At 43.2% G+C, this 142,445-nt stretch overlaps 1 protein-coding gene across 1 annotated transcript; it reads right to left on the bottom strand.

Moving 5' to 3' along the window:
* Positions 1-21,880: 21,880 nt before the first annotated feature.
* On the bottom strand, positions 21,881-82,902 carry LOC120065728 (ephrin type-A receptor 8-like). The gene is made up of 17 exons (XM_039016816.1): positions 82,723-82,902; positions 82,417-82,566; positions 81,907-82,222; positions 31,543-31,698; positions 30,795-31,205; positions 28,608-28,732; positions 27,997-28,159; positions 27,299-27,395; positions 26,342-26,409; positions 25,788-25,913; positions 25,198-25,383; positions 24,321-24,382; positions 23,903-24,112; positions 23,590-23,739; positions 23,191-23,381; positions 22,125-22,283; positions 21,881-21,995 (listed from the first exon to the last, which is right to left on the bottom strand). The coding sequence occupies exons 1-17, from the start codon at positions 82,900-82,902 to the stop codon at positions 21,881-21,883; spliced, it is 2,865 nt and encodes a 954-aa protein (XP_038872744.1).
* Between the last annotated feature and the right edge of the window lie 59,543 nt (positions 82,903-142,445).

Raw genomic sequence — 142,445 nt, 5'->3', positions numbered from 1 at the left:
AGCATCTACCAGACAGACAGACAGACTTGTATAGCATCTACCAGACAGACAGACAGACAGACTTGTATAGCATCTACCAGACAGACAGACAGACTTGTATAGCATCTACCAGACAGACAGACTTGTATAGCATCAACAAGACAGACAGACAGACATGTATAGCATCTACCAGACAGACAGACTTGTATAGCATCAACAAGACAGACAGACAGACTTGTATAGCATCTACCCGACAGACAGACAGACTTGTTTAGCATCTACCAGACAGACAGACAGACATGTATAGCATCTACCAGACAGACAGACATGTATAGCATCTACCAGACAGACAGACAGACTTGTATAGCATCTACCAGACAGACAGACAGACATGTATAGCATATACCAGACAGACAGACAGCCTTTATAACATCTACCAGACAGACAGACAGCCTTTATAACATCTACCAGACAGACAGACTTGTATAGCATCTACCAGACAGACAGACAGACTTGTATAGCATCTACCAGACAGACAGACAGACAGACAGACAGACAGACAGACAGACAGACAGACATACTTGTATAGCATCTCACAGACAGACAGCCTTTATAACATCTACCAGACAGACAGACTTGTATTGCATCTACCAGACATACAGACTTGTATTGCATCTACCAGACAGACAGACTTGTATAGCATCTACCAGACAGACAGACAGACAGACTCGTGTAGCATCTACCAGACAGACAGACTTTTGTAGCATCTACCAGACAGACAGACAGACTTGTGTAGCATCTACCAGACAGACAGACTTGTGTAGCATCTACCAGACAGACAGACAGACTTGTATTGCATCTGCCAGACAGACAGACTTGTGTAGCATCTACCAGACAGACAGACATGTATAGCATCTACCAGACAGACAGACAGACAGACTTGTATTGCATCTACCAGACAGACAGACATGTATAGCATCTACCAGACAGACAGACATGTATAGCATATACCAGACAGACTTGTATAGCGTCTACCAGACAGACAGACTTGTATAGCATCTACCAGACAGACAGACAGACTTTTATAGCATCTACCAGACAGACAGACTTGTGTAGCATCTACCAGACAGACAGACATGTATAGCATTTACCAGACAGACAGACAGACTTGTATTGCATCTACCAGACAGACAGACATGTATAGCATCTACCAGACAGACAGACATGTATAGCATCTACCAGACAGACAGACACGTATAGCATATACCAGACAGACAGACATGTATAGCATCTACCAGACAGACAGACAGACTTGTATAGCATCTACCAGACAGACAGACAGACAGACTTGTATAGCATCTACCAGACAGACAGACAGACTTGTATAGCATCTACCAGACAGACAGACAGACTTGTATAGTATCTACCAGACAGACAGACAGACAGACTTGTATAGCATCTACCAGACAGACAGACAGACTTGTATAGCATCTACCAGACAGTCAGACAGACTTGTATAGCATCTACCAGACAGTCAGACAGACTTGTATAGCATCTACCAGACAGTCAGACTTGTATTGCATCTCACAGACAGACAGACAGACAGACAGACAGACAGACAGACAGACAGACAGACAGACAGACAGACAGACAGACAGACAGACAGACATACATACTTGTATAGCATCTCACAGACAGACAGCCTTTATAACATCTACCAGACAGACAGACTTGTATAGCATCTACCAGACAGACAGACTTGTGTAGCATCTAACAGACAGACAGACTTGTATAGCATCTACCAGACAGACAGACTTGTATAGCATCTACCAGACATACAGACTTGTATTGCATCTACCAGACAGACAGACTTGTATAGCATCTACCAGACAGACAGACAGACTTGTGTAGCATCTACCAGACAGACAGACAGACTTGTGTAGCATCTACCAGACAGACAGACAGACAGACTTGTATTGCATCTGCCAGACAGACAGACTTGTGTAGCATCTACCAGACAGACAGACATGTATAGCATCTACCAGACAGACAGACAGACTTGTATTGCATCTACCAGACAGACAGACATGTATAGCATCTACCAGACAGACAGACATGTATAGCATATACCAGACAGACAGACAGACTTGTATAGCGTCTACCAGACAGACAGACTTGTATAGCATCTACCAGACAGACAGACAGACTTGTATAGCATCTACAAGACAGACAGACTTGTGTAGCATCTACCAGACAGACAGACATGTATAGCATTTACCAGACAGACAGACAGACAGACTTGTATTGCATCTACCAGACAGACAGACATGTATAGCATCTACCAGACAGACAGACATGTATAGCATATACCAGACAGACAGACATGTATAGCATCTACCAGACAGACAGACAGACTTGTATAGCATCTACCAGACAGACAGACAGACTTGTATAGCATCTACCAGACAGACAGACAGACAGACTTGTATAGCATCTACCAGACAGACAGACAGACTTGTATAGCATCTACCAGACAGACAGACAGACAGACTTGTATAGCATCTACCAGACAGACAGACAGACTTGTATAGCATCTACCAGACAGACAGACAGACTTGTATAGCATCTACCAGACAGTCAGACAGACTTGTATAGCATCTACCAGACAGTCAGACAGACTTGTATAGCATCTACCAGACAGTCAGACAGACTTGTATAGCATCTACCAGACAGTCAGACTTGTATTGCATCTCACAGACAGACAGACTTGTGTAGCATCTACCAGACAGACAGACTTGTATAGCATCTACCAGACAGACAGACTTGTATAGCATTTACCAGACAGACAGACAGACTTGTATTGCATCTACCAGACAGACAGACATGTATAGCATCTACCAGACAGACAGACATGTATAGCATCTACCAGACAGACAGACATGTATAGCATCTACCAGACAGACAGACAGACTTGTATAGCATCTACCAGACAGACAGACAGACTTGTATAGCATCTACCAGACAGACAGACAGACTTGTATAGCATCTACCAGACAGACAGACAGACTTGTATAGCATCTACCAGACAGACAGACAGACAGACAGACAGACGTGTATAGCATCTACCAGACAGACAGACAGACTTGTATAGCATCTACCAGACAGACAGACATGTATAGCATATACCAGACAGACAGACATGTATAGCATCAACAAGACAGACAGACAGACTTGTATAGCATCTACCAGACAGACAGACAGACTTGTTTAGCATCTACCAGACAGACAGACAGACATGTATAGCATCTACCAGACAGACAGACATGTATAGCATCTACCAGACAGACAGACAGACTTGTATAGCATCTACCAGACAGACAGACAGATAGACATGTATAGCATCTACCAGACAGACAGACATGTATAGCATATACCAGACAGACAGACAGCCTTTATAACATCTACCAGACAGACAGACAGCCTTTATAACATCTACCAGACAGACAGACTTGTATAGCATCTACCAGACAGACAGACAGACTTGTATAGCATCTACCAGACAGACAGACAGACAGACAGACAGACAGACAGACAGACAGACAGACAGACAGACAGACAGACAGACAGACAGACATACTTGTATAGCATCTCACAGACAGACAGCCTTTATAACATCTACCAGACAGACAGACTTGTATTGCATCTACCAGACATACAGACTTGTATTGCATCTACCAGACAGACAGACTTGTATAGCATCTACCAGACAGACAGACAGACAGACTCGTGTAGCATCTACCAGACAGACAGACTTTTGTAGCATCTACCAGACAGACAGACAGACTTGTGTAGCATCTACCAGACAGACAGACTTGTGTAGCATCTACCAGACAGACAGACAGACTTGTATTGCATCTGCCAGACAGACAGACTTGTGTAGCATCTACCAGACAGACAGACATGTATAGCATATACCAGACAGACAGACAGACTTGTATAGCGTCTACCAGACAGACAGACTTGTATAGCATCTACCAGACAGACAGACAGACTTTTATAGCATCTACCAGACAGACAGACTTGTGTAGCATCTACCAGACAGACAGACATGTATAGCATTTACCAGACAGTCAGACAGACTTGTATTGCATCTACCAGACAGACAGACATGTATAGCATCTACCAGACAGACAGACATGTATAGCATCTACCAGACAGACAGACATGTATAGCATATACCAGACAGACAGACATGTATAGCATCTACCAGACAGACAGACAGACTTGTATAGCATCTACCAGACAGACAGACAGACAGACTTGTATAGCATCTACCAGACAGACAGACAGACAGACAGACTTGTATAGCATCTACCAGACAGACAGACAGACTTGTATAGCATCTACCAGACAGACAGACAGACAGACTTGTATAGCATCTACCAGACAGACAGACAGACAGACTTGTATAGCATCTACCAGACAGACAGACAGACTTGTATAGCATCTACCAGACAGTCAGACAGACTTGTATAGCATCTACCAGACAGTCAGACAGACTTGTATAGCATCTACCAGACAGTCAGACTTGTATTGCATCTCACAGACAGACAGACAGACAGACAGACAGACAGACAGACAGACAGACAGACAGACAGACAGACAGACAGACAGACAGACAGACAGACATACTTGTATAGCATCTCACAGACAGACAGCCTTTATAACATCTACCAGACAGACAGACTTGTATAGCATCTACCAGACAGACAGACTTGTGTAGCATCTACCAGACAGACAGACTTGTATAGCATCTACCAGACAGACAGACTTGTATAGCATCTACCAGACAGACAGACTTGTATAGCATCTACCAGACATACAGACTTGTATTGCATCTACCAGACAGACAGACTTGTATAGCATCTACCAGACAGACAGACAGACTTGTGTAGCATCTACCAGACAGACAGACAGACTTGTGTAGCATCTACCAGACAGACAGACAGACAGACTTGTATTGCATCTGCCAGACAGACAGACTTGTGTAGCATCTACCAGACAGACAGACATGTATAGCATCTACCAGACAGACAGACAGACTTGTATTGCATCTACCAGACAGACAGACATGTATAGCATCTACCAGACAGACAGACATGTATAGCATATACCAGACAGACAGACAGACTTGTATAGCGTCTACCAGACAGACAGACTTGTATAGCATCTACCAGACAGACAGACAGACTTGTATAGCATCTACCAGACAGACAGACTTGTGTAGCATCTACCAGACAGACAGACATGTATAGCATTTACCAGACAGACAGACAGACAGACTTGTATTGCATCTACCAGACAGACAGACATGTATAGCATCTACCAGACAGACAGACATGTATAGCATATACCAGACAGACCGACATGTATAGCATCTACCAGACAGACAGACAGACTTGTATAGCATCTACCAGACAGACAGACAGACTTGTATAGCATCTACCAGACAGACAGACAGACAGACTTGTATAGCATCTACCAGACAGACAGACAGACTTGTATAGCATCTACCAGACAGACAGACAGACAGACTTGTATAGCATCTACCAGACAGACAGACAGACTTGTATAGCATCTACCAGACAGTCAGACAGACTTGTATAGCATCTACCAGACAGTCAGACAGACTTGTATAGCATCTACCAGACAGTCAGACTTGTATTGCATCTCACAGACAGACAGACAGACAGACAGACAGACAGACAGACAGACAGACAGACAGACAGACAGACAGACAGACAGACAGACAGACATACATACTTGTATAGCATCTCACAGACAGACAGCCTTTATAACATCTACCAGACAGACAGACTTGTATAGCATCTACCAGACAGACAGACTTGTGTAGCATCTACCAGACAGACAGACTTGTATAGCATCTACCAGACAGACAGACTTGTATAGCATCTACCAGACAGACAGACTTGTGTAGCATCTACCAGACAGACAGACATGTATAGCATCTACCAGACAGACAGACTTGTATTGCATCTACCAGACAGACAGACTTGTATTGCATCTCACAGACAGACAGACTTGTATTGCATCTACCAGACAGACAGACTTGTATAGCATCTACCAGACATACAGACTTGTATTGCATCTACCAGACAGACAGACTTGTATAGCATCTACCAGACAGACAGACAGACTTGTGTAGCATCTACCAGACAGACAGACTTGTGTAGCATCTACCAGACAGACAGACAGACTTGTGTAGCATCTACCAGACAGACAGACAGACAGACTTGTATTGCATCTGCCAGACAGACAGACATGTATAGCATATACCAGACAGACAGACAGACTTGTATAGCGTCTACCAGACAGACAGACTTGTATAGCATCTACCAGACAGACAGACAGACTTGTATAGCATCTACCAGACAGACAGACTTGTGTAGCATCTACCAGACAGACAGACAGACAGACTTGTATTGCATCTACCAGACAGACAGACATGTATAGCATCTACCAGACAGACAGACATGTATAGCATATACCAGACAGACAGACATGTATAGCATCTACCAGACAGACAGACAGACTTGTATAGCATCTACCAGACAGACAGACAGACAGACTTGTATAGCATCTACCAGACAGACAGACAGACAGACTTGTATAGCATCTACCAGACAGACAGACAGACTTGTATAGCATCTACCAGACAGTCAGACAGACTTGTATAGCATCTACCAGGCAGTCAGACAGACTTGTATAGCATCTACCAGACAGTCAGACTTGTATTGCATCTCACAGACAGACAGACAGACAGACATACATACATACTTGTATAGCATCTCACAGACAGACAGCCTTTATAACATCTACCAGACAGACAGACTTGTATAGCATCTACCAGACAGACAGACTTGTGTAGCATCTACCAGACAGACAGACTTGTATAGCATCTACCAGACAGACAGACTTGTGTAGCATCTACCAGACAGACAGACATGTATAGCATCTACCAGACAGACAGACTTGTATTGCATCTACCAGACAGACAGACTTGTATTGCATCTCACAGACAGACAGACTTGTATTGCATCTACCAGACAGACAGACTTGTATAGCATCTACCAGACAGTCAGACTTGTATAGCATCTACCAGACAGACAGACTTGTATTGCATCTACCAGACAGACAGACTTGTATTGCATCTCACAGACAGACAGACTTGTATTGCATCTACCAGACAGACAGACAGACAGACATACATACATACTTGTATAGCATCTCACAGACAGACAGCCTTTATAACATCTACCAGACTGACAGACTTGTATAGCATCTACCAGACAGACAGACTTGTGTAGCATCTACCAGACAGACAGACTTGTATAGCATCTACCAGACAGTCAGACTTGTATAGCATCTACCAGACAGACAGACTTGTATTGCATCTACCAGACAGACAGACTTGTATTGCATCTCACAGACAGACAGACTTGTATTGCATCTACCAGACAGACAGACTTGTATTGCATCTACCAGACAGACAGACTTGTATTACATCTGCCATACAGACAGCCTTTATAACATCTACCAAATAGACAGACTTATACAGCAATAAAACAAGTCCACCAAACAGACATACTCATTAATAGAGGAAGGGATGAGCCACATTACGTTTGAGAGCCAATTGGCACTCTAGTTGGAAGGTTTGCAAGTGTTTTCCTTTTTTGTATGCCCATAACCATGTGTGTGAGGTTCATACTTTCGTTTCAAAGTAGATTTGTGTCAGACTACCAGGAAACACTCTGTGTGACCTTGACTTAGCCCACTAAGTCACAATACTAACATAAAGAGTGAAAAGAAGGAAAAATATTCCATAAATGGAATTAAGCTAAGCAAAGGTAAAATCCTAGAGGAAAGCCTGGTTCAGTGTGATTTCCAACATAGACTGGGAGAAAAATGCACCTTTCCGCAGCACAATTGCCTAAAACACAAGGTCAAATATACACTGGAGTTGCTTATCAAGAGGACATTGAATGTTCCTGAGTGGCCTAGTTACAGTTTTGACTTAAATAGGTTTGAAAATCTATGGCAAGACTTGAAAAGGGCTGTCTAACAATGATCATCAACCAACTGGACAGAGCTTGAAGAATTTTTAAAAGAATAATGGGCAAATATTGTACAATTTAGGTGTGCAAAGCTCTTAGAGACTTACCCAGATAGACTCACAGCTGTAATTTCTGCCAAAGGTGATTCTAACATGTTTTGACTCAGGTGGTTGAATACTTATCTAGTCAAGATACAGTATATTAGTGTTTTTTTACCATACATATTTTTTTAAATGTTAGAATTTTCCATCCACTTTGACATTACAGAGTATTTTGTGTAGATTGTTGACAACAAAAATACAATTAAAATCAGAGCCCCACCTGTTTAGCATTAAAAAAAATATATAAATATATTAAATTCTTTATGCTGTTTTGCATGATATTTTGGCATTAATATGTGTCACATATCAGTTTGCAAACAATAATAATAATTGAGGTAATAAAGACGCATACGAACATGGTCTCTTTTTTGCTTTCTTGAGTAATGCAGCTCCAAGATGCAGGTGGTTCAGCCGAGCTCAGTGCTTCTGTGGTGGTGGGGCAGCCAACGGAAAATACGGAGCGTAGGGGTTAGTAATGTTCTCTAGTTGCGCCGTGATTGGCTCAGTGTTCTGTCACTCATGGGGACACTACGTCACTGCTAAATCTACAGGGAAAGCTCAAAAATTCAAGCTCCATGGGTGCTGCCATAGAGTTATATTACAAGTGCCCATCCAAGAAGGCTCACGGTCATTGGCCACAGATAAAATTACGTCAAATCACGTTATATCTACTGTATCTTTGATCGGACTGATGTCAACATCATACTTTCAAAATCTTAGCTAGCAAGCTAGACAAGCAGTCATCGTCATGATTTCCGTCGACAATCTAGTGGCAAATTCTTTTCAATCCTTGTCATATGAAGAGAAATTACAGATAAAACGTATCGGTGATCATCGGCCATTGGAGATAAACATTACACAACAAGTTGAAAATTGCAAATTCAACAATGAGTGGTTTGGAAGGAAACAGTGACAGTGGCTAACTGCAAGCATTGCAAAGCAATCACTAGCCGGCTATTCAGTGGAGTGGGTGTGTGGTCCAAGTCTGGGTTTAAGGGTCTCTTTTCCAAGCTTAAAAGGATAAACATTCAACAGCATGGGCCAGAAAAGGTTGAATACGTTGGCCATGCTGTCAATCCAGCATGACTTCTGGCACGTTCAAAAAAACAGGAAACTCGGAACTGGGAATCTCAGAATTCAGTAAGTTCAAGACAACTGGGAACTCAGAAAAAAATGAGAAAATACATTTTGAAAGGTCATCCAACTCGGAATTGTAAGTTGGGAACTCAGGCCTCTTTCTAGAGCTCCGACCTGAAGATCACTGACGTCATGATTCAACCTTGTTTTTTATTGAGTCCCCAGTTGTCTTGAAATGTAATGGCTTTCGTCGGTGGAAGGAGAGGAGGACCAAAGCGCAGCGTGGTACGTATCCATATTTATTTGAATACTTTTCAATAATGAACAAAACAATAAACAGACGAAAACCAACGAAGCTACAGTCCCGAACTAGTGAACACAGACAAACCAGGAACACACGAACAGGAACAATCACCCACAAAACACACTACAAAACAGGCTACCTAAATATGGTTCCCAATCAGAGACAATGACTAACACCTGCCTCTGATTGAGAACCATATCAGGCCAAACAAGAAACGGGAAAACTAGACACACAACATAGAATGCCCACTCAGCTCACCAAAACTAAAACAAAGAAAACACAAAAGAACTATGGTCAGAACGTGACATGAAAGCACCATAAATCTGGAGAATGCCAGACTTTGATGACAATGTTTGATGACAAAATGTGCCACCGCGCCACCTTCCTGTTCAAGTAAGCACAGTACAACAAGGTGAGTCCAAAAATGTATTGTATGCTGCTTCATAAATTATGTAATATACCAGGGAGATATGTACACTGTAGCTAAGAAAGTGAATTCTGTCGCTATACATAAAACAATTCCTGAACAAATAGTTATATTGACTATGTCCATCCTAGCTCCCTCATTAATGTCTTAATTGAAATCCTCTTATCTGCTCATCGTCCCCTCATGCCATAGTTTGTACATCTCAATTGTCACTAGAAACCACATTTGGTTAAGCAAGTCAGCCATATAAGGTATGTTTTTTTAAAAGGCAGTTAATGAGGCTGAATGAACTGTTTAGCTGCCAGACATGGTTCTACTGATGAGTAAATTCTTAAGCATTTTATTTATACTCACTCAGGGGTAGTATGTGACTACCCCTTTAGCTCTCTCTCCTTATCTCTTAATGTAGCAACAGGGGAGCTATTGCATGCTGGGAACACTAACCATTGGCAAGATCTACGGTTAAACTGGGACATTCCATAAACATACACACGCATTCACACACACACCACTTTCTCTGACATACTGAGGAAAAAAATCTGATTCTTCCAGGTGGAGTTTTTTGTTGTTGTTGATTGCTCTCCTTTCCTTTTCTTTCATTAGAGAGTGTCTGCCCAAATGTACCAGTTTTCATGTAAAGGGGTTGGTAGAGAGATAAAGATGTTTTTTCCCCCTCCTCATTAATAGCTCGGTGACTTAGAGCCAGACAGGAATTTTGTCACACTTCTTCTTTATGCTCTTTGACGTGTTCTTCAAGTCACGGAGATGGAAGTCAGAGGTTTGCTGCTTCTTGTCAACAGCCACACAATAGGCTTTATCTACCATACTGCAGCACCATGGCCTGTTTCTATGTAAGCTCCTGTCCCCTCCTTCCTTCATCTCTAATTGTAGCTTAGTGACACTATTCTGTGCACATGAACAGTCCCTACCTAATGCATTCAGTAGGGGACAAATCCTAACTCTAAATCTGCACATCATTTGCAAATCTCCAATTTACATTAAAACATGATGTATGTGAAAGGCTGAGTAACGAGCATGTGCCTAAAGTTTCAGGAGGAGAGAAGAGGAGATGATGGGAGAGGAGATGAGGGAAGAGGATGGGAAAGGAGAGGAACGGATGAGAACAGAGGAGTGAATGGGATAGGAGAAGAAAGGAAAGAAGAGGATGAGAGAAGAGAGGAGTAGATGGGAAATAGAGGAGAGGAGAGGAGAGGAGGAGAGGAGAAGAGAAGAGAGGAAATTAGAACGGAGGGAAGGTAGAACATTAGCCCAAAAAGAAACTACCGCCCCCTTCTCACCCGTCTCTCTCTGAGACTGTTATGTCGACGCCCACACTGCTGAAAGAGAATCAGGATGCAGTTGAATCTGAGGTCAGGGTGTGTGTGTGTGTGTGTGTGTGTGTGTGTGTGTGTGTGTGTGTGTGTGTGTGTGTGTGTGTGTGTGTGTGTGTGTGTGTGTGTGTGTGTGTGTGTGTGTGTGTGTGTGTGTGTGTGTTGAATGCAATAATCCACAAACAGGAGCTTTCTCTTTCTTTCTCCCCTTCTCATCCACCACTTTTCCATCCTGCTTCTCCTACTAGCCCAATTGTCCCACCCCTCTCCCTGTCCTTCTCTTCCCATCACCTCTTTACAACCATCTTCCTCCTCTTCTGCATCCCCCCTCTCATTCCCACTCCTCTCTTACCTCCAATCCCTCCTCTCCATTTCTCCTCTCCCTCTCTCTCTGATTCAACATTCCCCCTTGGCTATACTGTTGGAAGCCTGGTTTATCATCATCATTATCATCATGTTAATTTTAGACTCTTATCTCCTTAAATAAAGAGTGTGTTTTGTTCTGTGTGCTCATATCCCCGGGGTGTGATCAATGTAAGTAGAGCAATGCTAGCTTGTGTTATGTAGCGTGAGCTTGCGTCAGCCCCGTGTTGCTCTAAACTATGCTGAGTGTAGGGTAGCATATCTTGCGTCAGTCTAGTGCTAGCTTATAGGGGTACCGGTGGCAGGCAGCGCGGGGGAACATCAAAGCGATCATTTCCCCCCCAGAAAGGAAAGTTGGGTGCACACAGCGGGCACACAAACACACACACTGAACACAGGCTGAGTGCATACAGCGGGCACGAGGGGAGAGGTGGCTGCTCACAACCACGCAGCAGTTACATTTATGGAAATTAATCCTGATTAACAGACAGTATTGTTATTAAATCATGATGTTTGACTGCATGCTTAGGGAGGAAGGTCCACACGGGAGAGGGTCAGGGAAATGGGTACACACAGACAGACATATTGCTGAATCTTCTTTAAGTCATTGATTTACACATACTGAAGTGCATGCATGTACATACTGTAGGCACACGCACTTGCATGCAGGCATGCAGGAAGGCACACACTCACACACTCACACACACACAATTGATTTTCTGCTAGTGTCTGTGTTAACACTGATATGAATGATGTCTTTGATGTCTTAGCACATTGGCCGGTTCATTGATGTGTTTGAAAGCACTTCATTACCCTGTCAACATTTTAATGTGATGTCTCTTCTAAAACCTTTGCAACTGGGACATGAATTATGAAATGTTCAGAGTCACACTCCAAAGTTATATTAATAGTTTATTTGAAACAATGCCACTTTTGACCAGATAATTTATCTTCTTTAGTGTCTGTGAAGAATAGTTTGTCTTGTCTATGGTCTGCTGTGACAAAAACAACACATTATTCTATCAAAGCAATCATACATTTAGTAGATGCTTCGTCCTTTGATTTAATTTGCTTTGAATGAGGCCATTAAGGAGAGAAGGAAACGGTCCTGCTTATTGCCATTTTAATAATTCATAATTTTTTTATATGTTTGATAAGGGACTTGGAAATCAGGATTCCTCTCCAGGGGGTTCATTCAGCACAAATACTTATATGAATAGATAAATAAGTAAGTAAGTAAATCAAAAGAGGAAATTGTCTTGTGCCATGCTCTTGTCTAAGCTTATGGGCAATTCACAGCAATTCAGAGATTTATAGAAAGTCATCTTAAAGTCTTACTGATAGTGCTTCTGGCCTAAAGCCTCAAACATATTTTTTGTATATATTTTTTCCCGGTCAAGAAGGTTAATACCATTTCTCTCTAATACGCATGAATACAGAAGCCTATGGCTAGAAGAGAACAGAGTAAAATAGAATACCTTATAGCAAATGGCCCCTTTAGACTCAATGCCCACTGCTAGAAATGACAGCACCGACGTGAGCAAATCATCAGTGGCATTTGACCAACTGAGAAAACAATGTAGAGTGTCATAATAAGCTTAATGGTAATCTGAATGAGTTCATGCGATTTGTTCTGCACAAATATTAGAAAGATTGGACATGGCCAATGGGTTAGCATTTGGTCACTTATCATAGAGTAAACATTTAGAGAGCAATTACTATTCATTTCATGGCAAACATCCTGTACTAGATAGATATAGTAGCCTACAGCTTATATCCTATCTGTCGAGACCGTGTTTACAGTATAGGCTCTTACAGAGAGGATGAGTGACAGAACGTCTTTGTTTATGGAACGTGGGGCTAAAAAGAATGGGGTTTGTCTTGAAAAAGTCCTTGCAGCTCTAACATTGAAAGTACAAAGTCTCCTTTCAATCCCCCTTCTCTTTGATCTTCTATATGGGCTTGACTGATACTGTACTACAACCCTGATATCACCTCATCTACATCTTTTACCTAGGACACTGTCAGGAAATACAAACCACTCAGCACTGTGTACATACTAAAGTTAATGTGTTCACATTTATATTTAAATGTTGATTTATATATTTATATTTACACTGTCAGGCTATGTGTACCTCATGCATAATACATGCCATATTTACCCAACAATAGCATGAGGTCATGAATGCATAATATGGTTTGTCTATAATAGTGCATATCAACCATGTATGATTGATCTGTTTCCCTGTTAGTCCTGGTAGGGGACACAGATCTAGGATCAGTGTACCTTCCCATATCACTAACCTTAACCATTATGCCTGGAGATCCTGCAAAACTGATCTTAGTTGATTGTCAGAGGGCACCTGGACACCAGAACCACACACATGTTTTCACCTCTCACTGTGAGTAAGCAAACAAACACTCAAATATTATCTCAGATGCAACTCTATATGGCCCTTCTATCTGCTACTGTTTTAGCAGTGGTAAGCATACAAAGAGCAGATAAAGACTGAGCTTTTGTTCTGGATGTTTCTCCCTTTCCCTGGCTGCAGGCAGAGTGGTGTCTCCCTTTCCCAGGGATAGGCAGAGTGGTCAGGCGGGCGGATACAGGGTCAGGACAGGCAAGGACGAGGAGGACGAGAAAAAGAGAAGCAGGGAAAAGACAGGAGCTGACAGGACAAACGCTGGTAAGCTTGACAAACAAGACAAACTTTTTCCTTTTTAATACATTTGCAAACATTTCTAAGAACCTGTTTTCGCTTTGTCATTATGTGGTATTGTGTGTAGATTTATGAGGAAAAACAATAATTTAATCAATTTTAGAAAAGGCTGTAACGTAACTAAATGTGGAAAAGTCGAGGGGTCCGAATACTTCCCGAATGCACTGTATGTACTTTTTACTCCCATACAACTTTCGTGACACCTAAAAGTACTAGTTACATTTAGAATGCTTAGACAGGAGAGCAATTGTCACACCTGGCCTTAGTTATCTTTGTTTTCATTATTATTTTAGTTAGGTCAGGGTGTGACATGGGGAATGTATGTGTTTTGGTTTGTCTAGGGGTTTGTACGTTTAATGGGTCAGTGTCTTGTCTAGGTGTTTGTATGTCTATGGCTGCCTAGATTGGTTCTCAATTAGAGGCAGCTGTGGTTTATTGTCTCTGATTGAGAGCCATATTTAAGGCAGCCATAGGCATTTGGGTTTTGTGGGTAATTGTCTATGTTGTACGTTTGTAGCTTGTGTGTGCACTTACGTCTATAGCTTCACGATCGTTTGTTGTTTTGTTTCAGTTTGTTAAAGTGTTCGTTGCGTGTTTTTTCCTTTCTCTAAAATAAAAGAGAATGTATTTTGCACACGCTGCGCCTTGGTCCACTCTCTCTCAGCAAGACGATCGTGACAGCAATGTGGTCCAATTCACGCACCTATCAATATAACGCGTTGTCATTCCTACTACCTCTGATCTGGCGGACTCACTAAACTCAAATACTGCATTTGTAAATTATGTCTGAGTGTTGGAGTGTGCCCCTGTCTGTCCGTAAATGAATAAAAAAATAATGGAAAATTGTGCAATCTGGTTTGCTTAAAGATGCATTTCTATGCATTTCCTGGTTGCTAAAATTCTAATAGTTCGCCTAATTTCAGTTTATGTGACAAAACCAGTAAGTATAGTGTAGAGAATCATTGTACCATCTAAACCGCGGAAAAATATATTTTCCATAACCAAAAATATTGTATTTTCAGCTGTTTGAAGCTGGTGTACAAAACCGAAAATAAGAATGGGAAGCATAGAAATAGCTCACATAGAACAGATCTACCGCTTCTTAGACTTGCTTTCATTGAGAATTACAGATCTATAACTCTCATTTCTCTGTGAATTTGGTTAAAAGTTACATATTGCAGCTTTAATATCAGACATTTTATGTATAGCATTTACTTTTAGTTTATACTTTTACTAAAGTATGACAATTTTGCACTTTTCCCACAACTGTACTTAAAGAGATTTAAAACCAGATACTTTTAGACTTTTTCTCAAGTAGTATTTTACTGGGTGACTTTTAAGTGAGTGATTTTCTATTAATGTATCTTTACTTTTACTCAAGTATGATAATTGAGTACTTTTTCTACCACTACACACTCTCAGAACTCATACACACACGCACAGTCAATGCTGCTGTTCTAATATATACCATTGATTCCACTACCCACTTTATATTTGTAAATATATTATAAATACAGTCCATTTTTACTATGCATACTACCTCTTCTATTACTTGTTATTTTTTACTTTTCAATATTATTATTGATAAAATGTAATGCACTGTTGAGGGAGCTAGCACATAAGCATTTTGCTGCACCTTTTATAACTGGCGGAGGGCTTTAACAGTATGTGGGTTCTTTTTATATCTTCCCTCTGCCCTGCTAGTGTATCAATCCCATTCTCAATGTGGTAATTACTGTTCAATCTAGCACATGTGTCTCTAGTATTTTAACAGTGACTGATGCAGCCAGCAACGTCTCTTGTAGTCAGTTAGCTAGTGTAAAATTAGAATATATATAATTCCTATTTTCAGAATAAGACAGAGAGATGGAGGCATCAGTAGGAGCTAAGTTTGTGTGCAGTTATTAAACTGGTAGGAGATTCACACTCTGACCTCATACAACCCTATGGCTCCCAGCACTCTATCATGTACTGCTTGAACGATCTCAATCAACCCATCTCTTTCCTCAGATGTCAGACGAGGGTACTGTGTCCAATTAACACAACAGCCAACCCACAATCACACCCTGCTGCCACAGACACATACCTTGACAAAAATGTCTGAAACAACCAGGAAACAATACACAGTATTGGACAGACCCTTCTGGCTCTGTGTCAAGGGCAAACTTAATTATTTATTGGATGTGATGCATTGACAGCAGCTCATTAGGACACGCAACTATATAAATTTAGTGTTGCATTGTTCCATGGTTGTTCAAAAGACTTCATTATATAGCGGAGATGAAATTTACATTGAATGCTGAAGCATTTTAATTAATGTGTATTTTTGATGGGGAGTTTTACATGAAATGCTTAAGGATTATAATGAATCTCTAATGTTGGTGGTTTCTTTTGCAATGAGGACCTGGGTATTAGCGATAACAAACAGCAAACACACTCCTGTCATGACTCATCATGACCCACTCTGTGTCGCCCAGCAACAAGTCAACCAGGGGACAGTCTAGAACACTCACAGTTATGAGTAGGACGGGTACAGTGTCGTCATGGGGATGGGTCAGCAACTGATAATTCGGTGTGGGATTCCATGGTAACAAAGCACATGGCCATAATGAGATTAATAGTGTTCTTTCTGTCTCGTTTCACTTTCACCGAGTAGAGGATTAGCTCTAGCTCTCTTAAAGGTGAATGGGAGGCATATTACTCAGACACCCTGACCAAGATTCAACACTGATTTTTTTGTTTAGTTTCTGTGGTTGAAATGAAGTTTAATAGCACAGAGAAGCACAGATGCACTCAGCAACAATAAGTCAAGCAGTCGAAGTCTGCTTGACTTATAGCACTAAACCTAACCCTAACCCTAGCTTCTTGTCCACAACTCAGATCAACCCTAGCACTAAACCTAACCCTAACCCTAGCTTCTTGTCCATAACTCAGATCAACCCTAGCACTAAACCTAACCCTAACCTTAGCTTCTTGTCCACAACTCAGATCAACTCTAGCACTAAACCTAACCCCAACCCTAGCTTCTTGTCCACAACTCAGATCAACTCTAGCACTAAACCTAACCCCAACCCTAGCTTCTTGTCCACAACTCAGATCAACCCTAGCACTAAACCTAACCCTAACCCTAGCTTCTTGTCCACAACTCAGATCAACCCTAGCACTAAACCTAACCCTAACCCTAGCTTCTTGTCCACAACTCAGATCAACCCTAGCACTAAACCTAACCCTAACCCTAGCTTCTTGTCCACAATTCATATCATATCAGACTATGAGACATCCCGAAAATCAGTCTTCTCACAAAATCGTCTGTAGCGTCCGAAAGGTTTGGCATACAAACTATTACAAGCACACAGTGGTGTAAAGTTCTTAAGTAAAAATACTTTTTTTGGGGTATCTGTACTTTACTTTACTATTCCTTCCGTGGCCTCCAACTGCTCTTAAACGCTAGTAAAACCAAATGCATGCTTTTCAACCGTTCGCTGCCCGCATCCGCCCACCCGACTAGCATCACTACTCTGGATGGTTCTGACTTAGAATATGTGGACAACTACAAATACCTAGGTGTCTGGCTAGACTGTAAACTCTCCTTACAGACTCATAGTAAACATCTCCAATCCAAAATTAAATCTAGAATCGGCTTCCTATTTCGCAACAAAGCCTCCTTCACTTGCCGCCAAACATACCCCCGTAAAACTTACTATCCTACCGATCCTCGACTTCAGCGATGTCATTTACAAAATAGCTTCCAATACTCTACTCAGCAAACTGGATGCAGTCTATCACAGTGCCATCCGTTTTGTCACCAAAGCCCCTTATACCACCCACCACTGCGACCTGTATGCTCTAGTCGGCTGGCCCTCGCTACGTATTCGTCACCAGACCCACTGGCTACAGGTCATCTCATCTATAAGTCTCTGCTAGGTAAAGCTCCGCCTTACCTCAGCTCACTGGTCACAATAACAACACCCACCTGTAGCACGCGCTTCAGCAGGTATATCTCACTGGTCATCCACAAAGCCAACACCTCGTTTGGCTGACTTTCCTTCCAGTTCTCTGGTGCCAATGACTGGGACAAATTGCAAAAATCGCTGAAGCTGGAGACTTATATTTCCCTCACTAACTTTAAACATCAGCTAACTGAGCAGCTAACCGATTGCTGCAGCTGTACATAGCCCATCTATAAATAGCCCACCCATTCTACCTACCTCATCCCCATATTGTTTTTATTTACTTTTCTGCTCTTTTGCACACCAGTGTTTCTACTTGCACATCACCATCTGCTCATCTATCACTCCAGTGTTAATTTGCTAAATTGTAATTACTTCGCTACTATGGCCTATTTATTGCCTTACCTCCTCACGCCATTTGCACACACTGTATATAGACTTTCCTTTTTTTCTATTGTGTTATTGACTGTACGCTTGTTTATTCCATGTGTAACTCTGTGTTGTTGTTTGTGTCGCACTGCTTTGCTTTATCTTGGCCACAGTTGTAAATGTGTCACAGTTGTAAATGAGAACGTGTTCTCAACTAGCTTACCTGGTTAAATCAAGATGAAAAAAATAATAATAATACATTCAGATTTTTTATAACTTTTACTTTTACTCCACTACATGCCTAAAGAAAATATGTACTTGTTACTCCCATACATTTGTCCTGACACCCAAAAGTACAAGTTACATTTAGAATGCTCAGGCAGGACAGCAATATGGTCCAATTCACGCACCTATCAATATAACTCGTCATCCCTACTGCCTCTGATCTGGCGTAACGGTCTGGCCTACAAACTATTACAAGCACACAGTGGTGTAAAGTACCCTCCGAACGGTTTGGCCTAGGAAAAATATGTTGATCCCTCTATGGAAAGATAAGATCTCTTTTGATCTATGACCCCCACAAGTGTCTTGTGACCTGTCTGAAGTCAGTACTGCCGATCTTCCAACTTCTGTCTGTAGCATCTGAACAGTTTGTGGAAAGGTAAGTGTCTCACGAACACGTACTGTACATGTCGGTTGTTTTGCTCTAGGACGCCCACAGGCCTCATGTCTCGTCTGAAGTTCCCCCGGTACCAGTGGAAAAAAATCATGGAAGTATATGTGGAGACTGTTTAGTGCCAAAAATAAGGGGTTAAATATGTTTATATATATATATATATATCCTGATCTTTCTTATATCTCTCAGATATACTAGGACAGACACTTCAGAACAAACTTCCTTTAGATTAGTTTTTTGGGACTATCTGTTGTTCCATGTGGTGAATATGTTATTCAATGTGTTTGCATCGGCTAATAGCAGGAAGGCCAAATACAATTTTTCATCAAATATATATTTTTTAGCCCTAACCTTAACCCTAGCCTCGGTGAACTTCAAGTGAAATGTATTAAATCTTACCTCAATCCAGGGATGGAGTGTGTAGCTCCAAGGCCACACCACGAATCAACCCGAGCACTAACCCTAACCTTAACCTTAGCTTCAATGAACTTCTGGTGAAATGGTTTAAAACATACCTAAATCCAGGGATGGAATGTATAGCTTCAAGGCCACACTCCGGATCAACCCAAACCATAGCTATTATCATACCCTAACCCCAACCTTAACCCAAACTACATGCCCACATTCTGGATAGACCCTAACCACAACCCTAACCCAAGCTTCATGTCCACACACATAGACCCTAACCCTATCCATTACTGTAACCCTAACCCTGTTTTGTTCAATTTCTATTAATTCCTACATTATTCACTGTGTTGTGTTCCGAATTGGAATGTGAAATATTCTGCAACATCCCAGGTGAGACAGGTCAGTTGTGTTAAACCCATTTTATTTATTCCCAGGTGAATCATGGCAGTGGACTCAGCACTGAGCCGTGCATACAGAGGGGTATTGCTTTTTCAGTCACTATTTGTATTATATGATTCAACATGACAAACAAGGATGATCCATCAATCTTTGCAAAAAGCTTTTGTCTTTTGAATTTTGTTTGAGAGCAAATAGACCTAGGGCTCTATTTAATCTGTATTCCGGAAGTTCAGCGTTACAGCATGATTGAAATTTAAAGACAATGTTCCTGCGTTAGTGGAGACAGCATTCACGTTAAACACTGCATTTTTCGGCTTAATCGGAAATTACCTTAAAATATCTATTGAGCAATCTGTAACGATTCAGCGATACTGATTGACTAGAGCCCCTAATTTCAGACAGAGGTTAGTACATCCTGTTGTAGTGACCGTAGGTATGTACTGGTATAGAAAACAGTTGTAGTGACCATAGGTATGTACTGGTATAGAAAACAGTTCTAGTGACCGTAGGTATGTACTGGTATAGAAAACTGAAGGTTGTTTGTCAATTGATAGATCTAATAAAACATACTTTCATAAAATATGGAATTTCTATTGAAGTCCAGTGTTTAAAAAAAAAAGTGTCTCAGGAGAAAAATCTGGAAACATTATTGAAATGTCACCAAAGTTAAACAATGCATATTCAGGGAATATAATGAGCTTCTTCTCTAATAAAAAGAGACATAGACCACTTATTCAGGAAATCAAACATAGGTGCATTAGAAAACCATTCTCTTGATTGCACAGTGGAACTAGGACCGTCAATAATATTGTTTTCAGAGTATATAGATAAAAACATTCCACATACAGCACTTTCCCTATTCCTTGTTTTGTCCTTACCACCACAGAGTCAAAACACTATAATCACAATGAGTCATCATCCATCCATCTGTTCTTCAGTAGTTGTGAGCTACGCAGCTGTACCAGGGAGAGAACACAGTCCTTCTCTCCTAGGGTCCTTCGAACGTTTACTGTGTGAGATTGTGACTCCGTACAGTCTTTCATAGCCAAGTTGGAACTGGCCTCCTTCTTAGTGGAGGAGACTTGGAATTTCTGGTGAGTCGACTAGGTTGTTGCTGTTTGTCCACTGTCAGGTTCAGATCCAGGGTCTTCTTGTGCCATGTAAGTGGACAGGGGTCTGGGGCCGGTTCTCAGGGGAACCATAGGAGAAGCTGTGTGCTGGGGGACACAGCTCAGTGCTCCAGCCCCTGCCAGTCTCTCGCTTACTGTATGCTAGGCTATCACTCAGATCCATTGTAACGTATACTTAACTGATACATTAATATGAATAGAATATCTCTTTGTATACAACAACATTTAAATCATTTGTGGAGATTAAGGCAGTCCATACATTTTTACAAACAAGACATGAAACATATCTGAATAGGAAAAACAAAGGCTATGGTACTCAAGTCCCTTCATATCCGTACTCTTGAAGTTTCAATCTCTCAAAGAAGAGGTCTTGAAAAGTTAACCAAATTGTCACCTGGACATTGTAGTTTCTCTGATAGTCATAGATCAATTCCCATGAGTTCCGACTAGGCCTCAGAAGCCTGGGCCTAGATTTGAAAATCGGCTGGCTGGAGAAGCCTTGAGGCTGAAGTTATACGTGCACCGAGGGCACACTTCTGTTGAGCACCTGGACACGCATCAGCTGTACACTGGTCATGATCTTCTTCTGGTGGCCCATCAGTGTCACCCCCAGCCTGTGGATATCCCTGTAGGACACACAGAGATGGGACAGAGTCACACATGAACACACTCATCAGACAGCCTAAATTACTCTTAAGCATCAATGACATGTGGATGATGTGATTGGAGAATGATGCTACGGCCTTGCCTCTCACCCTTGGTTCATGCCTATGACGTGGCCTAGGGTCAGGTAGCCTCCTGCAGCAAAATGGTCCTTGTATCGGCCCATCTTGATGGTGTCCAGCCACTCATCCACAGAACTACAGCTGCTGAAGTCTGGGATACTTCTGTCCATCATGGGAGGTGTGCCTAACCTGAAAGAGAGAGAGAGAGAGAGAGAGAGAGAGAGAGAGAGAGAGAGAGAGAGAGAGAGAGAGAGAGAGAGAGAGAGAGAGAGAGAGAGAGAGAGAGAGAGAGAGAGAGAGAGAGAGAGAGAGAGAGAGAGAGAGAGAGAGAGAGAGAGAGAGAGAGAGAGAGAGAGAGAGAGAGAGAGAGAGAGAGAGAGAGAGAGAGAGAGAGAGAGAGAGAGAGAGAGAAGTGACAGAGAGAGAAAGAGTGAGAAAGAGAGAAAAGAGGAAGAAAAGGATATAGGACAAACACACAGGCAGAAGGGAGAGGGGAGACATGAAGAAAGGGAGAGATGTGGAAAAAAAGAGGTGGAGAGGAAAAAAGGTGTTGAAATGCACTAGCAGCTAAGGCAGAAAATCAATAGCTGTTAAAATGATAGAGAAGGGGTGGCTGCTCTGATTGCAGGATGGCTGGTTTGGCTAGATTAATACGGAGAAAAATCCTTAACACCCCCTCCTCCCCCTCTCCTCCTCTTCTCCTCATCCCTCCATCTCCCCGACATGCACCAGTAACTCTATGGGACCATGGATCTGAAAGAAGCAATTTAACACAGGTCCAACTCTAACTCGAGCCGCTCTTCACTCTGCTCTCTGATTCCCGGACTATCAATGTCAATATCACAGCCAGGCTCTTATTTAACAGAGCGCATGTCTATCAGAGATGAGCTTATTGGAAAACGAACAAGGCCGTTCTTAAGGCAACCTGTCTCCCTCGCATCACCTGGGGAAGTTTGAGGGAAACTTTGGGCTGTAACTTTATCCCACAGCTCATGTTTGACAGATGAGTTGAGAGTGGATTTGCAGTGCATTGTCCAGACAATGTATTGCCCAAGCGATGGTTGCCCCGGCGATGGTTGCCTAGCAGCCTGTTCACCTGCACAGCGTGTCCATGGACTTGAGGTGCTCTGGGTTCCGGATCAGCTTGTCTAAAACTGTAACGATCTGGCAGAACCGGGGCCTCTCGTTGCGGTCCTTCTGCCAGCAGTCCAGCATGAGAGTGTGTAGAGCACCTGAACAGCCCATAGGAGCAGGTAGCCTGTAGCCCTCCTCTACTGACTTTATCACCTATACACACACACACACACACACACACACACACACACACACACACACACACACACACACACACACACACACACACACACACACACACACACACACACACAGAAAGAGAGATATGCAGGTATCATTACACACATGTTTTCTTATGAGTGTATGTGTGGTTTGCATGTACTATGTACTGTATGTGTGTGTGCGTGTCCAATCCACTCACATCTCTGTTGGTGAGGTTCCAGTATGGCCTCTCCCCATATGACATGACCTCCCACATGACCACGCCATAGCTCCACACGTCACTGGAAGAGGAGAACTTCCTGTAGGCAATGGCCTCCGGTGCTGTCCAGCGGATTGGAATCTTACCACCCTGAAGGGAACAGAAACGCACTACAACCAGAACTAGAACAACCACTGGTATCACCACGGAATATAAAACAGAACCAGAACTAGAGAACTCGGGCTACAACAGTATTATAATCTAGTACATATTAGAGTTTTAGAATTGAGCTATCATTAAAGTGTGAACTCACGCTGGTGGTGTATGCTGCATCAGGATCGTCCTCCAGGACTCTGGACAGGCCGAAGTCAGACACCTTACACACCATGTTGCTGTTGACCAGGATGTTACGAGCTGCCAGGTCACGATGGATGTAGCCTAGGTCTGCCAGGTAGGTCATACCCGCCGCGATGCCACGCATCACGCCCACCAGCTGGATTATAGTGAACTGACCATCATGTTTCTGAGAGGAGGAGATGAGGAGGAGAGGAACGGGGATTGAGATTGAGAGAGATTGTAGTGTTAGTTAGAGGCATATTGATTGAGATTTCAGATGTCAAGTGCTTCAAAAACTATTTCTCTACAAGAGAAAGAAAGAGAGTGAGAGTGGGAGAGAGGGAGAGTGAGAGGGTATGGGAAAAAAATATGAAATCCTTATAAAAGCAACAAACCCTCAGGAAAGAGTCCAGAGATCCATTCTCCATGTACTCAGTGATGATCATGACTGGTTTACCTGGGGGGGGGGGGGGGGGAAATAGTAAGGGAGGGAGGGGAGGGAGGGGGAGGGAGGGGGAGGGAGGGAGGGAGGGTAAAATAGTAAGGGAGGGAGAGGGGGGGGGGGCGGAGTAAGGTAGGGTGAATAAGGGAAGGAGGGGGATAAGGGAAGGTAAGGGATGGAGGGGGGTAAGGGAGTACGGGATGGAGGGGCGTAAGGGAGTAAGGGGGTTATGGAGGGAGGGGGGAGTAAGTGAGGGAGGGAGGGTAAGGGAGAAGGGGGGGATAAGGGAATAAGGGAGGGAGGGTGTAAGGTAGTAAGGGAGGAAGGGAGAGAGGAAGAGTTATTCCACAGTAACTATACAGGAGTAACTTACATCAGGTCGGCGTATGCATAGAAATAAGAATGAATAGAAAGGGCATCTCCATTCAAGTCAATGATGGCATAATGGGTGGACTGGCAGCCATTTTGAGTGTATCCATGCCAGGAAGTAAAAGCAGGAAGTGTACCCTTTAATCTGTGCTGTGATAACTGACATTACAAAAATACATTATATTGCAGGAGCCTTAGCATTATTTGAATGAACATTCTACATTACCATGGCAATCCAGCATCAGTTGATAGAACATTCCAAAATACCATGGAAATTATTGCATCACAGTACCAGTCAGCCATTGTGAGTGTACCCAGGGTTAGAGCTTACAAGCCCATTCTATTAATTCTTATTTCTATGGGCGTATGTACTTTCTTCTTGAATTGAATTCATACGCAGCAAAGACATTGAATTGCATCAAACTGAAAATGGAGTTGAATCAAATCAAATGGAATCTTACTGCGTGTGACCACTCCCTCCAGGTGAATGACGTTAGGGTGGTCAAACTGGGCCATGATTGATGCCTCAGCCAGGAAGTCCCTCCTCTGCTTGTCACTGTATCCTGCTTTCAGTGTCTTCAAAGCCACCGGAATGTCTCTCTTCCCTGGGAGACGCATCTGCCCGTAACACACCTCCCCAAACTCACCTGCACACACACACACGTTTAGGTGAACTCCTCCCCGACGACCACAATATAGACTAATCTATTCATTGAGTGATAGATTCATTCGAACAAAAATAAATTGTTTCCTAATCTCATCTCCTGCTTTGTGCTTTGAAAAGTCACAGAACACATCATTACATTCCTTCCCCTTTCCCTTTATGTCTAATGTGTCTTATGAACAACTACAACCCTAAATAAAGGTCATTGTTAACAGCCATGATTATAACGCCTGTGTGTTACCATGTCCTGCTGTGCCAGTGTGATGTTATTATTCCCTGTGTGTCTCTGTGTTTGATTGACAGCCCCATGCAACGCTCTGATTCCACTGTGCCATTCCTCTCCGCTGCACACCGCAGCCTTTACTTCAGCCATGATTTTCAGTTTACCTGACCCAATGATTTTCTCTATTCTGATCCTGGAAGCTTCAATTTCTCGGGCAAACTCGTGGACGGCCTGGCAAGGGTCCTCGTAGGTGTGTGGGTCGATGTAGAATCGCACGTCGGGGAATGACACTAAAATAAACAACATTAGCATCTGGTCACATACCACTGGATGTAAACAATATGCTACATGAGACTGTCACAGGAAAGCGAGGGAGAAAGAGAGAGAGGGGGAGAGAGACACAGAGAGAGAGAGAGAGAGAGAGAGAGAGAGAGAGAGAGAGAGAGAGAGAGAGAGAGAGAGAGAGAGAGAGAGGGAGATACAGAGAGAGACGGCAAGAGAAAATGGAGGGTGGGAGAGAGAGAGACTGCAGTACTGAGATTTTGTACCTCAATAAATCTGAATCAAACGGTAAGTGAACTGTGTACACTGAGGATGAAAATGATTGTATTTTATTTAACCTTTATTTAAATAGGCAAGTTAATGGAGTGAAGGCTGGGGGGGTATAATAAAACATGGCAATAAAAACAAACCAGTAATAATAATAATACAAACATACCATGGCCATTCTGGTAGTGCATCTTCTCCTCATCAGAGTCCTGGAAGGCCTTGCTATAGCCACAGTGTCTGTATATCAAACAGTACTTTAGAATAGTTTAGAGTCACACGGGGATACACCACACTTCTCACGGTTTTCCTCTCATTCTATCTTTCAGACTCCGCTTGAAAACGCTAACATGCATTGAAGTTGGAAATAATTAAATCCACAAATTATTTGTGGAAGATGTAAATTCTAGACATCAAAGGAGAGAAGGAGAGGGATAAGTGAAAACATTAGCATTGTTATTTAACTAACATGAACAGCCATAATAATTAAACTGACTGTTTAGAAGTACAAAACTCAGCTGGGTCTGAACATTACCCATGCAGAAACTCTGGGAGATGACCTGACTTTCCACTGCTAACAAACACATGCCATAATCTAGAGTGAGAACTACTCTGGGCTATTTAAAAGCATTAGTGGAACATAGTTAGAGAGACTATTGTGGGACTGTTGGACTGAAAATAGACAGTTACTGTAGCACTGGAGCTTATGGGGGTAAAAAAATAAATCCATTTATCAGACTCTTTTATCAAATGCACCTTACAGTCATGCTTGCATACGTTATTTACAGATGGGTGGTCCCAGAAATCAAACCCACTATCTTGGAATGGCAAGAGCCATGCCCTACCAACTGAGCTACAGCGGACCTCAGAGGAGATTAGAGGTCATCCTATGGATATCAATGCATATGGGTATACAACATCAGAGACAGATTAAGGATAAAAATGAAAATACTAATATGAATGTTGATTATAAAATAAATGAATCCTATAGAGACAATGGTATAATTTACTTGAACCCTTGTTAAGGTAGAGTAAAAAATATCCCACATACGTATATGAGTGACGTAGAGTCAGAGAGGACTCATCCACATCACGGGTAGTGGTGTAGTGTAAGAAAGGGTTGCCTTGCCGTTTCCTGCAGATGACGATGGCCAGGAAGGTGACCAGGCCAGAGACCAGGACCATACAGATCCAGATGATGGTCATAGTGTCGTAGCGCAGAGGAACTGGACACACACAACAACACAACCAGTTAGTGTGAGTGTGTGTGTGTGTGTGTGTTCAGTGCTCTTTGAGGCTTAGGTCTGCAGCAGCAGCTTTCCTGACAGGGGTGGCCCTCACACAAAGCACAGATCTATAGCATTATGGGATTGTCTGAAGGCTTCCTGGTCCCACTGACATTCATGGCTCTTCAACCCAGCACCATTCTGTCCCTCATGAAAATATACTATAATATATTATGGTTTAAATACTGTAGTATTACTATATTTATATACTATAGTATTTACTGTAGTGTTTTTGCATACATAACTGTAGTATGCTATAGTACTCATTGTAGTGTTTTGCAGACATGACCGTAGTATACTATAGTATTGTTTTTGTGGAATATACATTAGTATTTATTGTAGTGTTTTTTCTATAGTACTATAGTGAATACTATAGCATACTACAGTAGTCTGCAAAAACACTGCAGTAAATATTACAGTAAAGTCTGTAAAAACACTACAGATAGGTTGGCACCAATAGACACCAATATAATACAAAGCACTTCTAAACCTAGTGAGAGATTTTACAAATGAAAATAGTGCTCCACTCTCATTCTCTTACTTGCTTTCCCGGTCTGGATCTCCACATTCTGGCTGAAGCGTCCGCAGCCTGCTGAGGTTCTGGCCCGGACCTGAAAAATGTACCTGGTACCAGGCTTCAGGCCAGACACCAGGGCCGTGGTCCCCTTAGCCTTCAGGGTGGAATAACTTTGCTGCTCCTTATCCTGGTGGAGGAGAGCTGATAAAGACAGTCTGTACAAGCAGTGTTGATATTGCAGATGTATCCAGTAGTAACCCCGGGAGTTTGCACAGATTAAGATAACAACACAGCAGCCACACTAATCGGTCTGTACTATCCAGGCATGTGTGTGTGTATGACACTATTCACTCTATAAACACAACCTCAAGTCTCCAGTGACCACCCCCACTGTGGGGATCCTGGTCTGTGTGTGTGTTGCTCAGATCTCTCTTACCTCATTAGTTGTGTGTCAGGGCATGCAGAACCACAAAGCAATTAACTTGTTTTCGCTGCTAGGCTGTCACTTTCACGAATCAATCAGCATACATAAACACAGACAGAGAGACACATACATGCATATATGTATCTACTGTATGTATCTACTGTATGTATGTATGTACGTATGTTTGTATGTATGTATGTATCTACTCTACCTTCTCATAGTATTTGATGTCATACTCTAGTATGACTCCATTGGGCTGGTCAGGCTCGTGCCACTGCAGAGTGACGCTGTTCTGACTGGCGTTCTCCTGGCGAATGGCGATCACCTGGGAAGGGGCTGAACAGAAAGCAGGATACAGGAAGTAGAGAAACAATTTTTATTTTTTATTAGAAAACCAGAACATACATACATCAATGTTCCATGGAGCCCAACTACAAAACGTCAATATATGTCAAAACAAGTATTCAGACCCCTTGACTTTCTAGACATTTTGTTACATTACAGTCTTATTCTAAAATGGATTACATTGTCCCCCCCCTTATCAATCGACACACAATACCCCATAATGACAAAGCAAAAACTGTTTTTTATACATTTTGGCAAATTTATTAAACATTAAAACTGAAATATTACATTTACATAAGTCTTCAGACCCTTTACTCAGTACTTTGTTGAAACAACTTTACAGCCTCAAGTCTTCTTGGGTATGACGCTACTGTCACGCCCTGACCTTAGAGAGCCTTTTTATTTCTCTATTTGGTTAGGTCAGGGTGTGATTAGGGTGGGCATTCTATGTTTTCTATTTCCTTGTTTTTGGCCGAGTGTGGTTCCCAATCAGAGGCAGCTGTCTATCGTTGTCTCTGTTTGGGAATCATACTTAGGCAGCCTTTTTCCGTTTCTGTTTAGTGTCTGCACCTGACAGAACTGTTTTGGTTTTTTACTTTGTTATTTTGTTCGAGTGTTTTTGTGAAATAAAATATCATGAACACTTACCACGCTGTGCTTTGGTACATGCCTTCCGACGAGAGACGTTACAGCTACAAGCTTGGCACACCTGTATTTGGGGAGTTTCTCCCATTCTTCTCAGCAGATCCTTTCAAGCTCTGTCAGGTTGGATGGGGAGCGTCGCTGCACAGCTATTTTCAGGTCTCTCCAGAGATGTTCGATCGGGTTCAAGTCCGGGCTCTGGCTGGGCCACTCAAGGTCATTCAGAGACTTGTCCAGAAGCCACTCCTGTGTTGTCTTTGCTGTGTACTTAGGGTCATTGTCCTGTTGGAAGGTGAACCTTCGCCCCAGTCTGGAGCAGGTTTTCATTAAGGATCTCTCTATACTTTGCTCCGTTCATCTTTCCCTCGACCCTGACTAGTCTCCCAGTCCCTGCCGCTGAAAACCATCCCAACAGCATGATGATGCCAACACCATGCTTCACCGTATGGATGGTGCCAGGTTTCCTCCAGACGTGACGCTTGGCATTCAGACCAAATAGTTCAATCTTGGTTTCATCATACCAGAGAATCTTGTTTCTCATGGTCTGATAATCCTTTAGGTGCCTTTTGGCAAACTCCAAGCAGGCTGTCATGTGCCTTTTACTGAGGAGTTGCTTCCGTCCGGCCACTCTACCATAAAGGCCAGATTGATGGAGTGCTGCAGAGATGGTTGTCCTTCTGAAAGGTTCTCCCAGAAGGAGCGTGACCATCGGGTTCTTAGTCACCTCCCTGACCAAGGCCCTTTTCCCCAATTGCCAGCTCTCGGAAGACTTCTTCCATTTAAGAATGATGGAGGCCACTGTGTTCTTGGGGACCTTCAATGCTGCAGACATTTTTGGTACCCTTCCCCAGATCTGTGCCTCGACACAATCCTGTCTCGGAGCTCTACTGACAAGTCCTTTGACCTTATGGCTTGGTTTTAGCTCTGACATGGACTGTCAACTGTGGGACTTTATATAGACAGGTGTGTACCTTTCCATGTCATGTCCAAACAATTCAATTTACCACAGGTAGACTCCAATCAAGTTGTAGAAACATCTGAAGAATGATCAATGGAAACAGGATGCACCTGTTTCGAGTCTCATAGCAAAGGGTCGGAAAACTTATGTAAATAAGGTATTTCTGTTTTTTATTTGTAATACATTTTTCTCCTTGCCATTATCGGTTATTGGTTGCAAGTAGATGAGGAAAATGTTTTGTTTAATCCATTTTAGAATAAGGCTGTAACATAACAAAATGTTGAAAAAGTCAAGTGGTCTGAATACTTTCTGAATGCACTCTATGTACTGTATCATGCAGCCTAGCTGTTGAGATGTTATTTTTAATGTGTAAACTGTATGTGTTTGATCCACAGGTAAAACAACCTACATGCATACATTTATATGTTTTAAATCGATACAGGTGTCCCCTACCTGCCTGGTTCGTGGTGATGTTGACAGATATGAAGGGCGCTGGCTCATTGCTTAGGTGAGTCACGGCATTCATCGCAAGGATACGGAAGGTATAGTTGGCGTGGGCAACCAGGTTTAGAACGGTAACCCAGGGTTCGGTCAGCGAGCTCTGCCGGGGAACAAACCGCACCGGGACCACCCCAGAGCGGTCCACCGTCCCTCCACCCCCTCCTCCCATCCCCTCTCCCCCACTGGTTGAACCCATCCCTGCTGTACAGTCCTCACACTGCCCCCCTTCCCCAGAGCACTTCTGACAGAGCACGCTGTACAGCAGGTCACTGCGACCCCCCGAGTCCAGCGGTCGCCCCCACTCCAGATTCACTGACGTACCGTTAACCGACGATATCATGTTTACTGGAGCTGTTGGGGGGCCTAAGTAGAGGATAGAGAGAAAAAGAGATGGAGGAGAAAAATTTGAAAGGAGAAGAGAGAGAAAGTGGTGTATATTTTCATGTGTTTCTTCATGACTAGCACCTGAACCAGTGGAATGTGCTTCTATTTTCTCTTTCAGATGTTTATGTTCATCTGGTGTTTAGAGAGGCCCTCTAAAAGGGAAATTCAAAAAAATAATCATAGAAAAGTAGCATATGCCCAATTAACCAAATCACCCAGGTCACCCAGGCCATGTGTGAGAGAGGTGGACCTACATGTGTAGTGGATTATTCGGTCTGTGTGTGTGCATAACTGTGTGCATTTGTGAGTTATGTACTTGTGCAGGGTGCAGCAGGGGGGTCTGTAAGGGCCCTGTAGTGGCTGGAGTCACAGGGGCAGTAGAGGGCAGCTCTGGTCTCTGAGTGGCTTTGTAGAGGACACCTCCCACACAACCCATCACCTGCCATTGGCTTATAGAAACCCACCTCACACGCTGCATGGGAAAGAGAGGGTTGGAGAGAGAGAGTGAGAGAGCAAAGTGGAGAGAGAGAAATAAAGGGAGAGAGGGGGAGAGAGAGACTATTTGCACATCATTACAACACTATAATATTACATTTTTGTAAGTGTAATGCTCACTGATAATTTTTTACCATTTTACCATTGAGCAGTTAATACAATGTGATTTATAGATTAGTCAGCTTCGCCTTTAAAGTCGGCTTGCGGCTGAACGTAGACAGACTTAAGACTACTGATGACTATTGTTTATTAGACTATTGTTTATTTCACTTTTGTTTATTATCTATTTCACTTGCTTTGGCAATGTAGACATACGTTTCCCATGCCAATAAAGCCCTTAAATTGAATTTGAAAATTGAAGTTGAGAAGGGAAGGGAGAGAGTGGAAAGAAAGGGAGAGAGAGACAAAAATGTATATGAATACGCATAATAATCTTGGAAAATATTATTCTTTGGTCCACCCCATTATTTCTAGGTAAACTCCAACAGTCAATATGTAATTGGAACCCTGCATAGACTCACTGACTGGAGAGGAGGGAGAAGAAAGTTAGACTTTTACACACACATTTGGGCCAAAGAGTCAGTGCACTGTTCATACTCCCGTAGGAAAATCTAAATGTAGACCACGTTTCAACCTTATTCAGCACACATACTACATATTAACTTTCAATAATACAGGCTCCACTGATAAGTGATGGTTTATGTGGCAGGGGAAACGGAAATATCTGGCAACATCATGGTTTCTTCGTGCCTCCTCAGTAAAAAATAAAAAAGCTTACCAACACGTCTCTGCTCTGTTAAGGATGCAACAAGATCTCATGGTTTTTCCAATTTGACTTCAGATTCTGATGTTTTTCCACATTTCTCCAAATTTCAAAGTTGCTCCAAACGTCAGATTTCCTGGTGTTTTTGACACCCTGGCTTGACTCCTCCTGCTCAGCATCATTACATTTCCCCAACCTCAAATGTAAAGTCGCTCCAAACGTTACATTTAGAAATGAAAAGTTAAGGTTTTGGATAGGGTTAAAACATTAACCCTTTACACTCGTGGGAATTGGCCTATATGGACTGGGATAAATTGAAATGTTTCTTACAGAAGAAATGCATATGAAATGCATATGCATAAGCATGACAGCAATTGAAATGGAACAGTTTTGAAATAGTAGAAACATTATTAGACCAAAGATGAGGACACTACACTGTTGATTTTATGTGCATGTTATATTTACTATACTTTTTGAACTGTTTTGGTTTTTTACTTTGTTATTTTGTTCGAGTGTTTTTGTGAAATAAAATATCATGAACACTTACCACGCTGCGCTTTGGTACATGCCTTCCGACGAGAGACGTTACAGCTACAAGCTTGGCACACCTGTATTTGGGGAGTTTCTCCCATTCTTCTCAGCAGATCCTTTCAAGTTCTGTCAGGTTGGATGGGGAGCGTCGCTGCACAGCTATTTTCAGGTCTCTCCAGAGATGTTCGATCGGGTTCAAGTCCGGGCTCTGGCTGGGCCACTCAAGGTCATTCAGAGACTTGTCCAGAAGCCACTCCTGTGTTGTCTTTGCTGTGTACTTAGGGTCATTGTCCTGTTGGAAGGTGAACCTTCGCCCCAGTCTGGAGCAGGTTTTCATTAAGGATCTCTCTATACTTTGCTCCGTTCATCTTTCCCTCGACCCTGACTAGTCTCCCAGTCCCTGCCGCTGAAAACCATCCCAACAGCATGATGATGCCAACACCATGCTTCACCGTATGGATGGTGCCAGGTTTCCTCCAGACGTGACGCTTGGCATTCAGACCAAATAGTTCAATCTTGGTTTCATCATACCAGAGAATCTTGTTTCTCATGGTCTGATAATCCTTTAGGTGCCTTTTGGCAAACTCCAAGCAGGCTGTCATGTGCCTTTTACTGAGGAGTTGCTTCCGTCCGGCCACTCTACCATAAAGGCCAGATTGATGGAGTGCTGCAGAGATGGTTGTCCTTCTGAAAGGTTCTCCCAGAAGGAGCGTGACCATCGGGTTCTTAGTCACCTCCCTGACCAAGGCCCTTTTCCCCAATTGCCAGCTCCCGGAAGACTTCTTCCATTTAAGAATGATGGAGGCCACTGTGTTCTTGGGGACCTTCAATGCTGCAGACATTTTTGGTACCCTTCCCCAGATCTGTGCCTCGACACAATCCTGTCTCGGAGCTCTACTGACAAGTCCTTTGACCTTATGGCTTGGTTTTAGCTCTAACATGGACTGTCAACTGTGGGACTTTATATAGACAGGTGTGTACCTTTCCATGTCATGTCCAAACAATTCAATTTACCACAGGTAGACTCCAATCAAGTTGTAGAAACATCTGAAGAATGATCAATGGAAACAGGATGCACCTGTTTCGAGTCTCATAGCAAAGGGTCGGAAAACTTATGTAAATAAGGTATTTCTGTTTTTTATTTGTAATACATTTTTCTCCTTGCCATTATCGGTTATTGGTTGCAAGTAGATGAGGAAAATGTTTTGTTTAATCCATTTTAGAATAAGGCTGTAACATAACAAAATGTTGAAAAAGTCAAGTGGTCTGAATACTTTCTGAATACTTTCTTATGCATATGAAATGCATATGCATAAGCATGACAGCAATTGAAATGGAACAGTTTCGAAATAGTGGAAACATTATTAGACCAAAGATGAGGACACTACACTGTTGATTTTATGTGCATGTTATATTTACTATACTTTTTGCTGCGTTTGTTGACAACGAAAACTGACAATATTCTGGATACACTCAGTAGCATAATAATAATATTCCTGGAAAATATGGGGTACGTGCAACATAAGCCAAAAAAATGACAAGGGTCTGAATGAGAGGAGTAAGTGGTGTCTCCAAGTGGCCACACACCTCTCCAAGGAGTTCCTAAGTAATTCCAATACATTTTTATGACTCAAAGAAGAGTCATCAACAATAAGGTGCTTCATTGAACCCTCCTAGCTGTGCCATTGAGGGACTAGAGCAAGCACTCTTGTTTTGTTGTTTTGCATCCCCGCCATCCCACAATTACTGTTGTTGTTTACGGCCCATTATAAACCGCAATCTGGGTCAGGTGGCATCATTTGAAAGCTTGTTCTATTGCCAACATAACCAGCTAAGTTCTAAAATATGATCTTTCACAGGGCAATTCAGTTAAACAGACTGTAATATTTGTGAAAATAGAAAGGAGTCATACGTGTGTTTAGGTGCATGTTCCACTGGGAATTTTCAGCACAATAGACCAGTGGTTCACAAACTTTTTATAGTTCCGTAGTCCTTCAAACATTCAACCTCCAGCTGCGTACCCCCTCCAGCACCAGGGTCAGCGAACTCTCAAATTTTGTTTTTTGCCATTGTTGTAAGCCTGCCACACACACACACTATATGATACATTTATTAAACATAAGAATGAGTGTGAGTTTTTGTCACAACCCGGCTCGTGGGAAGTGACAAAGAGCTCTTATAGGACCAGGGCAAAAATAATAATAATAATAATACTTTTGCTCATTATTTAGCCATCTTACATATAAAACCTTATTTGTTAATCAAAAAATTGTGAATAACTAAGCACAGGTTAATGAGAAGGGTGTGATTGAAAGGATGCACATGACTCTGCAATGTTGGGTTGTATTGGAGAGAGTCTCAGTCTTTAATAATTTTCCACACATAGTCTGTGACTGTATTTAGTTTTCATGTTAGTGAGGGCCGAGAATCCACTCTCACTAACAGTTGAAGTCGGAAGTTTACATACACTTAGGTTGGAGTCATTAAAACTCGTTTTTCAACCACTCCACAAATTTCTTGTTAGCAAACTATAGTTTTGGCAGGTCGGTTAGGACATCTACTTTGTGCATAACACAAGGAAGTTTTCCAACAATTGTTTACAGACAGATTATTTCACTTATAATTCACTGTATCACAATTCCAGTGGGTCAGAAGTTTACATACACTAAGTTGAATGTGCCTTTAAACAGCTTGGAAAATTCCAGGAAAGAAATCAGCCAAGACCTCATAAAAAAATTGTAGACCTCCACAAGTCTGGTTCATCCTTGGGAGCAATTTCCAAATGCCTGAAGGTACCACATTCATTTGAACAAACAATAGTACGCAAGTATAAACACCATGGGACCACGCAGCCGTCATACCGCTCAGGAAGGAGTCGCGTTCTGTCTCCTAGAGATGAACGTACTTTGGTGCGAAAAGTGCAAATCAATCCCAGAACAACAACAAAGGACCTTGTGAAGATGCTGGAGGAAACAGGTACAAAATTATTTTTTATCCACAGTTAAACGAGTCATAACCTGAAAGGCCGCTCAGCAAAGAAGAAGCCACTGCTCCAAAACCGCCATAAAAAAGACAGACTACGGGTTGCAACTGCACATGGGGACAAAGATCGTACTTTTTGGAGAAATGTCTTCTGGTCTGATGAAACAAAAATAGAACTGTTTGGCCATAATGACCATCGTTATGCTTGGAGGAAAAAGGGGGAGGCTTGCAATCTGAAGAACACCATCCCAACCGTAAAGCACAGGGGTGGCAGCATCATGTTGTGGGGCTTGCTTTGCTGCAGGAGGCAGGAAAATGATGTGGATATATTGAAGCAACACCTCAAGACATCAGTCATAAAGTTGAAGCTTGGTCGCAAATGGGTCTTTCAAATGGACAATGACCCGAAGCATACTTCCAAAGTTGTGGCAAAATGGCTTAAAGACAACAAAGTCAAGGTATTGGAGTGGCCATCACAAAGCCCTGACCTCAATTCTATAGAAAATGTGTGGGCAGAACTGAAAAAGCGTGTGCGAGCAAGGAGGCCTACAAACCTGACTCAGTTACAGCAGCTCTGTCGGGAGGAATGGGCCAAAATTCACCCAACTTTTTGTGGGAAGCTTGTGGAAGGCTACCCAAAACGTTTGAAGGCTACCCAAAACGTTTGTTGAAGTTAAACAATTTAAAGGCAATGCTACCAAATACTAATTGAGTGTATGCAAACTTCTGACCCACTGGGAATGTGATGAAAGAAATAAAAGCTGAAATAAATAATTCTCTCTACTATTATTCTGACATTTCACATTCTTAAAATAAAGTGGTGAACCTAACTGACCTAAAACAGGCTATTCTTACTAGGATTAAACATCAGGAATTGTGAAAAACTGAGTTTAAATGTATTTGGCTAAGGTGTGTGTAAACTTCCGACTTCAACTGTAAGTACGTGGTTGCAAAGGGCATCAGTGTCTTAACAGCCGATTTGCCAAGGCAAGATACTCTGAGCGCAGCGCAATCCAGAAATCTGGCAGTGGTTTCTGATTAAATTCAATTTTCACAGAACCGCTTGCTGCAATTTCAAGGAGGCTCTCTTGTTCAGATATCGGTAAGTGGACTGGAGGCAGGGCATGAAAGGGATAATGAATCCTTTTTTTTGGTAATCCATTTTGGGAAAGTACCTGCGTTATTGCACACCCAACTCACTCAGGTACTTCGCTATATCACATTTGACATTGTCCGTAAGCTTGAGTTCATTTGCACACAAAAAAATCATACAATGATGGAAAGACCTGTGTGTTGTTAATGCAGATTGAGAAGAGCTCAAACTTCTTAATCATAGCCTCAATTCTGTCCCCAGGTTTGAATATAGTTCCTGTAATCCTAGATTCAGATCATTCAGGAGAGAAAAAACATCACCCAGATAGGTGAAGATTATAGTCAGTAAAGAAAAACATGTGTCAATAGTTTGCCCCTTGATAACCAGCGCACTTCTGTATGTTGTTAAAGCTTTACATGGTCACTGCCCATATCATTGCATAGTGCAGAAAATACAGGAGAGTTCAGGGGCCTTGCTTTAACAAAGTTAACCATTTTCAATGTAGTGTCCAAAACGTCTTTCAAGCTGTCAGGCATTCCCTTGGCAGCAAGAGCCTCTTGGTGGATGCTGCAGTGTACCCAAGTGGCGTCGGGGGCAACTGCTTGCACACACTTTACCACTCTACTATGTCTCCCTGTCATGGCTTTTTCACCATCAGTACAGATACCAACATGAGCAGCAGCTATGTTTGGCTACATACGGACTGGTAGTGGAATTTCCGCAAGAGAGTAACGGTTAATGTGATTGGATGTTAATTATTTGACTAGGCTTTGACATTGTGTTGTTATTTTGCTGAACACTAGATGGTTTAATTTTATGTTTGGCAGTGAAACGATGCTACTCAGGTGAGAAAAAAACCTCACCCAAATGTATAGCCCCATTGGAAAATATAAATGGTCTGTTAGAAAATGTGAAGAATAAAACATTTTAAAATATTTAAAAAACATTTTTATTTGGCGTACTCCCGATGGCATTGCGCGTACCCCAGTTTGGGAATACCTGCAATAGACAAACATAGGATCATTCTGTTCAGAACAACCCAGGGTATGACATCATGTCATCTTGTAAACATAGTGATCATAAATGTTGAAACTGTATATGATATGGTTTTATGATATGGAAATGTAAAGTGTACATTTGTACTCACGGGTGTTTGGCTTGCTTGCATGACATCAAAACTGTATTTATTATACTCCTCAACGTCTCATCTTTAAAAATACACAGAATCTTCTTAATTTATAGCATTTCCCTCACTTAACAACAAAACATTAACAAAAGATGCCAAAATAGCATGAGGGATGGGGGCAACTTCTTGTCGCGTGCGGTGCTCAAGTTCAGAGCAGCCGTCAGTCAAAACCCATACAGCATTGTGAAGCGCAGAGCCTGACATCATTTATAGCATGTTACTGTACAGCCACTGCATTCCCATTTAGGAGCTTATCACTGCCCAAATCTGCTATTTTCAACCCGTATATGGGTACAAGTGTAATGGGATACATTTAGGCATTCATTCCAAATATCTAAGGTAAGAGTTAAGGTTTGGGATAGGGTTAAATCAAAGAAATTAAACATTTGTGTCTACAACTTCAGATCCGGAGTCATGGGATTAAGCCCATCCACCACCCCCGTCCACTTCATGGTAATAGTGCTCGCTGTTGCCCCTAGTGGGCTGCTTTAAAGGCATTTCCCGACATCCTCACGACATGGGCAGACGTCCAATTTCGAAGTCAATCTCGAGCGATCTGCCAGAAGGATGACCATCCTATAACCTCATTTTGACCATTATTTAAAGAAAATACAGAATATGGATCACAAAAAACGTGTGTGTTACTATATTGTATTACTGTATTGTACAGCACTCAATGTTGTTGATTATATTTCTTTATGCCTTTCCGTAATTTACTAAAGTCTCTCAATAACCCTTAATTTTACTGCAGTGTGCTAAAAAAGTGATGCTTAATTATAAAACCCTCTTAGGCCTCACTCCCCCCTATCTGAGATATACTGCAGCCCTCATCCTCCACATACAACACCTGTTCTGCTAGTCACATTCTGTTAAAGGTCCCCAAAGCACACACATCCCTGGGTTGCTCCTCTTTTCAGTTTGCTGCAGCTAGCGACTGGGACGGGCTGCAACAAACACTCAAACTGGACAGTTTTATCTCAATCTCTTCATTCAAAGACTCAATCATGGACACTCTTACTGACAGTTGTGGCTGCTTTACGAGGTGTATTGTTGTCTCTAACTTCTTGCCCTTTGTGCTGTTGTCTGTGCCCAATAATATTTGTACCATGTTTTGTGCTGCTACCATGTTGTGTTGCTACCATGTTGTTGTCATGTTGTGTTGCTACCATGTTGATGTCATGTTGTGTTGCTACCATGGTGTGTTGTCATGTGATGCGCTCTTGCTATGTTGTTGTCTTAGGTCTCTATTTATGTAGTGTTGTCTCTCTTGTCGTGATGTGTGTTATGTTCCTATATTTATATATATATATATATATACACTGCTCAAAAAAATAAAGGGAACACTTAAACAACACAATGTAACTCCAAGTCAATCACACTTCTGTGAAATCAAACTGTCCACTTAGGAAGCAACACTGAATGACAATAAATTTCACATGCTGTTGTGCAAATGGAATAGACAAAAGGTGGAAATTATAGGCAATTAGCAAGACACCCCCAAAAAAGGAGTGATTCTGCAGGTGGTGACCACAGACCACTTCTCAGTTCCTATGCTTCCTGGCTGATGTTTTTGTCACTTTTGAATGCTGGCGGTGCTCTCACTCTAGTGGTAGCATGAGACGGAGTCTACAACCCACACAAGTGGCTCAGGTAGTGCAGTTCATCCAGGATGGCACATCAATGCGAGCTGTGGCAAAAAGGTTTGCTGTGTCTGTCAGCGTAGTGTCCAGAGCATGGAGGCGCTACCAGGAGACAGGCCAGTACATCAGGAGACGTGGAGGAGGCCGTAGGAGGGCAACAACCCAGCAGCAGGACCGCTACCTCCACCTTTGTGCAAGGAGGTGCACTGCCAGAGCCCTGCAAAATGACCTCCAGCAGGCCACAAATGTGCATGTGTCAGCATATGGTCTCACAAGGGGTCTGAGGATCTCATCTCGGTACCTAATGGCAGTCAGGCTACCTCTGGCGAGCACATGGAGGGCTGTGCGGCCCCACAAAGAAATGCCACCCCACACCATGACTGACCCATCACCAAACCGGTCATGCTGGAGGATGTTGCAGGCAGCAGAACGTTCTCCACGGCGTCTCCAGACTCTGTCACGTCTGTCACATGTGCTCATGTGCTCAGTGTGAACCTGCTTTCATCTGTGAAGAGCACAGGGCGCCAGTGGCGAATTTGCCAATCTTGGTGTTCTCTGGCAAATGCCAAACGTCCTGCACGGTGTTGGGCTGTAAGCACAACCCCCACCTGTGGACGTCGGGCCCTCATACCACCCTCATGGAGTCTGTTTCTGACCGTTTGAGCAGACACATGCACATTTGTGGCCTGCTGGAGGTCATTTTGCAGGGCGCTGGCAGTGCTCCTCCTTGCACAAAGGCGGAGGTAGCGGTCCTGCTGCTGGGTTGTTGCCCTCCTACGGCCTCCTCCACGTCTCCTGATGTACTGGCCTGTCTCCTGGTAGCGCCTCCATGCTCTGGACACTACGCTGACAGACACAGCAAACCTTCTTGCCACAGCTCGCATTGATGTGCCATCCTGGATGAACTGCACTACCTGAGCCACTTGTGTGGGTTGTAGACTCCGTCTCATGCTACCACTAGAGTGAGAGCACCGCCAGCATTCAAAAGTGACCAAAACATCAGCCAGGAAGCATAGGAACTGAGAAGTGGTCTGTGGTCACCACCTGCAGAATCACTTCTTTTTTGGGGGTGTCTTGCTAATTGCCTATAATTTCCACCTTTTGTCTATTCCATTTGCACAACAGCATGTGAAATTTATTGTCAATCAGTGTTGCTTCCTAAGTGGACAGTTTGATTTCACAGAAGTGTGATTGACTTGGAGTTACATTGTGTTGTTTAAGTGTTCCCTTTATTTTTTTGAGCAGTGTATATATATATATATATATATATATATATATATATATATATATATATATATACAGTGGGGAGAACAAGTGTTTGATACACTGCCGATTTTGCAGGTTTTCCTACTTACAAAGCATGTAGAGGTCTGTAATTTTTATCATAGGTACACTTCAACTGTGAGAGACGGAATCTAAAACAAAAATACAGAAAATCACATTGTATGATTTTTAAGTAATAATTTGCATTTTATTGCATGACATAAGTATTTGATACATCAGAAAAGCAAAACTTAATATTTGGTACAGAAACCTTTGTTTGCAAATACAGAGATCATACGTTTCCTGTAGTTCTTGACCAGGTTTGCACACACTGCAGCAGGGATTTTGGCCCACTCCTCCATACAGACCTTCTCCAGATCCTTCAGGTTTCGGGGCTGTCGCTGGGCAATACGGACTTTCAGCTCCCTCCAAAGATTTTCTATTGGGTTCAGGTCTGGAGACTGGCTAGGCCACTCCAGGACCTTGAGATGCTTCTTACGGAGCCACTCCTTAGTTGCCCTGGCTGTGTGTTTCGGGTCGTTGTCATGCTGGAAGACCCAGCCACGACCCTTCTTCAATGCTCTTACTGAGGGAAGGAGGTTGTTGGCCAAAATCTCGCGATACATGGCCCCATCCATCCTCCCCTCAATACGGTGCAGTCGTCCTGTCCCCTTTGCAGAAAAGCATCCCCAAAGAATGATGTTTCCACCTCCATGCTTCACGGTTGGGATGGTGTTCTTGGGGTTGTACTCATCCTTCTTCTTCCTCCAAACACAGCGAGTGGAGTTTAGACCAAAATGCTCTATTTTTGTCTCATCAGACCACATGACCTTCTCCCATTCCTCTTCTGGATCATCCAGATGGTCATTGGCAAACTTCAGACGGGCCTGAACATGCGTTGGCTTGAGCAGGGGGACCTTGCGTGCGCTGCAGGATTTGAATCCATGACGGCGTAGTGTGTTACTAATGGTTTTCTTTGAGACTGTGGTCCCAGCTCTCTTCAGGTCATTGACCAGGTCCTGCCGTGTAGTTCTGGGCTGATCCCTCACCTTCCTCATGATCATTGATGCCCCACAAGGTGAGATCTTGCATGGAGGCCCAGACCGAGGGTGATTGACCGTCATCTTGAACTTCTTCCATTTTTTAATAATTGCTCCAACAGTTGTTGCCTTCTCACCAAACTGCTTGCCTATTGTCCTGTAGCCCATCCCAGCCTTGTGCAGGTCTACATTTGTAGCCCTGATGTCTTGGCCATTGTGGAGAGGTTGGAGTCTGTTTGATTGAGTGTGTGGACAGGTGTCTTTTATACAGGTAACGAGTTCAAATAGGTGCAGTTAATACAGGTAATGAGTGGAGAACAGGAGGGCTTCTTAAAGAAAAACTAACAGGTCTGTGAGAGCTGGAATTCTTACTGGTTGGTAGGTGATCAAATACTTATGTCATGCAATAAAATGCAAATGAATTACTTAAAAATCATACAATGTGATTTTCTGGATTTTTGTTTTAGATTCCGTCTCACAGTTGAAGTGTACCTATGATAAAAATTACAGACCTCTACATGCTTTGTAAGTAGGAAAACCTGCAAAATCGGCAGTGTATCAAATACTTGTTCTCCCCACTGTATGGGAGAATTGAAAGGAGGGCTGGTGTAGAGATTTACATTTTTTATTTCACCTTTATTTAAAAAGGCAAGTCAGTTAATAACAAAATCTTATTTACAATGACGGCCTACCCCGGCCAAACCCGGACGATGCTGGGCCAATTGTGGGCCGCCCTATGGGACACCCAATCACGGCCGGATGTGATACAGCCTGGATTCGAACCAGGGACTGTACTGATGCATCTTGCACTGAGATGCAGTGCCTTAGATAACCCCTGATGGATGATCTTTCAATCCTGATTCACTCTGGTCTGACACACTGAATAGAGAGAGGAAATGAGAGAGAGAAGAGCGGGAGAACAAGAATGGAGAGACCAGACAGCGCACTCTATGTGTGTGTTTATGTGTGTTTGTATTGTGTATTGTTTGGCATGTCAGTGTCTGTCAGCCTAGTGTTCCAGATGCAGGAGTATTTGCATTACAATGAATCTTAGTGGCTATGTGTTGGCTTTGTGTGCTGACCTTGATTTATTCTCAGAATAAGTGGATAAATAAACAACACGGTATAGAAAGAGGAGTTGGAAAAGCAAATCATTCCTACACACGTGAGGAGACTGAGGGGGAACGGGAGTGGAAGAGTCTTGAGTGCAACCTGGTCTGCTGGCAAAAGGTCACATATTGCTATTTTCTTACTAGTCCAGGTGATGTTTGAAAATTCTGTTAACTTATTCATAAAAGCATGAAACTTGTACAGTTTTGGGTCCTGTACATTTTCAGAAAGGGAGCCATCGCAAAAACTCCTCTTGGCGGTTGTGGCGACCATTTTTATTTCCCACCTTATACTGTACAGTAGCAGGACAATGCATTTTCCTTCACATCTGCTGAACCAAACATAACACAGAAAAGGTGACGTCTACAGCTATGTTTTGATGGTAAAGAATTACAATAACGCCAAGTACAACACAATATACAGTTCAGAATATGATATATTGGTGAATGTGTGTAAGAAGAAATACAATTAAATCACCGTGTCTGACAATGTACACAATATAATATTATGTCTGTTGTTGATTTGATACATTTATTTTTATTCTGGAAAGTGAAGCTCGGTTTGGGGGTAATGCCATCAGCTACTTTTGATTCAGCATCACCTAAAATGTATGGCGTCAGCCATTGACACCAAGCTAAGGCAAAGCAAGCATGATTCTGATTTGTACAAGGACGTATCGTCCACTGACTTCCCCATTCTCACTTCATAGACTTCAAGGCATTTGGTAGTGGTGACACTTCCTGGAAGATCTATATACTATTCAAGGTATACTATTCAAGATTGTGACAATCATAGGGAACATTTTCGACCACTTCGAATGCAACGTCATTATGAAATCAAATCATATCAAATCAAAGTGTATTGGTTGCGCACACAGATTGCGCAAGTCTGAGTGGTTCACTGTGCAGTCTGGAGGGAGACAGTGTTCCTTCATCTCTCAGATCCTCTTCCTTATTACCATTGACTGCATCATGACCAAAACCACATCATATAAACCCAGAGGTATTCAGTGGAGCCTGTTCTCCCAGCTGGAAGATCTCTAAACTTAGCTAAAAGCCCCACATTGTGCATTTGCCCAACTCATCCCATCTGGTGGTCTGAGCAGAGCAGCCTCAAAACAAATATCCACCTACATAACAGCAATGTCAAATCGGTTCTATTGTATGGTTTGGATTACTGGCGTGTTGTCAAGAACGACATGAGCCGGATTAAGTCTTTCAGCAGTGGATGTCTCAGGAGAATATGCTGCATCTTCTGGCTGAACAAAATACATAACAATGAGCAGTACAAGAAAACCGTTTGCAAATATTTCACACAACACATCAAGAGAAGTTGACTGATGTTTTGGCCACATTCTCAGAATGCCCACATATAGACTAATTTTGGGATGACGTGGATTGAATAAGTATATAGAATATTAGATCTATGTCCGCATATGTGGACAACTCTCAGACTAGGGTCTTGTACACTCTGATCTTCTATGACCTTGTTGGTCATCCATGCCATTAACTTATTATGACTTGTCTTATCTAAATGTCTGGTTGTCAGATATACTCTACTGTACTTTCTTGCCAAAGTTTACAGTGTGTCACAGCTTGCACTCCAACCATCTTCTCTGTACGGCTAAAGAAGGCTCCTTCCATCTTTTCTTTATCTTGCCACATAGTGCAGCTGCTGATTGCTCTTTGGGGGTTTAGGCCGGATTAATGTAAAGCACTTTCTGACAATTGTTGTTGTGAAAAGCACTAAATAAATGCAATTTGTAGTCATTGATTTTGATGTGATGCAAAATGAGTTTGATTTCTGTTTTATTGACTGCTAGTGCAATCATAAAGGAGAATTGTGAATTGCTCGAAACTGAAACTGTTCCCTTCTGAAATATAATTTGAGGAGTGGTGGGTGGCATTTGGGACCAGCAAGCACTTGAGGTACATACCTGCAAATGAAATGGGTCCCTGGGTCCAGAGAAATCAAATGCCCTTCCTGTGTTCTGTGAATTTACACACAGTATCCACTTTCACAACCAGGGGCAAGAAGACAGTAGCAGACCACTATGGCTCTCTATGCCACAGACAGACATTTCCTTCCATGGCGGTCCACCATTATATAATAACCTGAATAGTTCATGGTACATGGCACCATTGTAATCTTTGATCATCAAACATCAGGAATAGAAAAATGTCCACCACAGCCACCAGGAGGCGTTTTTGCAATGGCTCCCTTTCTGAAAATGTTCAGGATCCCAAACTGTACAAGTGTACCAAGTTTCATGCTTTTATGAAAAAATCAACGGCATCTAAAATTTGGCACATATCACCTGGACTATACTAACTATACATAGCTATAGACAGCATTCAGTTAGTAAAAAGCTAGTGTGGCCTAACTCAAAGAAATCTAGCCAGGCACAGGCACATGCACACACACTTTTATAGTTCTCTACAGGGACAAAACAACGGTCAATAATAAGCAGGTAGAACTGCCGTTCTGGTAGGAGTGATAGATAACTTTGTCAGTAAAGTCAAGTGGAAATGGGTTAGAGTTAGTCTGGTGTGAATCTCTCCAAACTCCTAGACAAGGTTGTGTCCCACTATCTGAGTTACTAATCTGACCCAATGCTTGAGGCTTTAGCGTTATACACTACACCCTCTACGGCTCTTGCCATAAGTACTGTATTGCACTATATGGAATAGATTGAGTCATTTGAAACACAGTTGTTGTCTCAAATGAGATGTTCTGCTTTCAATTTAGATACGTCTTTGATTGACTGACTGACTGTGTGTACATGAGCTCAGAGCTGGAAGACTGTGGACAGAGCGGTGGATGGAGGGATGGGTTGTTGAGGAATGATAGAGAATGGGTGGATGGGATTGTTTTTTCTCAACAGGGGTCAGTAAAGGACGAAGAAGCTGTGACCATTTCATTCAAATATGAATGTAACTGGAGACAGCACAAGATAATTCTGAAGGTATTCTGGATAAAAAGTAAACTGTGTGTCTAACTTGAACCATATCTCCTTATTTAAATTTAAAACATTCACACTAACTTTGTCCTGATATTAGACGGTCGGCTAATTAATTCAATGGTTTATCATTGGATATAAACGTTAGACCTTAGACCAGATACAATTAAATTATGTAACTGTTTTCCACCACCATTAACAAAACAACAAATAATATAATTTATCGTGGTAGAAGGGTGTTTCATCCCTCCAATAGAGTTCCAGACATTTGTAGAATCTATGCCAAGGTGCATTGAAGCTGTTCTGGCAGCTCTTGGTGTCTCAACACCCTATTAGACACTTTTTCTGGGTGTTTCCTTTATTTTGGCAGTTACCTGTACATGCAGGTGGTGGAATTACATTTCAGGTGGTGAAATTACATTTCAGGTGGTGAAATTGCATTGTGGATGGAAAACAAAACAAAACCAACACTATTAAAACAGTGTTAGAAGAGATCGGGGCAACAGTACACTGACACCAGAGCATGACTTCATTTCACCAAGTGCTTTGCATTCCCCTGGAGACAAATGACACATCTGAAGTTGTACAAGTAGAACATATTTTTTTATCCCAGAGGCTGGAATTTGACCGTAATATGTCTTTATAGTCACTTTACCGGCTAATTAAATGACCTAAGTACAACAAACAGTCAGGAACATATTTAAACAAACAGCTTAGAAAAAAACGCAAACCTCCAAAAGGAAGATGTGCAAATACAATATATTTTATTCTATTTCTATTTCGAGGAAATGAACAGACATAATCTGATACACAGGCAAGTAGAGTACAGTAATTTATGATAATAGACCGTCATATAACTCCTGCTTTCCCTGTAGGTTTAAATCAATGGCACTGATAAAGCCACCACAAAGAGAGCGCTACACAGATCTAAACATGTTATCCTTTGAAAACGCCTCATAATTACAAATCAAACGAGACAAATGCATTGTGGGTAACAAGCATTAAACTGGTGTTAATTATCCAATTGAATGGCTGTCACCATCTAACCGTGTCTGATGGAACAGAGCGGAGAGACAGAGGGGAGAGGGGGGTCAAAAGGAGAGGAAGAAAGAGAAAAAGGGAAAAGAGGTTAGAGGAGCGAGAGAGTGATACAAAGAAAGAGTAAGAGCTGAGGACAGTCAGAAAGAAAGGGTGAGACGAAGAGAGAGAGAGAGGAAAATACCAGACAAAAAAGGAGACCTTCACAGAAATGTAGGGAGAAAGAGTTGACGAATGTGTGTAAAGCACACAGCAGGCAAATAGGAGAGGGAGTGAGAGAGAATGTGAGAGAGGAGCCTTGTCTCCACTTTTGAGTCTGTTTCATGATTCACTGTGAAGTATCAGAGAGGAAATTAATCAAGTGTTTTCATTTATTTAATTCAAAAGGACAAAGTGGGCTGTGAGAGATGGTACAAAGACAAGAATCCTGTACCTATCACAGCTGCCTCTACTGAGCATAACAAGTTATATTTATTAATTCATATTAAATCGACAGTCTCTAAAAGCACTGGCATAGTTGATAGATATCTCTGGTCTGAGTTACCTTTGATGATCTTCATCGGAATGCACTCCCAGGAATCCCAGTTCCACAATAAATGTTTGTTTTGTTCGATAAAGTCCATCATTTATGTCCAAATACCCCTTTTTTGTTCGCGCGTTTAGCCCAGTAATCCAAATGCACAATGCGCGAGCAATTAGTTCAGACAGAAAGTCAAAAAAGTTATATTACAGTTCGTAGAAACATGTCAAATGATGTATAGAATCAATCTTTAGGATGTTTTTATCATAAATCTTCAATAATGTTTCAACCGGACAATTCCTTTGTCTTTAGAAATGAAAAGGAACGGAGCTCGCTCTCACGGCCGCGCGCATGACTTAGCTCATGGCATTTCGCCAGACCTCTTAGTCAAACAGCTCTTATTCGCTCCCCCTTCATAGTAGAAGCTTGAAACAAGGTTTTAAAGACTGTTGACATCTAGTGGAAGCCCTAGGAAGTGCAATATGACCCCATAGACACTGTATATTGGATAGGCAAAGACTTGAAAACCTACAAACCTCAGATTTCCCACTTCCTGGTTGGATTTTTTCTCTGGTTTTTGCCTGCCATATGAGTTCTGTTATACTCAGACATCATTCAAACAGTTTTCGAAACTTCAGAGTGTTTTCTATCCAAATCTACTAATTATATGCATATTCTAGATTTTGGGCCTGAGTAGCAGGCAGTTTACTCTGGGCACCTTATTCATCCAAGCTACTCAAAGAATGTGACTGGCAGAACAGGTGTTGTATGTGGAGGATGAGGGCTGCAGTTAGTATCTCAGATAGGGCGGATTGAGGCCTAAGAGGGATTTATAAATAAGCATCAACCAGTGGGTCTTGTGACGGGTATACAGAGATGACCAGTTTACAGAGGAGTATAGAGTACAGTGATGTGCCTATAAGGAGCATTGGTGGCAAATCTGATGGTCGAATGGTAAAGACCATCTAGCTGCTACAGGAGTACGTGCAGTACAGTACAACCATGTATTTCAAAACATGTCATTGCACGGCAATAATTAACTCAACTCAATACTTCTTTCATTGTCCATGAAGGGCAATGTGTACCTGTTGCAACCCAACCTTGTTTTGAAAATGGCTACAGGGAATATTCAAAGTGATATGGTGACAGTGGTTGTCAAAATGTCACCCTCCATTTCTGTGATGATATTTCAGCACACACTCACGCAGGCCATTTCAGCAGGCAGGGGTCTGAAAGAGGAGACAGCTCCTGTGCTCCCATCAGTTTAACTCAAAACGGTAAAGTCAGAGCAGGAAATAATTTAATAAAGTCCTCTAACTCCCCCCAGACCCAGGCTGGCTGGCAGTGCCTCAGTGTATCAGTGATCTCCTGTCTTGTATTCATGTCTTTACACTGTAGTTGTTAAGCTCAGGCCTGTACGTGGGCATGGGTGGACAGTGTTGTGTAGGCCAGAGGTGGCACACACTTCATTAATAACTCACCCACTACCAGCCACTTTTTTACAACCTGTGTGTGTGTGTGTGTGTGTGTGTGTGTGTGTGTGTGTGTGTGTGTGTGTGTGTGTGTGTGTGTGTGTGTGTGTGTGTGTGTGTGTGTGTGTGTGTGTGTGTGTGTGTGTGTCCATCCTTTAAAACAATATATATTGAATCCATACAGACAAACACACCAATATTGATACTGTATATCAGACCCAGACTGACAGAGTATTAAACATAAATAACATGGATTTCACTGTCAGAGAATGCCGGTGCTGTGTGTGTGTGTGTGTGTGTGTGTCAGCACACTGAGTAAGCTCTGTTGCTTTGTGCCATGATGTGAATTCTAGCCGCCTGTACCTGCTGTGGAGGTATCCGTCTGACCAATCAGAGTGGAGATTGGGGGAAAGTTTGAGTGACACGATGCTGCCTCGTCTGGTCCAGATATGATTCATTCTATTCGCTGCTCTCTCTCCCTTTCCCTCTTCTCTCCTCCTCCCCCCCACCTCACTTACACTGCCTATGTTACAATGGCCCAGAAGTGAGAGAAGGCTTTTAATAATGGCCTCTCCTCTAATCCCAGTTTATTATGTTGGCCAGAAGAAAGCATCAGGACCAGACCAACAAACAAAGACGGCTAATTAGTCCTGGCAAAATAACAACATTCCCCACCACAACACACACACACGTACCCTCCCAATGCCTTCTTCTGTCCTCTCGCTGCCAGCAGCTGCTGCGGTTATCAGTTACGATAGTGATTGTTGTTGTTGCTGTTTTTTGTTTTCTTGCTGTTTTGCACAACCCAAACTGACCAATGGGGCACAGCACAAATTGTTATTGGCATGTCTGTGTGTGTGTGTGTGTGTGTGTGTGTGCGTGTGTGTGTGTGTGTGTGTGTGTGTGTGTGTGTGTGTATATGTGTGTGAGAGAGAAAGTGAGTGTTTGCTTAACTGTGTTTTTGCGTGAGTGAGTTTAGTGTTGAGAGTTGAACAGTTCCAACCAAACTAATGATATTTGATCAGTTTATGATTAAACAATGACAATGAATTGATGAAATAATAATTTCCTTCGTGGGAGTTCACATTAAGGTGGGGATGTTGACAGCCACTTGAGAAAATGAGATCATACTGTATGTATGTGTGTGTATCCCTACCTTCAGGCTATGCTCAAACCCTACACCCCAACCCTGTCACACCTGCTCCCGCTCCCCCTCCCTGGCGCTCGAGGGGGCGCCAGGCTTCCTGTCATTATACTCACCTGTTACCATCATTACGCGCAGCTGCACTCATTGGACTCACCTGGACACCCTCACTTTATTGATTGCCCCTGCACATATGTCTGCTCCTCTGTGTTGTTCCCTGTAGTAGCACTGTTTGTCGTGTCGTGTTTATGTCCAGACGCTGTTCCTGTTCCGTTGCATGTCCGTCTACATTTAATGGATCACTCCCTGTACCTGCTTCTCATCTCCTGTGCTGGGCGTTACAAACCCGAGCACTCAGTTTTGCCACCTCTGGTCTCTTGGCCCTCCTACCTCTACGGGAGTGAAGCTCCCGCTCAGCCCAGTCCAAGCTCTTCTCTGTCCTGGCACCCCAATGGTGGAACCAGTTTCCCCCTGAAGCTAGGACATCAGTCCCTGCCCACTCTCCGAAAACATCGGAAACCTTACCTCTTCAAAGATTATCTTAAATAAACCCACAGCAACCCCCCTTCGCACCCCCTGCTCACCCCGACCCCCCCCCCCCCCCCACCCCCCCAAAATAAAAAAATGGCTTGTGAACTAACACTCACAAGTGACTATTTTCCCCTTTACTAGCTCTGACTTCTCTGATAGCTACTTTATTGAGGGAAAATGTACTTACTATGACTGTGATGGGGTTGACCCACCTAGCAATCTTAAGATGAATGCACTAACTATAAGTCGCTCTGGATAAGAGCATCTGCTAAATGACTAAAAGGTCAATGTGTTTTCCTACCCTGAGGGTATCACTGTGTGTGTGGGAGTTTTATAGTGGCCTTGTGTCGTTCATCTCACAACAGAAACACTGCTGTTGATCACGAGATGTTTACACGATCACATTAGGACACGGCGAGTTCATATTCAATTTCTCAAGGCTCTTATCATCTCAACTCTGCATTCCCCCTCCAATTATTTTAGACAGTGATTATAACTATATGATACACTCAAGTGAGCATCTTGAAGAACAATCTGGTACTCTTACAATCGCCACCTGGCACAGCTAGAAGAGGACTGGCCACACCTCAGAGCCTGGTTCATCTTTTTCCTAGGTTCCCGTCTTTCTAGGGAGTTTTTCCTAGCCATCTACATCTGTATTGCTTGATATTTGGGGTTTAAGGTTGGGTTTCTGTATAAGCACTTTGTGACATCTGCTGATGTAAAAAGGGCTTTATAAGTACATTTGATGAAGTGGACCTGAGCCAGAGAGTAATGAAGTTCTCACCTAATTATTTGTATTTTTATCTTTTACCTCATTTCAAATCAAATCACATTTTTTCTTTGTCACATGCACCGAATACAGTGAAATTGTCACGTTCTGACCATAGTTCTTGTGTGTTTTGCTTGTTTTAGTGTTGGTCAGGACGTGAGCTGGGTGGGCATTCTATGTTGTGTGTCTAGTTTGTCTGTTTCTATGTTTGGCCTAATATGGTTCTCAATCAGAGGCAGATGTTTTGTGTTGTCTCTGATTGGGAATCATATTAAGGTAGGCTGTTCTCACTGTTTGTTTGTGGGTGATTGTTGCTGTGTCTGTGTTTTGTTCGCCACACGGTACTGTTTCGTTCGTTCGTTCGTTCGTTCGTTCGTTCGTTCGTTCGTTCCTGTTCGTGCATTCATGTTTTATGTTCTCAAGTTCAGGTCTGTTCACGTCGTTTTGTTATTTTGTATTTTGTCAGTGTTCTGTTTAGTTGGATAATTCATTATCATGAACATTCACCACGCTGCGCCTTGGTCCTCCTCTCTTCCACATAAAGACGAGCGTTACAGAACCACCCACCAATCTCGGACCAAGCAGCGTAGCAACGGGCAGCAGCGACAGCAGCAGCAGCAGCGAGTTCAGGAGTGGACATGGGAGGATGAGCTGGACGGAAAAGGACCCTGGGCAGAACCAGAGGAATGTCGCCGCCCTAAAGCAGAGCTGGAGGCAGCAAAAGCAGAGAGGTGGCATTATGAGGCGCTAGCAAGGCAGAGCGGCTGGAAGCCCGAGAGGCTCCCCCCAAAATGTATTGGGGGGGGCTAAAGGGGTGTGTAGCTGGGTCAAGTAGGAGACTTGAGCCAACTCCCCCTGCTTACCGTAAGGAGCCAAGGATGGAACCAGAGCCAGTGAGGGCGGTATTGGAGGTGAGCGAAGCAGAGACTGTGAAGGATCTAATGGGGAAATTGGAGGAGAGAGAAATTAGGGATTTGCTGGTTTGGTGCATGAGGCACGACATCCGCCCGACGGAACATGTCGGGGATTTGATGTCACCTGAGTCAGCTCTCCATACTCGTCCTGAGGTGTGGGCTAGCCATCTGGTGAAGACTGTGCCAGCCTCACGCACCAGGCCTCCTGTGCGCCTTCCTAGCCCTGCACGTCCTGTGCCAGCTCAGCGCACCAGCTCTCCTGTGGCAGCCCCATGCACCAGCTCTCCGGTGCCGGCGCCACGTACCAGGCCTCCAGTTCCAGCACCCCGCACTCGCCTTGAGGTGCGTGCCCTCAGCCCAGTACCATCGGTGCCAACACCACGCACCAGGCTTCCTGTGCATCCCCAGAACTCTGTTCCTCCTCCATGTACTCTCCCTGTTCCGGCACCACGCACCAAGCCTCCTGTGCGTCTCCAGAGCCCTGTACGCACTGTTCCTTCTCCCCGCACTCGCCCTGAGGTGCGTGCCCTCAGCCCGGTACCACCAGTGCCGGTACCACGCACCAGGCCTATAGTGCGCCTTGAGAGTCCAGTGTGCCCTGTTCCTGCTCCCCGCACTCGCCTAGTGGTGCGTGTCTCCAGTCCGGTACCACCAGTTCCGGCACCACGCACCAGGCCTACTGTGCGCCTCAGCAGGTCTGAGCCGCCTGCCTGCCCAGCGCCGTCTGAGCCATCCGTCTGCCCAGCGCCGTCTGAGCCATCCGTCTGCCCAGCGCCGTCTGAGCCGCCCGTCTGCCCAGCGCCGTCTGAGCTGTCCCGAGCCGTCAGAGCCGCCCGTCTGTCCCGAGCCGTCAGAGCCGCCCGTCTGTCCCGAGCCGTCAGAGCCGCCCGTCTGTCCCGAGCCGTCAGAGCCGCCCGTCTGTCCCGAGCCGTCAGAGCCGCCCGTCTGTCCCGAGCCGTCAGAGCCGCCCGTCAGAGCCGCCCGTCAGAGCCGCCCGTCAGAGCCGCCCGTCAGAGCCTCCCTCCAGTCATGAGCCGCCCTCCAGTCATGAGCCGCCCGCCAGTCATGAGCCGCCCGCCAGTCATGAGCCGCCCGCCAGTCATGAGCCGCCCGCCAGTCATGAGCCGCCCGCCAGTCATCAGCTGCCATTCAGTCCGGAGCTGCCATTCAGTCCGGAGCTGCCATTCAGTCCTGTGCTACCTCTCTGTCCTGTGCTACCTCTCGGTTCGGAGCTGTCTCCTCAGTCTGATGGGGCCTTTTGTGAGGGTTCCTAGGCCAAGGTCGGTGGCGAGGGTCGCCACTCAAAGGACGCTAAGGAGGGGGACAAAGACAATGGTGGAGTGGTGTCCTCGTCCAGCGCCGGAGCCGCCACCGCGGACAGATGCCCACCCAGACCCTCCCCTAGAGTTTTAGGGGGTGCGTTCGGAGTCCGCACCTCAGGAGGAGGGTACTGTCACGTTCTGACCATAGTTCTTGTGTGTTTTGCTTGTTTTAGTGTTGGTCAGGACGTGAGCTGGGTGGGCATTCTATGTTGTGTGTCTAGTTTGTCTGTTTCTATGTTTGGCCTAATATGGTTCTCAATCAGAGGCAGATGTTTTGTGTTGTCTCTGATTGGGAATCATATATAGGTGGCTTGTTTTGTGTTGGGGTTTGTGGGTGGTTGTTTCCTGTCTCTGTGTTTTCTCTGCACCAGCTAGGACTGTATCGGTTTGCCACTTTTTGTTATTTTGTATTTGTAAGTGTTCTCTGTTAATCATTTAATTAAACATGTTGAGCACTGGCTACGCTGCGTGTTGGTCCGATCCCTGCTACACCTCCTCTTCCCTTGAAGAGAAGGAAGGCTGCCGTTACAGAAATGCTTATTTACAAGCCCTTTGTCACGCACTGAGCGTAGAGAGCTTTTTATGTCTCTATTTTGGTTTGGTCAGGGTGTGATTTGGGTGGGCATTCTATGTTCCTTTTTCTATGATTTGTATTTCTGTGTGTTTGGCCGGGTGTGGTTCTCAGAGGCAGCTGTCTATCGTTGTCTCTGATTGAGAACCATACTTAGGTTGCCTTTTCCCACCTGAATTTGTGGGTAGTTGTCTATGTGTAGTTGCATGTCAGCACTCGGTTTCAATAGCTTCACGTTCGTTTTGTTGTTTTTGTTAGTTTGTTTAGTGTTTATTTGTTTATTAAAGAAGAATGTATTCAAATCCCGCTGCGCCTCGGTCTCATCGTTATGACGAACGTGACACCCTTAAGAAAAATAAGTGTTAAGTAAAACATATATATTAGTAAAAAATGTAAAATTAAAATAGAAAAATATCAACTAATTAAAGAGCAACAGTAAAACAACAGAAGCAAGGCTATATACAGGGGGTACCGGTACAGAGTCAATGTGCGGGGGTACAGGTTTGTCGAGGTAATATGTACATGTAGGTAGAGGTGCTTGTAGCATTGCGAAGAGCTGCTGGCAAAATGCATGAAAGTGCTGTTTGAATGAATGCTTACGAGCCTGCTGCTGCCTACCATCGCTCAGTCAGACTGCTCTATCAAATCATAGACTTAATTAGAACATAATAACACACAGAAATATGAGCCATAGGTCATTAATATGGTCGAATCCGGAAACTATCATCTCGAAAACAAAACGTTTATTCTTTCAGTGAAATACGGAACCGTTCCGTATTTTATCTAACGGGTGGCACCCATAAGTCTAAATATTCCTGTTACATTGCACAACCTTCAATGTTATGTAATAATTACGTAAAATTCTGGCAAATTAGTTCGCAACGAGTTTAGGGGCGGCTCAAACTGTTGCATATACCCTGACTCTGCGTGCAATGAACGCAAGAGAAGTGACACAATTTCACCTGATTAATATTGCCTGCTAACCTGGATTTCTTTTAGTTAAATATGCAGGTTTAAAAAGATATACTTCTGTGTATTGATTTTAATAAGAAAGGCATTGATGTTTATGGTTAGGTAGTCGTGCAACGATTGTGCTTTTTTCGCAAATGTGCTTTGGTTAAATCATCCCACGTTTGGCGAAGTTGGCTGTCTTTGTTAGGAAGAAATAGTCTTCACACAGTTTGCAACAAGCCAGGTGGCCCAAACTGCTGCATATATCCTGACTCTGTTGCAAGAGAAGTGACACAATTTCCCTAGTTAAAAGAAATTCATGTTAGCAGGCAAAATTAACTAAATATGCAGGTTTAAAAATATATACTTGTGTATTGATTTTAAGAAAGGCATTGATGTTTATGGTTAGGTACACGTTGGAGCAACGACAGTCCTTTTTCGCGAATGCGCACCGCAACGATTATATGCAACGCAGGACATGCTAGATAAACTAGTAATATCATCAACCATGTGTAGTTAACTAGTGATTATGATTGATTGATTGTTTTTTATAAGATAAGTTTAATGCTAGCTAGCAACTTTCCTTGGCTTCTTACTGCATTCGCGTAACAGGCAGGCTCCTCTTGGAGTGCAATGTAAGGCAGGTGGTTAGAGCGTTGGACTAGCACTCTGTGCTGGAGGAGGATGTGGCCCCACCACCTCCAATATTCAGACCGAAAAGGCCACCAGGACCTCAGCTGGACATGAACTCAAAGTACAGCCCCATACAACATTTTCAGTTGTTTTTCACCTCGGCAGTTGTTGATTCCCTGGTGTTGAACACTAATAAGTACGGAGCTAAGAAGCAGGCAGGCAAGAAAGTGACATGGAAGCCCATTTCCATGTCAGATCTTAACCGTAAGGTTGCAAGATTGAATCCCCGAGCTGACAATTTAAAAATCTGTTGTTCTGCCCCTGAACAAGGCAGTTAACCCACCGTTCCTAGGCCGTCATTAAAAATAAGAATGTGTTCTTAACTGACTTGCCCAGATAAATAAAGGTGTAAAAAAAAAAGAAAAATGTAATAAAAAAGAAATTCGGCCAAATTGGTGTCCAAAAATACCGATTTCCGATTGTTATGAAAACTTGAAAATCGGCCCTAATTAATCGGCCATTCCTGATTAATCGGTCGACCTCTACTCTGTAGTGCCTTGCGGTCAGATGCCGAGCAGTTGCCATATCAGGCAGTGTCGCAACCAGTCAGGATGCTCTCGATGGTGCAGCTGTAGAACTTTTTGAGGATCTGGGGACCCATGCCAAATATTTTCAGTCTCCTGAGGGGGAATAGTTTTTTTTTTGCCCTCTTCACGTCTGTCTTGGTGTGTTTGGACCATGATAGTTTGTTGGTGATGTGGACACCAAGGAATTTGAAGCCGTCAACCTGCTCCACTACAGCCCCGTCGGTGAGAATGGGGGCGTGCTCAGTCCTCATTTTCCTGTAGTCCACAATCATCTCCTTAATGATCGGTTCTATCCTAGCTGTCAATTACAAGTGAATACTTTTACTACAGTATGTGTGTAATGAAGTTGCAGAGTAGTGTAGTACCCCTCTGATGTCCCTCTTCAAGCTGACTCTCAGATGTTCCCCTCTGGAAGGACCCCAGGGACACAAAGGTGCTTCACTCTATCACCCTGTAAAAGTAGGGCACACACAGTTGTCTACCCGCTGTGTAAGTGTGTGTGCATGTACAGTGCATTCGGAAAGTATTCAGACCCCTTGACTTTATCCACATTTGTTACATTACATCCTTATTCTAAAATGGATTGATACATTCCCCTCACCAATCTAGAAACAATATCCCATAATGACAAAGGGAAAACTGTTTTTTAGAATATTTTGCAAATTTACTAAAATTTTAAAACAGAAATATCCTATTTACACAAGTATTCAGACACTTTGCTATGAGATTCGAAATTGAGCTTAGGTGCATGCTGTTTCCATTGATCATCCTTGAGATGTTTCTACAATTTGATTGTAGTCCACCTGCGGTAAATTCAATTGATTGGACATGATTTGGAAAGGCACACAACAGTCTTTATAAGGTAATTGAAGATCCCAAGAAGCACTGATTGTTCCCAAGAACACAGTGGTCGCCATCATTCTTAAATGGAAGAAGTTTGGAACCACCAAGACTCTTCCTAGAGCTGGCCATACGGCCAAACTGATCAATCAGGTCAATTGGTCAGGGAGGTGACCATGAACCCAATGGTCACTCTGACAGAGCTCCAGAGTTCCTCTGTGGAGATGAGAGAACCTTCCAGAAGTACAATCATGTCTGCAGCACTCCATCAATCAGGCCTTTATGGTAGAGTGGCCAGACGGAAGCCACTCCTCAGTAAAAGGCACAACAGCCCGCTTGGAGTTTGCCAAAACGCACCTAAAGGACTCCCAGACCAATGGAAAAAGATTATTTGTCTAACCAATTTGTAAGTCGCTCTGGATAAGAGCGTCTGCTAAATGACTTAAATGTAAATGTAAAATTATCTGGTCTAATGAAACCAAGATTGAACTCTTTGGCCTGAATGTCAAGTGTCACGTCTGGAGGAAACCTGGCACCATCCCTAGGGTGAAGCATAGTGGTGGCAGCATCATGCTGTGGGGAGGAATGGGAGACTAGTCAGGATCTAGGGAAAGATGAATGGAGTAAAGTACAGAGAGATCCTAGATGAAAACCTGCTCCAGAGTGCTCAGGACATCAGACTGGGGTGAAGGTTCACCTTCCAACAGGACAACGACCCTAAGCACACAGCAAAGACAATGCAGGAGTGGCTTCGGGACAAGTCTCTGAATGTCCTTGAGTGGCCCAGTCAGAGACCGGACTTGAACCCGATCGAACATAGATAGACCTGAAAATAGCTGTGCAACGACGCTCCCCATCCAAACTGACAGAGCTTGAGAGGATCTGCAGAGAAGAATGGCAGAAACTCTCCAAATACAGGTGTGCCAAGCTTGTAGCGTCATACCAAAATGTTAGAGGCTGTAATCGCTGCCAAGGGGTGCTTCAACAAAGTACTCAGTAAAGGGTCTGAATACTTATGTGTCACACCCTGATCTGATTCACCTGTCTTGTGCTTGTCTCCACCCCCCAGGTGTCGCCCATTTCCCCCATTAACCCCTGTGCATTTATACCTGTGTTTTCTGTTTGTCTAATGCCAGTTCGTATTGTCTCGTTCAAGCCTACCAGCATTTCTCCCTGTGCTCCTATTTCTCATTAGTTCCTGTTTTCTAGTTCTCCCGGTTTTTTACCATTCTGCCTGCCCTGAGCCTGAGCCTGCCTGCCATTCTGTACCTCTTGACACTGCCTTGGATTACTGATTATTTCACACTGTCTGCATCTGGGTCTTATCCTGAGGTCTGATTGTACGAACTGGCCATGACTGACCCGGTAGACTCGGACCAGCAACGCAACGCCGTCTCCTCCCAAGGAGCCACCATCGGGAGACACGAGGAGTTACTTCAATGTCTTATGGAGGATTCCATACATTGGCAGAACCCCATGACTGTGCCCTGAATGCATTGCTGGATCAAGTCCGTGGATTATCTGTAAGGCAGCCTGCCATGACAGTAAACTCCCAGCCCCTCAGTAACACTGCTGTCAGCAGTGCATCTCTCCACACCACAACGGCTTCCCGAGAACCCAGCTTACCTCCTCCAGAACTCTCCGCTGGAGGTTCAGGAACCTGTCAGGGGTTTCTTTCACAATGTTGTTATCTCGTCTTCGAGCTGCAGCCCTCTTCCGTCCCCTCGGACTGCTTGAAGCTCATAACGCTAATGTCCAGGAGGGCTCTCGCCGTTTGTTTCGGCCTGGAGGAGTTCGTGGCTGAGGTAAAAAATGTCTTAGATTCTCCGTTGTCAGGGAGAGCGACTGCCCAGAAGTTATTCCAGCTTCACTCCCGCAGTGTGGCGGACTATGCGGTTGATTTCCGCACGTTGGCTGCCGCAAGTGCCTGGAACCCGGAATCCCTGTTCGACACATTCCTGCATGGATTATCAGAGGAGGTTAAGGATGAGCTTGGGGGCTGCACGCTCTCCGGTCCTGGAATGGGCTCATTCCTCCAGGCTTGCCTGCCACCCTGGCTCCCGTCGGACCCTGGTCTTCGTGCAGCAACCCTTTTGGTGGCCCACCATGGTCCCTGACGTCTCAGCATTCGTCGCCGCCTGCACTGTCTGTGTTCAGAACAAGACTCCTCTGCATCTGGGTCTTATCCTGAGGTCTGATATTATGTAAATGTGATATTTCAGTTTTTAAAATGTAATGCATTTGCAAACGTTTCTAAAAACCTGTTTTTGCTTTGTCATTATGGCGTATTGTGTGTAGATTGATGATGAAAAATATATATTTAATACATTTTAGGAAAAGGCTGAAATGTAACAAAATGTGGAATGAGTCAAGGGGTCTGAATACTTTCCGAATGTGTGTGTGCATTGGGGCATTTGTGTGTGTGAGAGAAAGAGAGAGACAGAGGAACAGGGGAGGCCAATGAAAGGACAGGCAGTATAAAAGGCCCCTTCCAGGATCGTCTTTGTGTGATAAATTTAATAAATAATAAATGCGTATTAAATATTCGTTGTTGACTCGCTGCGCCTCTCTGTGATATTTTCTACAGCGGCCCATTGACAGATAATGATCACATTACGTGGTAAAGTCTCCCTCTTTCTCTCCTTTCTCTTTCCCTTTTCTTTCTACCACTCCTTCGGTCTCTCCCTCTCTACCCCCATCTCTCTCTCCCTCTCTACCCCCTCCATCTCTCTACCCTCTCTCTCTCTCTCTCTCTCTCTCTCTCTCTCTCTCTGAGTGACAGGGATGAATGTGCGCTTACCGGAGAGTCAAAGAGGCCCCAAACAAACCCACAATCCCTCAGTGTCTGGAAGAGCCAATAATTGTTTTCTAAGAGGGAAAAGTGATAAATTACAAGAGCTGCCAGCCGCTGCGAAACACGCATGCATGCACACACACGCACACACACACACACCCACATCGCTGGGAAAATGCAATTCAAAAACAGACAGCTTTGGGGAGTCTTATAGAGGAACTGTCGGAATTGCCTGACAATTTATGTAAATATGAAAAACAAAATATTTCACTCTGATATTTTTGGGTCCCTTGGAAAGCATAGTTTATTCAAGACATATTTGACACAGTCTAGTACCTGAATAAAATCAAGGGTAACCAAAAATAATGTCATAACTGACCCAAATGGTCCCGCTTAAAATGACTTGCAGCTTATTTATATGTATATGTATATTTATTATGGAACCCCATTAGCTGCTGCCAAAGCAACACCTACTCTTCCTGGGGCCCAGCAAAATTAAGCCAGTTTATACAATTTTAAAAACATTACAATACATTCACAGATTTCACAACACACCGCATGCCCTCAGGCCCCTACTCCATCACTACCACATATCTACAGTACTAAATTCATGTGTATGTATATTGCATATGCTATCGGGTGTGTGTGTGTGTATGCATGTGTCTGTGCCAATGTTTGTGTTGCTTCACAGTCCCCGCTATTCCATAAGGTGTTTTTTTATCTGTTTTTAAAATTTCTCTCCTCCACTTACAGCCAGGAGAGATTGACATGCATATTATTAATATTAGCTCTCTGTGTACATCCAAGGGCATGCTGCCCTGTTCTGAGCCAATTGCAATTTTCCCAAGTCCTTTTTTTTGGCACCTGATCACATGACTGAATAGTAGTCAAGGTGCGACAAAACTAGGGCCTGTAGGACCTGCCTTGTTGATAGTGTTAAGAAGGCAGAGCATCGCTTCATTATAGACAGACTTCTCACCATGTTAGCTACTACTGCATCAATATGTTTTGACCATGACAGTTTACAATCGTGGGTTACTCCAGGCAGTTTAGTCATCTCAACTTGCTCAATTTCCACATGATTTATTACAAGTTTTGGTTGAGGTTTAGGGTTTAGTGAGTGTTTTGTTCCAAATACAATACTTTTAGTTTCAGAAATATTTAGGGATAACTTATTCCTTGCCACCCACTCTGAAACTAACTGCAGCTCTTTGTTGAGTGTTGCAGTCATTTCAGTTGCTGTAGTAGCTGACGTGTATAGTGTTGAGTCATCGCACACATAGACACTCTGGCTTTACTCAAAGTCAGTGGCATGTCGTTAGTAAAAATTGAAAAAAGTAAAGGGCATAAACGGCTACCCTGGGGGATTCCTGATTCTAACTGGATTATATTTGAGAGGCTTCCATTAAAGAACACCCTCAGTGTTCTGTTAGACAAGTAACACTTTATCCACATTATAGCAGGGCGTGTAAAGCCATAAGACATACGTTTTTCCAGCAGCAGACTATGATCGATAATGTCAAAAGCTGCACTGAAGTCTAACAAGACAGCCCCAATAATCGTTTATCATCAATTTCTCTCAGCCAATCAGTAATTTGTGTAAGTGCTGTGCTTGTTGAGTGTCCTTCCCTATAAGCATGCTGAAATTCTGTTGTCAATTTGTTTACTGTAAAATAGCATTGTATCTGGTCAAATACCATTTTTTCCAGAAGTTTACTAAGGGTTGGTAACAAGCTGATTGGTCAGCTATTTGAGCCAGTAAAGGGCGCTTTACTATTCTTGGGTAGTGGAATGACTTTAGCTTCCCTCCAGGCCTGAGGGCACACGCACTCTAGTAGGCTTAAATTGAAGATGTGGCAAATAGGAGTGGCAATACCGTCTGCTAATATCCTCAGAAATGTTCCATCCAGATTGTCAGACCCCGGTGGCTTGTCATTGTTGATAGACAACAATATTTTTCTTCCACACTGACTTTACGGCATTCAAAAGTACAATTCTTGTCTTTCATAATTTGGTCCAATATACTTGGATGTGTAGTGTCAGCGTTTGTTGCTGGCAAGTCATCCCTAAGTTTGCTTATCTTGCCAATGAAAAAGTAATTAAAGTAGTTGCAATGTCAGTGGGCTTTGTGATAAATGAGCCATCTGATTCAATGAATGAAGGAGCCGAGTTGACCTTTCTCCCCAAAATGTCAGTTAAGGTGCCGCAAAGCTTTTTACTATCATTCTTTATATAATTTACCTGTGTTTTATAGTGTAGTTTATTTTTATTTTCATTTAGTTTATTCACATGATTTCTTAATTTGGAGTATGTTTGCCAATCATTTGGGCTGCCAGACTTAATTGCCATACCTTTTGCCTCATCCCTCTCAACCATACAATTTTTAAATTCCTCATCAATCCAAGGGGATTTAACAGTTTTTACAGTCATTTTCTTAATGGGTGCGTGCTTATAAGTAACTGGAATAAGTAGTTTCATAAATGCGTCAAGTGCAGCGTCTGGTTGCTTCTCATTACACACCACAGACCAGCAAATATTCTTTACATCATCATCATATTAATCACTACCAAACTTCTTGTATGACATCGTATACACTATATTAGGCCCAACCTTTGGAACTTTGGTTTTCCTAGATATGGCTATTATATTGTGATCACTACATCCTATGGATTTGGATACTGCTTCAGAGCAAATATCTGCAGCATTAGTAAAGACGTGATCAATACATGTTGATGATTTAATTCCTGTGCTGTTTGTAACTACCCTGGTAGGTTGACTGACATCCTGATCCAGGTTGCAGGCACTGGTCACAGTGTGAATTTTTTTCCTGAGTGGGCAGCTTGATGACAGCCAGTCAATATTTAAAATCACCCAGAAAATATACTTCCCTGTTGATATCACATACATTATCAAGCATTTCACACATATTGTCCAGATACTGACTGTTAGCACGTGGTGGTCTATAGCAGCGTCCCACAAGAATGGGCTTTAGGTGAGGCTGTTGAACCTGTAGCCATATTACTTCAACAGTATTTAACATTAAATCTTCTCTAAGCTTTACAGGAATGTGGTTCTGAATATAGACCTCAACACTGCCTCCGTTGGCATTTCTGTCTTTTCGGTAGATGTTATAACCATGCATTGCTACCACTGTATCATCAAAGTTATTATCGAAGTGAGTTTCAGAGATAGTCAGAATATGAATGTCATCTGTTACAAGCAAGTTATTGACTTCATGGACCTTGTTTCTTAGGCTACATATGTTAATATGGAGTATTTTATCACTTTTCTGGGTTGCTTGATTGTTCTTAATGCTTTACTGGGAAGGTTATCAGAGGTAGACTTACTCATGTTATTTACATTGATAGTACAGGGTGAGCTGCATAAAGTGGTCTTCCTACTATTGCACACCGCTTCAGTGCTAACAGTGTAACTCTGGTTTATAGGCTCATGATTACTGCTTACAATAGCTGTAAGATAAACAGATGTATTCGATGCAATTAGGGGTACATACATTAAATTACTTACATTGTGTTTGCCAATGCCCCTAAGATCATGTACATTTGATACAGCATTATGACAACTCATTGTCACAATGGTAGGGATTAACTGAGCTGGTCTTGGATCATTTACCAGTCATTGTTTCAACGCAGCCTTGAAATGCGTGGACAGAGTCCAGGAGCCAAGATGATTTGGATGGACTCCGTCATTCCTGTAGAGTATCTTCTGTTTCCAGAAGGTGTCAAAGTTATCAATAAAAGTGACTCCAGCAGAGCTACAGTAGTCTTTTAGCCAGATGTGTCTTGCCAGCAATCTGCTGAATCTTTCACACCCGCGGCCCAATGATGGTACTGGACGGCTTCATAAAGACTACATAAATGTGTTACAAATCATCTATAACAGTATGTAATGCTTTATAAAGGGTTCATAAATGTGGCATAACTGTGTGACATAACCACCAATGTCAAATATGACAACCCACTATGTCAAATATGACCTTATAAATCATATTAAATTGAGGCTTCACAAAGCATTTAACCCTGTCATGCATCTTGGTAGAGCATTGCAACTCCAGGATATTGGGTTCGATTCACGGGATCATCCATATGGAAAAATATATTCATGCATGACTGTAAGTCGCTTTGGATAAAAGTGTCTGCTAAATTGTGTATATTATATTATATATCAATAAAACATTTCTAGGATGGCCCAACCTCTTTCCCTCTTGGGTGAATAGTGAATATTGGACCTGACCTCAACTTCCCCCAAAATGCTGTGCTGCAGGATGCACACACTCTAAAGTGTAAAAAGCAACAAAAAAACCTTTGGTAGGGCCTTTTAAAATCAGTTTTTATTGTTTGCCTCCTTCAGTTTTTTCAACAACAACAAAAAAAAAAAATCACACCTATTTAATAAAACAGGATTTTCTGTTTTTCACAACGATGCTTAAACCACATCAGGGGATGACTTTTGAGGTCTGGGAAAAATCGAAGAAACGTCGATTTTTTAACTGTAGTTTCCCTTTAATTCAGTGAGCATGCCCTGCACTGTTGTTTCTGTAGTGCATTAAGCCATATGCGATGTGATTCGGAGTCCAATGGAATGGGTGGAGTAAAAGGGCAGCAACACTCCGTATTAATCAGAGCCCCATGAAATAACACCATAGAATATACATTCTATAGATCCTACTGAGTATTCCCGACAATACTTTTATTGTTTCACCCAGAATAGGTCTTGCTCTAAGCCAATATGTATTCCATATACAGTAATTTGCATTGGAGAGATTTATTTGACCTTGGGACATGTTTTAAAACCCACATGTAATGCAAATGCGCTTAAATATGAACAAATATGAATCATTGTTAATGTTTAGGCAATCATTTTTCATATATGGATCATTCTTGGGATGCTGAAATATTAAATAAAAAAATAAAAAAATTCAATACAATGAATGCCTTTTCTGAACACCCCACAACATTAGGTAAATATTAAACCTTCAAGAAAACATATTTTCCCACCTCAGGCATTAAAACGCTTTTATTATTGTCCATTTATGTCTGATTTGGACACCATATATCTTCAACCCTATCATGGACAATATGGAAGTTGTCTGAATATGATTATAAAAGATACTTGGTATAAAATCAACATTTACCTAATGCTCATGTCCCCCACAAACTAATTCAATTATTATAAATATAAAATGTTTGTAAAATCTCATAATGTTGCTATATTAAACCCTGAAATAGACACGTCAGCGGGCTCATCATTTAAATAAAAGATGTTTTGAATTTTGACATAAATCTAATCTTCTTGGGTGTCACGCCCTAACCTTAGAGATCCTGTTTATGTCTCTATTTTGGTTTGGTCAGGGTGTGAGTTGGGGTGGGTATTCTATATTCTATTATTTGTATTTCTATGTTTTGGCCGGGTAGGGTTCTCAATCAGGGACACCTGTCTATCGTTGTCTCTGATTGAGAACCATACTTAGGTAGCCCTTTTTCCCACCTGTCTTTGTGGGAAGTTGTCTATGTTGTTGGCACTATAGCCTTTAGCTTCACGGTTGTTTTCTCGTTTGTTGTTTTGTTGGCGTCATTTTTTTAAATTAAAGAAAATGTACGCTCACCACGCTGCACCTTGGTCCTGTTCATTCAACAGCCGTGACATTGGGATTGTCCTTAACATTTCAGACTGAGTTCAGAAAACATTAAATTCATATTTATTAATCTTTGCCATTTTATTTAACAAATATTGTCATGTGACGGGGTTGAGAATAGGGTGACAGGGTTGAATACTGTAACAGGGTTGAAGAGACACGGTTTCCATATAAAATAGTTTAGTTTACTATCAAAATCCCTCCAAGATTTAGCCCAAAACATTGCATTTCATTGTATGCAACCATGTAACAAGGACAATAGATATATTTAGAATCATCTGGATTTTATTAACCAAACTGCAGTAAATATAGAAACAAATAAACACATCAGGCATTAGGGTAATTAATAACATTCAACAGGCTTCATCAGAAAAGTTCAACGAAGAGGTCGAAGAGAGGAAGTGGGAGAGCTTGAATCGGTTAAAAATGGTGGGAAAAAGGGATGGTTTGTTAAAGAAGATTGGTAGAAAGTGTAAGCAGAATGAGCTGGACCCCGGATCGAAGACAGGATGAGAAATAGAATCGCAGGGGGTAGGTGTGGTGAAGTTCTGAGCCCAAGGCTCGCACCGAGGATCAGGATAAAGATGAGTCTGTGATGGTAGAAGTGACATTTTTGGAAAAAGTGGACCCTTGCCTTTAGTCTGATCCATTTGTGGTTTCAGGGTGGGTGAAAACAGAGTTAGGTGCTGTGGAATCGGTGAAGCTAACCAGAAGTGGTCTGGTGATAAATGTTTGTGTTTATGCTGGTCAGAGGGAGCAGGTGCTCCGTGTTAAAGCGAATGGGGACAAGAGATGTGAATTGTTTTGCTCTCAAGAAAAGGGCTTAACTGAAAGGAGTGGTTACTGGGGTAGCGGTAAATGTGAAAGTTGACCAACTGAAGTGGAAGATTCCCAATGTTTGTGATGCTCGTCGTTTGGTGTGACGCAGATAGGGTGGCGAGAGTGGTGAAACAAAAGAGTCGTCTGTTCTTTTGAGTTTTGATGTTCAGTCTTTGCCCGACAAAGTGATGTTAGGATATATACGTTTTACCATACAAGCTTTTGTGCTGAATACATTACATTGTTACAGGTGTCAAGCTTATGGGCATGTGGCAGCAGTGTGTAGAAGGAAGGCTCCTAGCTGTGAGAAGTGTGCAGAAGGGTATGAGACAAAGGAATGTGTAGCATTGGGGAAAGTAGTGATATGTGTTAATTGTATGGGTGCCCAGAGGTTTCCAGGGTTAGAGTAGTGCAGAAGCTGTCTTATGCTGAGACAGTGTAGAAAGTGTGCTGGTGTCCCGTCCTTTCAGGCTGTTGGCCTGAGGTAGGACTAGATATCTTTAAATAGTGGAGTAGGGTGGTGGGTTTTCAGTGAGTGTAGGGTATTAAATAGTTAGTTGATTATTTTTTTATTTTTACAAGCAAATTATACAACAATCTAATAGGTGGCGGTATTGCAACATTTATTGGACGCCAACCATCGTTAAAACTCATCGAAGAAGATGTTGATCATGTGATGAGTTCGCAAATCAAATGCACCACTTGTGCTTCCACTGGATAGAAAAAAACAAGCAAGGTAACCTTTATTTATTGTAATTTAAATTAGTTTGTAGTAGTTAAGTGTTGAGTTAGATTACGTACTGTAGCTACTTTAATCATGCGCAGAATACAACAAGTGTAGACCTTGTTCAGCAGTCTTATAGCTTGGGTGTAGAGTGTGCACTACCCTCTGTAGCACCTTACGGTCGGATGCCGAGCAGTTGTCATACCAGGCAGTGATGCAACTGGTCAGGATGCTCTCGATGGTGCAGCTGTAGAACTTTGAGGATCTGGGGACCCATGCCAAATATTTTCAGTCTCCTGAGGGGGAAAAGGTGTTGTCGTGCCCTCTTCACAACTGTCTTGGTGTGTTTGGACCATGACAGTTTGTTGGTGATATGGACACCAAGGAACTTGAAGCTCTCAACCTGCTCCACTACAGCACCCTCAATGTTAACGGGCCTGTTCGGCTCTCCTTTTCCTGTAGTCCACGATCATCTCCATGGTCTTGCTCACATTGAGGGAGAGGTTATTGCCCTGGCACCACACTGCCAGGTCTCTGACCTCCCTATAAGCTGTCTCATCATTGTCGGTGATCAGGCCTACCACTGTTGTGTCGTTAGCAATCTTAATGATGGAGTTGGAGTAGTGCTTGACCACGACATCGTGGGTGAACAGGGAGTACAGGAGGGATACTAAGCACACAGCCCTGAGTGGCCCTGGTGTTGAGGATCAGCGTGGCAGATGTGTTGTTGCCTACCCTTACCACCTGGTGGCGGCCTGTCAGGAAGTCCAGGATCCAGTTGCAGAGGGAAGTGTTTAGTCCCAGGGTCCTTAGCTTAGTGATGAGCTTAGTGGGCACTATGGTGTTGAACTCTGAGCTGTAGTCAATGAATAGCATTCACTCATAGGTCTTCCTTTTGTCCAGGTGGGAAAAGGCAGTGTGGAGTGCGATCGAGATTGTGTCATCTGTGGAGCTGTTGGGATTGTATGCGAATTGGAGTGGGTCTAGGGTTTCAGGGATGATGGTGGTGATGTGAGCCATAACCAGCCTTTCAAAGCACTTCATGGCTACCAATATGAGTGCTACGGGGCAGTAGTCATTTAGGCAGGTTACATTTGCATTCTTGTGCACAGGCACTATGGTGGTCTGCTTGAACCATATGGGTAATACAGACTCGGTCAGGGAGAGTTTGAAAATGTTAGTGAAGACACTTGCCAGTTGGTCCACATATGCTCTGAGTAAACGCCTTGGCAATCCGTCTGGCCCACACTGCCTGCCCTTCAGGACACCTACAGCACCCGATGTAACAGGAAGGCCAAAAAGATCCTCAAGGACATCAACCACCCGAGCCATGGCCTGTTCACCCCGCTATCATCCAGAAAGCGAGGTCAGTACAGGTCCATCAAAGCTGGGACCGAGAGACTGAAAAACAGCTTCTGTCTCAAGGCCATCACTGTTAACCTCTCTTGGGTAGGGGGCAGTATTTTCATGTCCGGATGAAAATCGTGCCCAGAGTAAACTGCCTGCTATTCAGGCCCAGATGCTAGGATATGCATATTATTAGTAGCTTTGGATAGAAAACACTCCGAAGTTTCTAAAACTGTTTGAATGATGTCTGTGAGTATAACAGAACTCATATGGCAGGCAGAAACCTGAGAAAAAATCCAACCAGGAAGTGGGAAATCTGAGGTTTGTAGTTTTTCAACTCTTTGCTTATCCAAGATACAGTGGAAATGGGGTCATGTTTCACTTCCTAAGGCTTCCACTAGATGTCAACAGTCTTTAGAACCTTGTTTGAGGCTTCTACTGGGAAGTGGGGGCGAATGAGAGGGGAATGAGTCAGAGGTCTGCCAGAGAGCCACGAACTGACCAGGCGCGTTCACGTGAGAGTTAGCTTGCGTTCCATTGCATTTCTGAAGACAAAGGAATTCTCCGGTTGGAACATTTTTGAAGATTTATGTTTAAAACATCCTAAAGATTGATTCTATACATTGTTTGACATGTTTCTACGGACTGTAACGGAACTTTTTGACTTTGTCTGCACCTAGTGATCGTGCGTCATGAATTTTGATTACTGGGCTAAACGCACTAACAAAAAGGAGGTATTTGGACATAAATGATGGACTTCATCGAACAAAACAAACATTTATTGTGGAACTGGGATTCCTGGGAGTGCATTTTGATGAAGATCAAAGGTATGGGAATATTTATAATGCTATTCTGTCATCTGTTGACTACACAACATGGCGGACATCTCTTTGGGTTGTCTTGGTCTCTGAGCGCTGTACTCAGATTATTGCATGGTTTGCTTTTTCCGTAAAGTTTTTTTGAAATCTGACACAGCGGTTGCATTAAGGAGAAGTGGATCTAAAATTCCATGCATAACAGTTGTATCTTTTAGCAATGTTTATTATGAGTATTTCTGTAAATTGACGTGGCTCTCTGCAAAATCACCGGATGTTTTGGAACTACTGAACATAACGCGCCAATGTAAACTCAGATTTTTGGATAGAAATATGAACTTTACCGAACAAAACATACATGTATACTGTAACATGAAGTCCTATGAGTGTCATCTGATGAAGATCAAATTAATTTTATCTTTTTGTGACTCCTCTCTTTGGCTGGAAAAATGGCTGTGTTTCTGTGACTTGGCTCTGACCTAACATAATCGTTTGGTGTGCTTTCGTCGTAAAGCCTTTTTGAAATCGGACACTGCGGCTGGATTTACAACAAGTGTATCTTTAAAATGGTGTAAATACTTGTATGTTTGAGGAATTTTAATTATGGGATTTCTGTTGTTTTGAATTTGGCGCCCTGCTGTTTCAATGGCTGTTGACGAGGTGAGACGCTACCGTCCCACATACCCTAGAGAGGTTAAATAGCCATCACTAGCTGGCTAACATCAGGTTACTCAACCCTGCACCTTAGAGGCTGCTGCTGTATTCACTCCCCTTGCCATTTTTCCTATTTTGTTGCATTACAAACTGTAATTGAAATATATTTTTATTTGGATTTCATGTAATGGACATACCCAAAATAGTCCAAATTGGTGAAGTGGAAAAAATTACTTGTTTACCCCCCAAAATTGAAATGTGTAAATGTAAAAGTGGTGCGTGCATATGTATTCACCCCCTTTGCTATGAAGCCCCTAAATGAGATCTGGTGCAACCAATTATGTTCAGAAGTCACATAATTAGTTAAATAAAGTCTACCTGTGTGCAATCTAAGTGTCACATGATCTCATTATATATACACCTGTTCTGAAAGGCCCCAGAGTCTGCAACACCACTGAGCAAGGGGCTCCACTAGCAACTGGCTCCATGAAGATCAAGGATCTCTCCAAACAGATCAGGGACAAAGTTGTGGAGAAGTACAGACCAGGGTTGGGTTATAAAAAAATATCAGAAACTTTGAACATCCCATGGAGCACCATTAAATTCATTATTAAAAAATGGAAAGAATATGACTCCACAACAAACCTGCCAAGAGAGGGCTGCCCACCAAAACTCACGAACCAAGCAAGGAGAACATTAATCAGAGAGGTAACAAAGAGACTAAAGATAACCCTGAAGGAGTTGCAAAGCTCCTCAGCGGAGATTGGAGTATCTGTCCATAGGACCACTTTAAGCCGTACACTCCACAGAGCTGGGCTTTACGGAAGAGTGGACAGAAAAAAGCCATTGCTTAAAGAAAAAAATAAGCAAACACGTTTGGTGTTCACCAAAAGGCATGTGGGAGACTCCCCAAACATATGGAAGAAGGTACTCTGGTCATACGACTCTAAAATGTAGCTTTGGCCATCAAGAAAAAAGCTATGTCTGGTGCAAACCCAACACCTCTCATCACCCCGAGAACACCATCCCCACAGTGAAGCATGGTGGTGGCAGCATCATGCTGTGGGGATGTTTTTCCATCGGCCGGGACTGGGAAACTGGTCAGAATTGAAGGAATGATGGATGGCGCTAAATACAGGGAAATTCTTAAGGGAAACCTGTTTCAGTCTCCCAGAGATTTGAGACTGGGACGGAGGTTCATCTTCCAGCAGGACAATGACCCTAAGCATACTGCTAAAGCAACACTTGAGTGGTTTAAGGCGAATCGTTTAAATGTCTTGGAATGGCCTAGTCAAAGCCCAGACCTCAATCCAATTGAGAAGCTGTGGTATGACTTAAAGATTGCTGTACACCAGTGGAACCCATCCAACTTGAAGGAGCTGTTGCAGTTTTGTCTTGAAGAATGGGCAAACATTTCATACATTTTTTTTTTGCATCTTCAAAATGTTTTGCATGTGGTGTAAATCAAATTATACATACTCCCCCAAAAAAGGCAACAAAATTGGAAAAATGCCACTGCACATAGACATGGAATCACTAGCCACTTTAATAATGGAACACTAATCACTTTAATTAATGTTTACATACTGCTTTACTCATCACATGTATATACTGTATTCTATTCTACTGTATTTTAGTAAATGCCACTCCGACATTGCTCGTCCTAATATTTATACATTTCTTAATTCCATTCATTAAATTTTAGATTTGTGTGTATTGTTGTGAATTGTTAGATATTACTGCACTGTTGGAGCCAGGAACACAAGCACTTCGCAACACCCACAATAACATCAGCTAAATATGTGTATGTGATCAATAACATTTGATTTGATTTGAAAAGAGCAATTTCATAAATGTGTCAAGTACAGTGTCTGGTTGCTCCTTATTACACACCACAGACCAATAAATATTCTTTACATCTACAACATAGGAATCACTATGAAACTTATTGTATGACCTCTTATACACTATATTAGGCCCAGCTTTTGAAATGTTGGTTTTCCTAGATATCGGTACTATATTGTGATCATTACATCCGATGGATCTGAATACTGCCTTCAAGCAAATATCTGCAGCATTAGTAAAGATATGATCAATAGATGTTGATGATTTAATTCCTGTGCTGTTTGTAACTACCCTGTTAGGTTGACAGATAACCTGAACCATGTTGCAGTTTGAAGCTTTTTCTTGAATGAGCAGCTTGATGAAAGCCAGTCAATATTTAATCACCCAGAAAATATACCTGCTATGAATGACCGAAGGTGTCTCAAATAAGTTATTAACGCTCTCCTGTCTTATGAAGGTTCTCTCATGATCCACAGGTTAATGTAGGGTGTGAGAGATATTTAAATGGCTCGATGGACCTGCAAAGCTTGCGTTTGTGTGTGTGTCAGAACCAAGATGATTTGGAGAAGTCCAACCTGATACTACCGCACCAGGTATTCCTCTTCTTTTCACATGCTGGAGACCAGTGCTTGATTACAACCTGTTACAATGGTGCCAACATTTTGTGGCTGATCTTTCAGTGGAGGAGTGGGTGAATGTGTCAAAGACCTGACTGGGACCAACACCGCACGATATGGCTCGCTTTTGTTGTGTGCATGTTTGTGTACTGAGGAACATCTAACTTGGTTCCAGATATAACTGGTAGATATGGATAGAAAACACTCTAAAGTTTCCAAAACTGTTAAAATAGTGTCTGTGAGTATAACAGAACTGATTTGGCAGGCGAAAACCTGAGAATTCCATTCAGGAAGTAGTTTCTTTTTTGGTTTTGTAGTTTTCTATTCAATGCCATTACAGTATCCATTGATTTAGGACTCAAATTGCAGTTTCTATGCCTTCCACTAGATGTCAACAGTCTTTAGAAATTGTTTCAGGCTTGTATCCTGAAAAATGAGGAAGTAAGAGCAGTCTGAATGAGTGGACCCTAAAGTGTCACAGAGCTTTTTCATGCGCGCGACCGAGAGAGTGCCTTTCTTGTTTACCTTTTAAATTGACAACGTTATTGTCCGGTTGAAATATTATAGATTATTTAGGCTAAAAACAACCTGAGGATTGGATATAACCATCGTTTGACATGTTTCTATGAACTTTACGGATACAATTTAGATTTTTTGTCTTCCTGTTTTGACTGCATTTGAGCCTGTGGATTACTGAAGAAAATGCGCGAACAAAACTGAGGTTTTTGGATAGAAAGAGACTTTATCGAACAAAAGGAACATTTATTGAGTAAATGAATGTCTGCTGAGTGCAACCATATGAAGATCATCAAAGGTAAGGGATTAATTTTATCTCTATTTCTGACTTGTGTAACTGTTCTACTTGGCTGGTTACTGTTTGTAATGATTTGTCTAGTGGGCTATGTTCTCAAATAATCGTAAGGTATGCTTTCGCCGTAAAGCATTTTTTAAATCTGACACCATGGTTGGATTCACAAGAAGTTAATCTTTAAACCTATGTAAAATATGTTTTGTTTTCTGAATTTTTATAATGAGTATTTCTGTATTTGAATTTGGCACCCAGCAGTTTCACTGGCTGTTCAAGAGGTGGGACGCTAACGTCTCACATACCCAAGAGAGGTTTAACACAGTCAAAAAGTCATACTTATTGCTTAACCCTGACCATTTCCATCATTTATCTTCTTAAAATGTGATTTTAAACCTAACCCTAACTAATGAAGTTCAAGTTTGATGCATTGGTCCACCAGACATTCCGCGTACTTGGGCGGAAGTGTCTGAGATTAGGTGTAATGTGACTAACATGACATCACTTAATAAGAGCGTAAGCCGTCCTTCAGCACAACATGTCATCATAAAGCACATGTTTATATCATATTCAACATAGTGGGTTATGTCACATTTGACATTTGTAATTGTGTCACACAGTTATTCCAAATGTATGAACCCTTTATAAAGCATGACATACTGTTATAGATGCTTTGTAAAACATTCACGTAGTGCTTATGAAGGCATAATGAAGGGCTTTATAAAGCCTTTATAAGCTGAACGTCATTTAAAGAGGAATCTGTATTTAAAAAAAATAAAAGACCTCACCAATTATACTCACTTAAAATATTTGAAAATATGTTTGTTTGTCTTTGAAATTATCATAACATTGTTGCAGACATAATCACATTTTTCACTATGTTTTCTGCAGCCAGGTCACCTGTGATATGTCAGTATTAGACGTGCATCCATGTCTGAGGATGTCGGGAGATCAGGTGGAAACCGGCCCCTAGGGTCAACAGTGCGCGCTGTTACCCCCAAGTAGGTTTGGGTTTTGCGAGAACGTTTTGGACAGGATAGTAGATGGGCATAAGCATCTACCTCTGGATAGAAAGTTGTTTGAGATTTTGTTTTACGCCTATCCCAAACATTAGCCCTTACCTTTCGGCGTTAAACACACTCTCGCAAACACACTGTCGCTCTCTCTGTCTCTGTCGCTCTCACTGTCTCTGTCGCTCTCACCGTCTCTCGCTGCCTCTCTCTCGCGCTGCCTCTCTCTCTCGCTGCCTCTCTCTCTCTCTCTCGCTCTCTCTCTCTCCCTCTCTCTCTCGCTCCCTCTCTCTCTCTCTCTCTCGCTGCCTCTCTCTCTCTCTCGCTTTCTCTGTCGCGTTCTCGCCGTCTTTCTCGCTGTCTCTCGGTCCCGCTGTCTCTCGGTCCCGCTGTGTGTCTCTCTCTGTGTCTCTCTCTGTGTCTCTCTCTGTGTCTCTCTCTGTGTCTCTCTCTCTGTCACTGTCTCTGTTTCTCTCTTTCTGTCGCTGTCTCTGTTTCTCTCTCTCTGTCTGTCTCTCTCTGTGTCTCGCTGTCGCTCCATTGCTGTCTCTCTCTGTCGCTGTCTCTCTGTCGCTGTCTCTCCGTCTCTCCGTCGTTGTTTCTCCGTCGCTGTCTTGCTGTCTCTCCGTCTCTCCGTCGCTGTCTCTGTCGCTGTCTCTTGCTGTCTGTCTCGCTGTCTCTCGCTGTCTCTCTGTCTGTCTCTCTGTCTGTCTCTCTGTCTGTCTCTCTCGATGTATCTCTGTCTGTCTCTCTGTCTGTCTCTCTCGATGTATCTCTGTCCCTCTCGCTGTCTCTTTGTCGCTCTGACGCCGTCTCGCTGTCTCTCTCGCTTTTTCGCCTACTCTCTGTCTCTCTGTATAGCTGTCTCTCTGTATAGCTGTCTCTCTCGCTGTCTCTCTCGCTGTCTCTCTCGCTGTTTCTCTCGGTCTCTCGATGTCTCGATGTCTCTCTGTTGCTGTCTCGCTGTCTCTCTGTTGCTGTCTCTCTGTTGCTGTCTCTCTCGCTGTCGCTGTCTCTCTCTCTGTCGCTGTCGCTCTCTCTGTCGCTGTCGCTCTCTCTGTCTCTCTGTCTCTGTCTCTCGATGTCTCTCTGTTGCTGTCTCGCTCGCTCTGGCTGTCTCTCTGGCTGTCTCTCTTGCTGTTGCTGTCACTGTCTCTCTCGCGCTCTGTTGCTTGCTGTCTCTCTCTCTCTGGCTGTCTCTCTGGCTGTCTCTCTTGCTGTCGCTGTCTCTGGCTGTCGCTGTCTCTCTCGCTGTCTGTCTCTCTCGCTGTCTCGATGTCTCTCTGTCTCTCTCGCTGTCTCTCTCGCTGTCTCTCTCGCTGTCTCTCTCGCTCTGTCGCTGTCTCTTTGTCACCATCTCGCTGTCTCTCTCGCTTTTTCGCCTACTCTCTGTCTCTCTGTATAGCTGTCTCTCTGTCTTTCTGTATAGCTGTCTCTCTCGCTGTCTCTCTAGCTGTCTCTGTCTCTCCAGCTGTCTCTCGATGTCTCGATGTCTCTCGATGTCTCTCTGTTGCTGTCTCGCTCGCTCTCGCTGTCTCTCTGGCTGTCTCTCTGGCTGTCGCTGTCACTGTCTCTCCCACGCTCTGTCGCTCGCTGTCTCTCTCTCTCTGGCTGTCTCTCTGGCTGTCGCTGTCTCTCTCGCTCTCTGTCGCTCGCTGTCTCTCTGGCTGCCGCTCTGGCTGTCGCTCTGGCTGCCGCTCTGGCTGTCGCTCTGGCTGTCGCTCTGGCTGTCGCTCTGGCTGTCGCTGTCTCTCTGGCTGTCGCTGTCTCTCTGGCTGTCGCTGTCTCTCTCGCTGTCGCTGTCTCTCTTTTTCCTCTTACTCTCTGTCGCTGCCTATCTCTCTCTGTATCGCTGTGTCTCTCTGTATCGCTGTGTCTCTCTGTATCGCTGTCTCGCTCGCTGTCTCTCTGGCTGCCGCTCTGGCTGTCGCTCTGGCTGCCGCTCTGGCTGTCGCTCTGGCTGTCGCTCTGGCTGTCTCTCTGGCTGTCGCTGTCTCTCTGGCTGTCGCTGTCTCTCTGGCTGTCGCTGTCTCTCTCGCTGTCGCTGTCTCTCTTTTTCCTCTTACTCTCTGTCGCTGCCTATCTCTCTCTGTATCGCTGTGTCTCTCTGTATAGCTGTCTCTCTGTATAGCTGTCTCTCTCGCTGTCTCTCTCGCTGTCTCTCTCGCTGTTTCTCTCGGTCTCTCGATGTCTCGATGTCTCTCTGTTGCTGTCTCGCTGTCTCTCTGTTTCTGTCTCTCTGTTGCTGTCTCTCTCGCTGTCGCTGTCTCTCTCTCTGTCGCTGTCGCTCTCTCTGTCGCTGTCGCTCTCTCTGTCTCTCTGTCTCTGTCTCTCGATGTCTCTCTGTTGCTGTCTCGCTCGCTCTGGCTGTCTCTCTGGCTGTCTCTCTTGCTGTTGCTGTCACTGTCTCTCTCGCGCTCTGTTGCTTGCTGTCTCTCTCTCTCTGGCTGTCTCTCTGGCTGTCTCTCTTGCTGTCGCTGTCTCTGGCTGTCGCTGTCTCTCTCGCTGTCTGTCTCTCTCGCTGTCTCGATGTCTCTCTGTCTCTCTCGCTGTCTCTCTCACTGTCTCTCTCGCTGTCTCTCTCGCTCTGTCGCTGTCTCTTTGTCACCATCTCGCTGTCTCTCTCGCTTTTTCGCCTACTCTCTGTCTCTCTGTATAGCTGTCTCTCTGTCTTTCTGTATAGCTGTCTCTCTCGCTGTCTCTCTAGCTGTCTCTGTCTCTCCAGCTGTCTCTCGATGTCTCGATGTCTCTCGATGTCTCTCTGTTGCTGTCTCGCTCGCTCTCGCTGTCTCTCTGGCTGTCTCTCTGGCTGTCGCTGTCACTGTCTCTCCCACGCTCTGTCGCTCGCTGTCTCTCTCTCTCTGGCTGTCTCTCTGGCTGTCGCTGTCTCTCTCGCTCTCTGTCGCTCGCTGTCTCTCTGGCTGCCGCTCTGGCTGTCGCTCTGGCTGCCGCTCTGGCTGTCGCTCTGGCTGTCGCTCTGGCTGTCGCTCTGGCTGTCGCTGTCTCTCTGGCTGTCGCTGTCTCTCTGGCTGTCGCTGTCTCTCTCGCTGTCGCTGTCTCTCTTTTTCCTCTTACTCTCTGTCGCTGCCTATCTCTCTCTGTATCGCTGTGTCTCTCTGTATCGCTGTGTCTCTCTGTATCGCTCTGTCTCTCTGTATCGCTCTGTCTGTCTGTATCGCTCTGTCTGTCTGTATCGCGCCGTCTCTCTCGCCGTCTCTCTCGCCGTCTCTCTCGCCGTCTCTCTCGCCGTTTCTCTCGCCGTTTCTCTTACGCTCTGTCTCTCTCGCTTTTTCTCTGTCTCGCTCTCTCGCTCTCTGCTTGTCTATGTTTGTGTGTGTGTGTGTGTGTGTGTGTGTGTGTGTATGTCCCCACCTCTTTCTATGTAACAAGGTCAGATAGCCTGATCACATTCACTCAAGTCAACCAGCCTAAGTGTGTGCCCATATCAGTGTGTCCTCGGTCGCTCTCGCCGTATCTCTATCTCTCTGTATGGGCCATTTTACTCCATTCTACCCCGGCAGTCAAAATTCATGGTGTGGGCTTACACACACAAACACACACAGTAGTGACATGCTCTATTTCAAATGTCACTTTAACCGTGACAAGAGAGCTGTCGACCGGCCTCCTATATCAAAGAGAGGGATCTGTCTCTCCTCTCCCATTCTCCTCCCTCTATCTTTCTCTTCACTCTTTTCTACTTCCACTCTTTTCTTTCTGTGACACCTTTAATGTGACATCCTGCAATCATTCAGATAATCTCATGCTTACAGTGAAACTCAGGGGCTCTAGTGAGCCTTTGTTAGGGAAGAACCCCTTAAACACACACACACACACTCATTTTCTCTTGCATACATAATGCTTATCCACTTAACCCATCTCTCTCTCTATCGTGCTCAGGGTTGTCTGCATGGCAACAACTCGTCTCGTGTCATGTCCTGGGATGTGCGTGACTGGAGAGAGGTGAATTAGCACAGTGACCCAGTTTGGTCACAGAGAGACGAGTCCTCCACACATGCCAGCTCTCTACTACAGCCACTAGTGCTACTACAAAGCACTAGGATGATGTCTTGACTATAGACAAATGGAGAGATTCATGAGATAACTTCTTATGGCTGCAGGGGCAGTATTGAGTAGCTTGGATGAAAGGTGCACAGAGGTGCCCATAGTAAACTGCCTGCTCCTCAGTCCCAGTTGCTAATATATGCATATTATTACTCGTATTGGATAGAAAACACTCTTACGTTTCTAAAACTGTTTGAATGATGTCTGTGAGTATAACAGAACTCATATGGCAGGCAAAAACCTGAGAAAAAATCCAAACAGGAAGTGGGAATTCTGAGGCTGGTCGATTTTCAACCAAGATCCCATTGAATTCACAGCGAGATATGGATGAGTTTGCACTTCCTACGGCTTCCACTAGATGTCAACAGTCTTTAGAACCTTGTATGATGCCTCTACTGTGAAGGGGGGCCGAATGAGAGGAGAATTAGTCAGGTCTGCCATGACCTGACCATGCGCGTTCACATGAGAGGGAACTCTGTTCCGTCGCTCATCTGAAATCAATGTAATTCTCCGGTTGGAACGTTATTCAAGATTTATGTTAAAAACATGCTAAAGATTGATTCAATACATCGTTTGACACGTTTGTACTGACTGTTATGGAACATTTGGACATTTCGTCAGCTTTTAGTGAACGCGCTTCCTGACGTTGGATTTGTTTACCAAACACGCTAACAAAAATAGCTATTTGGACATAAATGATGGACATTACCGAAGAAAACAAACATTTCTTGTGGAAGTGGGAGTCCTGGGAGTGCATTCCGACGAAGATCAGCAAAGTTAAGTGAAGATTTATAATGCATTTTATGATTTTTGTTGACTGCACAATTTGGCGGGTAACTGTATGGCTTGCTTTTGTGGCTGAACGCTATTTTCAGATGATTGAATATTGTGTTTGGCCGTAAAGCTTTTTGAAATCTGCCACAGCGATTGCATTTAGAACAAGTGTATCTTTAATTCTATGTAAAACATGTATCTTTCATCAAAGTTTATGATGAGTATTTATGTTATTTGACGTGGCTCTCTGCAATTTCTCCGAATATTTTGGAGGCATTTCTAAACATGGCGCCAATGTAAACTGAGGTTTTTTGGATATAAATATGAACTTAATCGAACAAAACATATATGTATTGTGTAACATGAAGTCCTATGAGTGTCATCTGATGAAGATCAAAGGTTAGTGATTCATTTTATCTCTATTTCTGCTTTTTGTGACTCCTGTCTTTGGCTGGAAAAATTACTGTGTTTGTCTGTGATTTTGCGGTGACCTAACATAATCGTTTGTGGTGCTTTCGCTGAAAAGCCTATTTGAAATCGGACACTTTGGTGGGATTAACAACAAGATTACCTTTAATTAAGACTAGGGGGCGCAGTTTTCGCTTTTGGCTAAAAAGGCGTACCCATTTGAAACTGCCTATTTCTCAGCCCCCGAAACTAGAATATGCATATAATAGTCAGATTCAGATGGAAACTTCAGAGTGTTTTCTAAAACTGTACAAATTTTGTCTGTGAGTTAAACAGAACTGATATTGCAGGCTAAAACCTGAGGAAAATCCAACCAGGAAGTGGCCCTGTTTTTGAGACCTCTCTGTTCCCATGCATCCCTATTGCCCATATAAAGGGATATCAACCAGACTTCTTTTTCTATGTCTTCCCTAAGGTGTCAACAGCCTTTAGACATAGTTTCAGGCTTTTATTTTGAAGGATGAGCGTGAACGACCACATTGCGTAAGTGGATAGGTGGTGGCTCTCGGAGTGATTTTTGCGCTAAAGTGAAAGGCAGCCATGGTTTCTCACGGTCCTAGTGAAAAGCCAACTGTCCCGGTTGATACATTATCGAATAGATATTTGAAAAACACCCTGAAGATGGATTATAAACAACGTTTGACATGTTTCTGTGGACATTATGGATATAATTTGGAATTATTTCCGACGTTGTCGCGAACGCTCTTTCCGGTGGATTCCTGGGCATAACGCAGCAAACAAACGGAGGTATTTGGATATAAAAAATATCTTTCTGGAACAAAAGGAACATCTGCTGTCTAACTGGGAGTCTCGTGAGTGAAACCATCCGAAGATCAAAGGTAAACGATTAATTTGATTGCTTTTCTGATTTTCGTGACCAAGTTACCTGACGCTAGGTGTTCTTATTGTTTTGTCGAGCGATCGATAAATTTACACAAATGCAAGTATTGCTTGCGCTGTAAAGCATAATTTCAAAATCTGAGACGACAGATGGATTAACAAAAGGCTAAGCTGTGTTTTGCAATATTGCACTTGTGATTTCATGAAATTATATTTTATTATATACTGTTCGCGCTAGGCTAGGCTATGCTAGTCAGCGTTTCTGATGACAATTATCCCGGATCCGGGATGGGTGGTTCAGAAAAGTTAAAATGGTATAAGATAAATGTATGTTTGAGGAATTTTAATTATGAGATTTCTGTTTGAATTTGGCGCCCTGCACTTTCACTGGCTGTTGTCATATCGATCCCGTTAACGGGATTGCAGCCATAAGAAGATAAGCATCTAACACATAACAAAACTCTCTGTGTGTGTGTGTTTGCCAGGAGCCGTCAATGCCTTGTTCGCAGGTGCGTGTGTTTCCTACAGGCAGTAAACAGGTACTGTAAACAGGTACTGTAAACAGGTACGTAGATGAGTGGAGATGTCTGTGTTAGAAACAAGACAGGTGAACCAGTGTTCTGTGCCTCGTTCGTTTGGCACATTATGCCGAAGGAACGCTTTTAGCGTTTAATTATCCAGCAGCTGTGATTAATAGTTTTTAATTGCCATAACCCTGGCAACCTAAAATATGCACAGGTCCCTAAATGAAGTCAGTCCATCAGAGAAAATAAACAAAACAAAAATTGAAGCAAGACAAGGAATGGAAAACAATACTTGAGGTATCTTTCATGACTCACCACAGCTTATCATCTCAAAAATTGAAAAATTATTCAGGACTATGAGCTATTCAACCTATAGCCATAGCTGGACTAGTATTATAGGTTTGAAAGATCTTGAACCACACAGAAAATGTCCAAGGCTGAACATTGACCATAAACACACAGATTGGGCACAGGTAAAGTAAAGTAAGATTTTTTAAAAAAAATGCTGGATAGTAACATAATGTAAAACAAGATAGCCAAATACGTCCCTAATTCAGAGTGTGACTCACCGATGCAGGACTCCCTGTGCTCCTCGAACCCCGCACTGCATATACATCTCCCGATGGGCACCAGCCACTCCCCCTCAGCGCTGCAGTACATCTTGGGCGTGTCTCTCTCTTCGGCGTGGTCCACACACTGACCCCTGACCTCCACCAGGGAGGAGGAGTCAGCGCCTGTCACCACGTCAGTGAACACGGCCAGGTTGCGGCCCACGCCTGAGCAGCGCTTGTAGTACACCCTGACTGAGGTCAGGGCGATGCACGCCCCAATGTCCTGGAAGGCCAGGTAGAAGCCTCGTCTAGTGAGGGGGCCCACACCCCGCACCTGGGAGGAGACAAAGGACAATACATCACAATAATCCATCTCAAAACGTTTCAGTAAATGTGGAATGGGAGCAAACGTCAGGGGTGGCACTGTGAAAGGCACCCATTTCAGCATCCTGGACAACTCCGTGCAGGAGAAGCACAGTGCTGAAACACTGCTCACTCAAAACATGAAAGTCAAATAAGTTAGCATACTTCTGTGTTGAGTTTGAGTCTCCTGACTCCCAGGTCCACTCCAGTAAAGCTCTCATCAGCAGCGATGGTATCGATCTTGGTGAACTGGGTCTCTCTGATGGCCGTGCCTATAGCTCGGTCCGACTCATAGTAGTACAGGTTAAATGTCTCCTGCTCATCATAACACACACAAAGAAATGATCAAAGACAGAGCTGTCAATAGTCTGTGTTGATCTTTGAAGCAAAAGACGTACTTATCTTCATCTCTTTCTCCCTCCCGTCCTCCCTCGCCCCACATTCCCAACCACTCTCTCCGATCCCTTGTACCTTGCAGGTTCCCAGGACTCCAGGCATGCTGTTACAGTCCCGGAGGGTGAACTTGACCTCGATGTAGATCCTCCTGGCTCCGTCACGAGGGATCCAGCCTGTCCTCAGCCAGTTGTTCTGACTGGGACTCATCACGTTACACACCTGGTACGTGTGGATGGGACTGAAATACTCATCCATCTCATTTATAGCATCCCACTGCAGGAGATGGAGAGATAGAGGGAGGAGGATAAGGGGAAAGAGAGATAGAAAATGGAATGGAGGAAAGGGTTAAGCGAATAAAGTTAGTCAGGAAGGGGGAAAGAGACGGTCCTGAATATCCAAGGTTTCCAAAATACATCTGGTGTCACATATGTTTCTTAACTGCTCTGACATAATGTTTGTCTAATTCCAGAAAACAGTGCAGGCTAAGTAACATCATAGGGTCAGTCATACAGATCTGCTACAGTAACAGCATGATTACATTCACAAAACCCATTAATAACCACTGATACCCATGATCATAACCCCTTTTACAACAGAATACTGCTTTAATAAGTCTCTTAGTATGGTTACACACTCCCTCAATGTGTCAGGCATAAAGACTTCATTCATTCTGCCAAGTGTACAAGTGTCTGGAGACAGACCTCTATACGACAGGCATATCAATTGAAAATCTGTTCTAAGCGACTCGATTCCCATTACTTGCTGTATGCCAGTCTGTGTTCCTTCTACAAGCAGTGTGTTTCATTGTATATCTGAAGCATTGCATCATTCTCTCTTCAGTACTGTTTAAGTTGTGTGTTTGTGTTACTGCTGTCTTGTTGTAATGCTGAGAACTTTATGAGTGCGCTGTGATTAGCCCAGCTGTCTAGAGGGAATATAAGCAATGGCTACACTTAAACTTTTTCCTTGAGGAAGAAGTCTTCACTTCTATAGATGACCTTTATATGATCCCCCCCATCCAGCCGTGACCAGGAATAGTGGACTCACACACACGTAACCACAAACAAACACTCATTGCTAGACAAAAAGTACTATTCCTAGTCCACATTTAAATGTATTAAAACTCCACAACTTTCAAGTGATTCTACTGATGTAGAACTCAGGTCAAATAGAGTAATTGGCAATGAGGTTGCTGAGGCAGCTTTTACCCTATTTGATAGAATTCCTCAATGGTTATCAAAAATGATTATTTTCACTGAGCAGTGTAGTGTAGGGAATAAAAGAGAGAGGGAGAGAGAAAGAGCAAAAGAGAGAGATTGTGTGCATGCGTGCCTGTGTGTAGGTGTCTGTCTGTCTGTCTGTCTGTCTGTCTGTCTGTCTGTCTGTCTGTCTGTCTGTCTGTCTGTCTGTCTGTCTGTCTGTCTGTCTGTCTGTCTGTCTGTCTGTCTGTCTGTCTGTCTGTCTGTCTGTCTGTCTGTCTGTCTGTGTGTGTACCTGTATGTATCCATCCTTGGGGCTTAGTGGGTTCCTCCTGAGCTAAATGCATTATGTGAGTGTCTGGGTTATTGAAATGGAAAGAGATGACCTGGGAAGAGCTTTTGGCCGGAGCCAACTGAACTTGGCCCCAGCTAAGACGAAGTTTCACAAAGAGACCCACCACCTCTCCTCCCCCCTCCCTCTCCCCACGAGACAGAAACAGTGCAGTAATTAAGATCTTGGACGTCTCACCCGTGTCAACCGCTCATCCTCTCATCTTTATCTGCTAAATTGAAATTGTCCTTGAACTCATGAAGCCCTGCTTTAATTAGCCTTTCTCATTACCCCACCTTCCCATCAACATCTTCTTTCCCACTCTCATCTTTAATGGGAAACTAACATTTTCTCTCCAGTAATATTCCTGTTAGAGAAAATGTTCACATAATGAATCAGGCACACCTGATGCGGTTCCTTGGCACATTTGAGAGACTTGAGAGCTGGTGATTTGACTAGATTATGATCCGTATGGTATATGAGATGGAATTTCAATGTGTTGTGACAGTAGGATAAAAGGTTAAAGTGATTGACTGGCTGCTGTCAGCTCTACTGAGGGATCCAAGGAGTGTTTCTTTGTATGCCTGGGTGACATGGAGATGATATGACTCTATCGCCCCGACAACACATATAAACGGCCACAGAGACATGTGGCTGTGTGTGTGTATGTGTGTGTGAGCAAGAGAGAGAGGGAGAGGGGAATTAATTGGGCTGTACATTGCACATCTGTTTCCTGCCTGCCAACCCAGACAATCTCCAATCAGGATTCATCAGATGTGGCAATCACAGACAACACAGTTGTCCCATTCACACTAACACATGCGTGCGCGCACGTATGCACACACACTCAAACATCGCATACACACACATTAAATATGAACGAGGCCACAGAAATACATATACAGTTGAAGTCAGAAGTTTACATACACCTTAAATGTATTTGGTTAAACCCAGCTTTTCACAATTCCTGACATTTAATCCTAGTAAAAATTCCCTGTCTTCGGTCAGTTAGGATCACCACTTTATTTTAAGAATGTGAAATGTCAAATAATAGTACAGAGAAGGATTTGTTTCAGTTTTTATTTCTTTCATCACATTCCCAGTGGGTCAGAAGTTTACATACACTCAATTAGTATTCGGTAGCTGTAACGGCATTCCTCCTCCTCTTCATACGAAGAGGAGGAGTAGTGATTTGACCAAAGTGCAGCGGGTTGTGAATACATAATGATTTATTAAATCAAACGATGAAACACGAAAACAAACACTTGGAAGGAGTTTACAAAATAACAAAACGGAGTAGACAGACCTGGACATGGAACTTACATAAAATACACGCAGAACTCACGAACAGGAACAGACTACATAAACCAAGACAGTCCCGTGTGGCGCGACAAACACTGACACGGACGACAATCACCCACAAACAAACAGTGAGAACAACCTACCTTAATATGACTCTCAATCAGAGGAAACGTCAAACACCTGCCTCTAATTGAGAGCCATACCAGGCAACCCAAAACCAACATAGAAACAGAAAACATAGACTGCCCACCCAAAACTCACGCCCTGACCAATAAACACATACCAAACAACAGAAAACAGGTCAGGAACGTGACAGAACCCCCCCCTCAAGGTGCGAACTCCGGGCGCACCCCTACAACTCAAGGGGAGGGTCTGGGTGGGCATCTGTCCGCGGTGGCGGCTCCGGCGGTGGACGAGGACACCACTCCACCACTGTCTTTGTCCCCCTCCTTAGCGTCCTTTGAGTGGCGACCCTCGCCCCCGACCATGGTCCAGGAACCTTCACTAAGGCCCCTCCTACATAGAGGAGACAGCTCAGGACAGAGAGGTAGCTCAGGACAGAGAGGTAGCTCAGGACAGAGAGGTAGCTTAGGACAGAGGGACAACTCTGTACTAATGGCAGCTCCGGACTGAATGGCAGCTCCGGACTGGGTGGCAGCTCCGGACTGGGTGGCAGCTCCGGACTGAGTGGCAGCTCCGGACTGAGTGGCAGCTCCGGACTGAGTGGCAGCTCCGGACTGAGTGGCAGCTCCGGACTGAGTGGCAGCTCATGACTGTAGGGCAGCTCATGACTGTAGGGCAGCTCATGACTGTAGGGCAGCTCATGACTGTAGGGCAGCTCATGACTGTAGGGCAGCTCATGACTGTTGGGCAGCTCATGACTGTAGGGCAGCTCATGACTGTAGGGCAGCTCATGACTGTAGGGCAGCTCATGGCTGTAGGGCAGCTCATGGCTGTAGGGCAGCTCATGACTGTAGGGCAGCTCATGACTGGAGGGCAGCTCATGACTGGAGGGCAGCTCATGACTGGAGGGCAGCTCATGACTGTCTGGCGGCTCCTGACTGTCTGGCGGTTCTGGCAGCTCCTGACTGTCTGGCGGTTCCGGCAGCTCCTGACTGGCTGGCGGATCTGGCAGCTCCTGACTGGCTGGCGGATCTGGCAGCTCCTGACTGGCTGGCGGCTCTGGCAGCTCCTGACTGACGGACGGCTCTAGCGGCTCCTGACTGACGGACGGCTCTAATGGCTCGGGACAGACGGGCGGCTCTAATGGCTCGGGACAGACGGATGGCTCAGAAGGCGCTGGGCAGACGGATGGCTCAGAAGGCGCTGGGCAGACGGATGGCTCAGAAGGCGCTGGGCAGACGGATGGCTCAGAAGGCGCTGGGCAGACAGATGGCTCAGACGGCGCTGGGCAGACAGATGGCTCAGATGGCACTGGGCAGACAGATGGCTCAGACGGAGCTGGGCAGACAGGCAGTGCAGAAGGCGTTGGGCAGACGGCCGACTCTGACCCGCTGAGGCGCACAGTAGGCCTGGTGCGTGGTGCCGAAACTGGAGGCACTGAGCTTGAGACACGCACCACAGGAAGAGTGCGTGGAGGAGGAACAGGACTCTGGAGACGCACCGGAAGCCTGGTGCGTGGTGTAGGCACTGGTGGTACTGAGCTGGGGCGGGAAAGTGGCGCCGGATATACCGGACCGTGTAGGCGTACTGGCTCCCTTGAACACTGAACCTGCCCAACCTTACCTGGTTGTATGCTCCCCGTCGCCTGACCAGTGCGGGGAGGTGGAATAACCCGCACCGGGCTATGTAGGCGAACCGGGGACACCATGCGTAAGGCTGGTGCCATGTAAGCCGGCCCGAGGAGACGTACTGGTGGCCAGATATGTAGGGCCGGCTTCATGACATTTGGCTCAATGCCCAATCTAGCCCTACCAGTGCGGGGAGGTGGAATAACCCGCACCGGGCTATGAACACGTACAGGAGACACCGTGCGCTCTACTGCGTAACACGGTGTCTGCCCGTACTCTCGCTCTCCACGGTAAGCCCGGGAAGTTGGCGCAGGTCTCCTACCTGACTTCGCCACACTACCCTTTAGCCCCCCCCCAAGAAATTTTTGGGTTGTACTTGCGGGCTTCCAGCCTTGCTTCCGTGCTGCCTCCTCATATCGTCGCCTCTCCGCTTTAGATGCCTCCAGCTCCGCCTTGGGACGGCGACACTCCTCTGGCTCTGCCCAGGGTCCTTCTCCGTCCAGAATCTCTTCCCATGTCCAATCCTCCTTGACCCACTGCTGCTGTCGTTGCTGTCCGTTAACCCGCTGCTTGATCTGGGTTTGGTGGGTGATTCTGTAACGGCATTCCTCCTCCTCTTCATACGAAGAGGAGGAGTAGTGATTTGACCAAAGTGCAGCGGGTTGTGAATACATAATGATTTATTAAATCAAACGATGAAACACGAAAACAAACACTTGGAAGGAGTTTACAAAATAACAAAACGGAGTAGACAGACCTGGACATGGAACTTACATAAAATACACGCAGAACTCACGAACAGGAACAGACTACATAAACCGAGACAGTCCCGTGTGGCGCGACAAACACTGACATGGACGACAATCACCCACAAACAAACAGTGAGAACAACCTACCTTAATATGACTCTCAATCAGAGGAAACGTCAAACACCTGCCTCTAATTGAGAGCCATACCAGGCAACCCAAAACCAACATAGAAACAGAAAACATAGACTGCCCACCCAAAACTCACGCCCTGACCAATAAACACATACCAAACAACAGAAAACAGGTCAGGAACATGACAGTAGCATTGCCTTTAAATTGTTCAACTTGGGTCAAACGTGTCGGGTAGCCTTCCACAAGCTTCCCACAATAAGTTGGGTGATTTTGACCCATTCCTCCTGACAGAGCTGGTGTAACTGAGTCAGGTTTGTAGGCCTCCTTGCTCGCACACATTTTTTCAGTTTTACCCACAAATGTTCTATAGGACTGAGATCAGGGCTTTGTGATGGCCACTCCAATACCTTGACTTGTTGTCCTTAAGCCATTTTGCCACAACTTTGGAAGTATTAATGGGGTCATTGTGCATGTGGAAGACCCATTTGCGACCAAGCTTTAACTTCCTGACTGATGTCTTGGGATGTTGCTTCAATATATCCACATCATTTTCCTGCCTCATGATGCCATCTATTTTGTGAAGTGTACCAGTCCCTCCTGCAGCAAAGCACCCTCACAACATGATGCTGCCACCCCCGTGCTTTGCGGTTGGGATGGTGTTTGGCTTGCAAGCCTTCACCTTTTTCCTCCAAACTTAACAATGGTCATTATGACCAAACAGTTCTATTTTTGTTTCATCAGACCAGAGGACATTTCTCAAAAAATTACAATCTCTGTCCCCATGTGCAGTTGCAAACCGTAGTCTGGATTTTTTAATGGCGGTTTTGGAGCAGTGGCTTCTTCCTTGCTGAGCGGCCTTTCAGGTTATGTCGATATAGGACTCGTTTTACTATGGATATAGATACTTTTGTACCTGTTTCCTCCAGCATGTTCACAAGGTCCTTTGCTGTTGTTCTGGGAATGATTTGCACTTTTCGCACCAAAGTACATTCATCTCTAGGAGACAGAACGCGTCTCCTTCCTGAGCGGTATGACGGCTGCGTGGTCCCATGGTGTTTGTACTTGTGTACTATTGTTTGTACAGATGAACGTGGTACCTTCATGCGTTTGGAAATTGCTCCCAAGGATGAACCAGACTTGTGAAGGTCAACATTGCTTGACATCTTGGGAAAATCTAAAAACAAAGAGGCACTGAGTTTGAAGGTAGGCCTTGAAATACATCCACAGGTACACCTCCAATTGACTCTAATGATGTCAATTAGTCTATCAGAAGCTTCTAAAGCCATGACATAATTTTCTGGAATTTTCCAAGCTGTTTAAGGCTTGGGTTATGACAAGTTATGTCAGCTGTTATGACATGTTTATGACCCTGTCACAACGTGTTTTGACACTGGGTGTCAAGTGAAGTGTTACCGTTTTATTCAATTTCCAAGTCATTTAACATGTCCATTGAAGTGAAAGAATCCCTTTAAGTACAAAGAGCTGGGCTTGTGTTGTCTAAGTGGCTGAGAAAAATAAATGAGCGGTAACCAACGCATACAAAGCCCTGATGAGATCTAATACATCCTCTGCCTAACAGACCACCAGTACTGGTAGAGATACATAGTATGCACCAAGAAGAATGGGAGACAGAGAGACAGAGCGACAGAGAGCGACAGAGAGCATAACAGATTGTCAGAAGGACAATGAGCACCTACATACACTGTCAGAAAGAGAGTGAATATGGTGCATAAGTTTCACACAACAATTTCCGGCTGTCTATAACACCCCTCTCCCCTCATACTGGATGAGGCAGGAGTACACTGCAAAAGAATCCTGTTGTTTTTAACGTAATTTATTGGCAGCCAGTTAGTTACCTGTAAGCTACTGTAAAAATGGTATATATAGTATGGTACCATGAATTCCATATAAAACAAATTCCAATGCAAGTTTACAGTAATGTACTGTTAAAATAAAGTTTATTTGGAATTTACGATAACATACTGTACCTTTATTTATAGTAACTTGCAGGTAACTGGCTGCCAGTAAGTTACCATAAAAACAACATGAGATTGTTGACAGTGTAGAGTCAGATTTAGTACCTATGTCACCCAAAGACCAATCCTAACACGATCCTGCTCAGTCCCATCAAAGCTCCCACAGCATGCAGAAACTCATCCATTCCATAATAGAGGAAAGAAACCACAGAGAAAAATACTATCTGCTCTTAGAGAGATTTCATTTCAGATTAGTGTATGGCATGGAAGAACCCTTTGAGTCAGTTTGAACAGAGAAAGAGAAAAAGAGTAGGATAGATAGACAGAGAGACAGAAATACTGATAGAGAGAGAAAGTGAGAGAAGAGGGAGGTAGCAAGAAAGAAAGAAAGTGGTAAACTGACTGGGACTAGGGAATGCTGTGCTGTGGAATTTGCAGTGGTGGTGATGCTGTCTATATATTATATTGAAAGTTAAAGTCCTGCATATTAATATTGGTGGGAATATTTTGCAGATTTTATTGCGAAATGTTTTGTTACTGTCCGTATGGAGCTTGTTTTTGATCGCAGGTCCAGGAATGACTGAAGAATTGCAACATGTACCTGGAGCTAAATGCAGATAGCACTACTGGGTGATTTGAAAAGTCATAGTCATTCGATCAATATTATAATAATACTTTAAGCAAAAATGTTTACCTTTAAATTACAATCTGTAGAAACTATGAGAACAGAAAGGTTCAGAACTTTTGTCAAACACCACAGCACAGTTGAAAAATATATGGCAAATAGAAATCCAATGTGGATGGTGTTAAGAGATACAGTGGGGAGAACAAGTATTTGAAACACTGCCGATTCTGCAGGTTTTCCTACTTACAGAGCATGTAGAGGTCTGTAATTTTTATCATAGGTACACTTCAACTGTGAGAGACGGAATCTAAAACAAAAATCCAGAAAATCACATTGTATGATTTTTAAGTAATTAATTTGCATTTTATTGCATGACATAAGTATTCGAACACCTACCAACCAGTAAGAATTCCGGCTCTCACAGACCTGTTCGTTTTTCTTTAAGAAGCCCTCCTGTTCTCCACTCATTACCTGTATTAACTGCACCTGTTTGAACTCGTTACCTGTATAAAAGACACCTGTCCACACACTCAATCAAACAGACTCCAACCTCTCCACAATGGCCAAGACCAGAGAGCTGTGTAAGGACATCAGGGATAAAATTGTAGACCTGCACAAGGCTGGGATGGGCTACAGGACAATAGGCAAGCAGCTTGGTGAGAAGGCAACAACTGTTGGCGCAATTATTAGAAAATGGAAGAAGTTCAAGATGACGGTCAATCACCCTCGGTCTGGGGCTCCATGCAAGATCTCACCTCGTGGGGCATCAATGATCATGAGGAAGGTGAGGGATCAGCCCAGAACTACACGGCAGGACCTGGTCAATGACCTGAAGAGAGCTGGGACCACAGTCTCAAAGAAAACCATTAGTAACACACTACGCCGTCATGGATTAAAATCCTGCAGCGCACGCAAGGTCCCCCTGCTCAAACCAGCGCATGTCCAGGCCCGTCTGAAGTTTGCCAATGACCATCTGGATGATCCAGAGGAGGAATGGGAGAAGGTCATGTGGTCTGATGAGACAAAAATAGAGCTTTTTGGTCTAAACTCCACTCGCCGTGTTTGGAGGAAGAAGGATGAGTACAACCCCAAGAACACTATCACAACCGTGAAGCATGGAGGTGGAAACTGTTCTGCAAAGGGGACAGGACGACTGCACCGTATTGAGGGGAGGATGGATGTGGCCATGTATCGCGAGATCTTGGCCAACAATCTCCTTCCCTCAGTAAGAGCATTGAAGATGGGTCGTGGCTGGGTCTTCCAGCATGACAACGACCCGAAACACACAGCCAGGGCAACTAAGGAGTGGCTCCGTAAGAAGCATCTCAAGGTCCTGGAGTGGCCTAGCCAGTCTCCAGACCTGAACCCAATAGAAAATCTTTGGAGGGAGCTGAAAGTCCGTATTGCCCAGCGACAGCCCCGAAACCTGAAGGATCTGGAGAAGGTCTGTATGGAGGAGTGGGCCAAAATCCCTGCTGCAGTGTGTGCAAACCTGGTCAAGAACTACAGGAAACGTATGATCTCTAATTGCAAACAAAGGTTTCTGTACCAAATATTAAGTTCTGCTTTTCTGATGTATCAAATACTTATGTCATGCAATAAAATGCAAATTAATTACTTAATCATACAATGTGATTTTCTGGATTTTTGTTTTAGATTCCGTCTCACTGTTGAAGTGTACCTATGATAAAAATGACAGACCTCTACATGCTTTGTAAGTAGGAAAACCTGCAGAATCGGCAGTGTATCAAATACTTGTTCTCCCCACTGTATATGGGAGGGGTTGTATGGAGCTGAAGGGTGGGACTAATAACAACAAGATAACTAATGTAAAATATACTGTGTCCGTAAAATATATATAGGTTCAGAACTTTTGTGAAACAGCACAGTTCAACATATATGTCAAATAGAAATCAAACTGGATGGACATCAGAAATAGATGGGAGGAGTTGAGGGTAGATGAAGGATGGGACTAAAAATAACTAAAATAACAGTAGTACACTGCCGTTCAAAGGTTTTGGGGTCACTTAGAAATGTCCTTGTTTTTGAAAGAAAAGCACATTTTTGTCCATTAAAATAACATCAAACTGATCAGAAATACAGTGTAGACATTGTTGATGTTGTAAATGACTATTGTAGCTGGAAACGGCAGATTTTTTAATGGAATATCTATGTAGGCGTACAGAGTCCCATTATCAGCAACCATCACTCCTGTGTTCCAATGGCACATTGGGTTAGCTAATCCAAGTTTATCATTTTAAAAGGCTAATTGATCATTAGAAAACCCTTTTGCAATTATGTTAGCACAGCTGAAAACGGTTTTGATTAAAGAAGCAATAAAACTGGCTATCTTTAGACTAGTTGAGTATCTGGAGCATCAGCATTTGTGGGTTCGATTGCAGGCTCAAAATGGCCAGAAACAAAGAACTTTCTTCTGAAACTCGTCAGTCTATTCTTGCTCTAAGAAATGAAGGCTATTCCATGCAAGAAATTGGCAAGAAACCAAAGATCTCGAACAACGCTGTGTACTACTCCCTTCACAGAACAGCGCAAACTGGCCCTAACCAGAATATTAAGAGGAGTTGGAGGCCCGGGTGCACAACTGAGCAGGAGGACAAGTACATTGGAGTGTCTAGTTTGAGAAACAGACGCCTCACAAGTCCTCAACTGGCAGCTTCATTAAATAGTACCCGCAAAACACCAGTCTCAACGTCAACAGTGAAGAGGCGACTCCGGGATGCTGGCCTTCTAGGCAGAGTTGCAAAGAAAAAGACATCTCAGACTGGCCAATAAAATGAAAAGATTAAGATGGGCAAAAGAACACACCCTGGACAGAGGAACTCTGCCTAGAAGGCCAGCATCCCGGAGTAGCCTCTTCACTGTTGACGTTGAGACTGGTGTTTTGCTATACTGGGCATTCGGAAAATATTAGACCCTTGACTTTGTCCACATTTTCTTACGTTACAGCCTTATTCTAAAATGTATTAAATTGTTTTCCCCCCTCAATCTACACACAATACCCCATAATGACGAAGCAAAAAACTATTTTTTAGAAATGTTTGCTTTTTGCAGTCCCTTTACTCAGTACTTTGTTTTAGCACCTCAAGTCTTCTTGGGTATGATGCTACAAGCTTGGCACACCTATATTTGGGTAGTTTCTCCCATTTTTCTCTGCAGATCCTCTCAAGCTCTGTCAGGTTCGATGGGGAGCGTTGCTGCACAGCTATTTTCACGTCTCTCCAGAGATGTTAGATCGGGTTCAAGTCCGGGATCTGGCTGGGCCACTGAAAGACATTCAGAGACTTGTCCCAAAGCCAATCCTGGGTTGTCTTGGCTGTGTGCTTAGGGTCATTGTCCTGTTGGAAGGTGAACCTTTGCCCCAGTCTGAGGTCCTGAGCGCTCTGGAGCAGGTTTTCAATCAAGGATCTCTATACTTTGCTCCGTTCATCTTTACCTCGATCCTGACTAGTCTCCCAGTGCATGCTGCTGAAAATATCCCCACAGCATGATGCTGCCACCATGCTTCACCGGTGGGATGGTGCCAGTTTTCCTTCAGACGTAACGCTTGGCATTCAGACCAAAGAGTTCAATCTTGGTTTCATCAGACCAGAGAATCTTGTTTCTCATGGTCTGAAAGTCCTTTAGGTGCCTTCTGGCTAACTCCACGCGGGCTGTCTTGTGCCTTTTACTGAGTAGTGGCTTCCGTCTGGCCACTCTACCATAAAGGCCTGATTGGTGGAGTACTGCAGTGATGGTTGTCCTTCTGAAAAGTTCTCCCATATCAACAGAGGAACTCTAGAGCTCTGTCAGAGTGACTATTGGGTTCTTGGTCACCTCCCTGACCAAGGCCCTTCTCCCCCAATTGCTCAGTTTGGCCGGGCTCTAGGAAGAGTCCATTTAAGAGTGATGGAGACCACTGTGTTCTTGGGGACTTTTGAGAGAGAAAAATTACATATTTACCTGATTTGTTTGACATTTAACAATTGTATACTTAACAACATTTCTGTTCAACTAATGCTGTGTTTTTATGGTCTACACCCTAATATGGTTTTACTTGAGCTGACAATTGATTAATGACTTGGTGATAAAAACCTTACAGCTGGCATTCCATAGACAAGATGTGGTGGGTGTAACCGAGATAGCCTGGAGGAATAGAACAAAGCCCTTATTGTGTCTACTCATTCTTGCATCTGGGAAACAGCACCAGGTGCAGATTTTATTTATTTATTTTCTAAATGTAACCTTTATTTAACTAGGCAAGTCAGTTAAGAACACATTCTTATTGACAATGATGGCCTAGCAGGGAACAGTAGGTTAACTTCTTGAGGGCAGGAGGCAGCATTTTCACTTTCAGATAAATAGCATGCCAAAATTCAACTGCCTGCTACTCATCCCCAGAATATAAGATATGCATATTATTAGTAGATTTGGATAGAAAACACTCTGTTTCTAAAACTGTTTGAATCATGTCTCTTAGAATAACAGAACTTATGTAGCAGGCAAAACCCTGAGGACAAACCATTCAGAATTGTTATTTTTTTGATGTCACTGTCTTTTCAATGAGTTTTCTTAGAGACACCAGATTTCTAATGGACTTTCTTGCAGTTCCTACCGCTTCCACTGGATGTCACCAGTCCTTGGAAATCGGTTGAGGTTATTCCTTTGTGTAATGAAGAAGTAGGGCTATCGTAAATGAGGGTCACATGAAGTACATTTTTTGAGAGAGGCACGTTACGAAAAAAGTTGCGTCAGTTTGTTTTCTTTTTGTATTGAACACAGATCATCCCGTCTTCAAATTGATCGATTATTAACGTTTAAAAATACCTAACGTTGTATTACAAAAGTAGTTTGAAATGTTTTGGTAAAGTTTACATGTAACTTTTGATATATTTTATAGTGAAGTGGCGAAAGTTGGAAGCTGTGTTTTTCTGGAAGAAACGGTCCAAATAAATTGACATTTTGGATATATATCGACGGAATTAATCGAACAAAAGGACCATTTGTGATGTTTATGGGACATATTGGAGTGCCAACAAAAGAATTTCGTCAAAGGCATGATTTATATTTTATTTCTGCGTTTTGTGTCGTGCTTGCAGTGTTGAAATATGCTACTTGCTTTGTTTACTGTTGTGCTATCATCAGATAATAGCATCTTATGCTTTCGCCGAAAAGCCTTTTTGAAATCTGACATGTTGGCTGGATTCACAACGAGTGTAGCTTTAATTTGGTATCTTACATGTGTGATTTAATGAAAGGTTGATTTTTATATAATTTTATTTGAATATGGCGCGCTGTATTTTCCCTGGCTATTGGCCGGTGGGACGATTGCGTCCCACCTGCCCCAGAGAGGTTAACTGCCTTGTTCAGAACGGAACGGCAGATTTTACCTTGTCAGCTCAGGGATTCAATCCAGCAACTTTTCGGTTACTGGCCCAACACTCTAACCACTAGGCTACATGATGACCACAGGATGGACCCAGGATGTCTTGTGGTGCCCCCCGATAAGCAATGGGAGGGGTTGAACCAACCATGACTAAGCATTTTTAGTGTCAGCTATATAAGATCTCTGCATTGTCTGTAAAGGTTAAGCTCTCGGCAATACACTCAAGAGTGTGGGGTCGACAGCTTCATTATTGCAATAATTCATCGATATTGAATAAAGAGGATTGTTTAAAGAAATGACAATCTCTCTCACTTGATTAGAACATTCCACGACACCTTCAATGCTGCAGACATTTTTTGGTACCCTTCCCCAGATCTGTGCCTCGACACAATCCTATCTTTGAGCTCTACAGACAATTCCTTCGACCTCATGGCTTGTTTTTTGCTATGACATGCCCTGTCAACTGTGGGACCTTATATAGACAGGTGTGTGCCTTTCCAAATCAAGTCCAATAAATTGAATTTACCACGTGGACTCCAATCAAGTTATAGAAACATCTCAAGGATGATCAATGGAAACAGGATGCACCTGAGCTATGTTTTGAGTCTCATAGCAAAGGATCTGAATACTTATGTAAATGTGATATTTCAGTTTCTTCTAATTTATACATTTGCAAATACTCATAAAAACCTGTTTTTGCTTTGTAATTATGGGGTATTGTGTGTAGATTGAGGAGGAAAACAAACAATTTAATCCGTTTAGAATAAGACTGTAAAGTAACAAAATGTGGAAAAAGTCAAGGGGTCTGAATACTTTCCGAGTGCACTGTATATTTACAAAACAATTAACAGGGGATTGGAAATGATGCAGACAATTACATTGATGGAAGCTACAGTCAATCTGCAATATTAAAGTTGATCTACCTACCCCCCCAATTTTTTTAAAATAATAATAAAAATATCACCCATTACCCAGTCACTCTCTACCACACAATCAGGATATGAACCCAGCATCTCTTAATAATCTGGATGCCCAACAGTGTGTCTGCGTTTGTGTGTCTATGTGGGTGAGTGTGGTGACAGCGATAACCTTTCAGGAATATGAGTGCTAATTGAACAGGTCTGGTATCAATGGGTTATAAGGTGTAATTGGTGTCTATTCTGAGATCCAATTTCAACTGTGTGTGTATGTGTGTGTGTGTGTGTGTGTGTGTGTGTATTCTATAGATATGGATCAACTAATCTATGCCTTGATGCTCTCATGATCCAACCCCGTATCTTGCTCTATGGAGTCTATATGGTTTATAAAACAGACAGGATGATTGAATAAAAACACAGTTTACGTTAGTACACAGGTATTCACCATATTCAGGAAGCTATATAAAAGTTATACAATCTTTTCTCTCACGTCTTCCCTTCATTTGTTCATGTCCTTTCTCTCTCAGGTCTCTATCCCTCTCACTCTCCATCTTTATCTCTCTCTGGAATCTAGTCCGTGCTGAGACTGTGTCAGAGCTGTTTTTCCGACAGGATCCATCTGTACTGTCCTATCAATCACACAATCACACAACGTTATGGGTGACAACTGCACCTGCACCTGTGTTTGCATGCGTGCCTATACGTGCGTGTTCGTGTATGTGTATGTGTGTCTGACAGCGTGTGTGATGACAGGGGGTGCGGGTGAGTTTGACACTTGGTTTCATCATTATCTCATCCAAATCATGGTTTCTACTGTCTGCGTTTATCACCCCCCCTTCACACACAAATACACGCACACACACGGTCCTGTCAGCGGTATCGATCACATCTCGAGGCTACTGGTGGATGAACCTGTCATGGCCAACAAGGGGCGGACGGCAGGATAATGAAGTCTTTCTACTCTGTCTGATGGCTCCTGACATCTCTGTGTGTGTGTGTGTGAGTGTGAGAGAGAGAGAGAGTTTTGCAGCTCTATGGGGTTCTAAGAGCTGCCCACGGGCATCCTCAGTGCTGCCTGACTAAATTGGAAGGAAGGAGGCCCCCTGATGGGGAGACGTGATCCGTCATGTCATATAAACGAGCCGCAGACAGTGGGGAGAGCTAGGGGTGCTAATAAAGACCTCTTAATCTGTTATACACACACACACAGGGCTAATTAGCAGTCTATTTCATATGTCTCATCGGTCAGTCCAGATAAAATCTATTTCAACACCTCTCTCTTGTCAATAGATATTATGCCCAGTCTGCAATTTACTTGATATCTCCATTCTGAGAATATATATGGCTATCCTCTTTCCACAGGTATGTAGCCTATACTGAACATCAACCATTCCCTTCCTCTCTCTGCAGAAGTGTAAGACAGTGTTCACACTTTGCCTATTCTATACATATTCTATGCTTTATTTCCTGGACACACAGTCAGCCATAAGCTTTGGAACATTCACAAGAAACCTAAACGTCTTCTCCATCCCCTCTCTCTATACTCCCCCTTTCCTTCCCTTCATCTCTAGCTGATGCTCACACACACATCGGTATGATTTCTCTCTCGCTAGGCCTGTCCAGGATTTCACACTTGATGAGCAGCAGGAAGAAATTAACAAATGAAATGTGTTCTAGGAACGTTCTTGTAACATCAGATGAATATTTTATACAAACATTCTATAATATATTTTTTGTGTTATGCAAATATTTGCCACGAACTAACAAATGTTCTGAGAACCTTCGCAGAAAAGATTTTGGTTTGCTGGGCACTCTCTGTCCATATGTCTTTCACCCTCTTCATCAGAGGGTTTCTGAAGCAAAGAAAATACATTATAGAAAACTGGTGTTGCTGGGGTGGCACATTTCATACACTGCAAAATGTCAGAGTGGCAAAATGACCATAGTGTTGTCTGTATGTGAGCCTGTGTGTGTGTGTGTGTGTGTGTATGTGTAGGGGCCTATCAGTCTGCTTCTCGGGACAGAAACTGTCATGACACCCGTTTATCACAGACCCCATAGGGGAGCGCCTTTCCTCCACAAGGGCACTGCTACCAGAGCTCAGCCACTCACCGCAACAAGATCTCACGGTTTCACCAATTTGACTTTAGATTATGACTTTTGTCCATGTTTCTCCAAATGTCAAATTTCGAAGTTCATCCAAACATCACATTTCTAGGTGTTTTGGACACCCTGGGTTGCTCCTCCTGCTGCGGCTGCATCCCTGGGTTGCTCTGCTGCTGTTGCCGGCACCTCGTGGCTGGTTACATTTAGGCTTTAATTAGTTATTAGTTAACTTAAGGTTTGGGATAGGGTTAAAAACAACAACTCCACAGTGACATTTAGCCATTCAGAATGGTTAAGGGTTAAGGTTTAGGATACGGTAAAAAATAAGACTGGGATTGAACAATTGACCCTCGGAGCAGGCCCTTGCGGCTTACGCCCATCCGCCATCCCCGTGCACATGCCCTAGCTGGTTTTCAAGGCATCTCCCGACGTCCTGTGTACCTGGACAGATGCAGGATTTTGAAGCGGATCTAGACTGATCTGGCTGCTTACCACTACTGCCAACACACACCACGTGCACACACACACACACACACACACACACATTCCCATACTATACATTTTCTGCCCAGTCTTCTTTTTCTGTCCCTCCATCCCGGCAGTTTGCCTTTAATATTTATATGACTCTTTTCCACACACACACGCACTGTGAGAGGCCTCACAATAAAACGTGTCACTACAGGGATGTGCACACAGTCACACATACACAGAAAATTTAAGGAATACCAACATAAATCCTCACATCGGTCAAATCTATCACTGCAAATGATCCAGTACATTTTGATTATACCTCCAATTTTTATATTACCCAGTCTTTTCTAAAGTCTTGAGTGCAGAGAAGTGTGGTAGAGAGGCCTCTGCTAACCATTGCTATGGTCCTGACTGAGAGCCTTCTAAAACTGAATAGCTTTTAAGGGCAAAAGATTCTAAGTAACATAGTTGAAAAAGTCCCCATCAAAATCCCTCAGTTTAAGCTAGAGATATGTTTGCATGGGCTGCGTCTGAATCCACCACATCTGCCTATGTCGGCCTTCCGCATCTGCGGTGGAAGGTGGTCGAGCTACAGCGATGTTTGTCAGACCATGAGACATCCTGAAAATCTGTCTTTTCACAAAATTGTCTGTAATGTCAGAACGGTTTGGCTAATATGACCACAAGATGAATCTCACGAATATGATGGTGTTCTTTCATTTTGATGTACGAGCCCTGTCTGAAGGTAACCCAATACTAGTTTAAACTAATGAATGGAAGAATGGAGGAATTGATCAAAACAAACAAACTGAAATATCACATTTACATAGTGGCAAAAAAAAGTATGTGAACCCTTTGGAAATACCTGGAGTTCTGCATAAATTGGTCATACAATTTGATCTGATCTTCATCTAGGTCACAACAGACAAACACAGTCTGCTTAAACTAATAACACACAAAAAATGAAATGTTTTCATGTCTTTATTGAACACACCGTGTAAACATTCACAGTGAAGGGTGGATAAAGTATGTGAACCCTTGGATTTTATAACTGGTTGACCCTCTTTTTGGCAGCTAACCTCAACCAAACGTTTTCTGTAGTTGCGAATCAGACCTGCACAACGGTCAAGGGGAATTTTGGACCATTCCTCTTTACAAAACTATTTCAGTTCAGCAATATTCTTGGGATGTCTGGTGTGAACCGCTTGCTTGAGGTCATGCCACAGCAGCTCAATCAGGTTGAGGTCAGGACTCTGACTGGGCCACTCCAGAAGGTGTATTTTCTTCTGTTGAAACCATTCTGTTGTTGATTTACTTATTCTGTGTTATGGGTCATTGTCCTGTTGCATCACCCAACTTCTGTTGAGCTTCAATTGGTGGACAGATAGCCTAACATTATCCTGCAAAAGGTCTTGATCAACTGGAAATGTATTTTTCCATCAATGATAGGCCCTCAATATCCAGGCCCTGAGGCAGCAAAGCAGCCCCAAACCATTATGTTCCCTCCACCATACTTTACAGCTGGGATAAGGTTTTGATGTTGGTGTGTTGTGCCTTTTTTTCTCCACACATAGTGTTGTGTGTTCCTTCCAAACAACTCAACTGTATTTTCATCTGTCCACAGAATATTTTGCCAGTAGCGCTGTGGAACATCCCGGTACACTTTTGCAAACTTCAGACGTGCAGCAATGTTTTTAACTCCTCCACTTCTATTCATAATATCATTAATAAAAAATATATATATATTTTTTAAATTCCACAAAGAATGTTTTTTTAATAATCAATATATTTGAGTTCTAACTATAATTTTTTTTCGATCTTTTCTGGAGGATAAAACTGAAATTTTAACCAACTTGTATGGCTTGTTTAAGAAAGGGCAATACTTTAAACAAAATTTCATTTTCATTTAGTCGGGGAATGAGGAGTTGTAATCTGTATGAAGGCAAAAAAGCAATTTTTGAACAAAGGCTTTTCTTAATAATCTACAGGAGAACCATTTTGGGTTTAAGTATAACTTATGTATGAGTGAAGCTTTAAGTGAGAGGTTTAAAGCTTTTATATTTAATCATTTTAGCCCCCCAAACTCATATTCATTATATAAATAGGCATGTTTAATTTTGTCTGGCTTAGCATTCCAAATAAAATGAAATATTTTTTGCTCATATGATAAAAAAAAAGATTCATCTCGAGTAGGTAATGTCATTTGTAAGTAAGTCAACTGTGAACAGACCAAAGAGTTCATCAATGTCATTTTGTCCATAAATAGACAGGTATTTACCTCTCTATGGTTGCAACATCTTATCTATTTTGCTAACTTTCTATTGAAATGAATTGTGGTAAGTTCATTTATATTTTTTAAGATGTAAATACCAAGTATGTCTACTTCAACATCCGCCCATTTTATTGGTAAACTACAAGGTAGTGTAAACACTGTATTTTTTAATGATCCAATTTGTAATATGGTACACTTGTCCTAATTAGGTTTTAATCCAGAGAGGCTAGAAAAGTGATCAAGATCTTCAATGAGACTGTGCAGGGATCCAGATTGCGTACTTAAGAAAAAACTAGAGTCATCAGCATACATTAACTGTCACGATCGTTAAAGGGAGAGAGATTGGACCAAGGCGCAGCGCGTGAAAAATACATCTTCTCTTTATTTTAAGAAGAAAAAACGAAACAAAACAACAAACAGACGACCATGAAGCTATAAATACAAATAGTGCTGACACAACCACTACACATAGACACAGACAATTACCCACAAAAAAGCTAAAGCCTATGGTTGCCTTAAATATGGCTCCCAATCAGAGACAACCATAACCAGCTGTCTCTAATTGAGACCCAATTCAGGCAACCATAGACTTTCCTAGACACCTACACTGAACACTAAACCATCCACTCTACTAAACCCCCTAAACCATACAACACCCTAGACCAGGGGTGTCAAACTCATTCCACGGAGGGCCTAGTGTCTGCAGGTTTTTGGTTTTTCCTTTCAATAAAGCCCTAGACAACCAGGTGTGGGGAGTTCCTAACTAATTAGTGATGTTAATTCATCAATCAAGTACAAGGGAGGAGCGAAAACCCGCAGACACTCGGCCCCCCGTGGAATGAGTTTGACACCTGTGCCCTAGACAATACAAAAACACACAAACTTCCCCATGTCACACCCTGACCTAACTAAAATAATAATGAAAACAAAGATAACTAAGGCCAGGGTGTGACATTAACACTTTTGTTTTTATCCCCTGGATTTCTAACCATTTGATGTTCTTGTTGGATCTAATTTTAATAGCTAGCATTTCAATGGCCATAATAAATGGGTATTGGTACAATGGACAGCCTTGTTTTACTCCTCTTAAAAGCTCAATACTTTCTGAGAACTAACAATTGTTTACTATTTTACATCTGGGGTTGCTGAGATTCACCAAAATTAAAGTATTCCAGGCATTTATATATAAATTCTAATCGTACATTATCAAACGCCTTTTCAAAATCTGTTATGAAGGTTTTTTACATGGACAATATATTGGAGATAATATATGACAATAACTTGAAACAATTGAACATTATGAAACATTGACGATACCAGACCTGGTATCTTCAATGTTTCATAATGTTCAATTGTTTCAAGTAACTGTCGTATATTATGTCCAATATATCGTCCATGTAAGAAACCTGTCTGATCAGGATGAACAATATCTGGTGTAACCTTTTATATTCTATGTGTTATGCATTTTGCCAGGATTTTTGCATCACAACATTTAAGTGTTAGAGGCCTCCAGTTTTTTAAATGGACTGGATCTACTTACCACCTGGGTCCTGTTTTAGTAGTAATGAAATCAGACCTTCCTGTTGGGTACCTGAAAGTCTACCATTTGTGTAAGAGTAATTAAAACATGCTAATAATGGATCTTTGAGTACATCAAAAAAGGTCTGATATACCTCTATTGGTATACCGTCAACCCCTGGAGTTTTTCCAGACTGAAAATATGGTATTGCCTCAAAATGTCCCTCTTCTGTAAGTTGGCCTTCACACCGGTCTTTGTCAATTTGTTAATTCTACATTATTATTTTGATTATTAGGAAAGAAATCCTTATAGTTAACATCATTCAGTGGAAATGGAGGGGAGTGAAAGAAAACATATGCTTAAAATATTTTGCTTCCTCTTTCAAAATATAATTTGGTGAATTATGGATGACTCCATCATTTGTAACGAGTTTCTGTCAATTATTTTTGGAAGAATTTCTGTGTTGAAAATTCAAGAAACATTTTGTGCATTTTTCCCCATTTTCCATCCAATTCGCTTTATTTTTGTAATACAATACACTTAATCGTTCTTGAATAAGTACCTCCATTTCTTTTTATTTTTCCTCTAACCTATTTTGTGCCTCTATATAGTACAGTTTCCATTACCATCTACCTGCGCTGTTACTTCCTCTATTTCCTTTATTAGTCTAATCTCTTTTGACCTAAACTGATTTTGTTTTAATGATGAGTATTGTATTGAATGGACTCTAAAAGTAAATTTGAAAGTGTCCCATACAATAAGGGGATCTGCTGTACCTATGTTGAAAAAAAAAAGTAAATTATGAATTATTTTGTCTTAGTTAAGAACAAATTGTCATCCAATAGGCTTTGATTAAATTTCCAATATCCCCGTCCACATGGAAATTCTGTAAGAGTTATATGGAGGCCAATTAGATGGTGGTCCGATTGCATTCTGTTTCCTATTAATACTTATACAACTTTTGATGCCAGCAAGAATGAGACTAGGAAGTAATCAAGACGGCTAGCTTGTCACGAATCCCGCTTCCTGAGTCTGTTTTTGCCTGTGTTCTGTCCTGGAGTGTTTTTCCGGTGTCCTGGAACGCACCCTGTCTGGTTGCCGGGCGACGTAGCTAGTTGGGAGATCTCTGATTACCCGCACCTGTATCCCATCAGCTATCTGCACACCTGGTCCTGATCATCACCCCTCCACTTCATAAGCTCTGACCTAACATCCATTCCCTGCCGGATCGTTAGCCATGAACAGTATGTTGTGCCAGCGTATCAGCCTCCAGTTTGATAGAGTTTGTTTTGTTGTTTTGTACGTCTTGCTTGCCTTGAACTTACCTCCGTTTGTTCTGTCTACAGTCATTCACCCGGAACACTCACCCCATCCCTGCCTGGTCGTCGGTGGCTTCTGTTACTCCCTTGGATCTGCCTATTCACTCCCATCAACCCACCTCCGCTGCCCGCTCCGCCACCTGGATCTTTCTACCTCTACGTTTAAACTTGTAAATAAATACTCACCTTCGTCCTACTCTCCTTGTCCTGGTCTGCTTCTGGGTTCTACTTTAGAAAACCGTGACATAGCTTGATTAAGCCTCCTCTGTAACGACTGTCTAGTTCTTCCTCCTCCTCGGACGAGGAGAGGAGAGAAGGATCGGAGGACCAAAATGCAGCGTGTTGTGAAAACATGATGAATATTTATTAAAGCAAAGACGAACACGAAAAAACACTTCGAAAATTACAAAACAACAAAACGACGTAGACAGACCTGAACATGTGAACTTACAAAACTACACGAAGAACTCACGAACAGGAACAGACTACATCAAACGAACGAAACAGTCCCGTGTGGTGCGCAGACACAGACACGGAAGACAATCACCCACAAACAAACAGTGTGAACAGCCAACCTATATATGGTTCTCAATCAGAGGAAAACGTAAAACACCTGTCCCTGATTGAGAACCATATAAGGCTAATTACAAACGACCTAAACATAGAAACACAAAACATAGAATGCCCACCCCAACTCACGCCCTGACCAACTAAACACATACAAAAATAACATAAAACAGGTCAGGAACGTGACAGAACCCCCCCCTCAAGGTGCGAACTCCGGACGCACCACCAAAAGTCTAGGGGAGGGTCTGGGTGGGCATCTGTCCACGGTGGCGGCTCAGGCTCTGGGCGTGGTTCCCATCCCACCATAATAAATCCCCGCTTCCTTATCCCCCTCACAATGACCACCCTCCAAATAACCCCACCTAAATTAAGGGGCATCACCAGGATAAGGAGCAGCACCGGAATGAGGAGCAGCACCGGAATGAGGGGCAACACCGGAATGAGGGGCAACACCGGAATGAGGGGCAACACCAGAATGACTGGCGGATCCTGGCTGGCTGGCTCTGGCAGATCCTGGCTGGCTGGCTCTGGCGGATCCTGGCTGGCTGGCTCTGGCGGATCCTGGCTGGCTGGCTCTGGCGGATCCTGGCTGGCTGGCTCTGGCGGATCCTGGCTGGATGATGGCTTAATGCTGGATGACGGCTCTGGCTGGTCATGGCTGGATGACGGCTCTGGCTGGTCATGGCTGGATGACGGCTCTGGCTGGTCATGGCTGGATGACGGCTCTGGCTGGTCATGGCTCGCTGATGGCTCTGGCTGGTCATGGCTCGCTGACGGCTCTGGCTGGTCATGGCTCGCTGACGGCTCTGGCTGATCCTGTCTGGCGGAAGGCTCTGGCTGATCCTGTCTGGCGGAAGGCTCTGGCTGATCCTGTCTGGCGGAAGGCTCTGGCGGCTCCTGTCTGGCGGAAGGCTCTGGCGGCTCCTGTCGGGCGGACGGCTCTAGCGGCTCCTGTCTGGCGGACGGCTCTAGCGGCTCCTGTCTGGCGGACGGCTCTGTAGGCTCATGGCAGACGGGCGGCTTTGCAGGCTCATGGCAGACGGGCGGCTTTGAAGGCTCAGTACCGACGGGCGGCTTTGAAGGCTCAATACAGACGGGCAGTTCATGCGGCGCTTGGCAGACGGACAGTTCAGACGGCGTTGGGCAGACGGACAGTTCAGGCGCCGCTGGGCAGACGGGCAGTTCAGGCGCCGCTGGGCAGACGGCAGACTCTGGCCGGCTGAGACGCACTGTAGGCCTGGTGCGTGGTACCGGAACTGGAGGTACCGGGCTAAAGACACGCACCTTCAGGCTAGTGCGGGGAACAACAACAGGGCACACTGGACTCTCAAGGCGTACTATAGGCCTGGTGCGTGGTACCGGCACTGGTGGTACCGGGCTGAGGGCACGCACATCAGGGCGAGTACGGGGAGAAGGAACAGTGCGTACAGGGCTCTGGAGACGCCCTGAAAGCCTGGTGCGTGGTGCCGGAACTGGAGGTACCGGGCTAAGGACACGCACCTTCAGGCTAGTGCGGGGAACAACAACAGGGCACACTGGACTCTCGATGCGCACTATAGGCCTGGTGCGTGGTACCGGAACTGGAGGTACCGGGCTGAGGGCACGCACCTCAGGGTGAGTGCGGGGAGAAGGAACAGTGCGCACAGGGCTCTGGAGACGCACAGGAGGCTTGGTGCGTGGCGCCGGGACTGGAGGCACTGGGCTGGAGACACGCACCATAGGGCTAGTGCGTGGAGGAGGAACAGGGCTCTGGATACGCACTGGAAGCCTGGTGCGTGGTGTAGGCACTGGTGGTACTGGGCTGGAGCGGGGAGGTGGCGCCGGAAATACCGGACCGTGCAGGCGTACTGGCTCCCTTGAGCACTGAGCCTGCCCAACCTTACCTGGTTGTATGCTCCCCGTCGCCTGACCAGTGCGGGGAGGTGGAATAACCCGCACCGGGCTATGTAGGCGAACCGGGGACACCATGCGTAAGGCTGGTGCCATGTAAGCCGGCCCGAGGAGACGCACTGGTGGCCAGATGTGTAGAGCCGGCTTCATGACATCCGGCTCAACGCTCAATCTAGCCCGGCCGATACGTGGAGCTGGAATGTACCGAACCGGGCTATGCACACGTACAGGAGACACCATGCGCTCTACTGCGTAACACGGTGTCTGCCCGTACTCTCGCTCTCCACGGTAAGTACAGGGAGTGGGCGCAGGTCTCCTACCTGACTTCGCCACTCTCCCTTTAAGCCCCCCCCCAAGAAATTTTTGGGTAGTACTCACGGGCTTCCAGCCTTGCTTCCGTGCTGCCTCCTCATATCGCCGCCTCTCTGCCTTCGCTGCCTCCAGCTCAGCTTTGGGGCGGCGATATTCTCCTGGTTGAGCCCAGGGTCTTTTACCGTCCAATATTTCCTCCCATGTCCACGAGTCCTGGTTACTTTGTTGCGCTCTCCCACGCCGCTTGGTCTTTGGTTGGTGGGTGATTCTGTAACGACTGTCTAGTTCTTCCTCCTCCTCGGACGAGGAGAGGAGAGAAGGATCGGAGGACCAAAATGCAGCGTGTTGTGAAAACATGATGAATATTTATTAAAGCAAAGACGAACACGAAAAAACACTTGGAAAATTACAAAACAACAAAACGACGTAGACAGACCTGAACATGTGAACTTACAAAACTACACGAAGAACTCACGAACAGGAACAGACTACATCAAACGAACGAACAAACGAAACAGTCCCGTGTGGTGCGCAGACACAGACACAGAAGACAATCACCCACAAACAAACAGTGTGAACAGCCAACCTATATATGGTTCTCAATCAGAGGAAAACGTAAAACACCTGTCCCTGATTGAGAACCATATAAGGCTAATTACAAATGACCTAAACATAGAAACACAAAACATAGAATGCCCACCCCAACTCACGCCCTGACCAACTAAACACATACAAAAATAACATAAAACAGGTCAGGAATGTGACATCCTCCATGTACATCTCACTAGGTCAGGGTTTTTCAACCTCCATATATCCACTAGTTCTAATGTATCCATGATCTTTGTAATCTCCTTAAGTGTTTGAGGGTGATAGTTTGAAGAATGATTTCCTTTACGATCCATTGAGGTACTCGAAACCTTATTATAATCTCTCACCATAATAGATTATTTGGTTGCTTGTGAGCTCAATAGATTATTATATATATATATTCTCAAAAAAGTGTGGGTCATCATTATTTGCACCATATAGATAAATTAGCCAGATCTGTTTTTGGTCCAATAGCATATTTAATATAATCCATCTTCCTTGCGGATCTGTTTTGCACAGATTGCACAATCGGATCAACATTTGTATTAATTAGTATAATCACCCCTTTTGAGTTTCTTTGACCGTGACAAAAATATATTTCTCCCTCCCAGTCCTTTTCCCACCCAAACTCACCTATATTTGTAGAATCAGTTTCCTGTAAACAATAGATACTATATTCTTTCTCTTTTAGCCATGTAAAAATGTATCTTCTTTTTTGATGATCTGCTAAGCCATTACAATTATAACTTGCTATACTTATTTCCCCACTTACCATAATGATATCCAAGTTTCAATTATACTTACCACAACCAATGTTTGTAAACTTATCATTAAAAAGCACCATGATGATTAAGTGTCCATATAGCTGTACCAAAATAATTTGCACTGTTAAGCATACTGTAGCTGCAACTTTGTAATCCTCCAATTGTCCTAATATCCCACCCACTAAAGCCTCCCCCATATCTAGGTCTGTTGTCACTAAGACCATCAGACCATCTCCCTGACTCATGACGCACCTTTGCGTCCTAAGGCAAACACTTGGCCAATTGGCGTTGGCCAGAGGGAAATATGTGCAGTCCCATGATAACATAATTATCTATGAGGATTCCCAAGAGAACTAACCAAATAACATGGAAAACAGTCAGAAAAAATATAAATAGTAACAATAATAGATCATATTAATATAAATAATAACAGCAAATCGTATACATGCATGCTCATATTTGAAAGTCCTAGCAAGGCTATAAGCATGTCAGCTCAGCCTGCTCAGTCCATTGGATTCAATTGTTGGTAAAGAAAAAAAGAAAAAGAAAACAACCTAAATATATCGCAAGACCAGTCCCTTTTTTATGTCTATTACATGCAAGACATATTGCATGTAGTCCTCATTATATCCTGTTGTATTCTGACAAAAAAGGAAGAAGGAACATAGAGTCTACGGCCACTAATGACTGCAAGTAAAAATTAGTCTTAGGCATCACATTATATCCTGTTGTCTCATGCCAGTCATCTTTGCAGGACAGCCACTCCCAGGGAGAGTATCAACAGTGCTGAACTTTCTCCATTCACAGACAATTGGTCTTACCGTGGACTGAACATCAAGACTTCTAGAGATACTTTTGTAAGTCTTTCCAGCTTTATGCAAGTCAACAATTCTTAAATGTAGGTCTTCTGAGATCCCATTTGTTCAAGGCATGGCTCACATCAGACAATGCTTCTTGTGAATAGCAACCTCAAATTTTGTGAGTGTTTTTTATAGGGCAAGGCAGCTCTAACCAACATCTCCAATCTCGTCTCATTGATTGGACTCCAGGTTAGCTGACTCCTGACTCCAATTAGCTTTTGGAGAAGTCATTAGCCTAGGGGTTCACATACTTTTTCCAACCTACACTGTGAATGTTTAAATGATGTATTAAATATAGTAAATAAAAATAAAAATAAAACAATTTGTGTGTTATTAATTTAAGCACACTATGTTTGTCAATTGTTGTGACTTAGATGAAGATCAGATCAAATTTGATGACCAATTTATGCAGAAATCCAGGTAATTCCAAAGGGTTCACATATATTTCTTGCCACTGTAAGTATTCAGACCCTTTACTCAGTACTTTGTTGAACCACCTTTGGCAGCGATTACAGCCTTGAGTCTTCTTGGGTATGACGCTACAAGCTTGGCACACCTGTATTTGGGGAGTTTCTCCCATTGTTTTCTGCAGATCCTCTCAAGCTCTGTCAGGTTGGATGGGAATTGTCGCTGCACAGCTATTTTCACGTCTTTCCAGAGGTGTTCGATCAGTTTCTTGTCTGGGCTCTGGCTGGGCCACTCAAGGACATTCAGAGACTCAAGGACATTCAATCCCGAAGCCACTCCTGCGTTGACTTGGCAGGGTCATTGTCCTGTTGGAAGGTGAACCTTCGCCCCCTTGTCTGAGGTCCTGAGCGCCCTGGAACAGGTTTTCATCAGGGATCTCTCTGTACTTTGCTCCGTTCATCTTTCCCTCGGCCTGACTAGTCTCCCAGTCCCTGCCACTGAAAAACATCCGCACAGCATGATACTGCCACCATCATGCTCCACCGTAGGAATGGTGCCAGGTTTCCTCCAGACGTGAATCTTGTTTTTATGGTCTGAGAGTCCTTTAAGTACCTTTCGGCAAACTCCAAGGGGCTGTCATGTGCCTTTTACTGAGAAGTGGCTTCCGTCTGGCCACTCTGCTTGATGGAGTGCTGTAAAGATGGTTGTCTTTCTGGAAGGTTCCCCCATCTCCACAGAGTAACTCTGGAGCTCTGTTAAAGTGATCATCAGGTTTTTGGACACCTCCTTGACCAAGGCCTTTCTCCCCCAATTGCTCTAGGGAGAGTCTTGGTGAATCCAAACTTCATGATGGAGGCCACTGTGTTCTTCGGGACCTTCAACGGCTCGACACAATCCTGTCTCGGGGCTCTACGGACAATTCCTTCGACTTCAGGCTTGGGTTTTGCTCTGACATGCACTGTTAACTGTGGGACCTTATATAGACAGGTGTATGCCTTTCCAAATCTTGTCGAATCAATTGACTCCAATACATTTTTAGAACCATCTCAAGGTTGATAAATGGGAACAGGATGCCCCTGAGCTCAATTTTGAGTCTTATAGCAAAGGGATCCTTGATGAAAACCTGCTCCAGAGTGCTCAGGACCTTAGACTTGGGTGAAGCTTCACCTTCCAACATGACAATGACCTTAAGCACAACGCCAAGACACGCAGGAGTGGCTTTGGGACAAGTCTCTGAATGTCCTTGAGTTGCCCATCCAGAGCTTGGACTTGAACCTAATCGAACATCTCTGGAGAGAACTGAAAATAGCTGTGCAGCGACTCTCCCCATCCAACCTGACAGAGTTTGAGAGGATCTGCAGAGAAGAATGGGAGAAACTTCCCAAATACAGGCATGCCGATCTTGTCATACCCAGGAAGACTCGAGGCTGTGATCGCTGCCAAAGGTGCTTCAACAAAGTTCTGATTACTGAATACTTATGTAAATGTCACATTTCATTTTTCTTTTGCAAAATTAAAATTAAAAACCGTTTTTGCTTTGTCATTATGGGGTATTGTGTATAGATTGATGAGTGGGTGAAATAATAAATTTTATACATTTTAAAATAAGGCTGTAATGTGAAAAAAGTCAAGGGGTCTGAAAACTTTCCCAATGCACTGTATACCTCCAGGGGTTCTAAAATTCAAAATCAAATAGCTAAATGATCCATGGTATGACCATCCAAAAACAATCCCATATGTTAGTTTAGTAGAACCCCCCTCCCCCCAAAGGCTTAGACTTTAGATTAAGGGCATTTTTACCTACAAGAACATATGAGAATTCTTTAACATATGTGATGCGGATTAGAACTCCCTATATGTCAGGTAGTCGTCTTCAAACTTTTATGCCAACTTCAAACTGACATCTCAAAGTGTTTGCCAAACTCTGCACCCGGAGGAGTCTATTCATTCATGTCTGTGTCTTAACAATCACATCACCAGACAATGAGCTGATTGGTTGATTGGGTAATTGTGTCTCAGCAGGGGAGGGAGGCATGTTGGATAAATCACCATGATGACATCTCTGACAGGAGCATGGCAAATAAAGTGACAGTTCTAACACACATGGATGTGTGTGTGTGTGTGTGTGTGTGTGTGTGTGTGTGTGTGTGTGTGTGTGTGTGTGTGTGTGTGTGTGTGTGTGTGTGTGTGTGTGTGTGTGTGTGTGTGTGTGTGTGGCAGGACAGTGACAGCTCTATGCTCTGATCACTCTGAGAGTGGCTAATTCAATACCCCATGCATCATCCCCTGCTGTTACAATATGCACATTTACTGACGAGGAAACAGGGGGTAGCTCTGTCCTCCCCTGCCATCCCCTTACTCTCTTTCCTCTCCTCCATCTTCCACTTCTCCTCCCTCTACTTCTCGCCTCTTTTTCCTCCCTCCCCAGTTCTATTGGTTTTTTCTTTCCTCTATCTCCACACCATCCCCCCTCGTCCTCGTCCTCTACCTTCCCCTCTCCTCTCTCTCTCCCCTCTGGCTCGTAACAATAACAATATAAATGGATTGCATTTCTTCACACTTTTCACTGCGTCTCAAAACGCTTTACACTTGTCTCCCCTTCTTTCCCCTTGTTCTCGTCCTTCTCTCTCCCTCTACGTCTTCCCTCTCCTCTTTGCTAGATCAAACAATGTCAGACTGACATGGGATAGTGGGAAAGGAAGCTGATAGGAGAATAAAGGGGCCTTTACTGGCACTTTCAACAACAAGTTCTAGTTAATGCACTTTACCACTCCACTGTATCTCTGCCTCAGTATTCAGATGGATTACACACACACAACCATAAGTGAAAACATGCACACACACACACGCACATGTGCACATGCACACACACAAAATATATCTTACCCCATGTGATGGGTATGTTAGCCAGCCCCAGTCTCCTGATATCGAGGAGGTGTCTAGTAGATTCACTGCGAAACAGAAAGAACATCTGTGAGGAAAAACGTCAATGAAATGTGTGTAGTACTCACAGTCACACACACTATAATGAACAGAGTGCATGGACAGCAGCACAATATTACCAGAATATTGGCAACAGTCTGTGTGTCTGTGCTAGCACTTGTGTGGCTGCTGGGTCTGACTCTATTAGGCTTGCTAATCACCTTAATGCTGAAGTTTCTCACTGGGTGATCAATAAAGTTGATTAGCACACAAACACTCCCATCCAAAACTCACACTTCTCCATTCCAACCCCAACCTCAGCCCTCCATCCAGCATGGAGACAAATTGCAGGCCCAGACAGCCAGCCATCCCCTGGGCTCTACCCACGTTTATTGACAGCCACATAATGCTAAGGGTTGTTAAAGCAGGCTCCAAGGTGACCCTGAGAAATGTAGTGGTGTAGGTGAGTTTGTTTGGGAAGGTTTTGTATCTCTGTGTCACACTGCTTCATGTTGCACAGCTCAAACTGTACTGGGATGTGACACCAAATCAAATCAAATGTTATTTGTCACATGCGTAGAATACAACAGGTGTAGACTTTACTGTGAAATGCTCACTTACGAGTCTTTCCTAATGATTCAGAGTTAAAAATAAGAAAAGAAATTGCAAAAAGGTCAAATGTTTATATTTGTCCTTTTCACATTTGCATTTTAGTTTCACACGTACAAAATGTGTCACCTGTGTTGTGAAATGGAAATGTGAACTAGAACCTTTTGGTTACTGGCCCAACGCTCTAACACAAGAGGAGTAAAGTACACAAGAATGAAGCTATATACAGGGAGTACCAATACCTGTCCCGTATAACTGTGCAGGGGTGCAAGGTGTTTGAGGAAGATACAGTATGTAAAGGCAGGGTAAAGGGACTAGGCATCAGGATAGATAATAATAAGAGTAAAATAAAGAACAGAGTAGCAGTATATGATGACTGTGAAAGTGTGTGTGTGTGTGTGTGTGTGTGTGTGTGTGTGTGTATGTGTGTGTGTTTGTTGTGTGTGTGTGTGTGTGTGTGTACAGTATGTAGTGTTTGTGTGCATGTGTTTGTGTATGTGTATGTGTATGTGTGTGTGTTTGTGTGAGAGAGCCAGTGTAGTGTGTGTGAGTGAGTGTATATATAGTCTTGTGAGTGTGCATAGAGTCAGTGCAAGATAGAGTCAATTCAGAATAGACAGGGTAACCACTTTATTAAATATTTAGTCGTCTTATGGCTTGGGGGTGGAATCTGTCTCGGAGCCTGTTAGTCCGATTGACGATTCTCTGGTACTGTTTGCAGGACTGTCGCAGAGTGAACAGTCTATGGCTAGGGTGGCTGGAGTATTTGGCAATTCTTCACGCCTTCCTCTGACACCGTCTGATATAGAGGTCCAAGTGGCAGGGAGCTCGGCTCCAGAAGAGGAAGAGGTGCTGTCGTGCCCTCTTCACGACTGTGCAGGTGTGTGGACCATGTTAAGTTCTCAGTGATGTGGACACCAAGGAACAAAGCTCTGGACCCGCTCCACTACAGCCGCGTTGATGTGGATGGAAACGTGCTCTCCCCCCTGTTTCCTGTAGTCCACGATCAGGTCCTTGGACTTACTGACATTGAGGGAAAGGCTGTCACCATACAGAGATACACATACCTGTGTGACAGATGAGGTGGGATGCCTGAGGCCGGGGTCGTTGTCACAGCATCCTGGAGCAGAGCATCACCGCAGTTATGTCGCCTTGACCCAGTTTACCCTCCGAGCCCTGGGAGCCCAAACCTCCACCTCATACTCAGGGAGGTCTGCATAGCTACACCACTCTCTACCTCCCTCTATCTCCCTCCCTTTATCGTTCTCTCTCTCTCTTGCTTTCTCTCCATCTCTCTCTCTATCTCTCTTGCTCTGTCTCTTGCTTTCTCTCCATCTCTCTCTTGCGCGTGCGTGCTTTTTCTCAATTTCTCTCTCTCTCTCCTTCTCTCTCTCTTTCTTTCTGTGTGTGTGCGTTTGTTTGTTTACCAGCTTCCTTCACTTCTCACAAACTTAGGAATTGATGTCTGCCCCAGGGTTCACAGTCACACCAGCTGATGTTCCACACATTAAAATGAGCTTTCCAGGACTATTCACACCCTTCTCTCTCTCTCTCTCTCTCTCTCTCTCTCTCTCTCTCTCTCTCTCTCTGTCTCTCTCTCTCTCTCTCTCTCTCTCTCTCTCTCTCTCTCTCTCTCTCTCTCTCTCTCTCTCTCTCTCTCTCTCTCTCTCTCTCTCTCTCTCTCTCTCTCTCTCGCTCCTGCTTTCTCTCTCTCTCTCTCACTCGCTCCTGCTCTCTCGTATTGTAAATCATTGGCATGGTGGAGGTCCTAATTTGGGTGTGCTGGTGCTGAGGAGGGCAGTGGGTCAGAACACTGAAACAGATGGCACTGCCACCCCTCAGCCCCATCTCCCTCTGTCATCTTTCTCCCCCTCTCCCTCCCCCAGGGTGCCTCTCTCCCACCATTTTACGCTGATGATGCGTTCAGCCCCTCTCTCAATCCAAGGTCACAAATTGATGTCACTATTACGCGCCTTTAAGTGTTAGCTCAAATGACATAATGAAAATATCAGCCCAATGTGACTGGATTTAGTCATTCTGCCAGGCACTGGGGGAATACCGCTATGCTGTTGTGAATACAGGACAAAAAACAAGACAAGTTTCTCTGGCAGACATTGATACATCATATCACGCCAAAGCCTTTGAGACATAAGAGGTGTCCCAAAGGTATTCATTTAATTTCCTCTCAAAAAAAAATAAAAAAATCCCCTGTTTTTGAGGATGGTACAAGTCATGTATTTAATTTGCTCTGCCTGTCTGGAATAGGACTTATACACAACCATCAGCGCTGTAGATGTCTCTTTATTGTGACATACTGTAGATAGTGTGGAAGAAGTGGGCAGTGAGACAGTAATTAGCATGTTGTTGTTCACATCTGCTTCTCTGATATATGAGAGAAAGAGATGGGGGAGAGAGAACGAGAGACAGAGAGAAAGAGAGAGGTATTCACAGAGTGATTAGATAGAGACCAGATAGTAATATGAATTAGCTAGCCCTTGACTGGTGCAGACACCCAGACATGCCCCGGAGCATAGCCTAACTCAATGCCAGGTCTGCAGACTGTTTATCTATCACTACCCTGGAGAGAGTAAATAAGAGTGGATAGGTTACCGCTTGCACTAATTGTGACAGTAGCAGTTGTGGTGCAGTTTCAATATGGTTATAGTACAGGGGGCCACAGGAGCATAGTCCTCAGTCAACTATCACCCATGTCCAACCCAGTGACCCCCCAGCATCCACCTCAGTAGATCTGAGCTCCAGAATGTAGACCACTTCACATATCTGGGGAGCACCATCTCCAAGGACGGCTCACTCGACCAGTAGATAATAAGCAGAAGCCAGAAAGCAAGCCAGTCATTGGGATGGCCTCAGCCTCAGAACAAGATACTCAACTATCACTCTTTGAAAATCTATAATCACAACCCAGCCAACTCACAGACATCACTTCCTTCTGATCCACCTGGCACTCCAAACCCCTCACAGCAGTGACAACTTTGAGCAGGACAGACACAACTAACTGCAGCCAGAGCAAAGCGTCATTCCCGCACAATCAGACCAGCAACACCAGCAGAAGCAAGTGTCGAAAATTTCTCAGAGTATGAGCTTCAAAACTCTGACTCCTGAGCCATTCAAGAACCCACAATAAACCTAAATGACTGCACAAAGTCGTCATAGTTGAAACTGACAGACTGGCAGAGAAAGATAGTAGTAGTATAACAGTATATTATGATATTGCTGTTTTCCAAGTACACCCACTCCAGTAGTGCCAGCAATGAGAGAGTTAAATATTTTGCTTGAGGGGCCAGAGTGCTTCTCCTAAAGGACTCTCAGCTTAAAATGTTGTTTTTTCATCTTTCACTGCTCTCTGTTCATAACAGAAACCCACAAAAAGAAACCCTCATCTCTCTCTCTCTCTCTCTCTCTCTCTCTCTCTCTCTCTCTCTCTCTCTCTCTCTCTCTCTCTCTCTCTCTCTCTCTCTCTCTCTCTCTCTCTCTCTCTCTCTCTCTCTTTATTTTACTCTCTCTCTGTAAGTCTTCTATTTAAGTGCAAGTGCTTGATGAAAAAGCTGTCTATGAAGCTTTTGAAGTTCTTCTGGCTTGTTAGGGACATGAAACATATTTCCCAGGGCAGTGGTCAAATTCTTTCCGCCATTACTTTCCCTCGCCCCAACACACAATGAGTGTGTGTGTGTGTGTGTGTGTGTGTGTGTGTGTATGTGTGTGTATGTGTGTGTGTGTGTGTGTGTGTGTGTGTGTGTGTGTGTGTGTGTGTGTGTGTGTGTGTGTGTGTGTGTGTGTGTGTTTGTGTGTGGTCCTCAGGCTACACACTGCAGAAAAGGAGCATGTATCAAATTAGCAGGCGAATGCCGACCGGTCACTGCCTGAAACAGCCCCGGTCACAGAACTATGGCACACGTCTGTCTCTTTAATTTCTCTCTCTCCATTTTCTCCCTCTCCCTCTCCCTCTCTCTCTCTCTCTCTCTCTCTCTCTCTCTGTCATTCTCTCTCTCCCGCTCTAACAGCACTGGTCACGGCAGGCCGTGCCGAGGCGTGCGTCTCAGGAAACACAGGTGAATTATGGACTGGGCAGAAGGAGAGGAAGTTAGGTTTAATGCCTGCAATGCAGTCTCCAGCACAACAACACATTTAAAATCAAACAGGGAAAATAAACCTGAGAGAGCAAGTGTTCAAAATCAAATTTCCCTCATAGGGTCAGGTTTCCAACAGAACATCATTGGGTTTTTTAAACTTTTGAACTTCACTTTTGAAAGTCAACTTTTCCTCTAGGAAATACACCATTTCTCAACCATCACCTTATGTGCTATTTTATTGTTTGTATAACCACAAATAAACAGTGTCATTTGTGAATTGTGTTGATAAATGCTTTCCCTTTACTTTGGCACCATAGTAAATGTTCTGTTTTATTTGTTATTTAATAAGAAAATATATGTAAGTCCTTTATACTGTAAAACATCTATTTGTATGCATGTAAATTGGCATGTCCCACTGGTCATGTGTTGAGGTGTAGTGATATGTTTTGGGGATTTTGAGATACCTATCTATTATTTTGAATGCTAGACAGTGAGCAGAAGTATTTAATATATTGTATAGATCAATAAAAAGAAAGAAGGAAATTAAAATCCCTTTTTTTACTAGTATAATGTGTGTCCCTCAGTTTTATGTCGTTGGTGTTGCCGCCTTAAAAATCACTGATTACAAAGATATACACTCACAGTTCAGTTTATTAGGTACACCTATATAGTACCGTGTTGGACCCCCCTTTTCCTCCAGAATAACCTGAATTCTTCGGGGCATGGATTCTCGGGGCATGGATTCTCGGAAACGTTCCACAGGGATATTGGTCCATGCTAATGCACTGGCATCACGCAGTTTCTGCAGATTGAACGGCGGTACATCACCACCACCAGCGTGAAACGTTGCCACCAGGCAGGATGGGTCCATGGACTCAGGTTGCTTATGCCAAATCCTGACTCTGCCATCAGCATGACGCAACAGGAGCCAGGATTTGTCGGACCAGGCAATATTTTTTTCCACTCCTCAATTGTCCAGTGTTGGTGATCGTGTGCGCACTGAAGCTGTTTCTTCTTGTTTTTAGCTGATAGGAGTGGAACCCGGTGTGGTCGTATAGAAAATTATTAGCTAATCACACCAACCTTTTCTGCGTCAAGATCACTTTCTGAATCAAAATGTAGCCTGAGATCTATTGCTCAGATTTTTTTTTAAACATGACTTTAAAAAACATGAGCCTATGCAACATTAATTTATTTAAAACAGTTTTGTAGCAATAGGGGTTGTGCAGTAGACTAAAGGCGCAAATATATTATTACTGCATATTGGCTGTGCTTGAATTGTTCTTCTTTTTTTCCCATAATTGTTTTGTTTGCAAATGTATTGAAAATTAAATACAGAAATATCTAATTTACATAAATATTCACACCCTGAGTCAAACTTTGTAGAAGTATCTTTAGCAGCGATTACAGCTCTGAGTCTTTCTGGATTGTGCAACATTTGCCCATTATTATTTTCAAAATTCTTCAAACTCTTTCAAATTGTTTCTTTTTTTTACATCAAGTTTTTATTATTTCATTTCATAGGATTAATAGAATACATTTATAAATATTTTTTTTAAGGTCCCCACTGCCCTCAATCTGATAGCACGTAAAGTAAATCATAAAATAGAAACAAATACATTTATTTACATAGTAAATCTACTGAACAATACATCATATAGCCTCAGAAATAGTGACAAATTATTGATACACATTCATGGATGTAAAGGTCCATTGGTTAAGAGTTCAGAAATGTCTGCTGCTGCTTTTTCCATGTGTCCCGAGTGGAAACTTTGGCCCTGTGGATCTTGGCCGTGGAGAGCTCCGTTGTTGTGAGCAGCCATTGTTGTAATGGTAACTAATGAGGTGGAATACACCCTTTTATAATAATTTTCGAAGCGTCCGTGGTTCCTGCCAACCACACTCTCCGTTGGCATTCTGACAAGTGCAAATCAGAGTCATCACAATGCAACATCACTATTGGATCTAATGGCAATATTTTATCAATATGTACAGAGATTGCATCGTTGACTTTCCCCCAGAATTCAACCATCCCCGGGCATTTCCACAGCACATGCTGAAAATTACCTAGGTCCCCTGTGGTGCAGAACTCAGATAATGGGGATACTGTCTCCCAATTTATTTGTCTGTCAGCAAGTGTAATATATTTTTTCCCATACAGTGGATGTTTTCTGTGCTGCTAGAATGAATTGACTATAGATATCAGAAACAACTCATTTTGAGGGGCGTCTGTCTGTTAGAAGTTTAACCAATGGGTATACTGGTTATTCCGCTCCCCAGGGGACACCATAGGCTCGCATGTATAGGTGGAGTTGAAGGTAAAGACAAAACTATGAATTAAAACACTGGCGGATTTCCTAGAAACTGAGGTGTCCATTCACATTGAGTATGTCTTTGAAAGTATAAATACCTTTCTTAGACCAAGAATCTGATATGAATGGTTTCTTACATGCTAAGAATTCTTTATTACGCCATATTGGAGAGTATGAATGCCATTTAAGATCAGATCTCATGTGCTTCTCTGTAGCTTTCCACACATGTACTGAGTATGCTATAACTAGTCCAAACAATAGCACAAAGCACATTTTTTAGGAGTCAATCCAGAAAATAATACATCTTGTAATCTAATTGGTGAAACTATTTACTCTTCTTCAGCACGCCAAGGAACAGAAGCCTCTGGGTTTAACCAGGTCTTCAGGAAATTCATTTGGAATGATAGGTGATAACATTTTTGATTTGCAACTGCAAGTCCACCTGATGCTTTTGTTCTCTGTAGGGTTGCATATTTAATCTGTGGTCTCTTTCTCCCCCAAATTAACTTCTTTATGACAGAGTCAAGTTTAGACCAATAGGACGAGGCAGAGGTAACATGGAACTCATAAAACTGATACGAGGGAGGACATTCATTTTAATAATTGAGATTCTAGCATGCAAAGAAGTGGCCATAACAGACCATATTTCTATGTATTTTTGGATCTTTTTAAAGGTTTCTAAGTAGTCTTCCTACAAGTAGTGTGAATAAAGGGGGATATGGTAAAGCCTAAGTAGGTGATTTGTTTCTTCACTGGGATCATGGGTGTTAGTTGCACGATTCCCTTAGCTGAGTTAAGAGGTAGAAGAGCTGATTTGGACCAGTTGATCTTGTAACCAGATCATGAGCTGAATGCTGTGAAAATAGACATTATTGTCTGGAGGGATTTCTGAGCATTTACGACGTAGAGTAGTATGTCATCTGCATACATAAAAATTGCTTGTTCAGTTTGTATAAGTACCAGGATTGCAAGTACCAGGATTGCCAGCATAATGCTCCGGAGGAGGTAAGCGGAGTTCTCGGGGAGCCGGGGTAGGTTGAACAAATCCACCATGAGTAGAGAGGTTACTGAGTGGTTGAGAGGTCTCAGATTTGGCGTGCTGCCCTATGAGCTAATTTACGGTTCCGTTACCGCCTTCAACCCTTGGTCATGGCGTTCCACCAGAGAATGAAGCCCTTCCAAAAGGTCCCGAAGTTGCTCCTCATGCCTCCCAACGGTGGCTCCCTGCAGGGAGACAGCGTGACGGAGCTGGTCCAAGTCTGCCGGGTCTATCATGGCTAGTTTGTACTATAAGGGCAGAAGGCGAGAGCCATATACAGACACAGGAGGCAGATGGTTGAGCTCCAATATTTTTTATAACACAAGGGGTAGGCAAAAGGCAGGTCGGGTACAAGAGAGAGTTCATAAAGCAGGTCAGAGTCCAAACAGTACAGGGTGATCGACAGTCTTAAGGTCAGGACAGGCAGGGGTTCAGTAACCAGGTCAGAGTCCAAATAGTAGGCAGGCTCGAGGTCAGGGCAGGAAGAATGGTCAGGCAGACGGGTTCAGTGTCAGGACAGGCAAAGGTCAAAACCAGGAGGACTTGGAAAAACAGAGACTGGGAAAAATTGGAGCTAGGAGATAAACGCTGGTTGACATGGCAAATAAGACGAAATGGCACAGAGAGACAGAAAACACAAGGATAAATACACCGGGATGATGAGCGACACCTGGAGGGGGTGGAGACAGGCACAAAGACAGGTGGAACAGATCAGGGCGTGACAGTTTGTTTGATTTTGATATGTGATTTTGACAACCTCTCACTCAACGTCAGCAAAACAAAGACTCCAGGAAACAGCAGAGGGAGCACCCCCCTATCCACATCAACGGGACAGTAGTGGAGAAGGTGGAAAGTGTTAAGTTCCTCGGCGTACACATCACAGACAAACTGAAATGGTCCACCCACACAGACAATGTGGTGAAGAAGGCACAACAGCTCCTCTTCAACTTCAGGAGGCTGAGGAAATTTGCTTGTCACCTAAAACCCTGACAAACTTTTACTAATGCACAATTGAGAGCATCCTGTCGGGCTGTATAATCAACTGGTATGGCAACTGCACCGCCCTCAACTGCAAGGCTCTCCAGAGGGTGTGGTCGTGCGGTCTGCACAACGCATCACCGGAGGCAAATTACCTGCACTCCAGGACACCTACAGCACCCGATGTCACAGGAAGGCCAAAAAGAGCATCAAGGACAACAACCACCCGAGTCACTGCCTGTTCACCCTGCTAACATCCAGAAGGTGAGGTCAGTACAGGTGCATCAAAGCTGGGACCGAGAGACTGAAAAACAGCTTCTATCTCAAGACCATCAGACTTTTAAACAGCCATCACTAACACAGAGAGACTGCTGCCTACATACAGATTCAAATCATTGGCCACTTTAATAAATAGATCACTAGTCACTTTAAATAATGCCACTTTAATGATGTTTACATATCTTATATTACTCATCTGATATATATATACTTCATCTTATACTATCTATTGCATCTTGCCTATGCCGCTCTGTCTTCACTCATCCATATATTTATATGTACATATCCTTATTCCATCCTTTTAGATTTGTGTGTATTAGGTAGTTGTTGTGGAATTGTTAGAATACTTGTTATATATTACTACACTGTCGGAACTAGAAGCACAAGCATTTCGCTACACTCGCATTAACATCTGCTAACCATGTGTATGTGACCAATACAATTTGATTTGATTTGACATCCTTTTTGTATGGTACATGGATTAGAATTGGTATTCCAGTAAATATAATAGAAGGACTCACATACAGTTGAAGTCGGAAGTTTACATACACTAAGGTTGGAGTCATTAAAACTCGTTTCTCTACCACTCCACAAATTTCTTGTTAACAAACTATAGTTTTGGCAAGTCTTTTAAGACATTTACTTTGTGCATTTACAGTTTTTTTTCTAACAATTCTTTACAGACAGATTATTTCACTTATTATTGTCACGCCCTGACCGTAGATTGCTTTGTATGTTTTTATTTTTAGTTTGGTCAGGGTGTGATGTGGGTGGGTATTCTATGTTGTAGGTCTAGGTTTTCTATTTCTATGTGTTTGGCCTGGTATGGTTCTCAATCAGAGGCAGCTGTCTATCGTTGTCTCTGATTGAGAGCCATACTTAGGTAGCCTGTTTTCCCACTTTTGTTTGTGGGTGGTTATTTTCTGGTTAGTGTTTGTTGCACCTGTCAGAACTGTTCGTTGGTCGTTTTGTTGTTTTTGTTTGTGTATTCATCTTGATTAAAAGTAATTATGGATACGTACCACGCTGCACTTTGGTCCTCCTCTCCTTCTCCCGGCGACTTTCGTTACAGAACCACCCACCAACAAAGGACCAAGCAGCGTGGGAAAATGGACTCCTGGACATGGGAGGAAATTTTGGACGGCAAAGGACCATGGGCACAGCCGGGAGAGTATCGCCGTCCGAGGCAGCTAAAGCGGAGCGGCGATGCTATGAGGAGTTGGCTCGAGGAGAAGTGCACGAGAGGCAGCCCCAGATTTTTTTGGGGGGAACACACGGGGAGATTGGCGGACACAGGTAGGAGACCTGAGCCAACTCCCCGTGCTTACCGTGGCGAGAGAGTGATTGGGCAGGCACCGTGTTATGCGGGGAAGCGCAAGGTGTCCCCAGTGCGCACGCATAGCCCGTTGCGCTACATCGCAGCTCCTCGAATCGGCCGGGCTAGAGTGGGCATCGAGCCAGGAGGGATGATGCCGGCTCAGCGCATCTGGTCTCCAGTGCGTCTCCTCGGCCCGGGGTATACTGCACCAGCCCTACGCACGGTGTCCCCAGTTCGCCAGCATAGCCCAGTGCGGCCTGTTCCAACTCCCCGCACTTGCCGGGCTACAGGGAGGATCCTGCCAGGACGAGTGGTGCTAGCTCTGCGCTCGATACCGCCAGTGCTCCTCCACGGTCCAGTGCATCCGGTGCCTCGGCCAAGGACAAGGCCTCCTGCATGTCTCCCCAGCCTGATGAGTTCTGTGCCTGTGCTAAGCCCTAACCCTCCTGCATGTATCCCCAGCCTGGTGAGTCCTGTGACTTCTCCCAGAGCCAGGCCTCCTGTGTGTCTCTCCACTCCAGTGATGATCCATGGCAAGAAGCCTCCAGTGATGATCCATGACAAGAAGCCTCCGGTGATGATCCATGGCACGAAGCCTCCAGGGATGATCCATGGCACGAAGCCTCCAGTGATGATCCATGGCACGAAGCCTCCAGTGATGATCCATGACACGAAGCCTCCTGTGATGATCCATGGCAAGAAGCCTCCAGTGAGGATCCAGGGCACGAAGCCTCCAGTGAGGATCCATGGCACGAAATCTCCAGTGAGGAGTTATGGCACGAGGCCTCCAACGAAGGACGCTAGTCCGGAGCCTCCAGCGTCGCCCTCTAGTCCGTAGTCTCCAGCGACGCCCTCTAGTCCGGAGCCTCCAGCGACGAGCTTCAGTCAGGAGCAGCCAGAGTCTCCCTCCTGTCCGGAGCAGCCAGAGTCTCCCTCCTGTCCGGGGCAGCCAGAGTCTCCCTCCTGTCCGGAGCAGCCAGAGTCTCCCTCCTGTCCGGAGCAGCCAGAGTCTCCCTCCTGTCCGGAGCAGCCAGAGTCTCCCTCCTGTCCGGAGCAGCCAGAGTCTCCCTCCTGTCCGGAGCAGCCAGAGTCTCCCTCCTGTCCGGAGCAGCCAGAGCCTCCCGCCTGTCCGGCGCAGCCAGAGCCTCCCGCCTGTCCGGCGCAGCCTCCCGCCTGTCCGGCGCAGCCAGAGCCTCCCGCCTGTCCGGCGCAGCCAGAGCCTCCCGCCTGTCCGGCGCAGCCAGAGCCTCCCGCCTGTCCGGCGCAGCCAGATCCTCCCGCCTGTCCGGCGCTGCCAGAGCCTCCCGCCTGTCCGGCGCTGCCAGAGCCTCCCGCCTGTCCGGCGCTGCCAGAGCCTCCCGCCTGTCCGGCGCTGCCAGAGCCTCCCGCCTGTCCGGCGCTGCCAGAGTTTCCCTCCTATTCGGGGTCCGTTGTAAGGGTCCCCAGTCCGGGGTCGGCGGCGAGGGTCGCCACTCCAGAGGCGCTACATAAGGGGGCCAAGACTAAGGTGGAGCGGGGTCTTGTTGTTTTTGTTCGTGTGTTCATCTTGATTAAAAGTAATTATGGATACATACAACGCTGCACTTTGGTCCTCCTCTCCTTCTCCCGACGACTTTCGTTACAATTATTCACTGTATCACAATTCCAGTGGGTTAGAAGATTACATACACTAAGTTGACTGTGCCTTTAAACAGCTTGGAAAATTCCAGAAAATGATGTAATGGCTTTAGAAGCTTCTGATAGGTTAATTGACGTAATTTGAGTTAACTGGAGGTGCACCTGTGGATGTATTTCAAGGCCTACCTTCTAACGTAGTGCATTTTTGCTTGACACCATGGGAAAATCAAAAGAAATCAGCCAAGAACTCAGAAAATAAATTGTAGACCTCCACAAGTCTGGTTCATCCTTGGGAACAATTTCCAAACGTCTGAAGGTACCATGTTCATCTGTACAAACAATAGCACGCGAGTATAAGCACCATGGGACCATGCAGCCGTCATACCGCTCAGGAAGGAGACGCGTTCTGTCTCCTAGAGATGAACGTACTTTGGTGCGAAAAGTGCAAATCAACCCCAGAACAACAGCAAAGGACCTTGTGAAGATGCTGGAGGAAACAGGTACAAAGTATCTATATCCACAGTAAAACGAGTCCTATATCGACATAACCTGAAAGGCCGCTCAGCAAGGAAGAAGCCACTGCTCCAAAACCGCCATAAAAAAGCCAGACTACGGTTTGCAACTGCACACGGGGACAACGATCGTACTTTTGGAGAAATGTCCTCTGGTCTGATGAAACAAAAATAGAACTGTTTGGCCATAATGACCGTTGTTATGTTTGGAGGAAAAAGGTGGAAGCTTTCAAACCGAAGAACACCATCCCAACCGTGAAGCACGGGGGTGGCAGGATCATGTTGTGGGGGTGCATTCTGCAGGAGGGACTGGTGCACTTCACAAAATAGATGGCATCATGAGGCAGGAAAATGATGTGGATATATTGAAGCAACATCTCAAGACATCAGTCAGGAAGTTAAAGCTTGGTCGCAAATGTGTCTTCCAAATGGACATTGACCCCAAGCATCCTTCCAAAGTTGTGGCAAAATGGCTTAAAGACAACAAAGTCAAGGTATTGGAGTGGCCATCACAAAGCCCTGATCTCAGTCCTATAGAACATTTGTGGGCAGAACTGAAAAAGTGCGTGTGAGCAAGGAGGCCTAGAAACCTGACTCAGTTACAGCAGCTCTGTCAGGAGGAATGGGCCAAAATTCACCCAACTTATTGTGGGAAGCTTGTGGAAGGCTACCCGACACGTTTGACCCAAGTTAAACATTTGAAAGGCAATGCTACCAAATACTAATCAAGTGTATGTAAACTTCTGACCCACTGGGAATGTGATGAAAGAAATAAAAGCTTAAATAAATCATTCTCAAAACTATTCTGACATTTCACATTCTGAAAATAAAGTGGTGATCATAACTGACCTAAGACAGGGAATTTTTACTAGGATTAAACGTCAGGAATTGTGAAAAACTGAGTTTAAATGTATTTGGCTAAGGTGTATGTAAACTTCCGTCTTCTGTACACGGTGCGGATCATATGTATCAATCTAGCCCCAAAACCATTATGTTCAAGAACAAGTCATACATTTTCCCACTCTAAGCAGTCAAATGCTTTCTCTGCATTTAATGATAACACAGAACACGGGGTATCAAGATTGGAAGTTTTCAGCAACCACATTAATGCCTGATTGCTGCCTGACGACCCTTACAAAACCCTGTTTGGTCAGGATGTATGAGCTTGTTAATAACTTCATGTAGGCGCAAGGCTAGAACTTTGGCATACAGCTTCATTTAGGTTCGGATTAAACTGATTGGCTGACAGTTATCAAAATTTGTGATGTATTTCCTTTCTTAGAGATTAGGAATATAATTGCTCTATTGATGTCTCTGTGGAATTGTCCTTTTTCAATAGAAATGTTAAGCGATTCAAGAATAACTGGTCCAAGCTCATCCGAAAAGTTGAGAATGAGTTCAGGAGGTATTCCATCAATACCAGGTGCTTTATCTTTCTTCATATTTAAAAGAGCAGCTTTCAGTTCAGATAAAGTGACAGGTTCCTCTATTAAAACTGTTTCTTCTTGAGAGAGTTTGGGCAACGTAAGGTTCTCCAGGAACTGCTGATCAGATATCCCTCCTTTAGTAGGGAATCTGATCAGCTGTATTGTATCTTGTTTCAGCATGTTTAAGCTGCAGCGCCAGTAAGTTGCTAGGCCTACTCGCTTGAAAATAGTATTTTTGTTACACCCTCTGCATAATGAATTCTGCTCTACTTTGCAACAGGTCATTAAGTTTCGGTCTAATTGTTTTTCATTCAATTTCTTTCTCTGTTGAATAGTTGTTTTTAAAGGAGTCTTCCAGAATTTTACAATGATTTTCTGTTTCACTGATCTTCTGGAGTCTTCGTTTCTGTAAATTAGAGGGAAAATGTGGAGTGTTTCCTCTTCTGAAACCTTTAACAGCTAACCATACCATAGTCGAGTCCTCCACTGAGTAATAATTTATTTCTAAAACATATTTTAAATTGGATCTAAATTGAAAGATGAAGTCAGAGTTGTGTAGTAAAGTATTATTAATCCTCTGTGCACACTTTTTCATTGGGAAGATTTACAATTTACAAAGAATGGGATTATGATCAGATAGAATGGCTGGTAATGTTTTTATAAATTTCATGTTACCTGTAATATCAGTAGATGTTTAGAAAGTTTCAATCTAGCAGAAAAGCATGTATAGTCCTTAGTTGTGGGATTATAACTTCTCCAACAGTCATTCAAATGGAGATCTTTAAGAAATGGTTTAAGTGCATTGGAAACATTCACTTGTGATGAGCTATGAGAAGGTCCACATCTACCTAGTTTAGAATCAATAATGGCATTCATGTCAGTTCCAATAATAAGTGTATAATCTGATAAATTGAGCAGGCTTCTGTTTACAGTAGGGAGAAAATCTTTGTCATATGAGTTAGGAGCCTAAATAGATACAAATTCCGTTTTCCTTCCATACAGAGTGGAACATATGCAAGTAAATCTGCCCTGTTTATCATTTCCACTTTTTTCAATTGTGAGGGGGTAGATTGCATTTATGTAGAATAAAAACCCCTTTAGATTTAGATATGAAGCCGGAAGCAGCTGCCGGTTTGTAGTATTTGTTTTTGAAGTCTATGGACATCACCCTCTAAAATATGTGTCTCTTGCAATAGAGCAATGTCAACTTTCTTCCTATGTAATAAATCAAGACATTTAATTAACTTATTTGGCTCATTAGAACCCCTCAGATTAGAGGAAATTATCACTAAATTAGCCATGATCCATCTGAGGTGACGTGAATACCAGTTTGATGGATAAAAGGGGGGGTAACTTATGATAGTTATAAAATGACTATTCAGCTACCAACTAAATAATTTAAAACCAGATATTCCATAAAAACAGTAAACATATCCATTGTTGGATGAAATAATATATAAAATTACAAAACCCTTCAGATTTCCATTCCACCACAATAACCCTGCAAAATGTATCACAACAATTGAAATAAAGAATCCCTCCACTCCCTGACAAGTTAGGACACCACAGTCCTCCCTCTCCACTCAATGTTATACCCGTAACTGAACCCAGCAGTGTCTATCACTAAAACCCTCCCAACACCCCTTAATCTCTTACTCTATTTCCTAAATATCTTGCATTAACTGACACAATGGAGATATGAGAATGGCAAGAAATGCTCAATTGACTGAATTATTAAGCCGAGGATGTAGCACAAAGAATGGAGAATTATCTTGCAAAATAATTCAGTGGTGATTGTGATAGTTGACTTCTCTAGCTATGCAGTTGTTGTCATAGCAACATGAGACAAGTTAGCTAGCCAGCTACCACCAGACAAAGTTATCAAACGAATGTTGTAAACGTGACTTAGTTGTAAAACACAATTTTAGTTAATCGAAGCCAGATAAACCTTCAATAACATGTAGGTTATACTGAACACTACTGAAGAGATAACCAGTTAGCTAGCTAAGAGTTGTGTTGATGACTTACTTAGCTAGCTGCTAACGTTAGCTGTAACGTTACGGTCCCAATCACCCAGCTAGCTGGAAAATGAGTTCGCTAGCTAGCTAGCTTTGCTGGTGCTCCGTTGTCGAAGTTCATAATGATCACAAGTAATTCGATCAAATGTTCCTCAAGGTTCCTTGAAGTTGTGGATAAATCCTCTTGACCAGTTCACTTCTTCCATAGGTTCCCAGGTGCTTGCGTGGCCCCGTTGTTGAGTCTTCCTCCTCACAACAGGACCAGCGGTGTGGTGTTCACTGTGAGGCTCATGGTTGTCCTCTCCCAGTGATGCCACAAACTCCTCGGTGTCTTGTGCTGTGGTGAATGACAGGCGCTCTCCCCTCTGTGTGGCCCAGAGCGTAGCTGGATAGACAAATGAGCTCTGCTGCTCTGGCTCCTGGTAGAATGGCTTGGCAGTCCTTGTACCGGAGAACCTTGAAGATCCATGTCCTCGGTCTGTCTGAAGCATTAGATGTAGATGTGTAGATGGGCTCCTTCTATCTCAACCTTGTGAGAAATGGATGGGATCCATTTAGAGATCATTCTCTTTAGGAATTCGATGGGATCATCAGTCTCGTCTGGTTCTTTTAAAGAAATGAATCGTACATTTGAGTGACGTGAACAGTCCTCCATTTAAGCCATCTTGAGCTGCATCTTCTCCAGATGTGAAGAACAGACTTTGATTTTCCATTTGCTTTCCCCATTTCCACCTTGCAGATTGTCCACTTTCTTAGAAAGATTGTCAGTCACTTTCATCCGTCTATCAACGTCAATTGTTAGGGCTTCTCTTGATGTGTTGATGTTTTTCTGTTGAGTGGTTCCACCGCCTCAGCTAACACCCATTGTAGCATAGCCTTGAGAGAGTTCTGTTGCTTGGCTAACAACTCAGAAATTGCACCAGCTACGAAGGCCTCAGTTTCAGTGCTGAGGGCTGTCTTCTGACTCTTAATTAAAGGTGAAGAAGTAAGAGAAGCACCATTTTTCTTACCTCTTTGGTTAGTCGGCATTGTTAGTCAGTCTTGGGTTCATTTTTTAAGAGTTCATTATTGAAATAATGTAATAAAGTATGAAAAAGAGTTATTGGGTTTGCAGAGCTCTGGTGACTAGCAACCATAACACCGGTTGGTCACGTGACCCTCCTCCCAATGTTGTTCTTCTCAGACCATTTTTTAAATAATATTTCAAAATTGTAGGCATATGATCACACTGGTAAAAGATAATTTGCACAGATGAGTGAGTGTATATATATATTTTTTTTTACTGGACTGATGGCCTGCATCTCATGGACAGTCTGAGGGGATGGAGGGGGCAGCAGTGAGTTTGCATCTGACCCAACTCACCATCCCTCCGCTTTTCCTCAAATCCGCTGAGAAAACCGGTGCCCCCGCACGCCGATGCCCCCCCGCACATTGACTCTGTACCGATACCCCCTGTATATAGCCCCTCTATTGTTATTTACTGCTGCTCTTTAATTATTCTCATCTCTTTTTTTATGTATTTTCTTAAAACTGCATTGTTGGTTAAGAGCTTGTAAGTAAGCATTTCACTGCAAGGTCTACTACACCTGTTGTATTTGGCGCATGTGACAAATACAGTTTGATTTGATTTGATTTGAAAAGGGGACACAGTCTTCCAGCTGATGGCAAAACTCAAGTTGCACTGCATTATTTCTATCTCATGCATCAATTCATGTTGTTAATCCTATGACCAGAGAAAGTGAAATATTCCTCGATATTAAAAAAGATACAAGCACCTAATAATAACAAAGCAAGCTTATCGAAACATGTTGCTATACTTATTCATTGCAGCTGCAATGCTGGTTGTAGCGTAAGTGGAATTAGGGAGAAAACGCAATTTATGGCTTATAAAGTGTTGAACAAGGTGTTGACAGTGCTGAATAACAACCTAAACATGAACTTACTCTTACAAACAGCAGCTCTTTGCTGTATTCGTTGAGTCCCTCTCCAATCATGGTTTTAAAAGTTTTGAAATCTTACATGATCAACTTTGTTGTGCGTTCAAGGCTTCATTTTACAGTCTATGGCGTGAGGAAACTGTGCATACATGGTGATCTGAGCTATCTGATTGGCCAGCGGTAGGCCTTTAGCTGGACTTGAATTGCTCTCTCAGAGTTCTACATTCAGACACATGAAATGGTTCAAAATGGGAACACTTTGCCATCCCAGCGCTAGGGCTGCTGAATCAAGTTCACCTACCGCCAAAAGAGCAAAAATAAATTAAAAAAGAGGAACGCAAGGCTTTATCATTGTTTTGTTTTTCAGAAATGTTGGTGATCGACTAGGAAGGCCTTGGAGATCGACCAGTCGATCGGTTGGTGACCAGTGATTTAAGGATTCCATTGAAAATTTGGTGTGTCTAAATCCAAAGTGTCACTTGGTGTTAGTCAATTTAAATGAAGAGCAATAACATTGTGAGTAAATCATGAATCATATCACTTTAGTAAATTATTTTTAAAGGATTGATTACCTTAGATTTGAGAATATATGGCCTCCATTTCAGAAAATCTACAGTACCTGTCAAAAGTTGGACACACCAACTCATTTCAGGGTTTTTCTTAATTTTTTACTATTTTCTACATTGCAGAATAATAGTGAAGATATCAAAACCATGAAATAACACATATGGAATCATGTAGTAACCAAAAAAGTGTTAAACAAATAAAAAAATATTTTATATTTGAAATTCTTCAAAGTAGCCACCCTTTGCCTTAATGACAGCTTTGCACACAAACTTTTGACTGGTACTGTAAATGTTGCTAACATCATTGGCGTTACCACTCCTACTGGTTGCACAATGTTATCATAGTGGTAAAACATTTTTTTTTTAATCATTAGGCTACCATATTAATTGATTTAGAATGGGAAGATGTACCCAGATACATTTAAATAAATAAACAAATCTGGAAAGATTATGTTTTTCTTTCTCCAAAATGCCATGCCCAAATGCCATCGTAATTCAAGAATGACCCAACAGCATTTAAAGGGTTAGTTTATTTTTAAGTTGAATTCACGTTTGTTGCAAAGGCCAGGCAGAAGAGATTGGCAAAATAAATGTTGTTCACAAGATACAAATGTTGACATAGGAAAGAGGGTAACTTCGTAAAGAGGGTAACTCTGTAAATAGCCCATCCAACTACCTCATCCCCATACTGTATTTATTTATTTATCTTGCTCCTTTGCACCCCAGTATCTCTACTTGCACATTCCTCTTCTGCACATCACTCCAGTGTTTAATTTGCTATATTGTAATTACGTCGCCACCATGGCCTATTTATTGCCTTATCTTACCTCATTTGCACACAGTGTATAGAGACTTGTTCAACTGTATTATTGTCTGTATGTTTGTTTATTCCATGTGTAACTCTGTGTTGTTGTATGTGTCAAACTGCTTTGCTTTATCTTGGCCAGGTCGCAGTTGTAAATGAGAACTTGTTCTCAACTAGCCTACCTGGTTAAATAAAGGTGAAATAAAAATAAATAAATCTCTATGCATTTACTTTCTTTTTTGGATACACAAGTTATTCTGGATGATTAATCACGCTGCTCTGCAAGCTAAGTAGCTAGCTAGCTAATGTTTGCTAGGACCTCTGTCCGACCTAGCTAGGAAATGTTAGCTAGCTAGCTAGAATATGGATAGTTGAGTTATAATATGAGTTATAATATTTATTTAACAATCTTTTGAAAATGTCACTTAGTTGTCAATGGTTTTAGCAGAGCTGGGGGTCTCCTTGCCCCCCAGCAGCCAAATCGAATGCTCTGTACCTCATTGTGATGTTTTATTGATAATGACCTATTAGCCACAATTATGACAACAAGGCTAGCCATAAACCTAAATTAAATAAATCATGATAATGATGATAGTAGCTAGGATAATGTAGCTAGTGTGTATGCTACATTGCCATCAATTACTCTTCTAAGTTCACAGACTCCAGGATGTTAAAATGCTTAACATGAAGAAACAGATGAAGACACAGAAGGGGAACATGAGACCCTAGGTTGTACTCGAAATAGTTAAAGGTCCCAAACAGGCATTCTGATTTCCATGTAAAATAGTATTTTGAGTAAATCCTGTGTGAATTTAAGAACTGAGCCCTAGGACCATACGTCAGGACTACCGGGCATGATGACTCCTTGCTGTCCCCAGTCCACCTGGCCTTGCTGCTGTCCCAGTTTCAACTGTTCTGCCTGCGGCTATGGAACCCCTACCTGTCCCAGACCTGCTGTTTTCAACTCTTAATGATCGGCTATGAAAAGCCAACTGACATTTATTCCTGATTATTATTTGACCATGCTTGTCATTTATGAACATTTTGAACATCTTGGCCATGTTCTGTTATAATCTCCACCCGGCACAGCCAGAAGAGGACTGGCCACCCCTCATAGCCTGGTTCCTCTCTAGGTTTCTTCCTAGGTTTTGGCCTTTCTAGGGAGTTTTTCGTAGCTACCGTGCTTCTACACCTGCATTGCTTGCTGTTTGGGGTTTTAGGCTGGGTTTCTGTACAGCACTTCGAGATATTAGCTGATGTACGAAGGGCTATATAAAATAAACTTGATTGATTGATTGAACTAACAGAAATGCAAAATTGTTTAGGAAAATACTTTTTCTCTCATGGCTAAGTACCAGGAAGTTTGAAAAGACAGGCTGAGTGGGCGGGGAGCTTATATTCATGACCTCGCCTTGACTGGCAGTTCTTTGAAACACCTATGTCAAGAAACTTGGATCCAGTGTTGCAGTAGAATCATCTTAAGAAAATGTGGTGATACTCAAAGCAACTCAAACAACATTGAAATTGCATCAATGATTTCAATTTTCTTTATGCATCTCGTGTTTGGCATGTCTCTTATGATGCGGTTCACAGCAGCACTGATGGATGTCAGAGTTTTGAACGACCCTTCCCCCCCATTTTGTTCCATGCTGCCTGAAGACCTAGCTACCCAGTAACTTCCCAACACCAGACACAGATGAAAGGGAAACATATAAGTATCTTTGCCATAGATTAATAGTGCAAACTTTTAATTATATTTACTGACACCATACATCACATTTTGGACATTTTGGAACCAGTAGAGCAGCTATCTACCTATATAAACCCTGTCCCTCTGCAAACACGCCTTCTCTGATGTTGGTTACAAGGCGGTACTTATTTAAATTAGGTAAGAGAATATCATGTTACTATGTATACAAATCTGAGTTAGGGTGATGTCACCCTATCCCCTTAATAATTACATCTCCTGAATCCGAGTGGTTGACTTGGGGGAGGGTACCAATAACTTTATGATCAAACTTTATCAATGTAGAAGCAACAGTCATTATTCATACTTTGATCATCGTACTTTGATCTGGTTTCATCCAAATATCATCCAATTTCATTAAAAACATGATTTTGACTGTTCATGACCTTTTAATATGTTATCAATTTCTATTTTGACTATTAAAAAGGGGAGAAAAAGACAACCCATGTTAATCTGATACAGCTAGGCTACTAGCAATGATAGGCTACAGATTTGAGTCACTGATATTGATTTTTTCTCCCAATGTATCCTATTATTAAATTAAATGTTGGTCTTACTATGTATTGCATGTTTATGAGGAGATGATATGCTGTTATACATGTTGTACCTCATTAATAAATGGACAGTAGGTTTCCACTATCATTTCAGAATTTATACATGCTGGTTACTCATCAATAAATGATCAGAAGGTTTCTACTTTATTTAAAGCGATTTTTCAGCAGTTATAAATGTGGGTAATGTCAGGGCTTCTAGGAGTAGTGGGTGGAGGAGTCAGGCGCTGAGAGCAGAGGTCGTTCAATCGTGATCTTTAAATCCAGAACAACAAGTAACGGTAACGCCAAACACTACAGCGCATCACTTAAACCAGCCCAAAAACAGGACCAAACAGTCCGGAGAAAATAGTCCACGAGAATACACACCACATGAACAGAAAAACAAGCCCGCACAAAAGCAGGCGGGCATACCTGGTTTAAATAGCCCAAATCAAAACCCAAACAAGAAACAGGTGTAACAAATCAGACAAAACTAACTGAAACAGAAAAGGGGATCGGTGGCAGCAAGTAGACCCGCGACGACGACCGCCGAGCGCCGCCCGAACAGGAAGAGGAACCACCTTCGGCGGGATTCGTGACAGGTAACTCATCTGTTAATAGTCAGTGGACTCCCACTTGAAAATAAGATATCATTTTAGTAGTTATGCACTCTGATAACATAGTTATAAATGCGCATAGGTCTGTCACTTTAAAATAAGGTATACTTTTAACAGTTTTACATGTTGGCAAATCATTTACAGATGAATTGAGAGTTCACTCAGAGCTTAGATATACATATAGGCAGTAGTTTGATACTCATCACTGCATAAATGAGAGAAGATTCAACACTTCTGTTAAACATGTTCAGTCAATAATTGGCGGTTATGAAGACCAAAACATTCAACGTTGTGAGAGGATACCTCCTCCACTGTTTCACCAACCAAAAGTATTATAGTTACCATTTCACACCAGAGTGTTCACTATACTTGGACTATGACAGAGAAGTGGTAAGTGTGTTTATATTCTGGTAAGGGGTAGTAATATGTTAGGAATGATATGATTGAATAATGTCCAGGATGTGCATTTGGCCAGGGCATGAAGGTTTAAAAGGTGGGTCAAGATCATAAAAAACAATCTTTTCTGTTTCTGGGACAGAGCACCAATGCTTCACACCCAAAAGTGAGAAAATAACTATTGTTCAACTGTGCACCCATTGAAAATAGGTTTTATTGATGATACCTAAGGATTAATCTTATAAGCCCTTGTAAGGGCATTTATAAATGGTTAATAACTGGAGGTAAGTATTGGCTCACTATTTGGCAAGCATTGACCATTTATTGCACTATTTTGACCAATGCAATATAACTGTTTTTTCATGGTTTATAATGCATTCACACATTTTTAAATAACCGTTAATAACGTAATTATAACCCTTTTATAAACACTGTACAAATGGAACCTTATTGTAAAGTGTTACCAACATCTCTGTAATGAATTCATCAACCCCGCTCCTATCTAACAAGTTTCTCTCTCCACTTATCATCAGCAGAGCTCCAGATAGGATAAAAGCTTCCTCACAACATGAGAGACAGGAATCCTACCATCCACTTCAAATACAGAGCTACGGTTAGCAATGTGAACTGTTTTTTGTCCTCTTGTTTTGTAAAGTGTTATGATTGTACTGTAGTCCAAATCGAATTCCCCACTCTCCAATTATGAGAACTCCACATCACACCACTGCCTTTCAGGTGACTCTTACTCTACTTCACCACCCCATCTCCACAATGTATCCATCTACCCCACCTCTCACTCCTCTACCTGTCCATCCCCCATCATCTCCTCTACTTTTCCCTCCCCATTATCTCTCACTCCTCACCCCATCTCTCCATTTCTGTATCTCGTCATCCCCCAACTCTTCCTCCTCTTCACCCTCCCCCTCTCTCCTAGTATAAATGTTTGTCCTTGGAGCATTGTCTCCTCAGGAATAAGAACACTAGCTTAGAACAGACGCAGAAACAGAGGGAGAGTCTGTGGGGAGACTTTTTACCCCTCTGATTTAGACGTCCCCCAAACTGTCGTTTTCATCCCTAACATTTCATCTCCTCCTCCTCTTTGTCATGAGTGAGAGAACAATTCCCTGGAGGCGTGAAGCTGTAAACAGAATGAACAACCCCAGCCCTAAAGCCTACCTCACAGCCCTGCATTAAAAAATGTGCTAAAATCTGTGAATTCAAACAGGTCCCGGAAGCTGTGTAAACTGTGAATATCATTCTGCATGTTATTATATTTTGTAGACTCGCAACAAACTAGTCTTTGGTCTTCTTGTAATATTTCACCTGCTATTGACCTGACTGCTGCATCAAGGATGCTGATGACAGGCACCTGGATACCAGAACCACACACATGTTTTCACCTCTCACTGTGAGTAAGCAAACAAACACTCAAATATTATCTCAGATGCAACTCTATATGGCCCTTCTATCTGCTACTGTTTTAGCAGTGTTAAGCATCTTTTATAGCAGATAAAGACTGAGCTTCTGTTATGGGTGTTTTTCCCTTTCCCTGGCTGCATGGCATTAGCTTTGCTGCAGGATAGAGGATGGGGGATGCTACAGGGGAGCTAGGCCCCCTCTGTCCCCAGAGAGCAGCGTATAGTTGGGCATACTGCCATTGAGGCCTGGGCCCTTAGGGAACACCTCCAGAGGTGTGGATGAGAGGTATGCAACACTATTTATAGACCAGGTAGTGATTGAGAAAGAGGAAATGTGAGAGGAAAGGAGAAAATGGGGAAGAAGGAGAAAGACAAGAGAGAGAGAGAGAGAGAGAGAGAGAGAGAGAGAGAGTAGAAGAGAGTAGGGAGAGTAAACCGCACCAAATAGACACAGCACATATTGTAGACATAATACAGGTTGACATAATACAAGTTCACATAATACAGGTATGTACAGACATTAGGAGGCTGCTGGTTGGTAAAAGTGAACGTTTTAGAAGTGTTCTGCAGGAGTGTAGCTAGCTACAGAAGCTAACCAAGTACAGACACACGTATTAATTTAAGATAGGGGAGTTATGGCATTGAAAACTTAGATGGAAAGCCACTGAGGATGGTAGCTGACTCTATAGCCACTCCTATCTGTCATATCTTTAATCTGAGCCTAGAGGAAAGTGTTTGTTCTCAGGCCTGGAGGGAAGCCAAAGTCCGTCCGCTACCCAGGAACGGCAAAGAGGCCTTTACTGATTCTAGCAGCCGACCTATCAGCTTGTTGCCAGCTCTTAGCAAGCTGTTTGTTTGACCAAATACAATGCTATTTTTTTCTGTAAACAAATTAACAACAGACTTTATACAGATGGGCAGTACTGCACTGACACAAATGACTGGTGATTGGTTGAAAGAAATGAACAAGAAGAAGATTGTGAGAGCTGTAGCCTTTGATTTTATTGACCATAACCTGTTAATGAAAAAATGTACAGTGCCTTCAGAAATTATTCAGAACAGTAACTTATTCCACATTTTGTTGTGTTACAGTCTGAATTCAAAATGGATTAAACAGATTTGTTTTCTCACCCATGTACACACTATACTCCATAATGACAAAGTGAAAACATGTTTTTAGAAATGTTTGTAAATGTATTGAAAATGAAATACAGAAATATCTAATTTCCATCAGTATTCAACCCCCTGAGTCAATACATGTTAGAATCACCTTTGTAATGATTACAGCTGTGAGTCTATCTGGGTAAGTCTGTAAGAGCTTTGCACACCTAGATTGTACAATAGTTGCACATTATTATTTAGAAATTCTTAAAGTTCCGTCAAGTTAGTTGTTGATCATTGCTAGGCAATCATTTTCAAGTCTTGCCATAGATTTTCAAGCCAATTTAAGTCAAAACTGTAACTAAGCCACTCAGGAATATTCAATGGCGTCTTGGTAAGCAACTCCAGTGCGCCAATAGACTCTAGGGGGTTAGCCTGAAATCGAATTAGCATAATGAATCCCATAAACATCTGTCAGTTTAAGCTAGATATACTGTATATATATTTTTGCATTGGATACGTCTCAATCCACCGCATCTGCCTATGTCACACTTGCGCATCTGCGGTGAAAGGTGACAGAGCCAGAGAGTGTTTGTCAGACCATGAGACATCACGAAGATCATCTGTAGCATCCGAACGGTTTGGCCTACAAACTATTACAAAGATGAGACTCACAAACACGACGTCTTCCCCTGTTTTGACGTGTTTTCCGTTTTGTTCTACGACCCCCACAAGCGTCTTGGGACTCGTTTGAAGTCGGTACAGCCGATCTGCCAACTTCTGTCTGCAGCTTACGAAAAGTTTGGGCTACACACTAATATGAAGGTGAGACTGTCACGAACACGTACAGTACTAGTCAAAAGTTTGGAATCACCTACTCATTCAAGGGTTGTTCTTTATTTTTTACAATTTTCTACATTGTAGAATCATAGCGAAGACATCAAATCTATGAAATAACACATTTGGAATCCTGCAGTAAACAAAAATGTGTTAAACATCCAAATACATTTCAAATTCTTCAAAGTAGCCATCCTTTGCCTTGATGACAGCTTTGCACACTCTTGGCATTCTCTCAACCAGCTTCATGAGGTAGTCACCTGGAATGCATTTCAATTAACAGGTGTGCCTTCTTAAAAGTCAATTTGTGGAATTTCTTTCCTTCTTAAAACTTCTTATGGCTGCAGGGGCAGTATTGAGTAGCTTGGATGAAAGGTACACAGAGGTGCCCAGAGTAAACAGCCTGCTCCTCAGTCAGAGTTGCTAATATATGCATATTAGTGTTAGTATTGGATAGGAAACACTCTGAAGTTTCTAAAACTGTTTGAATTATGTCTGTGAGTATAACAGAACTCATATGGCAGGCAAAAACCTGAGAAGTTCCACTTCCTGTTTGGAATTTTTCTGAGGCTGGTAGTTTTTCAACCAACGTCTCATTGAAATTACAGCGAGATATGGATGAGTTTTCACTTCCTATGGCTTCCACTAGATGTCAACAGTCAATAGAACTTTGTCTGATGACTCTGCTGTGAAGGGGGGCCGAAGGAGACAGGAATGAGTAACCAAAGCCATGAGGTGACCACTCTTTGACCACGCGCGTTCACGTGGGAGGCAGCTCCGTTCCATCGCACAACTGAAGTCAATGTAATTCTCCGGTTGGAACGTTATTCAAGATGTATGTTAACAACATTCTTAAGATTGATTCAATACATCGTTTGACATGTTTCTACTGACTGTTACGGAACTTTTGGACATTTCGTCACGTTATAGTGGACGCGCTTTTTGGACATAAATAACGGACATTATCGAACAAATCAAGCATTTATTGTGGACCTGGGATTCCTAGGACTGCATTCTGATGAAGTTCATCAAAGGTAAGGAAACATTTATCATGTATTTTCTGGTTTCTGTTGACTCCAACATGGCGGCTAATTTTACTATTGTTCTGAGCTCCGTATCAGATTATTGCATAGTTTGCTTTTTCCGTAAAAAAAATGTGAAATCTGACACAGCGGTTGCATTAAGGAGAGGTATATCTATAATTCCATGTGTATTATCATCTACATTTATGATGAGTATTTCGGATGAAACGATGTGGCTATGCACTATCACTGGATGTTTTTAGTGATATGTAACGCGCCAATGTAAACTCAGATTTTTTTTATATAAATATGAACTTTATCAAACAAAACATGTATGTATTGTGTAACATGAAGTCCTATGAGTGTCATCTGATGAAGATCATCAAAGGTTAGTGATTATTTTTATCTCTATTTGTGCTATTTGTGGCTCCTCTCTTTGGCTGGAAAAATGGCAGAATTGGTGTTGGTGGTGACCTAACATAATCGTTTGTGGTGCTTTTGCTGAAAAGCCTATTTGAAATCGGACACTTTGTTGGGATTAACAACAAGATTACCTTTAAAATGGTATAAAACACATGTATATTTGAGGAATTTTAATTATGAGATTTCTGTTGTTTGAATTTGGCGCCCTGCACTTTCACTGGCTGTTGTCATATCGATCCCGTTACCGGGATTGCAGCCATATGAAGTTTTAATGCATTTGAGTTAATCAGTTGTGTTGTGTCAACGTAGGGATGATATAAGGAAGAAAGCCCTATTTGGTAAAAAACCAAGTCCATATTATGGTAAGAACAGCTCAATTAAGCAAAGAGAAATGACAGTCCATCATTACTTTAAGACATGAAGGTCAGTCAATCCAGAACATTTCAAGAACTTTGAAAGTTTCTCCAAGTGCAGTCGCAAAACCATCAATAACTATGATGAAACTAGCTCTCAAGAGGACCGCCAAAGGAAAGGAAGACCCAGAGCTACTTCTGCTGCAGAGGATAAGTTCATTAGAGTTACCAGCCTCAAAAATGTTCGCCCAAATAAATGCTTCACAGAGTTCAAGTAACAGACACATCTCAATATCAACTGATCAGAGGAGACTGTGTGAATCAGGTCTCCATGGTCAAATTGCTGCAAGGAAACCACTACTAAAGGACACCAATAATAAGAATAGACTTACTTGGGCCAAGAAACACATGCAATGGACATTAGACCGGTGGAAATAAGTTGTTTGTTCTGATGAGTCTTTTGGATTTTTGGTTCCAACTGTCGTGTCTTTGTGAGATGCAGAGTAGGTGAACAGATGATCTCTGCATGTGTGGTTCCCACCGTGAAGCATGGAGGAGGAGGTGTGATGGTGTGGGTGTGTTTTGCTGGTGACACGATTTATTTAGAATTCAAGACACACTTAATCAGCATGGCTACCACAGCATTCTGCAGTGATACGCCATCCCATCTGGTTTGCGCTTAGTGGGACTATCATTTGTTTTTCAACAGGACAATGACTCAACACACCCCCAGGCTGTATAAGGGCAATTTGACCAAGAAGGAGAGTGATGGAGTGCTGTTTCAGGTTACCTGGCCTCCACAATCACCTGGGCCTCAACCCAATTGAGATGGTTTGGGATGAGTTGGACCGTAGAGTGAAGGAAAAGCAGACAACAAGTGCTCAGCCTATGTGGAAACTCCTTCAAGACTGTTGGAAATCATTCCAAGTGAATCTGGTTGAGAGAATGCCAAAATTGTTTAAAGTTGGGGGGCTTAGACTCTTACGGGTTTAACGTCAACTGTCTAAAAACGTTTAACTACAGATTTTTTCAATATTTGCATATGTTGTAACTTAGATCCTATTTCACATTATCAGATGTTTTTGTGTTGTGCCCGCCATTGGTTGAGATACTAGACGTTCTTGAATACAGGGTGGTTGTCATGTTTTGGCTGTTAATTGTACTAAAATGGGAATACAATTGAAATGTCTACTTTCAAATGACACCCACCCTGTATTCAAGAGTGTTCAATGTTGAGAGTTGTGTCTCAACCAAGGGCAGGTACAACACAAAACCTCAGATGATGTAAAGTAGGGTTTAAGCTACAACATATGCAAATGTTTAAAAAAAATGAGTTTACTAATTTTTAGGTAATTGAGGTTCAATGTAAAAAAAAAAAAAGTATGCTTTTAAATTATATCAAACTCAATTGTTTATCTTTTCCAGTGATGAAGACATGGATTTCTCACAGTATGCTGGGGTATGCAAAATGTGTCAACTT

The sequence above is a fragment of the Salvelinus namaycush genome, chromosome 20 (assembly GCF_016432855.1).
Source record: "Salvelinus namaycush isolate Seneca chromosome 20, SaNama_1.0, whole genome shotgun sequence".
Classification (NCBI taxonomy): Eukaryota; Metazoa; Chordata; class Actinopteri; order Salmoniformes; family Salmonidae; genus Salvelinus; species Salvelinus namaycush.
Note: the sequence above shows the minus strand (reverse complement) of the source record. Positions and strands in the feature narration are given on the sequence as shown.

Bases quoted from the DNA above. Each gene is read 5' to 3' on its own strand.
- LOC120065728 (XM_039016816.1), bottom strand. From the start codon at position 82,902: ATGGATGAGTATTTCAGTCCCATCCACACGTACCAGGTGTGTAACGTG. The intron at 82,567-82,722 runs GTACAAGGGATC...TATGATGAGCAG, and splicing joins GAGTCCTGGGAACCTGCAAG to GAGACATTTAACCTGTACTA. The intron at 28,160-28,607 runs GTAGAGTAGATA...CTCCTCCACCAG, and splicing joins ACATCAAATACTATGAGAAG to GATAAGGAGCAGCAAAGTTA.